At 43.4% G+C, this 111,990-nt stretch overlaps 2 protein-coding genes across 3 annotated transcripts; one reads left to right on the forward strand and one right to left on the reverse strand.

Moving 5' to 3' along the window:
• The first annotated feature begins 27,877 nt into the window (after positions 1–27,877).
• coa6 (cytochrome c oxidase assembly factor 6) lies at positions 27,878–44,197 on the forward strand. Of its 2 annotated transcripts, none has more exons than XM_087991159.1 (3): positions 27,878–27,897; positions 37,566–37,714; positions 42,162–44,197. In XM_087991159.1, exons 2-3 carry the CDS (start codon positions 37,571–37,573, stop codon positions 42,255–42,257), a joined length of 240 nt encoding a protein of 79 aa, XP_087847285.1. In that variant the 5' UTR covers positions 27,878–27,897; positions 37,566–37,570; the 3' UTR covers positions 42,258–44,197. The 2 variants fall into 2 exon arrangements, with proteins under 2 accessions (XP_087847285.1, XP_043551339.2); XM_043695404.2 differs by lacking the exon at positions 27,878–27,897 and adding an exon at positions 31,970–32,099.
• A 4,112-nt stretch (positions 44,198–48,309) lies between these two features.
• LOC122552627 (5-hydroxytryptamine receptor 1D) lies at positions 48,310–86,029 on the reverse strand. Its single transcript, XM_043695405.2, has 3 exons — positions 85,356–86,029; positions 82,909–83,069; positions 48,310–53,733 (listed from the first exon to the last, which is right to left on the reverse strand). The coding sequence occupies exons 1-3, from the start codon at positions 85,525–85,527 to the stop codon at positions 52,417–52,419; spliced, it is 1,650 nt and encodes a 549-aa protein (XP_043551340.2). The 5' UTR covers positions 85,528–86,029; the 3' UTR covers positions 48,310–52,416.
• Positions 86,030–111,990: the final 25,961 nt, after the last annotated feature.

The raw sequence follows: 111,990 nt of genomic DNA on the forward strand, positions 1-111,990 counted from the left end.
CGCTGTGGGTTGGTACACATTGATGTCGCTGTGGGTTGGTACACACTGATGTCGCTGTGGGTTGGTACACACTGATATCACTGTGTGTTGGTACACACTGATATCGCTGTGGGTTGGTACACACTGATATCGCTGTGGGTTGGTACACACTGATATCGCTGTGGGTTGGTACACACTGATATTGCTGTGGGTTGGTACACAGTGATATCGCTGGGGGTTGGTACACACTGATATTGCTGTGGGTTGGTACACATTGATGTCGCTGAGGGTTGGTACACACTGATGTCGCTGTGGGTTGGTACACATTGATGTCGCTGTGGGTTGGTACACACTGATATTGCTGTGGGTTGGTACACATTGATGTCGCTGTGGGTTGGTACACACTGATATCGCTGTGGGTTGGTACACAGTGATTTCGCTGGGGGTTGGTACACACTGATATTGCTGTGGGTTGGTACACATTGATGTCGCTGAGGGTTGGTACACACTGATATTGCTGTGGGTTGGTACACAGTGATATCGCTGGGGGTTGGTACACACTGATATTGCTGTGGGTTGGTACACATTGATGTTGCTGTGGGTTGGTACACAGTGATATCGCTGGGGGTTGGTACACACTGATATTGCTGTGGGTTGGTACACATTGATGTCGCTGTGGGTTGGTACACACTGATGTCGCTGTGGGTTGGTACACATTGATGTCGCTGTGGGTTGGTACACACTGATATTGCTGTGGGTTAGTACACATTGATGTCGCTGTGGGTTGGTACACACTGATATCGCTGTGGGTTGGTACACACCGATGTCACTGTGGGTTGGTACACACTGATATCGCTGAGGGTTGGTACACACTGATGTCACTGTGGGTTGGTACACAGTGATATCGCTGTGGGTTGGTACACACTGATATCGCTGTGGGTTGGTACTCACTGATGTCACTATGGATTGGTACACACTGATGTCGCTGTGGGTTGGTACACACTGATGTCACTGTGGGTTGGTACACAGTGATATCGCTGTGGGTTGGTACACAGTGATATCGCTGTGGGTTGGTACACACTGATATCGCTGTGGGTTGGTATACACTGATGTTGCTGTGGGTTGGTACACACCGATGTCACTGTGGGTTGGTACACCCTGATGTCGCTGTGGGTTAGTACACACTGATGTCGCTGTGGGTTGGTACACACTGATGTCACTGTGGATTGGTACACACTGATATCGCTGTGGGTTGGTACACATCGATGTCACTGAGGGTTGGTACACAGTGATATCGCTGTGAGTTGGTACACACTGATGGCACTGTGGGTTGGTACACACTGATATCGCTGTGGGTTGGTACACACCGATGTCACTGTGGGTTGGTACACCCTGATGTCGCTGTGGGTTGGTACACATTGATGTCGCTGTGGGTTGGTACACACTGATGTCGCTGTGGGTTGGTACACCCTGATGTCGCTGTGGGTTGGTACACACTGATGTCACTGTGGGTTGGTACACCCTGATGTCGCTGTGGGTTGGTACACACTGATGTCGCTGTGGGTTGGTACACACTGATATCGCTGTGGGTTGGTACACACCGATGTCACTGAGGGTTGGTACACCCTGATGTCGCTGTGGGTTGGTACACACTGATGTCACTGTGGGTTGGTACACCCTGATGTCGCTGTGGGTTGGTACACACTGATGTCGCTGTGGGTTGGTACACACTGATATCACTGTGCGTTGGTACACACTGATATCGCTGTGGGTTGGTACACACTGATATCGCTGTGGGTTGGTACACACTGATATTGCTGTGGGTTGGTACACAGTGATATCGCTGTGGGTTGGTACACACTGATATTGCTGGGGGTTGGTACACACTGATATTGCTGTGGGTTGGTACACATTGATGTCGCTGAGGGTTGGTACACACTGATGTCGCTGTGGGTTGGTACACATTGATGTCGCTGTGGGTTGGTACACACTGATATTGCTGTGGGTTGGTACACATTGATGTCGCTGTGGGTTGGTACACACTGATATCGCTGTGGGTTGGTACACAGTGATTTCGCTGGGGGTTGGTACACACTGATATTGCTGTGGGTTGGTACACATTGATGTCGCTGAGGGTTAGTACACCCTGATGTCGCTGTGGGTTGGTACACACTGATGTCACTGTGGGTTGGTACACCCTGTTGTCGCTGTGGGTTGGTACACACTGATGTCGCTGTGGGTTGGTACACACTGATATCGCTGTGGGTTGGTACACACTGATATCACTGTGGGTTGGTACACACCGATGTCACTGAGGGTTGGTACACCCTGATGTCGCTGTGGGTTGGTACACACTGATGTCACTGTGGGTTGGTACACACTGATATCGCTGTGGGTTGGTACACACCGATGTCACTGTGGGTTGGTACACCCTGATGTCGCTGTGGGTTGGTACACATTGATGTCGCTGTGGGTTGGTACACACTGATGTCGCTGTGGGTTGGTACACACTGATATCACTGTGTGTTGGTACACACTGATATCGCTGTGGGTTGGTACACACTGATATCGCTGTGGGTTGGTACACACTGATATCGCTGTGGGTTGGTACACACTGATATTGCTGTGGGTTGGTACACAGTGATATCGCTGGGGGTTGGTACACACTGATATTGCTGTGGGTTGGTACACATTGATGTCGCTGAGGGTTGGTACACACTGATGTCGCTGTGGGTTGGTACACATTGATGTCGCTGTGGGTTGGTACACACTGATATTGCTGTGGGTTGGTACACATTGATGTCGCTGTGGGTTGGTACACACTGATATCGCTGTGGGTTGGTACACAGTGATTTCGCTGGGGGTTGGTACACACTGATATTGCTGTGGGTTGGTACACATTGATGTCGCTGAGGGTTGGTACACACTGATATTGCTGTGGGTTGGTACACAGTGATATCGCTGGGGGTTGGTACACACTGATATTGCTGTGGGTTGGTACACATTGATGTTGCTGTGGGTTGGTACACAGTGATATCGCTGGGGGTTGGTACACACTGATATTGCTGTGGGTTGGTACACATTGATGTCGCTGTGGGTTGGTACACACTGATGTCGCTGTGGGTTGGTACACATTGATGTCGCTGTGGGTTGGTACACACTGATATTGCTGTGGGTTAGTACACATTGATGTCGCTGTGGGTTGGTACACACTGATATCGCTGTGGGTTGGTACACACCGATGTCACTGTGGGTTGGTACACACTGATATCGCTGAGGGTTGGTACACACTGATGTCACTGTGGGTTGGTACACAGTGATATCGCTGTGGGTTGGTACACACTGATATTGCTGTGGGTTGGTACACACTGATATCGCTGTGGGTTGGTACACACCGATGTCACTGTGGGTTGGTACACACTGATATCGCTGAGGGTTGGTACACACTGATGTCACTGTGGGTTGGTACACAGTGATATCGCTGTGGGTTGGTACACACTGATATTGCTGTGGGTTGGTACACACTGATATCGCTGTGGGTTGGTACACACTGATATCGCTGTGGGTTGTTGGTGCAACTGTCAAGAACCAGGTCAATCATCTCTGTCCCCATCAGGATCTTGTGCAAAACTAATTTGTTTCTCCACCCAGAGACCATGTGACGCAATCAGGTTTCATTTACCACTATCCTACTGTCCCTGGGTCTCTGACTTCACAGTCTGGAGATTGCAGAATTCTTCCCAAAAGCCATTTTGTTCTGATTGGGAAGATTGGCAAATCTCCAGCTGAAGCTTGTTGATCTTGATTCTTATTATCTGTAAATCATTTCTCTCTGGAAGATCAGTTATCTCGTAGATGTCCTTTCTGGAGGATAGTGTTCCTGCTGAACTCAGTAGTCGGTCCATTAACTCTTCTAGAGGACTCTAATTTCCTTAATTGCAGGTGAACTCTTCACTGCTAACCTTGAGGAGATTTCCCATACCATCATCTTGGGGGGCAAGTGACCTCTAATGTCCTGAATGTCCGTCATGGAAGATGGCTGCTCCATCAAAACAAAAATAGAGATTGGATAGGGTGGGATTGTTTTCCCTACAGCACAGGTCTTTTCTGGAGTACTGTGTGCAGTTCTGGTCACCTTGTTAAAGCAAAGGTATTATTAAACTGGAGAAGATCTGAAAGGATTTACCAGTATGTTGCCAGGAATGGAGGGCTTGAGATACAAAAATAGACTGGAAAGGCTGGGACTTTTTTCACTGGAGTGTAGGAGATTGAAGGGTGACCTTATTGAGATTTATAAAATCATGAGGGGCATGTATAAGGTGAGTGACAAGGGTCTTTTCCCGAGGACGGGGGAGTTCAAAACTGGGGGCATATTTTTAAGGTGAGAGGAGAAAGATTTAAAAAGGACATGAGGGACAACCTTTTTACACAGAAAGTCGTTGGTGTGTGGAATGAACTGACAGAGGAAGTGATGGCCGTGGAGACAGTTACAACATTTAAAAGACATTTGGATAACTTCATGAATAGGAAATGCTTGAAGGGATATGGGCCAAAGGCAGGTGGGTGGAACTAGTTTAGTTTAGGAACTTGGTCAACATGGACTGGTTGGACTGAAGGGTCTGTTTCCTGCTGTATGACTCTATGACTCCGACTCTATGACAAAGGGAATTGAGAAGGATGTGACGGAAATATGGAATGTAAGTTTGCTCATTGAGCTAGAAGGTTTGTTTTCAGACATTACGTCACCCTACTAGCTAACATCATCAGTGAGCCTCCGAATTAAGCACTGGTGGCATGGCCAACTTTTTAGTTGTGTATTTAGGTTTTCTTGGGTCGGTGATGTCATTTCCTGTGGTGATGTCATTTCTTGTTATTTTTCTCAGGGGTGGTAAATGGGATCCAAGTCAATGTGTTTGTTGATAGAGTTCTGGTTGGAATGCCACGCTTCTAGGAATTCTTGTGCATGGCTCTGTTTGGTTTGTCCTTCCTCATCTATATGTAAAGATAAGAGTGAGAGTGGGTCATGTCTTTTTGTGGCTAGTTTTCTGCCTGTTTGTCCAATGTGGTGTTTGTTCCAGTTCTTGCAAGGTATCTTGTTAATGACATTAGTTTTGCTTGTTGTCTGTATAGGGTCTTTCAAATTCATTAGCTGCTGTTTTAGCGTGTTGTTGGGTTTGTGGACTGCCATGATGCCAAGTGGTCTGAGTAGGCTGGTAGTCATGTCCGAGATGTCTTTGATGTAGAGGAGCGTGGCTAGGGTTTCTGGATGCATTTTGTCTGCTTGTTTGGGTTTGTTGCTGAGAAATCGGTGGACTGTGTTCATTGGGTACCTGTCCTTTTTGAATACACTGTATAGGTGATTTTTCTCTGCTCTGCATAATTCCTCTGTGCTGCAGTGTGTGATGGCTCATTGAAATAATGTTCTAATGCAGCTTTGTTTGTGGGTGTTGGGATGATGCTTCTGTAGTTCAGTATTTAGTCAGTATGTGTTGTTTTCCTGTAGACGCTGGTTTGAAGTTCCCCATTGGCTGTTTGCTCTACTGTGACACCTAGGATTGGCAGTTTGTTGTTGTTTTCCTCCTCTTCAGTGAATTTTATGCCAGTACGGGTATTATTGATGGCTTTGAAGGTTTCCTCTTGGATATGTATAAAATGATGAAAGGCATCGATAGGGCATATAAGAAGGAAATTTTCCCCTTGATGGAGGGTTCAGTGATCGGGGGCACAGACAGAAGGGAAGGGGCAGGAGGTTTTACAGGAGATGTGAGGCAAACCTTTTCACCCAGAGGCTGGTGTCAGGAGTTCACTGTCTGTAAGGATGGTAGAGGTAGAAAACCTCATAACGTTTAAGAAGCGTTTAGATGTGCACTTGCAAAGTAAAGACTATGGGCCAAGCCCTGGAAAATGGGATTAGAATGGTAAGGTGGTTTGGTTGATTTTGACCAGCACCGGTGCGATGGGCCCAAGGGTGGTTTTCTTGTGCTGTAGGTCTGTCTCTGTAAGTATTTTCTTTCATATAGTCTTCTGGTTTTCTGGAGTAGGCAATTCTTTTGAAGATTTTGCAGAATCCTGAATGTTCAGACAAGGCAATGTTACTTTTTTTGACCATGTCCTGAATCTGTGGTCATCAGCCTGGCTTCCATGGTGTCATATGTAGCTCATCTCCACATCAGTGTAATGTCTTATTTGAATAAAGGGTGGCACCTCCGACACTGCTGCACCTTCTCAGTATTGCATGAGAGGTGTCAGCCTAGATTTGGTGCTCAGGTCTTGTAAACACTGAATCAAGACAGGATGTGGTACCTGAGAGAAGGTATTGCTTAGGCTGCTCTGTAATCCCAGCCAAAGGCTTGTTCACAAGATACAAAATATGAACAGGATTCTCCTGCTCGTTGGATGCTGCCTGACCTGCTGTGTTTTTCCGGCACCCCACTCTTGACACAGAAAATGAACAGCAGTGGATTGCATATCAACAGAATCAATGATCTCAGAATCATTTACTTTTACCCATCCAAGAAAAAAAGATTTCTGCACATCATTAGGGACTAAAAGGGCCGTTGAGAATAACAAATACATTTTGTCAACACTCTTGTCTTTTCACATTCTAATCACAAAATGGATCTAGAAGTGAAGGACTGATGTGCACATCACAATCTCTGGCGTTACATAATTTAAAATAGAAAACTGCCATATTTTATTGGAAGTTATTCAGATGAAAATCTCATTAAACCATAGATCTGGCTCATCCCTTTAAGATCCTAATTGCTCTCAATCTTCCTGGCCCTAAACTCATTGGATCAAACTTCCCCAGTCCACCTTGTACCTCCCTAAACACTTCAAGCTCACCCTTACTCATCATCAGATCCATCCTTTGCATTTAAATGAGGGTTGTTGAGGGTTTCCAGTTGCTAGGAAGTGTATTGCCCTTTCAGCAATAAAGGCATTTGGGTAAATGAGAATTAAATAAATTAAGATTGAATGAATCAGAAAGATGGGATTTAAGAAATTGCAAATATATGGATTCAATTCCTCCGATCTGCCTCCTTAGATTAAAGATATTGGAATTTGGAAAGTTGTTTAGACCATTGAGCCTGCTTCATCATGGCTGACCATGGCTGTGGTCTCAATTTCATTTTCCTGCCCGGTCCCCATAAACCTTCACTGTTTTGTCTGTCAACAACCTGTTTCCAACTCATTCTTCATACCATGAGAGAATATTTTCAATGCTGAAAGTCTGAAATAAATGTCAAGAGACAAAGGAATGGGGTGGGAGTAATTTTTTTTTGAGTTTGTGTTACTGCCAGGTGCTGGCTGTGCCTTTAGTTATGAAGAACACAGCTGCCCGGCCCTGATCTTTCATCTTTTAAAATCAGTCGTTATAAACTTTGAGGACACCGTGGCCTTAATTCTGCAACAGGTAAAGCAGGTGGGTGAAGCTCCCCACTGTAAATCAACCCGTAGGTAGCTTAACATTTCAGATGCTGGTCCAATTTCAGACCTTGCAGTCCCTTAACCCAAAGTGTTGGCACACTATTTCCCCTTTTCAAAGGTTGTGCTGTCTCTATCCAGCATTTCTGTTTCTCTTTAGGTGGATAGCATTGGTAAAAATATCCACGAGAACCATTCCCTTTATGACTGGCCAAGTCTTTAATGTGAAAGAAAAATTGAGCACAAACTCATTTAATCTTTCAGATGCTATGAAACTAGAAAGATGCCATCAGTAATTGAACTTAGGCACTGTTGCACTTGAATCCAGCAAAATATTAAGATTACGCTTGATTCTCTTGTCAAATAACTTCAAGAAGAAGCTTTACTTGTAAGCAAGTGTGGGAAGACTCCACTGTAAAAGCTGCTTGAGTTGGCCGTCTCAGTGGCCTGGATTGCTTACCAACAGAATCAGCAATCTCAGAATTCCTTACTTTTACCCATCCAATATAAAAGAAATTCTGCACATCATCAGGGACTACAAGGGGCGTTGAGAATAACAAATACATTTTGTCAATAATCTTGCCATTTCGCATTCTAATCACAAAATGAATCTAGAAATGAAGGACGAGGTTTTTTCAAGCTAGATTCAATAGGCTGTATCACGCTAAATATTCAAATTATAGTCAGTGTAAGTGTCCATACAATGTAGTCTGGAGACAGGCCCAGCTTCCTGTGGTCTGCTCCGAAAGAAACAGATCACAGAATTTAATAGAGATTTACAATCTAAAGTGGTTGATAGAGATGACAATAAAATCTAATTCTAATACTAATGATCATGGAGTGATCCAAGAGAGACAGATTTATTCCTAGTAATCAGATGACCTACGATAAGGGGACATCGATAGAATATTAAGTGTAAGATACTCTGGACTGAAGCCAAAATTGATTTCTTTGCTCAGTGTGTGGGGGTCAGGACTAGACTTTAAAATAACAAAAATAAATGGTTAAGTGAAAGGTGAATTAAAAAGGAAAGGAGTTGCTACAGGTGGGTAGAAACAAAGGCAACACAAGAAAAAGATTTTTCACTCATAAGTGGTTAAGGTCTGAAAGGGACAGCCTTGAGAGTGTGGTAGAGACAGGATCAACCTGAAGCATTCCAAAGAGAATGAGTCTGTGATCTGAAGGGGAAGACTGTGTAGCGAGATAGTGGGACGATGGCACTAGGTGATTTGATCATTCAGAGAGCTGGTGCACACACGATGGCCAAAAGAACTCCTGAACTATAATAGTTCTGTGTCTCTGTGATTCAGAAGAAATACAGGACTGGCCCTGTGGAGGATAAGCATTGCCACAGAACACTAAGGCCAAATGGCTTGCCTTCAGGTTGTAATGTCCATTTTGTTTGGTAAAATTATTTTAAGTTACTCATTTAAGTGTAGTTCCTTCATCTTATCTCCACCACTTCATTTATGTGCAACTAGTTACTCTCTTAGGCAGTGAACAGAAACCAGACAGTGGACAAATCCCAGTATGAAGGTCAGAGAGGGTACTTGGCAGCTGCTGCTCACTGCGTCTTCTCTGGGCATCCACCTTGGACAACAGTGCCCAAAATCTCAGGGCACACTCCATGAACAGTGACCCTCGCACCTTCCATTCAGAGGGGATGGCATTGGCCAAGCACTAGCGTCAGCACACCATCATGGCACATCTCTGATTCTATTACAATACAGCGCACCACTTCAATACTGGCAGAGACATTGCTGGAGAAACTCAGGAAATCTGGCAGCATCTGTGGACAGAGAAAACAGAGTTAACGTTTTGGGTCCAATGACTCTCACTTCAATACTGGCCTTTGAAGCTCATCGATATCTCACATTGCAATGCTGCTGCATGGCACATAGGGTCAGGCACCCACCTCTTACACCAAAGCACCTCAGAGCTCTTAACTTACTTTCAGTGTGTTCACTCACATTGCATCTACTTGGATGTTCACAGCATCTCTGCCTTGCTTTGCCTGTTTGCACATTGGCACCTTGTTCAGAATTCACAGACTCACAGTACTTCTGCCTTGGCTTGCTTTTTTAATGCAGGTACAAAGCCAGACAGTTTGCCTGCAGTGGACAGTCAATGGGGTGGAAATGATGCTCTACAGCAGTGTGCTATGTCAATGTCATATTTGCACCATGTGACAAACATACCATTGTATATAATATATTCAGCTGATGGCCACATTCCAAAGTCTAAGGGGAATAATCCACAGTGAAGTCATCAGTCAGGGGCATTGTCCAATGACAGCCCAGGGATTTGGACCAGGTCAGTCAGCTGCTTGTGACATGAGTATTCAGGGATTCCTCACTGGATCAATGTCATTCTGCATAAACTTCACTGATTTCTGAAAATCCCTCTTGCAATCAGGTGGGACCACCACTAGGTCTCTACATCAGAAGAGAATTCACTCAGAGACATCACAAGGTTTTACTAACCCATAAATTAATAACACAGATATATTGTATTTTCCTTTCCCAAAATAGTGTGTGATCTTTTTAAGCATGTTATTTTCTATATTTTAATACATCTGTCAGTGGTGAAGAATTGAGGGAAATATCTGTAAAATGAGTTAAATTATGCCTAACATTTGTATTGAGGGTGAACCTGCATATTTATACAGCTGGATGTTTTACGTCTGAAGTGCTGATACTTTGCTTTTCTCAATGAGTTCAATCTCAGGATCATAGAAACGCCTGGTGAAAGTGGGTTATGGTCAGTCCTGCAGGTCTAGTATAACTTGTCTGAGAATTAGCAGTGAGTCAGCTAGGGCTTGCTGATGTCTTTTAGAACCTAATGCCTGAATGTTTTGTTAAAAACAATCGGTTTGTAAATTCCAGTCAGAGACTGAAAGGATCTGCAGGAACTAATTTGTTGCACCACCTCCTATCCCCCACAGTTAAAATGGCAGTGCTACCAACTTCCTCGAGAAAGATAATATAAACAGCTTCAGGGTTTTATCTCCCCATGTACCAGACTACCTTCTTACCCCAGTCCACACTGCATTGGTTACAACAAAACAAGTATTGGACCTGACTTTCAGACGGTTGTATTATTGGAGAGAATCTTCATTCATCAACAAAGTGGGTGACCCCATGTTCCTTGTTCACCCATCAGTTCAAATGAGTAAGCCTTTAGTGATGCAAATAAGTGTTTAGTAGTACAGAGTTTGAGTTGGTATTCTTGCAAAGTATCCTGATGGGGTCAAGACTTTGGCAAAATTAATCTTTTTTCAGCAAAATGTATTCAGAGATGCTTGGAGTAATGATGTGCAGGGATAGATAGATAGATAGTTGGATAGATGGATGGATAGTTGGATATGCAGGTGACAGACATAGATATAAATGGACAGTTGATCAATCCATTCCTTCAAAGAAAAGATTTCTTCTTGATCATAACCATGAAGAACAGATTGTGAATAATTGGTAAAAATGTAGCTTTGCAGAAAAATGCAAGTGTAGCCTTGTCCCAGACTCTCCTTTTGTTTTCCAGAACTTTCTCTGGACTCTACTATGCTAATTCCGCTCGGGTGTTAGTTCTTTAAGGCAGGACAACAGGATGATCTGTCTTAGTGATTCACCCACTGCCATCCAGCCCAGCCCCGCTCCATGAAGAGTAGGTGCCCCCTGTAGGGAATCACTGGTTCTGTCGGTTTATTTTCCATTGACTTGGCCATTTCATCAAGAGAGCAACAAAGTGTGGCTATGACCGCACACACACAAAAAAAGCAAAGTAGGAGTGGGTGATCTAGTTTCTTGAGACTGCTTTGCCATTCAATACGAATCTATCCTCCTATTACAGGATTCCTTCAATGTCCAAGAATCTTTTGATCTCTCAAATATGTTCAAAAACTGAGCATCCAGATTTTGAAAGATTCAAAGAGTGAAGAAGTTTCTCCTCATCTTAATCCTAAACACTTGATCCCTTTACTCTAGCTCCATCAGCACTCTCCAGACAGGAAAAAGGCAGCTTCCAGCCTGGAAGCTGTCTAATCCCTCAATGATTAATATGTTTAAAGTATGTCTCAATCATTTGACATTGTAATGGTGAGGAGAGGTGTTAAGAAACATTACTTCACCTAAAGGGTGGTAGTAAAATGGAATTCTCTCCAGTACATATTTGCTTAGTTAATAATTTAAAATCTGTGAATATTGTGGGGAATATTGACATATTGATGGAAATAAAAAAATGCTGGAGGTCACAGCAGGTCAGGCAGTATCCATGGAGGGAGAGCAAGCTAACGCTTTGAGTCTAGATGGCTCTTCATCAGAGCTGAAGTGAAGTGTGGAGGGGACAGTATTAGGCAATACTGGAGGTGGAGTACTAGGGGAGAAAGGATGCTGATATGAAGCCTTTTGTCTTGCACTCATCAGGATAAATGCAAGAATGCCAAATTTCAAGAGATCACAACAACTTATGCTACAGGAAAGAAAGATTGAATAAGCAGCAGTACAAATTCTTGCAATCAATATTCAAGCATTTTTCTATAATCTGTACCCAATAGATTTTTACTAATCAGAAAGTTGGGATGGATATGGAATTAGGGTGAGCAGCTGGAGTCAGTGAATGCAGAAACAGGCTGGAGGGAATTACAGGGACAACCTGTCTGACTGGAAATGGTACTTAGACCAGCACCCTCGCCTCATCACCAAAGAAACAATGATATTTACCTTATAGCTGCTCATCTTAAAATAAATGCTTGTTTTATATTGTTTGGCTTGGAGTATAAACAGGGGTAAGCATCAGTAACTCTGATTGATGGCAATATTTCTAAAAAATTTTAAACATCGATGCTGACCAGTTATATGCAGGATTGCAGACGTATCACTTTGTCTGAGGTGACAGACCAACCAATGGTGCGGAAGGTTGATCCAGGAATTCTTATGGGACTGAGTGAAGCCAATACTTTTTGAAGGATGTAAGGAACAAAGCATTGCAATTGTAACTCTGTTCTCTGGGCAATAAACCATTTGGCAGTGTGCCACATGCAGTTTGAATGGTCTGAAAAGAAACCTGCTTAGAGATGTCCTAATACAAAATCCACACTTGAGAACAGTAATGCAGGGTCAAAGGGGAAGACAAGAGTGCTTTTGTTTCCATTGCTGTGTTAATGCTGTAAATGAGGAAAGTTTGCTTGAACAGGAGAGTTTTAATCATTAACAGAACTGTATTTGTTCCGCACTATTTCAGTACTTGAACAGCACTGAAATAGGAAAACAAGAACATGTGAATGACACAAGACGGTTGAAAATGCTGGTTTCTGTTGGAGAGCCACACTGCAAAGAGAAATGCATTTACGCATAGGTTTGATAAACAGAAAGAGAAAGAGGAATCGATGTTTATCAAAGTGAATTTTAATGAAGAGGTGTGGGAGGAGTCTCATGCTGTGTCCAAGCACTAGTATGAACCAGCTGGAACAAATGACTTGGTTAGTTTGAACAAATATTGCAACCGGTGGAACATTGCCCAAGTCCTGATCCTAGCTTCGCCCATCCCACCATTGCTGATGAATTCCTGTTGCAGTCCATCATCAACCCGTGGCTTATTTTCTTTATCCATTATTTTATTCCCACTCTTGCAATCATCCAAAACTGTGTCTTGACTTGTCCCAAGATCTGTTCACCCATTGTCCCTATGCTCACTAACTACATGGAATCATGGTTAAGAAACACCTCCGTTTTTAAAAAAAATCCTCATCCTTTGTCTAAATATTCCTCCATTGCCTTGCTCCATCTCATATCAACTCCACATCTTTTCCATCCTTTCAAATGCTACATAAAAACTGTTTTCTAAATCCAACATTTAGGTGTCCACAAAGGAGTCTTTTCTTCTTCTTTTCTCCTTCTATCCCACTGTTTCCAGCTGTTCTTCCAGTCACGGATTAACTCTCTTTAACTTCCTGTCGAAGGTCACAAGGCTCTGGTTTCAATTCACACTCCAGGACCTGAGCACAAAACTCCAGGTTGATGCTGCAGGGCAGTACAGTGAAAGGTGAGGCATTAAACCAAAATCCCTCAGGTGGATGGATGTGACCGTCCCCACAGCAATATTTTGAAGAACTGGGGAATTGTGCCTGGCGTCATGGCAAATATTCATCCTTCAATCAACATCACAAAAGCAGATTTTTCTGGTCATTTTCAGGTTGCTGTTTGTGGGAACTTGCTGTATGCAAATTAGTTCCTGTGTTTCCTTCATTACAACAGTGACTACACTTTAAAAGTACGTTTTTGGACATAGAGCACTTTGAAACATTCGATGGTCGTGAAAAACGACACAGGAGTACATCCCTTCCTTTTTTTAGTTCATTTTAAGCATCTCTGCCATGTCCCCCATTCACCCTCTTACTGAAACATTCCTGTCCTACCTTATTTTATTTCCCATTCACCTCAGTCTGTGGTGTCAACCTCCTGCTCTGTGTCCTATCACACAGACTCTCTCAGTACATTAATGTATAATTATAAAAATGTAAGTCGGTGGGTGTTTTTATTGGCATGGTTTCAGTTCTTGCAATGATGTTGGTTTTCCCACTGACTTATTTAAAATAAAATGCACATGATTGCATCCTTGTGGCAAATTCCAGCATAATTGCAGTAAGTGGAATGCATTTTATTCATTTTTTGTCAAAAAGCGAGACATTTCAGAAGCATGTCTGCCCTTCATAGAACTTTTGGAACAAGACCTGTTCCGTCTTTCATCCAGGAAGAGATAAGCTTCCAATTTTATACATAAAATCCCAATAGAAATCAAGATGGAGCGTCAGAGGCTGAGGGGTGACCTTATAGAGGTTTACAAAATTATGAGGGGCATGGATAGGATAAATAGACAAAGTATTTTCCCTGGGGTCGGGGAGTCCAGAACTAGAGGGCATAGGTTTAGGGTGAGAGGGGAAAGATATAAAAGAGACCAAAGAGGCAACTTTTTCATGCAGAGGGTGGTACATGTATGGAATGAGCTGCCAGAGGATGTGGTGGAGGCTGGTACAATTGCAACATTTAAGAGGTATTTGGATGGGTATATGAATAGGAAAGGTTTGGAGGGATATGGGCCGGGTGCTGGCAGGTGGCACTAGTTTGGGTTGGGATATCTGGTCAGCATGGACAGGTTGGACCGAAGGGTCTGTTTCCATGCTGTACATCTCTATGACTCTATGACTCCATGTGAAGGTGCCAATGTTGGACTGGGGTGAGCAAAGTTAAAAATCACATAATACCAGGTTGTACAGCAATAGATTTATTTGCAAGTACAAGCTTTCAGAGCACTGCTCCTTTATCAAGTAGCTAGTGGGGCAAGTTCATAGGACACAGAATTCATAGTAAAAGATCAAGTGTCATACAACTGATGCCCTCTCTCATACACATGCTGTCTCTCGCTCACACACACACACACACACACACACACACACACACACACACACACACACACACACACACACACACACACACACACACACACACACACACACACACACACACACAACACACCCCAGCCCTGGGAGGGTCCAGCAGTTTGCCGTCACCACGGTGATGCACACAGCTACCCCAGAGAGGCAAGACCAGCAGCAAATGGACATTGGTAACCTGGTAAACTGTTAAAATGGGGATAAAGATTGCCAGCATCAATGTGCGTAGCATCAAATCGGCTACGTGATGTGTATCTATGATGGCCTTCCTGGCCAACGTTAAAGCCAATGTCCTGTTTCTGCAGGAGTGTGGGATACCGCACCCCAGTAGCAACAGGCGATGGTCGAGCTTGTGGGCCCATGGGCCGTCAGTTTGGTCGGGGGGACAATGATAGCCGCGCCTCCGGCCTAGGTATCCTGTTGCAAGGAGGCAACTTCACCATCTCTGAGGTTAAGGAGGTGATGGGCGGGTGCCTCCTCGTCACTGACATCATATACAGTAATGCTCCCCTGAGACTGATTAATGTGTACGCCCCAGTGGGTAAGAGTGAACGGTTGGCAGTCCTGCAGCAGCTTCCACTGTTGCTGGCTACGTCCAGGCCGGTCATTCTGGCCGGAGACTTCAACTATATCATTGATGCAGATGGACGATCCGGTGGGGGTGACAGTAAACTGGACGCCACGTCCAGAGCCCTGATGGACACGGTAAAAGATGCCAAGCTGCACGACATCTTCAGCATCCTTGCGGATGGAGCGCAGCGTAGGTACACCTGGTCACGGGCAGACGGGTCTATCCGCTGAAGGATAGATTACCTGTTTGTGTCCCGAACGCTCTCGGTCAGATCCACCAACGTCAAGCCGGTGTTCTTCTCTGACCACTGCCTCCTGCTGGTCGACTGTCACCTACAGGACGAGCAGGCTGGTAAGGGAAAGTGGAAGCTGAACACCAAGCTGTTGACCCCGGGAAACATTGAGGAGCTCAAGAGGGACTACGCAGGTTGGTGAACCGTGAAGCCCCTCTTTGAGTCTCCAGCGGACTGGTGGGAAACAGTAAAAGGGAACATCAAGAGGTTCTTCATCCTCAAAGGTGTTCAGGAGGCGAGAGAGAGGCAGGGAAAACTGTCCCAGCTCCAGGAAAGTATGCAGAACCTGCTCCTGCTGCAAACGATGGGGGTCGATGTCACAGAGGACCTCAAGAGGTGAAAGGCCAGCAAGCCTCGCTCTTTGCCTTGGAGGCCTACAAGATAATCTTCTGGTCCAGGATCCGTTCGGTGGAGCAGGACGAGACGTGCTCACATTTCTTCTTCCAGAAGGTGCACAAAGAGAGCTCCGTGCTCAGCAGCCTGAAGGAAGAAGATGCCTCGATAACATCATCTCAGGCTGACGTGATGAGGATCAGCAAATCCTTCTATGCCAGTCTGTATGACTCGAAGCCAACTGACAGCGCGGCCTCCAAGTCGTTCCTGTCCTCTATCACGGAGGTCTTAGACGACAGAACACGGGAGAGGCTGGACCAGCCGCTATCTCTGGATGAGCTGACCAAGGCCCTCGAGTCCTTCGAAAAGAACAAAACTCCCGGAAGTGACGGCTTACCGGTCGAGCTCTATTCTGCTCTGTGGGACTTGATTGGCCAGGACCTGCTGGAGGTATATGTCAGTTTGCTTCTGGCAGGTAGCATGAGTGAATCCATGAGGAAAGGCATCATCACCCTCATCTACAAGCGGAAGGCGGAGAGGGAGGAACTCAGAAATTGGAGACCAATCTCACTATTGAATGCAGATTACAAAATTCTGTCAAAGGTTATCGCCAACCGGGTCAGGTCTGCTCTGGGGTCGGTGATTCACCCTGACCAAACCTGTGCTGTACCGGGCAGGAAGATTGCTGAGAGTCCCGCACTCCTCAGGGATATGATCGCCTACGTGCAGGAAAGGGGATTGGATACCAGCCTCATCAGCCTGGACCAGGAGAAAGCCTTTGACAGGATATCACACACATATATGAGAGATGTTCTCTCCAAAATGGGCTTTGGGGAGAGAATCTGCAATTGGATAAGACTGCTCTACACCAACATTGTCAGTGCAGTCTCAATCAACGGGTGGGAATCAGATAGCTTCCCAGTCAGATCTGGAGTCAGGCAGGGCTGCCCTCTCTCTCCTGCCTTGTTTGTGTGTTGCATAGAGCCATTTGCCGAGTCCATCAGGAAGGATGCGAGCCTGAGAGGAGTGACTATTCCTGGCAGTGGGGGCCTACAAGTGAAGGCCTCCCTGTACATGGATGACATCACCATTTTCTGCTCAGATCCGCTGTTCGTGCACAGACTCTTGTGCATATGTGACCAGTTCGAACGGGCCTCAGGGGCCAAGGTAAACCGAGGCAAGAGCGAGGCCATGCTCTTCGGAAACTGGGCCGACCAATCCTCGGTCCCCTACGCCGTCAGGACCGACCACCTGAAGGTGCTGGGTATTTGGTTCGGGAGGGCTGGGGTGTATGCCAAGTCTTGGGAGGAGGGTTTCAGCAAAGTGAGGCAGAAACTGGTTAGATGGAAGCTACAGTCACTCTCCCTCGCGGGAAAAAACCTGGTCATCAGGTGTGAGGCACTGTCATTGCTATTATACGTGGCACAGGTCTGGCCTATTCCCAGAACCTGTGCCGCTGCAGTCATCCGGGCCATCTTCCATTTTATATGGAGATCAAAGATGGACCGGGTCCGAAGGGACTCAATGTATAAAGATCTGGGGCAACGTGGAAGAAAACACATCCAATGCCACCCTCACCCTGATGGCCACCTTTGTGTGTGGCTGCATCAAGCTGTGCATGGATCCCTGGTACGCAAACACCAAGTGTCACTACGTACTGAGGTTCTACCTGTCCCCGGTGTTGCGAAGGATGGGCCTGGCCTCGCTGCCGCGGAACGCTCCAAGTAGTTGGACCATTCCGTATCACCTGTCCTTCATGGAGAAGTTTATGAAGAAAAACACCTTTGACCACAAGTCCATCAGGAAGTGGTCAGCATGTAGTGTCCTTGAGACCCTTCGGGAAAAGGAGAGGGCAGATCCTATCGAGCGGTTCCCTGAGCAGACTGTCAAAGTCATTTGGCAGAATGCCTCATCGTCAGAATTTTCCAACAAGCACCAAGACATAGCTTGGCTGGTGGTGAGAAGGGCTCTGCCTGTGAGATCCTTTATACACGCCTGGACTCTGCCGCACCACATGCTGCCCTCGAAGCAGCTGCGGGGGGGACGATTCTGTCACACACCTCCTTCTGGAATTTGCCTTTGCAGAAGAAGTCTGGAGAGGGATGCAGTGGTGTTTGTTGAGGTTCGTCCCGAGCAGCGCCGTGACACGGGACTCTGTGCTCTACGATCTGTTCCCCTGAACGCACACCGAGGCGAACATCAACTGTGCCTGGTGGATCATCAACTCACTGAAGGACATTCTTTGGGTGGTCTGAAACCTGTTGATCTTCCAACTGAAGGAGTTAACCCTGACTGAGTGTTGCAGACTGGCACATTCCAAGGTCCGGGACTAAGTGCTGAGGGATGTGCTGAAGCTTGGGGCAGCTGCCGCCAAGGCGCGTTGGGGAAAGACCACTGTGTAACATCTGCCTGCCTAAGAAGAACAGGGGGCCCACCCAGTCATTTGGGCTCTGCTGATGCCTCAGCAGAACAGCTGGATAGTAAGGGTACAGACTTGTATATAGAAAAATAAATTTCGATGTCTGTATGTAAAGCAATGTAATGTGTGCACAAGAATGGCATGACCCATTGTATATAGATCCAAATAATTTTATGAATAAAGTATATTTTTGAAATAAAAAAAATGGTTTATGGTAAAAAGGGAAGATTTAAACGAGATGTGAGAGGCAGCTTTTTTTATGCACAGGGTGGTAAGTGCCTGGAATGCAATAGACAATAGGTGCAGGAGTAGGCCATTCTGCCCTTCGAGCCTGCACCACCATTCATTATGATCATGGCTGATCATCCTTAATCAGTATCCTGTTCCTGCCTTATCTCCATAACCCTTGATTCCACTATCCTTAAGAGCTTTATCCAACTCTTTCTTAAACGAATCCAGAGACTGGGCCTCCACTGCCCTCTGGGGCAGAGCATTCCACACAGCCACCACTCTCTGGGTGAAGACGTTTCTCCTCATTTCTGTCCTAAATGACCTACTCCTTATTTTTAAGCTGTTCGGGACTCACCCATCAGTGGAAACCTGTTTCCTGCCTCCGGAGTGTCCAATCCTTTAATAATCTTATACGTCTCAATCAGATCCCCTCTCAGTTTTCTAAACTCAAGGGTATACAAGCCCAGTCGCTCCAATCTTTCAACATAAGATAGTCCCGTCATTCCAGGAATTGACCTCGTGTACCTACGCTGCATTCCCTCAGTAGCCAGAATGTCTTTCCTCAAATTTGGAGACCAGAACTGCACTGTCAGAGGAAGTGGTGGAGGTGAATACAATAACAATGTTTAAGAGGTATCTTGACAGATATATGGATAGGTGGGAAATAGAGGGACACAGACCGTGTAGAGGCTAAAGGTTTTTAGTTTAGAAAGATGCAGGCTTTATGGACTGAAGGCCCTGTTCCTTTGATGTACTGTTCTTCGTTCTTCACATTGTGACTTGCCAATGTTTATACTTTACGCCCTGCACAATGAAGGCAAGTATGTCATAAGCCTTGCTTAAAATCACACGAGGAGAAAGTGAGGACTGCAGATGCTGGATATCAGAGTCAAAGAGTGTGGTGCTAGAAAAGCACAGCTGGTCAGGCAGCATCCAAGGAGCAGAAGAGTTGATGTTTCGAACATAAGCTCTTCATCAGGAATAGGGGGGTGGCCTGAGGGGGCTAAGAGGTAAATGGGAGGGGGGGTTGGGGCTGGGAGGAAGGTAGCTGAGGATGCAATAGGTAAATGAAGGTGGGGGTGAAAGTGATATGTTGGAGAGGAGAGTGGACTGGATAGGTGGGTAGGAAGATTGACAGGTAGGATAGTTCAACAGGGTGGTGCCGAGTTGGAAGGTTGGATCTGGGATAAGGTGGGGGGAGGGGAAATTGGGAAACTAGTGAAATTCATATTGATCCCATGTGGTTGAAGGATCCCAAAGCAGAAGATGAGGTGTTCTTCCTCCAGGTGGCGGGTGGCTAGGATTTGGCAGTGGAGGTGGCCCAGGACTTGTGTGTCCTTGGCAGAGTGGGAGGTGGAGTTAAAGTGTTTGGCCACAGTGTGGTGGGGTTGTTTAGTGCATGTGTCCCAGAGATGTTCTCTGAAATGTTCCACAAGTTAGCGTCCTGTCTCCCCAATGTAGAGAAGTGATGCCCTCTATTGGATGCTCTTTCTCCTTTTCAGCATCAGGTCCTCCACAATCCCCTCCTCCGCAAAACTCTAGCCACCCGACACCTGGAAGAAAAACGCCTCATCCTCCACCTTGAGACCCTCTAACCAGACGAGATCAAAGTGGATTTCACCAGTTTCCCCATTTCCCTTTCCCCCACCTTATCTCAGATCCAACCTTTCAAATCAGCATGGTGGCTCAGTGGTTAGCACTGCTGCCTCCCAGCGCCAGTGACCCTGGTTTGATTCCAGCCTCAGGCAACTGTCTGTGTGGAGTTTGCACTTTCTCCCCGTATCTGCGTGGGTTTCCTCCAGGTACTCCTGTTTCCTCCCACAATCAAAGGTGTCAGGTTCAGTGAATTGGCCATGCTAAATTGCCCAAAGTGTTCAAGGATGTGTAGGTTAGGTACATTAGTCGGGGTAAAGGTAGGGGAATGAGTCTGGGTGGGTTACGCTTCGGAGGGTCAGTATAGACATGTTGGGCCGAAGGAGCTGTTTCCACACTGTAGGGATTCTATGATGATTAAGCAGCACTGTCCTCTAAACCTGTCCATCTTTCTTCCCACATATCCATTCCACCCTCTTCTCCGGCCGATCACCATCACCCCACCTTCATCTACCTATCACATTTCCAGCTACATTGCCCCCCAGCACCACCCCTCTCTCATTATCTCTCAGCCACCTTGAGCCACCCCCTCATTCCTAATGAAGCACTTATGCTCGAATCATTGATTCTCCTGCTTCTCAGATGCTGTCCGACCAGCTGTGCTTTTCCAGCACCACACTCTTCAACTTTAAATCACAAAACACCAGGTTATAGTCCAACAAGTTTATTCAGAAATACAAACTTTCATCAGGTAGCTGGTGAAGTAGGATCATAGGATACAGAATTTATACCAAAAGATCATCGTGTCTTACATTGATGCAATATATTGAACAAACATAGATTGCTGTTAAGTCTTTCATCTTTTAGGATAGGCTACAGGTTTTGATTCATTAATATGTAAATCCCAGAACTTCCTTCAAGTCACATTCCTGAGATAACTTAAGGTTTTATGAAAAAAGGTGGCATCTCAGCTCAGACAATGCATTAAAGGTGTGAGGTTAGAGTCTGTATGTATTCCAATCTTGAGTCGGACTGGTTCTATTTCCAAAGTAAGAATTTATAAAATGTCACGTGGATTATTTCCATGTGCCATTTCTTGTATACTTCCCTTCTGCATTAGACTTTCCAAAATGCACCACCTCGCATTTATCTGGATTAAACTCCATCATTCACCTGAAGTATCTCATCTGCTGTACTGTTCAATGGTTCAATTGTCTGGCGTTTGATTATGTGAGTCTGTTTACTTTTTTTCACCTAAGTGCAGTAGTGCTTATTTTTTCCCCAGCACCCATGGTGTGTGTGTGCAAGTGTGAGACACAGTGAAAGACACAAAGTGCACGAATCTTTATTCAATTTCCACCACCAGGAAGATAGGAAAACACCCGGGTGGCCAGTGACAAACACTGCCCTTCACATCAAAGGGCAGTGCTGTGTGATCAAAACAGTGAAGGAGAGGGTAGGGACTGTGAGTCTGTTTATATTTTTTTTAAACAGTGAGATATTCCTGTTTATTTTTTTTTCTTCTTTTTTTGTTTATTTTTTTTTCTTTTTAATTTAACCCCCACACTACCACCTAAGTGCAGTAGTGCTTTTTTTTTCCCCCCCAGCACCCATGGTGTGTGTGTGCAGGTGTGAGACACAGTGAAAGACACAAAGTGCACGAATCTTTATTCAATTTCCACCACCAGGCAGATAGGAAAACACCCGGGTGGCCAGTGACAAGCACTGCCCTTCACATCAAAGAGTCTGCTGTGTGATCAAAACAGTGAAGGGGAGGGTAGGGACTGTGAGTCTGTTTTTTTTTTTTTCTTTTCTTTTCTTTTTTTTTTAACCCCCACACTACCACCTAAGTGTGGTAGTGCTTATTTTATCCCCAGCACCCATGGTGTGTGTGTGCAGGTGTGAGACACAGTGAAAGACACAAAGTGCACCAATCTTTATTCAATTTCCACCACCAGGCAGATAGGAAAACACCCGGGTGGCCAGTGACAAGCACTGCCCTTCACATCAAAGAGTCTGCTGTGTGATCAAAACAGTGAAGGGGAGGGTAGGGACTGTGAGTCTGTTTACTATTGGTGCTCACTGTGCTTGATTGGTTGAGCCTGGATTGGACTCAGTGAAAAGTAAAGAGCTGAGAAGGCTGGCTTCAAATCCCACCTGTTCCAGAGGTGTGTCATGAGATCTCTAAACGGCGGATTAAAATATCTCTTAATGGGGCAGTAGTGGCACAGTGGTAGTGTCCCTAACTCTGGGGGAGAATTCCTGGATTCAGGTTCTGCCTGCTCCAGATGTGTGTCAGTCATACCTGACCAGGTTAAGTTAAAAAATTACAATGGTTTCTCTTTGAAGAATAAATACCAGAAGGAGCTGAAGCATGGCATGGATATTTTAAAGTACTGGATATAAAACCTGTTACACATTTGGGAACTAGTGTTCTTGCCTAGATCTGAAATGTGAAATGTATAACTTCAGTCAAATAAATATCTTACAACTCAGTGCTTGATTTTTCTTGTAATATCCTTACGTACTGAATTACATTAACAATAATCCTCAGTTTGAACTGCTGTTTGTATGAACAAATTTTACCAAGCTGGCTGGTAAATACATAAAACATAAATAAGCCTTAATATTCATCATGTTGTGGTAACCCAGCAACCAAAATTAGCATGACCATTGAATACTTTGCAAGTGGCACTTAAAAGGGTCAGAGGCTGGTGAGCAAAAGACACAGAAAGGGAAAGAAATGAAACATAATCATTTCTGTTAATTGGCATAAAATGTGCATCATTTGGGTATCTGATAACTAAATTTCTTAGACTATACAATTTGCTTACCAAGCAAAGGACCACTTGTCTCATTTCCTGTTCACCTCATTGTTGCAAAAATCATTGCCTCAACCCATCAACGTTCCATTCTCCCTGGCAAGAGAATACCAACATTAGCACCCACCTCTCTAAATTCACTTGTACATTTCTACTGAAGAATTAATTAGTTAGGTAAGTCACTAGAATGGAAAGGATAAGGGCAATCTCAAAAGGAAACAGTACAATTGGTTAAGCCAATGTTGAAAGATCAAAGGGACAACAGATAAGAGAAGTTAAGAATGATGAAAGAGTTGAAATAATAATTCTGATGACTTCCATCCATGTGTTGCTCTTATCACAACAAAACAACTTCAAAGCACTCTGTTGAATTCTTGCCTGAAGCACACTGGCTGTAGTTACATTCACAAACACAGTCACTACCTCCCACAAACTGCAATGACATAGATGAGAGAAGAACTCATTACGTTCCTCAAGGAGCGCAGGGGACACTGAATATCCCTCTGAGGAAGCTAAAACAAGCAGAAGAGATCCCATTAAAAGCAGCAACATAATCAAAAATCCCTCCCACCCCAGTTATAATCTCTTCCAACCTCTCCCCTTAGGCAGAAGATACAAAGGCTTAAACACATGGACCAACAGTTTCAAGAACAGCATCTTCCCTGCTGTTATTAGACTGCTAATTGTTCCTAGGAGAAAGTGAGGACTGCAGATGCTGGAGATCTGTGGTGAAAAGTGTGGCGCTGGAAAAGCATAGCAGGTCAGGCAGCATCTGAGGAGCAGGAGAATCACTATTTCAGGCATAAGCCCTTCATCAGAATTGCTTATGCCTGAAACATCGACTCTCCTGCTCCTCGGTTGCTGCCTGACCTGCTGTGTTTTTCCAGTGCCACATTTTGATTCTGCAAGGACCTCTGATATTGACCTCACTGTTTGTGCACCTTCTCTGCAGCCATAACATTGTATTCCTCGCATTGCTGTATTGCCCTTATGCACTTTGGACAGTATGATCTGCATTTACCGTGCACAAAACAAAACTTTTCACTGTACCTAGATACACATGACAATAAAAAGTCAAATCAAATCAAAAGGTTGGTTGCCTTCAATGCAGCTTTACACTACAAATCCAACCCACTGAGACGCACAATAATCTGACCCAGAAATGAGATTGAACCAACCTGGCATAGATGAGAGGACATAAACAAAAAAACATTTACTTAGCACTGAAGTTTCACATTCCCTACAACACATGAACCTGCATTTACTTGGCAAATGACCTCAATGTACTTTAGCAAAGGTGATAATTCCTGGGTGTTTGGAGTTGAATGGATCATATTGCATCTTGAAAGGATTTGTTTGAATGAAGCCATGGGGCAAGGGTGATCAACAACTAGGCAACGTGCAGAGAAATCTTTGATGTGCTGCAAAGCATTCTCTTTCATGTATCATTTTTTTTTGCAGCCATCAATCAAGATTAGTTTCCATTACTGCAATTATACTATGAACAAACTCCAAAGTTCCACAGCAACAGCACTGTGGGTGACTTTGGAACATTATATTTCAAACTATGGCAGATGCGAGAGCAGAATTTAAACAACTTGTGGCCATACAGCAGTAAAATGTCACAGATACTGCACAAGTGCAAACATTAGCACCAAGCCAAAGAAAAGTATATTCATATGAGAAACTAAAGGAGAATTGGGCTTTAAATACATCTTAAGGTAAGAGATTAAACATTCTGGTCTCCCTGTTATAGGAAAGATGCTGTGAAACTTGAAAGGGTTCAGAAAAGATTTACAAGGATGTTGCCAGGGTTAAAGGGTTTGAGCTATAGGGAGAGGCTGAATAGACTGGGGCTATTTTCCCTGAAGGGTTAGAAGCTGAGGGATGACCTTATAGAGGTTTATAAAATCATGAGGGGCCTGGATAGGATAAATAGTTAAGGTCTTTTCCCTGGCGTGGTGGAGTCCAAAACTAGAGGACATAGGTTTAAGGTGAGAGGAGAAAGATTTAAAAGGGACCTAAAGGGCAACTTTTTCACGCAGAGGGTGGTGTGTGGAGGGAATTAATGAAGATGCATTGCAACTAATTTGCACACAAGCCAACTTCAAGACAATAATAATCAAAGACAATCTGTTTTTATCCGCTTGAGGGATAACTACTAGGAACTCTCACATCCTTCTTCAAAACCATGCCATGGACTGTTTCCATCCATCTGAGAGGGCAAACAAAAGCTCAGCTTAATATCTAATTTAAGGGACCGCTTTTTTGCTTCAGTATTACGCTGAAGTGTTGACCTAGATTTTGTGTTCAAGTCCCATAACATTGAATCCTTAAAGTGAGAAAGCAGGTCATTCAGCCCATTGAATCCACACCGAACCTGTGAAGAGCATCCCACCCAGACGCCCCCCCACCTTAACTCCATAACCCTGCATTTCCTATGGCCAACCCATCTAGCCTGCATAGTGCCTGGATGCTATGGGGCAATTTAGCATGGCCGATCCACCTAACTTGCACATCTTCGGACTGTGGGAGGAAACTGGAGCAACCAGATGAAACCCACGCAGACACAGGGAGAACATGTAAACTCTGCACACTGTGAGGCAGCAGTGCCAACCACTGTGCCACCCTCAAACAGGAAGATCTAGAGGTGAGCATGTGATCAAGTGACCCTTTTGGAACACATTTCTACCCTTGCTGAGATACGTGAGCTTAGCACAGACAAGCCTGGTGTTTTGTGCTCAGAATGAGGAATTGCCACAGTGCTAGATGTGGCAGAACCTGAATGTGTTCGAGAGTAACTTCCTTCGATTCTTTCTGAGTAAAGTCGATTGTCTGTGATTGGACTGTTTTGGTTCCTTTCATCGGTTCAGTAGTTTTGTCACAGTTTAACTAACCTATTGTTAGGTCAAATCAATTGAATGAGGTATACACAAGTATTATTCACATAATAATACCCAAGAACACTTTCATGTAGTTCAGGAAGCCAAACTGGGCCATAGCCTTAAGGTAAGTACGTGAATAAAATTGGTTAGACACAGTGCGAGGGAGTAGGGGATGTGAGGCAGAGTGAGTCACAGTCCCAATCAGGAAAGAAGAATCTACTGTTTAGTCATGCCTCCTCAAGTTTCTATGTTGAATAATGTTTTACTATCTGGAAATGAAAAGTTAAATCATGAGTAGCAGATCATTTGTTCATATCTAAACAATGTACTTCAGAGGACAGGGTCAGTTATAGAGCAAACCTGTTTCGCAGGTTTGTGTTACAGGCAAAGGTGAATGATGAACACAATTTTGGCAAGAAAATTACTCCAATCAGATCATCAGCATAATCGAGTTTAGCTTCTTGGGTAAGCCAATTACATCATCTCTCTTCCTTTCAAAGTCTCCTCACACTGTATCACTCCAAACATGTTTTCAGTCACCCTCCTCATCTTTATTTTTTTCTCTGACCCAAAAATACCTTTGAAGAAACAAAAACAGAAATTGCTGGAAAAGCTCTGTTTTTGTTTCTGATTTACAGCGTCCGCAATTCTTTCAATTTTTATTTAGTATTTTTGATTAAGTACATAATGGTGCTGAGAGAAAGAGGAAACCATTGAAGGTGTACAGGCAAAATATTGTAAATGCTGGACATCTGAAACAAGCAAAGAGAATATTGGGGAAACTCAGCAACTCTGGTAGTATCTCTAGACAGAGAAGCAGAGTTAATGTTTTGAGTCTGGTGTGACTCTTCTTCAGAACTGACTTTCTCCAGACCTTCTGGCTTTCTCAATCTGTTTAAGGTAGTGAGCTGAGCTCATAATGTGTCTCCTTTATGCTCACTAGAGCGACAGGGTGGCTCAGTGGTTTAGCACTGCTGCCTCATAGTGCCGGGGACCCAGGTATGATTCTAGCCTCGGGCAACTGTCTGTGTGGAGTTTGCACAATTCTCCCTGTGGCTGCGTGAGTTTCCTCTGGGAGCTCCGATTTCCTCCCACCATCTGAAGAAATGCGGGTTAGGTGGATTGGCCACAGGAAATTCCTGAAGAAGGGCTTATGCCCGAAACGTCGATTCTCCTGTTCCCTGGATGCTGCCTGACCTGCTGTGCTTTTCCAGCAACACATTTTCAGCTCTGATCTCCAGCATCTGCAGACCTCACTTTCTCCACAGGAAATTTCCTCTAGTGTCCAGGGATGTGTGGGGTGGTTCTGGGTGGGATGTTCTTCGCAGGGATGGTGTGAACTCAATGGGCCGAATGGCCTGCTCCCACACTGTAAGGATTCCAATGTTGTACTGCAGAAGAATGCTATTCAGCCCACTGTTCCTGTATTAACAGTACAAATGAACATTGTGAATTAATGCCTTTCTCTCACCTATTCCCCGTAATCTTGCATATTATTTCTATTTATCTAATGGCCTCTTGCATTCCTCCCTTGAACCTGCCACCACCACATTCCAGGTAATTCTTTCCAGACCCGAGGCAGTGGCTGTGTGAAAATATTTCTTCCAACTGCTCAATTACTTCTTTCGTCAGAAGGCATCACCACACCCTTAGCAAATGCAATTAGGGATTATTTGATTGATTTGATTTATTGTTGTCACATGTACCTAAAGTACAGTGAAAGGTTTTGTTTTGTGTGCAGTGCAGGCAGAGATTACCATACAAAGATCATAGGGTGATTGAACAGAACGAGGAATACGAAGTTACAGCAGAGGAGTTGCACAAAAAACAAGATCAACATTAGATTTGAAATTTGAGAGGTCCATTCAGAAGTCTAATAACACCGGGGAAGAATCTGTTGGTATGTGTGTATAAGTTTTTCTATCTTCTGCCTGATGGAAAAGGTTAGAATAGATGATAACCGGGATGGGAGTGGCCTTTGATGATGTTGGCTGCCTTTCTGAGGCAGCAAAAAGTGTAGATGGAGTCAATGGATGGAAGGTTGGTTTGTGTGTGATGGCCTGGGCTGTGTTCACCACTCTTCGTAGTTTTTTGCAGTCCTGGACAGAGCAGTTGTCATACCAAGCAGTGGTGCATCCAGATAGAATGCTTTCCATGGTGCATCTATAAAAGTTGGTGAGAGTCCTTATGGACATGCCGACTTTCCTTCGACTCCTTAGGAAGAAGAGGCATTGTTGTGCCTTCTTGACCGTCACATCAACATGGGTGGTCCAGAATGGGTAATAAATACGGGTCCAGCCAGATACATCCACATCCCATGCACAAATATTTTAAAAATCTAGTTTGTCTGGGGGTTCTCAAGGAGACTTGTTGAGAAACTGAAAAGAACGATTGTGTGATTTGATACGGTCATCATATTGAGCAGGTATTCTAAACTCAGTAAATGGATTCTGGCTGTTTAAAAGTTAGCTTCACATCTGCTAAATAATTGTCAGTTTGTTGCAGTTTGTACCAATGCTTGACAATTATTGTCTTCTATACTGGTACGAATGGTATCAAGAAGAAAAAATGTGCTTTATTTTCTAAATGCATTTTTTAAAAATCAAAAAGGTTTAGCTCCAAATTGAGATATGGAGCAAAGTTGAAATGTTTCTATACTGAGAGCTCCCTCCAGTGGTTTTAGAGCTCACATCATTGATTTTCCTTTCAAAAACTCAAAATTATGTAGGTACACTGAATGTAAAAAATTGCCCCAGGGTGCTTTGCAGGGATATTGTCCATAACGATTTGACACTGACCTGTATACTCGGATAACAGGGCAGGTAGCCCAAAGCAGGAGGCTTTATAGAGGGTCTTAAATATGGCCCAAGTAGGGGGTCACAGGCTCAGGGTTACAAGTCATGGCTAATAGCGGAACCAGTGACGTTTTGGAGAGTTTGGAGAAAGGGCTTGAATCTCGAGGGACAGCAGCTCATGTTTCCTCTAAGCACAGACATGCAATCCACCGGATGTGTACTATTCCCTTGTTGTATCACTCATTAAAGTTGATAATGGGAGCAAATGAGGGAAAGTGCAAGACTGTGAGGCAGGGAGTATGATGTACCAGTTGATGATGGAATGTATTCCACAGCCATGCCAGTGAACATCGCTTAGTTTTATTAAACATAACTATATGCAGGAGAGAGTAAGAAAGGTCATCCTGTAATGCCCCCCTCCACACACACACAGGTCCCTGTAATCTTGATTGATTGATTGATGTCACATATACTGTGAGACAGTGATATGTTGTTTTGTATGCTATCCAGGCAGATCATATCTTATCAGCATGACAAAGCTCCTGATATGCAAGTAACTATTATTAGCATCAATGTAGAGTTAACCCTTTACTACACGTGGAGAAATGAGCAGAGGACCTGTGCTTGGTCACAACATTGCTACACTTGAAACTGGAGAAAATGAGAAAAAATTCACGGAGGAAATTCCGGAGCTCAGCGGCTCAGCTCATTGACACATTTTTAGTCAGGAAGGGAATCAAGCGTTATGGGGGGCAAGGTTCAGCATGATTGCCAAAAGCAGAGCAACAAAAAGCTGGGATGCGTGAGGCCAGAATTGGAGAACAGGTAATTCCTCAGAGGACTTCAGACGTGACACAGAGGGATTTGTAAGCAATGCTGAGAATTTTAAAAGCAAGGTGCTGCTTAACCAAGAGCAAGGTTGGTCAGTGAGTGCAGAGGTGATGGGTGAATGAAACTCAGTGCAAAGTAAGACATGAGCAGCAATGTTTTGAATGTTCTCAAGTTTGCACAGAGTGCAAAGTGGGAGGTCAAATATACAAAGCACTAGTCAGACCCCAGCTGGAATGTTGTGAACGGTGGGAGGCAGTCCAGAGAAGGTTTATTAAACTGTTACCAGGTATGGAGGGACTGTCTTAAAAGGACAGATTGAGTAGGTTGGGCCTCTACCCTTTGGAATTTAGAAGAATGAGAGGTGACCTTATGGAAAAGTATACGATACTTACAGGACTTGACAGGGTAGATGTAGAAAGGTTATTTCATCTTTTGAGAGAGTCTAGGACCAGAGGGCGTCATCTCAGAATAAGGGGTCTCCCATTTAAGTCAGATGAGGAGGAATTTCTTTTCGCGGAGGGCTGTTGGGGCTGAGTTTTTGGGTATATCCAAGACTGTGAATGACACATTTTTAACCAGGAAGGGAATCAAGGAAATTTGGAGAAAAGGTGGAAAATTAGAGTTGAAGATTATCAGATCAACCATGATCATATTGAATGGTGAAGCAGACTTGATGGGCTGAATGGCCTACAATGTTTCATGATCTTTAGTGAAGTTTATAGCTAGCTTTTAAGCTAAAAGAAACAGTGCTTTCAGGTGACAATTTATATTGATTACCCCATTTTTGCAATCCCATGAAGGGATAAGTGACATTTGATCCAACATAAAGTCACAAAAATTTCAAAAAGGATTTGGGAGAACCATTTGGTAAATTATGCTGTGCTAGAAGACCAATCATTCTCTACTCCCACTGGGAACATCCTGTCACCACCGTCAACCAGTTCAGAACCTGGACCTGGACCTCTTCCTGGCAGCCCTGTGACAGCTATTAATTACCGTCTGCATAAAGTAAAAAAATTACCATTTGTCTCATGAGAATATAAAATTATGTTGTCTATTTTGGCATTTGTATTGCATGATAACTTTACCTCCCAGAATAAAGCCATTTTTTTTCCCTGTATCAAATGCAAAGGAGATGGGAAATGGTTCAACAGTATCCCGGTGAAGCAAGGACTATTAATTCAGACTGAGTCCCTCACTGAGAATCTATTGAAATGAATTTGCACACCTTCTGGAGAACCATCTGACAAGTAGTTTCAGGGTCTGGAATGAATTAAATGAGAATGGGTTGACTTTCTTCTGCAGTTTTCTAAGATAAAAATACACCGAACAATGTTCTTGAATGCTGACTTAACTGTTTCCTATTTCAATATAACAGCCTTGTCATATATGTGTGTTTAAGTCTAGCTACCTTCCCTCATAAAGCAACACTGTTCTATAAGTCAAGAGGTCCTGTGCTACAATTGATAGTGTCACTATCTCTGAACCAGAAGCTCTAGTTTCAAGACCAACTCCAAAGGTTGATGTGGCCATGATTCATAACATCAACTTGTAAATTCTTCAACAGCATGGTAGGTGGTAAGAGTAGAAGACATCATTGCCCTCTACCATCATTATCCATAGCTCCAGTCAATGTGTGTAAGTGCACATTACCACAGCAACTCACAGTCATGGGATGGCTGGTCTGGATTGGACCAGGGACAACAGAATGGCATTTAATCCCATTCTGGCTGGGCTGGACTTGGGACATGCCTTAGTCATGCAACCAGTTGGACCTGCCTTCAGGTAGACAACATGAAGAAGAACATATCAGTAGCAAGGACACTTAAATACATCATTACACTGTCATTTATAAGAGAATGTTGTCGAACACTTCCACGTGTCGAAGGAATAATTGGCAAATGACATATCTTGCCCTGACCTGTCTCAAAATACAGTTCCAGTATGTTCATTTCCAAGAATTACTGGGGAGGTTTCTTGTCCCTCTGGATAAGCATTCATCACAAGAAATTGTCACCCACACGGAGTGGTCAGTGTAATTAAGGCAGAATTAGTAAAAGGTAGTGAGGAAATGTAGATTGTGTATTTTGAATGCACATTAGGATGCAACAAATAATCTTATTGCAACCATTATGTAATCAGTTAGCAATATTGAAAATGGTTTTAAATCGATACAAAAGAGTCAGATCTAAATCTGTGTTTCTGGAATTGTTGACATTTACCTTTGAAAAGAACAATGTGACCTATAATACGACTGGTGTGTCATCAGAACCTCTCCTGGGCACTTCTGCCTTGATGAAAGATGGAAGTGCACCACGTGATGATCTAAAATAACCGGAACTGCTTCTTGTGTTACCTTTATTCTTCCCGGTGACCTGCGTTCCCCAGACAGTCAGTTCCGGTTCCGCTGAGTCCATGACGCCGCCATTTTAGCGCAGAGCGGAGTGAAGGTTGTGGAAGCGGGAGGACCCTGGAGGTAACACATGGGAATAAAAAAAAATAGAAATAATTAACTTGGGGGTCTTTATGTCGACGTAATCCATCGCCGATAGGTCAATGACTGATGATAAAGTGAATCCACGTCTGAGAGCCCAGGACAAGGCTTCATTGATGCCACAATCCACCCCCAAGAATTAAAAAGATCAACAAATTACTGCAGGAAATCAGATCAAACCAACCCCATCGTCTCTGGGAGGCTCCTAGGTTCACATTCCACCCTCCACCCCCCCCCCCCAGGCCACACCACAGGGAATGATTTCCCACACCCTGCCCCTGACTGTACAGTTAGTCCTATTGGAGTGGGCCACACACTGTACTCTGTGTTGGGTGTGAATCAGATTGGAGGTGTGTTGTAGATACACAGTGTTCAAGCCCCCTCTCTGGCTAAATTAGACTCGCATGTCCTTCCCGGTGTTTAAAAAAAACTGTGGCCCTTGGGTTGCTAGAGGGAAGCAGTTCAGTTCCTTTTTCAAATACATTCAGGGACTCACAGATGCAGTATAGGCCATGAACTTGAGGTTAGCAGTTCACTTTATCAGTGTTTTTGTTTTCCTTCCTTTCCTCCCGCATATGGAAAAAGAGAGAGGGGTTTTTTTTCCCCCACTGCTTTGCGTGCACCAGTTCAGGAAGGTATCTAACCTGTTGCCAGAGCCCAACAAAACAACTGCTGAGCTTCCTGTGACCACGCTTAATAGCCAGTAAGGTGCACATGGTTGGTTGGAATTGGCTAGCTGAGTCATTCTTTCTACAGACCCAGTGTTGAAGTCACTGTGTTCACTTCTCATGTGAGAATGGTCAAATTTGGAGCATCACAAAGAAATAAATTGTTGCAGAAAAGTTGAGGGCAACTCCTTGAGTTGAGAAAGAGTTTTGTTTTAAAAGAAAATGTATTGTGAAAATCTGGTTTACATCACTGGCATCGCAGCTGTATCATGTATAATCTGTAAAGACAGTTTGTGCTTCCGCTAAGATCCCATAGCTGATTCACTGTAAAGTTTGGAGGGGAATAACATAGTTATTAATTAACTGGATAGTTAATCCAGAGGCATAGCCTAAGGATTCAAAGATGCTCCAGAGCTAGAGGGCATAGGTTTAGGGTGAGAGGGAAAAGATATAAAAGAGACCTATGGGGCAACGTTTTCATCCAGAGGGTGTGTATAGAACGTGTATGGAATGAGCTGCCAGAGGAAGTGGTGGAGGCTGGTACAATGCAACATTTAAGAGGCATTTGGGTGGGTATATGAATAGGAAGGGTTTGGAGGGACATGGGCCGGGTGCTGGCAGGTGGGACTAGATTGGGTTGGGATATCTAGTCGGCATGGATGGGTTGGACCGAGGGGTCTATTTCCATGCTGTACATCTCTATGACTCTATGCACATCTCATAACATAAGCTCGGGTATTTAAGTTCAGTTGAGGGAATTAGATTGTGTTTCTCATATGGCAGTGTTCAGGGTTACATGGAGCAAGGAGAAGATTGGCATTCGTTCGGAGATCAAGTCAGACATGCTGGGCTGAATGGCTTCCTTTGGGCTGTAACAGAATATAGAACATAGAACTGTACAGCACAGAAATAACATATCTGTGCACCATGATGCCATTCTAAGCTAGTCCCAACTGTCTGCATGTGGTCAGTACAGTTGTATAAGACTCTGGTGCGGCCGCATCTGGAGTATTGTGTGCAGTTTTGGTCGCCATACTATAGGAAGGATGTGGAGGCACTGGAACGGGTGCAGAGGAGGTTTACCAGGATGTTGCCTGGTATGGTAGGAAGATCATATGAGGAAAGACTGAGGCACTTGGGGCTGTTTTCATTGGAGAAAAGAAGGTTTAGGGGTGACTTGATAGAGATGCACAAGATGATTAGGGGTTTAGATAGGGTTGACCATGAGAACCTTTTTCCACGTATGGAGTCAGCTATTACGAGGGGGCATAGCTTTAAATTAAGGGGTGGTAGGTATAGGACAGATGTTAGGGGTAGGTTCTTTACTCAGCGAGTCGTGAGTTCATGGAATGCCCTGCCAGTAGCAGTGGTGGACTCTCCCTCTTTATGGGCATTTAAACGGGCATTGGATAGGCATATGGAGGATAGTGGGCTAGTGTAGGTTAGGTGGGCTTGGATCGACGCAACATCGAGGGCCAAAGGGCCTGTACTGCGCTGTATTGTTCTATGTTCTATCCCTCTATTCCCTGCCTGTTCACATGTCTGTATAAATGCCTGTTAAACAGTGCTAAGCCTACAGTCTTTCATCTTAAACTTATGCCCCCAGTACTTGACATTTTCACCATGAGAAAAAGACTCCCGACTATCCACCCTATTGTGTCTCTCATAATTTTATAAACTTCTATCAGGCCACCCCTCAGCCTCTGACGCTCTAGCAAAATCAATCCGAGTTTGTCCAACCCCTCCTTATAGTTAATACACTCCAATTCAGGCAACATCCTGGTAAATCTCTTTTGCACACTCTCCAAAACCTCTCCATCTTCACTATAGTGTGGCGACCGGAACTGCACACAATACACAAATGTGGCCTCACTAAAGTTCTATACAGCTGCAACATGACTTGTCACCTTTTATACTCAATTTCCCGATTGATGAAGGCAAGCATGTTGTATGTTTTTACCACCTTATCCACTTGTGTTGCCACTTTCAGGGAGTTATGGATTTGCACCCCATGTATATCTTTGTTCCAGAAGCTCATGCCATTTACAGAATACTCTGTTTTTTCATTCGACTTCTCAAAATGGATCACATTTGTCCATTATTAAACTCCATCTGCCATTTCTCCACCCAGTTTCCAACTGATTAATATTGTGCTGCATTCTTTGACCACCTTCCTTACCATCCACAACTCAAAGTTTTGTATCAACTGCAAATCAGACTGTCCCCAGCAAACACAAACATCCTTGGTTTCAATTCTCCCAGTAATGTGCAGCTCGCACTTGCTGGTTACCCCAGAGAATCCAATTAATTACTAGTTTGTGGATTAGGATCATTATCGGTTTTAATTTCAAAGACTGCATCCCACAATTTCACTTTCCGTTGACATGTGACCAGGAGCAATTTAGTTACAAACCTTCTGAATCCTGACTGCCACCCACTGAGGCCACCTTTGATAATTTATCAAAAGCATTTATATATATTACAAACAACACATTCCAGCACTGATCCTTGCAGAACATCACTGGTCACAGTTCTCCAATCAGAAAAACACCCTTCCACAACTACAAAAACAGAATTTGTTGGAGAAACTCAGCAAACCTGTCACCTTCTATGAAGATAAAATAGGGTTAATGTTTTGAGTCCAGTGACCCTTCTTCAGAACTGGTAGCATTTGGGAAAAGGCAGTATTTATGCTGATGATGATAAGGGGTGAGGGTGTGGAATGAGCGATAGTTGGAGAGGGAGGGGACTAGTGGGTGGAAAGGGGGAGAGGGTAGTGAATGGATAGGTGGATGGGGAGAGGGGAGTGTGTGGATAGATAGATGGGGGAGAGGGGAGTGAGTGGATTGGCAGATGTAGAGGGTAGCTAATGGATAGAAGGATGGGGGAAAGGGGAGTGAGTGGACAGGTGGAGGGGGAGTGAGTGGACTGGTGGATGGGGGAGAGGGGAGTGAGTGGGTAGGGGAGGGAAGGGTGGATTGTGAGTAGATAGGGGGAGGGAAGAGTGGATAGTGAGTGGATAGGGGGATGGAAGGGTGGGTAGGGAGTGGATAGATGGAGGGGAAACCCCAGGACAGTGACAAGAGAAGGTGGTCAGCCAAAGGGATTGTTGATAATAGGCAATAGACAATAGGTGCAGGAGTAGGCCATTCTGCCCTTCGAGCCAGCACCATCATTCATTATGATCATGTCTAATCATCCTCAATCAGTATCCTGTTCCTGCCTTATCCCCATAACCCTTGATTCCACTATCCTTAAGAGCTCTATCCAACTCTTCCTTGAAAGTATCCAGAGACTTGGCCTCCACAGCCTTCTGGGGCAGAGCATTCTACACACTCCCCACTCTCTGGGTGAAGAAGTTTCTCCTCAACTCTGTTCTAAGTGGCCTACCCCTTATTTTTAAACTGTGTCGTCTGGTTTGGGACTCACCCATCAGCGGAAACATGCTTCCAGCCTCCAGAGTGTCCAATCCTTTAATAATCTTATACGTCTCAATCAGATCCCCTCTCAGCCTTCTAAACTCAAGCGTATACAAGCCCAGTCGCTCCAATCTTTCAACGTAAGATAGTCCCGCCATTCTGGGAATTGACCTCGTGAACCTACACTGCATTCCCTCAATAGCCAGAATGTCTTTCCTCAAATTTGGAGACCACAACTGCACACCATATTCCAGGTGCAGTCTCACCAGGGCCCTGTACAGCTGCAGAAGAACCTCTTTGCTTCTATACTCAATTCCTCTTGTCGTGAAGGCCACTTTGCTATTAGCTTTCTTCACTGCCTGCTGTACCTGCATGCTTGCTTTCATTGACTGATGTAGAAGAACATCTAGATCTCGTTGTACTGCCCATTTACCTAATTTGACTCCATTTAGGTAGTAATCTGCCTTCCTGTTCCTGCCACCAAAGTGGATAACCACACATTTATCCACATTAAACTACATCTGCCGTGCATCTGTCCCCTCATGTAGCCTGTCCAGGTCACCCTGTAATCTCATAACATCCTTCTCACATTTCACCCTGCCACCCAGCTTTGTATCATCAGCAAATTTGCTAATATTACTTTTAATATCATCATCTATATCATTAATGTATATTGTGAAAAGCCGCGGTCCCAGCACTGATCCCTGCGGTACCCCACTGGTCACCGCCTGCCAAACTGAAAGGGAGCTGTTTATCACTACTCTTTGTTTCCTGTCAGCCAAACAACTTTCAATCCAAGTCAGTACTTTGCCCCCAACACCATGCGCCCTAAGTTTGCTCACTAACCTCCTATGTGGGACTTTATCAAAGGCTTTCTGAAAGTCCAGGTACACTACATCCACTGGATCTCCCTTGTCCATCTTCAGAGCTACATCTTCAAAAAATTTCAGAAGATTAGTCAAGCATGATTTCCCCTTCATAAATCCATAAGTCCATAAATCCTGTTATTGCTATCCAGGTGTGTCGTAATTTCATCCTTTATAATTGACTCCAGTATCTTTCCCACCACTGAGGTCAGACTAACTGGTCTATGATTCCCTGCTTTCTCTCTCCCTCCTTTCTTAAAATGTGGGACAACAATAGCCACCCTCCAATCCGCAGGAACTGACCCTGAATCTATAGAACATTGGAAAATGATCACCAATGCATCCACGATTTCTAGAGCCACCTCCTTCAGTACCCTGGGATGTAGACCATCAGGTGTGAGTGATGAGAAGCAGCTAGTTTGGTGATAATGGAGGGGTGGGGCGGGGGGTGGTTTGGCTGAGAGCAGTTGATTTATGTAAGTTCTTGTTTCCCAGGAAAAATGAGTGCTCCAACAGCAGATGAGAGGAAAGCCTGTTGGGGAGCGAGGGATAGGTACTGGCAGTGTCTGGATGAGAGTGATAAGGATTCTCCAGAATGTCAGAAGTTAAGAACAATATTCGAAGGCAGCTGCCCACAGCAATGGGTGAGTATTAACATCAAGGTGACGCTTTCCTCCTCGGTAATTTCAGTATTAGGATAACCGTTCAGCACATCCAAACCCATTCTCATTTCAGTGCAACATTTCTGTTTTCTCCAGCACAATTTTGGATGGGCAGTTTTTGGTTCTGATGCCTCACTTAAACTTTAAATCGGAATATCCGGACCCCTTACCTCCTTGAGAAATGTACACAATTTATGGGAACATGTGTTTAATCTTTGGACAAGAGCCCAAGACAACATGTTATTCTCCTAAATGATAAGTTTGAACGAAGCTCGGATAATCCTAACCTAACAGACCCACCTTATTTGAAGTAATTAAATCTTTATTTGAAAAAGAAATGCGCACAGTGGACGGCAGAAAAGGAAACAACAGTTTGGATAGATATATCTGCAGCATTTTCTAATTTAACTTAAGAGTTTCCATTTTTTCAGTCAAGTATTTAATATTTTAAAGAATTTGCTGTGGATTACAATACTGTGGTTATCGAAAGTACAATCCTATTTTCTTTAACATGATGACGCTAGTCTATTGGTAAAAATTCTATTCACTATTAAAAATTGTAGGCCAGCAGATGGTGCTATGACACATTGTCAGTCAGTGTATGGCCAAATGTGCGACTGAAAAATGTGTTGCTGGAAAAGCGCAGCAGGTCAGGCAGCATCAAAGGAGCAGGAGAATCGATGTTTCGGGCATAAGCCCTTCTTCAGGAATGAGGAGGGGGTGCCAAGCAGGCTAAGATAAAAGGTAGGGAGGAGGGACTTGGGGGAGGGGCATTGGGAATGAGATAGGTGGGAGGTTAAGGTGAGAGTGATAGGCCGGAGAGGGGGTGGGGGCGGAGAGATCGGGAAGAAGACCTGCAATCTTTCTTCCCGACCTCTCTGCCCCCAAACTCTCTCCGGCCTATCACTCTCACCTTAACCTCCTTCCACCTATCTCATTCCCAATGCCCCTCCCCCAAGTCCCTCCTCCCTACCTTTTATCTTAGCCTGCTTGGCACCCCCTCCTCAATCCTGAAGAAGGGCTTATGCCTGAAACGTCGGTTCTCCTGCTCCTTTGATGCTGCCTGACCTGCTGGGCTTTTCCAGCAACACATTTTTCAGCTCTGATCTCCAGCATGCAGTCCTCACTTTCTCCCAAATGTGAGACTGCTTTGCTTATTCCATCTGGAATTTCAGAGGGAGAAGGAAGTGCAAGAGAATTGGAGATGGAGACCCTACTGCTTTGCAGAAGTGACCAACCACTGCGCGTTTTTATTTTGTTTGTTCCTGGATGTGGGATCACAGGTTAGGGCAGCATTTATTGTCCTTGAGCAGGTAGAGATAAGCTGCTGCCTTGAACCACTGAAGTTCAATGGTGTAAGGGCGTCCAGAGTGCTATTAGGATGGGGGTTCTAGGATTTCATCCGGCGACAGTGAAAGGACAGTGATATGTTCCCAAGTCAGGATGGCCATTGGGTTGGAGGAAATCTTGCAGTGGGTGGTGTTCCCTTGTATCTGCTGCCCTTGTCCTTCTAGATGGTAATAGTCATGTGCTTGGAAGGTGCTGTCAAGGAGGCTTGGTGATGAAGGGAGTGACGCCATTTAGATCAGATACTTTGTCATGGATGATGTCCAGCTTCTTGAGTGTTGTTGGAGCTACAATCATCCAGGCAAATCAGGAATATTCCATCACACTCCTGACTTGTGCCTTGTAGATGATGCCAGGTGTTGGAGAGACAGGGGTGTTATGACTCAGGACAAATCCCTCTGCTAATTTTAACCCAATACACACAGAAGCTCACCTCACGCCATAATCTGTTAAATTTCAAGAGGCAAAGAACTATCCCAATTTTATTATTTAAAGTAAAAGATTAATCATTTTCTTCTTTAAGTCCAACAGAGAATACTAAAACCAACAACTATTTACAACTTCTTTCTCTTAAACCTGTGTTTTACCTCCCACTCTACAATACTAATCCTGTAAACTCCCCCTTAATGTTTTTTTCAGTTAGATTCCCTGCAGTGTGGAAGCAGGCCCTTCGGCCCAACCAGTCCACACCGACCCTCTGAAGAGTAACCCACCCAGACCCATTTCCCTCTTACTAATGCACCTGACACTATGGGCACTTTAGCATGGCCAATTCACCTAACCTGCACATCTTTGGACTGTGGGAGGAAACCGGACCACCCGGAGGAAACCGGGAGAATGTGCAAACTCCACACAGACAGTTGCCTGAGGCTGGAATCGAACCTGGGACCCTGGTGCTGTGAGGCAGCAGTGCTAACCACTGAGCCGCTCCTAATAATTTACAGTAAAATCAATTTCAAACCCCGGTATAGTCTTCGGATGTCAAGTCCTCTCTGTAGATTCCTCTAGGTCGACGTTGGTGTTCTGCGGCACATATTTCTTATAGACAGGCACCTTTCAGAGAGTTATTCTGCTAGCAATCTGTTGCTTCTTGGCAATTCTTTGTGGTTCTTCCCCTTACTGTTCAAAATGTCTGGCTTTATACTCCCAAAACATGAGATCATTTCATTGGTTTGATCTCATCAAAATACTAAATTCAAATTTGATTCGATCTTGGTATCCGGGGCATAATTTAAACTGGCTGAATTTGAATTTGTTTTTGTATCATGGCAACACTTTGTGCCAGCCAGAAATTTCAGCTCCCTCAAAGGTACTGTACACACCTACACCTTTATTACAGGGGAGAATTGCCCACTGCATAATTCCTATTCTCTGACATACTCCTGTAACCATCGTACATATAGGCTGATCCAGTTCGGTTTCTGGTCAATGGTAACTCCCAGGATGTCGACAATAGCGAAGTCAGTGAAGGTGTTGCTGAATAGTAATCTGCTCACAATAGCAGAGAAGCCATCTGAACCATAAGAATATTAGGGATAGAAGCTGAATTAACATGTTTAGTACTCCAACCCCATTCTTCCATTCAAGAAAATAATGACTGATGTTCCTCATGCACACCACTGTCTCTCACTATCTTCATATTCCAAATTCTCCCAATCACTAAAGATCCATTGACTTCTGTCTTGAAGACGCAGAGCAGAACACCAAACATTCAGAGGGAAGAAAGTTTTCCTCATCTCAGTCCCTTTTTCTCCGACTGGTAATCTTCTATATTCACTACGCTGTTAAAACAGTCTGTCAGGGTCGATCCTTGAGAATTTTATATGTTTCAATCACTTCGCCTCTGTCAAAAAAAAGGTATGAAAATTCCATAAAAAGAAAGCCAAAAGAAAAAGAAATCAGCAACCCAGGATTAAAATTCTATTGAAAGTGACCTTTGTGGACAGCAGTGAGAGTCTATTGTGGCAGGATTAAAACACTTGCCCAACTGGACCACATCACATTGCTTGTAATAACTAGATGGTAAACACTGTATTCTTATTTGGGTCAAATCATGGCAATAGGGCTCAGCAGAAATGACGGGAGTCCTGTTCCTGCAGGAAAAGATCTGAGTAATATCTGCATTTTATAATAAAATGTAGAAGAGTTTTTAAAAACCCAGAAATTGCTGGAGAAACTCAACAGGTCTTGCAGTATCTGGAGATAAAACAGAGTTACTGTTTGGAGTCCTGTGATTCTTAGGGGATTCAGATACATAGACCTTTTAAGATGTAACAAACGTGCAGAAAATAATCAAGAAAGCAATGACATGCTGGCCTTTGTATCTAGACCACTGGAGTACAAGGTGGAGAAATTATGCTGCAGTTGTGCAAAACCCTGGTTACACCCCACCTGGAGAACTGTGAGCAAATCTGGGCACACACCTTAGGAAGGAGATACTAGCCTCTGAAGGAATATGAAGTGGGAACAAGTAAAGAGCAATGTCTGGCCTTCATGGGGTTGAATTATAAGAGATGATATGAATTAGGCCTGTTTTCTCTAGAATTTAGATGGTTAAGTTGTGATCTGATCAAAGTCTTCAAGATATGAACAGGAAAAGACAGATTAGATAAAGATAAACTATTCTCACTTTTTCGACATTCTAGAACCAGGGAGCGCAGTTTGAGAATTAGGGCCAGACAGTTCAGGAGAGATATTCCAAAGCACTTCTACACACGGGATGTGAATATTTGGAACTCTTTTCCACAAATGGCAATAGATGCTGGATCAACTGTTAATTTTAAATCTATGATAGTAAATTTTTGTTAAGCAGAGATATTAAGGGATATGGGCCACAGGCAGGTATATGGAGTTAGGCCACAGATCAGCCATGATCTCATTGAGTGGTAGAACAAGCTCAAGGGGCTGAATGACCTATTCCTATGGTCCAGCATTCACAGAGCTTGAAATGTTAACTCTGTTTCCTGTTCACCATTGCTGCCAGACCTGCTGGGTTTCTCCAACAGTTTCTGTTTTTGTCTATTTCAGACCTCCAGCATCCACAGTTTTTTTGTTATATATGATTCTGCTCTTTATTCATCAGATCAAGTACTTTGACAAAAGAAGGGACTATTTAAAATACAAAGAGAAACTGCAAAGTGGAGGATTTCAGCAACAGGAGAATGTCACCAAACCATAACCATCCGCAGAATAGGAGAGCAGGGACAGGTCAGGTTTCGGAGACAAACGTCCCACTGTGAAGGACTCTCGATGGAGGCTGAAATCATCAATCCTGAGATTGCTGGCGGTTCCTGAGGAGATTTATGGTTGAGAGATCAGCTAAAATTAACAGTCACACCTGGTTCCACCTGATTTCGGAGAGGAGCAGTTGCAGCAATGTGCACAACCACTACTCAGGGCTTAAGGTTTCCTCTCTTTTGAGTTTGTAATGGAATCACAAATATACTTTAAATTAACGTATTGACTGTTTCACTACAAATGGTAAGTGGAAGATATCTTGGCTCATTTGCACTGTTTCTTGGTGAAACGACACAGTGACTATTAGAATACTGTCGCATTGTGTCATTATCAGTGATTGCCAGTCTGTTTAGCATTTTGGTCGCAGTGTACTTAGGAAAGATTGCACTGAGGAAATGGTATCTCACCCAGTTAAATGACCACTTCAAATTTTGTCGTCTGCCCACTTCAAATTTTGTCGTCTGCCCGTGATTGAGCTGTGACCAGCCAGTTATTAACTTACTTCAAAACGCATTGTCCAGATATGAGCCAGGTTTGGAAGGGCACAGAACTATGTGGGTTGCTAGCCATGGTATGCTGAGCATATTGAGAAAAATGAGCTTGAGGGGGTGCTGTTGTCCCTGATTACGCTTCAATGGAAAATCAAAGAGATCACTTAATAAATTATTTTTAACAATCACACTCTACACTTTTAAAATTAAATTTGTTTTGCAAAACAGAATTTTCTATCAAAGAAATAGCATGATATGAGAAAATTGACTGGTTCCAGGGTCTTCGCTCCAAACCTGAATGCAGCACAGGGATAATGCTTCCCTCTGCTGGTGTATCAATATAACACAACTGGATTCCCATCAAATGGGAATTAGTCCCTACTCATGATTAAACTGTTAAAATGTATGTTATTGAAATTTAAAAAAAAGGTTTATCCCTTAACACATGCTCATTAATGCAATAGGAAACCAATTTTTAAAACTTTTTGAGTAATGTTAACTTCACAATTTGTGTCTTTAAATAATGTGTCTTCATTTAATGTATATATGTGGTGGAAAATATTGAGCTAGCACACCAGTTTGGAGAAATATTTAAATGATAAAGTTAAACATATGAGGGAAGTCAATTAAGCATGTTTTTGGTCTTTCAGGAGCAAGTGTCAGTCAGCACTTTTAAATGTTGTGAGATATTTTTAAACAGCTCCTCTCACTGCTGTCACCAGTGACAGACTTACAAGTACAAACTCACTGTGGAAGGATAGAATCTGTTGGATTTCTTTTTTCACAGCCCAAGTGGGTGTAGTGCAAAAAATGTTTACGTACACTCTTATGGCTTACCAAAATCCTGCTGGCAATATGAATTGTTCTATAGTGACCCCAAAAAAAGTTACTGCTTTGAAACTGCCTCCCCCTGTAAACATCATGTGGAAGATATGATAACCTTTTGTTCAGTTCCAGTTTCTGATGAAGGTGTTCTTAAAGAACATGTTTACCATTTCACTAAAGATAGCAACTAGAGCAAGTTTTCGCTATACGTCACAGATGCAACACGACCAGAGGGATGCTGCCAATCTCCTCCCCACCTCACTCTGGGAATAGCTGCAATTGAGTGCTTTCTCTGTGATTTTCTGCGTTGCTTTCATTTCTGTTTCTAATTCATGACTTTAATTAACGTATTGGCAATGTCACCCCCATCATGCCCCAATTAATAGTTGTTGAATAATGAAACTTGAAGTAATTAATTCACTGGACCTCTTTAAAAAGATCAAGACCACTAAATATGGTCTGTTCCCATTTGATCCTTGGTGTGTATTCATGGAAAATCATAACTTGTATCTTCCTTCCTATGATCATGGTGGAGGTATTTTGCGAAATAAATTCTATGCCTTGTTCTCTATGTTGATTGGCCATGCTGTGTATATAACAGTGTTTTATCCTCTGGACTGTTTGCTGCTACTGCACTGTAACTGCTGGCATCATCAATGTGCGCACAGAACTGAAATCCAGTGTTAACTCTACCCATATGCACATATGGTGTCACTGACTCCAAAGGAACCCTTGACTTTGTGCCTGTCTCTCCCCCCCCCCCAACCCCCCCACCCCCCCAAAAAAAACAATTTGGCTCCATTTCAACAACCATGCTTGTGCTTCCTTGGTTACGCCACTGCCAGTCCCTTACCACAAATCTTGCTTGTGAACACTGGACAGCGAGACAGCGCAGTGGTGAGCAGGAGGAAGACAGCAAGGGTTCAGGATTAGGGTGGGTGAGTGTTTGGATGGGGGCAGTGAGCAACTTGCAATCCCAGAATTTGCATTAAAGCATTTCATTGCTCCTCTTTGATACAGACATGTCACTGCGCCATTGTTGCCAGTCACAGATACAACTGCATGGGCACATCGTAGCCCTAATAGTTTCGAAGCCAGAATGCAATCTTCTTTCCTTTGCTGATTTAAGTGAACAGTCCCAATAATTCACCCCTCACTCACCAGTTCCAAGATTAAGGTTACGGAATGTCGATGAGTAAACATACCTCTGCCTTTTCTGAACTGTTCAGAAGGGTATCGTGCAGTTCTGTGTGTGTTTCTAAAAGTATTTACAGCAACAATTTTGGTTTAGAGTTTCAGACTTTTAACAAGTTTGGGATCTTAAAAATATCATCTAATTCCAGCATCTCTTGAAAGCCTTGACTGAACAAACCCCACTGCACTCTCAGACAATGCATTTCAACCCCTAACCATTTGCTGAATGCAAAAGACATTCCTTGGACCTCCATTGTTTCTTTTACAATTAGTTTAAATCTGGGCCCCCTTGTTCTTGATCTTTACAGCAGTGGGAACAGTTTCTCCCCATCTGTTCTGTCCACACTCAACATGATTTTAAATAGAGTACCTCTATCAAATCTCCATAGGAGGTGTAGTTAGTAAGTTTGCAGATGACACCAAAATTGGAGGTGTAGTGGACAGCAAAGAAGGTTACCTCAGAGTACGACATGATCTTGATTAGATGGGCCAATGGAGTTGGTAGATGGAGTTTAATTTAAATAAATGTGGCGCTGCATTTTGAAAAGGCAAATCAGGGCAAGACTTATACACTTAATAGTAAGGTCCTGGGAAGTGTTACTGAACAAGGAGATCTTGGAGTGCAGGTTCATAGCTCCTTGAAAGTGGAGTCGCGCGTAGATAGACGTTTGATATGATTTCCTTTATTGGTCAGAGTATTGAGTAGAGGAGTTGGGAGGTCATGTTGCAGCTGTACAGGACATTGGTTAGGCCACTTTTGGAATATTGCGTGCAATTCTGGTCTCCTTCCTAATGGAAAGATGTTGTGAAACTTGAAGGGATTCAGAAAAGATTTACAAGGATGTTGCTAGGCTTGGAGGGTTTGAGCTATAGGGAGATGCTGAACAGGCTGGGGCTGTTTTCCCTGGAGTGTCAGAGGCTGAGGGGTGATCTTATAGAGATTTATAAAATCATGAGGGGTATGGATAGGGAAAATTGTCAAATGTCTTTTCCCTGGGGTGGGGGTGTTCAAAGCTAGAGGACATAGATTCAAGGTGAGGGGGAAAGATTTAAAAGGGACCTACGCAAAGGGTGGTGTGTGTATGGAATGAGCTGCCAGAGGAAGCGGTGGAGGCTGGTACAATTACAATATTTAAAAGGCATTGGATGGGTATATGAATAGTAAGGTTTGGAGGGATATGGGCCAAATGCTGGCAAATGGGACTCGAGTTATTTAGGATATCCAGTTGGCATGGATGAGTTGGACCAAAGCGTCTGTTTCCGTGCTGTACATCTCAATGACTAACCCAATCTATACAAGCAATGGGACGTCCTCATTCCTGGAACCATTTTCATGAATCTTTTTCTGCACTCTCCCCAATATTTTCACATCATTCTGATAATGTGGCATCTACAACCAGGCATGAATCCCAGGTGATGCCAAACCAGACTTGTATTGTGTTTTAACAACTTCCTTACTCTTGGACTCTTTTCCCCAATAATAAAGTTTGTGGATATCACTGTAGTTATGAAATTATTGCTTTAATTCTAATGTACCTGATATTTCAGCAGATCATTGGAATGACATTGTTTTGTCAATAATTTTAGAGCAAGTATCAATCTACTTTTTCAAAATGGTTTAGTGCACAGGTACATTACCAACTTTATTGGAACAAGTTAGATCTTCATATTTTGTTATCAGAAGCAGGGATATGGCAGCAATTATAACTTTAAAATAACACGAGTGTTTGTGGCAACCAGAAAAAAAGCCAGGTTTTACAGCCACCGGAATGATTTCCCACCAATGAATAAGAATGAACAGAAATTACGGGCTACAGACAGACACATCCTTGCAATGTTCTCCTGGCAGGCATTATGTTATCCTGTTTGAATCGAGGTGCTGATCAATTCCCATTAAACAATGTAATTCTTTTGTCAAAAACTCTGAACAGTGCAGGGGATTGATATATTAATTCATGTACACCCTAATACATGATGAAATTGCAGTATCATTTGTGTCTGTATTTCAAATTTTCTGCAACTCCAGGAACTGCAAAGGAACAGCAAACTATTACTCAGTGTTATGAAGACACTTTATTTGAGGATTAGTGTTAAAGGATTGCGGTAAGTGGTGCATTTGGACACTTGAACCTTTTTGTCATGGACAACAGGACATCTTTTCCTGAAACTATTTATTAGAAATCACATGGTTTGATTGAGTAGACAGCTAAGTTTCTTGAGCTACAAAAACAGAAATTGCTGGAAAACCTCAGCAGGTGTGACAGCATCTGTGCAGAGAAATGAGTTAATGTTTCGGATCCAGTGACCGTCAGAATCGGACCGAATGGAATTTCCAGCATCTGCAGCACTTTTGGTTTTTATTATGTTTGTGGAGCTGCTGGATTTATTGGAAATATACAGTCAAAGAGCTGCACAGTATGAAACCAGATCTTTTGGTCCAACTCATGCCTACCAGATATCCTAAATTAATCGTGTCCCATTTGCCAGCACTTAAACCCTTTCTATTCATATACCCACCCAGATGACTTTTAAATGTTGTAATTTTGTATCTCCACCACTTCCTCTGGCAGCTCATTCCATACATGCATGAAAAAGTTGCCTCTTAGGTCCCTTTTAAATATTTCCCCACTCACCTTAAACCTCTGCCTTCTAGTTCTGGACTCCCCCACCCCAGGGAAAAGACTCTGTCTATTTACCCGATCCATGCACATCATGATTTTATAAATCTGTAAAGTCACCCCTCAGCCTCTGACACTCCAGGGAAAATAGCTCCACTCTATTCAGCCTCTCCCTATAGTTCAAACTGACCAACCCCGGAAACATCCTTGTAAATCTTTTCTGAACCCTTTCAAGTTTCGCAACATCCTTCTGTTAGGAGGGAGACCAGAATTGCACACAGTGGCCTAACCACTTGTTTGAGGTTTATTGATTTGCTTCGGATATTGTTTGGAGTTTATTTGGGGCACAGCTTGCTGAGAGAGAGAAAAAAACTACCTTGTTCAACCTCGGCCTTTCAAACACTTTTGCAGAGTCCAGTGTGAGACCTGAAAAACCAATGTAAGTGTTCTGAAAGTCTGCTTAAAAGGTATTATCAATCATGATCTCTCCTGAATGAACTACGTTTGAAGACTCTGGTCATTATCACATTGCTATTGATAGGATGTTGCTGTGCGCTAGTTGGCTGATGTATTTCCTACAAGAGTGGCAACAATTCCAAAGGACTTCATTGGCTGTAAAGCAATGTGAGGCCAGGGTGGTTGTGAAAAGTGCTGTATTAATGATCATCTTACTGAATAGTGGACAACGTTCAAGACACCATAGAACTTACTGCTGGTTCTACTCATTATGTCTTTAATTACAGTGAAAGCTTCTCTTCATCCAAAATCATAACAGAAGCTTGACAGACGGGTAGACCATTTGACACACAATATATCAGCAGCTGGACTGCTATGTTAGTGAATGTGGGGACCATCTGAATGATTTTTGAAGAAATTTTATTGTCCATTGAACTACAGTTAACCAGAAGTCATACAGTCTCTCTTAACAGGAAAGGCACAGTGAGTTACTTCAAGCAGAAACTGTTTGCACTTGTCTGAGGAATTTATCAACTTGAATTTGTCTGTACCATTTCGTTTCATGAGACTGTCACCTGGCAACACGACCGGCATTGACCCACAGACTATTTGTAAAGATAGCATTTGGAGAAATGTTCATTGTCTTTGTACACGCTGCAATTTTCATCTTCGATGTTTCAGGAACTGGTGTCACAGTAGTGAGAGAACACTGGAAGAATTCAACTGAGGTTCACACTTAGGCTGAGACAACAAGTCTTGTTAAATAAAACCATGGCTTGTTTATTTAAAAAAAAAGGCGACAACTTGCATTAATAGTATAACCTTTAATGGGGAAAAGAGGACCCAAGGTTGTAGAATCTACAGAAATTGCTGGTAAAGCTCAGCAGGTCTGGCAGCAAAGTGGAGTGAAGGCAGAGTTAATAAGAAGAAAAAAACCAACAGGAGATTTAGTCTTAAAAAACATCTAACCAGGATAAGGGATATTTTTTTAAAAGTAGAGTTAATGTTTTGGGGTTCTGTGACCCTTCTTCAGAACTGATGGCAGCTCAGAAAAAATTGGTAATTCTACAGAAGATGAGGTGGAGGGAGGGAGTAGGAGTAAACAATAAGTGGAAATAGAGTCCAAACAGAGATTAAAAACAGTCGGATAGGCAAAGGACTTAGTTAAAATCAGCTGGAATAGCTGCTAATGGGCACCATTAGTGGCTGACAATGGGTTGTGTGGATGGGCAGCCCATGTGATACAAGGCCTGGAGTGTGGGGGTTAGGGTAAGGACTATGGGAGAAGATGGTCATAATGTAGGTCATGCTTCAGCCTGATTCTAATGGGCAAGTGTGGCTTGGTGTGAGATGTCTCACCAAAAGCAAAGTGAGGAATGAGCTAAAGATTATGGAGAGTGAAGGCTGGGAGGCCTGTCAGGTAAACATTGGAGTAATTGAGTCTGGAGGTAACAATAAATATAGATGAAAGTTTAAGTGGCAGATGGTGTCAGGGAAGAAATGGTACAGAGGTGGGGATAAGCTGGTTTCTATGATAGTAAGAATATGGTTTGGAAACTTAACTAGAGAACAATGCTATTTTGAACAGTCGGATTCAGTCTGGAACAGGAGTGTGGAGTCAATGGTGAAGATACATAGCTGGTCGTTGGGGTGGAGCAGGGAGAATACTGACTATGATTTTAGTCTTACCAATGTTTAATTGGAGAGAAGTACAGTTAATCCAAGGCTGTGTGTCAAACAGTTCAAGAGCACAGAGACAGAAGTGAGATTGGGAGAGTTGGTGCAGGCGTAGAGCTGAATGTTAATTGGATGATATTACTTTATTCCCTTCTTTAACAGAGGTATTGTCATGTTTTAAGTCATCAATACTGTTATAACAGCAGAGAAATGCCATTTAATTAATCGATTAACTCATTAGTCTTTGACCATTAATGCTTGTGCATTGAAACATGAGCAGGCCATTCAGCTCACAATGAAAATCAATGAACATCAGTTGCTATACTGCAGGTTCTGAACAGTCATCACAAGACTTGAACCACTTACTTATCTTACCTGAAACACACTACCAGCTGACGAAGGAATCGTACAAACAACAAAACAAAGTGATTTTGGGTGCACAGAACTCTTTGGGCCCGATTTTAACTGTGTGACAGTTAATGATTTTTGACTGAGTTCAAGTCTTTCTCTTTGGCACAGTCTAGCACAATCCCATTGAACTGAAATATGGAGCTGGTTGCAACATCCATGTTTTGATCTCAAACCTTTAACAATGTAAGAACGTTTTCATTCTTTTGTAGCCCATTAAACAAACATGAAAACTGACAATAAAATCAGAGAATGCAGAAGAAACCCAGCAGGTCTGGCAGTATCTGTGGAGAGAGAGAAATGGATTTATGTTTTGAATCCAACGTAACTCATCTTCTGAAAAATAATTACCACATTTGCCTTTTCAGCTCTGAGGTTTGACAGAATTCAATAGAGGGTGATGAAGATAAATGCAGGTGCCCAAATTATCTACTCCTTTACAGTGCTTCTGTTTGTTTACCTCTCGCATGTTACATGACTGTGGTTGGAGGGAGCACTAAGCATGGGACATTGACGATCTCAAGTTTCCCTCTCCCCAAACGCTGCCAGACCTGCTGAGTTCCCACAGCACTTTCTGATTTTATTTCAGATCTCTAGCATCTGCACTATTTTGCTTCCATCATGATGATTGGCTAGATGGAAAGTAGGGTTTCTTTTCATAACCATGTATGATGTAGGGGAAGAGTTGCATCATCTGAAACCATCTGCAAATGCTAATGTGCAGAAGATGTTAAACATAAAATGGCATCAGGTTAATGTTTTCTTGCTCTGTGCACCTATAGAGAATGGAGGAAAAAACAATGACTGCAGATGCTGGAAACCAGATTCTGGATTAGTGGTGCTGGAAGAGCACAGCAGTTCAGGCAGCATCCAAGAGCAGCGAAATCGATGTTTCGGGCAAAAGCCCTTCATCAGGAATAAAGGCAGTGAGCCTGAAGCGTGGAGAGATAAGCTAGAGGAGGGTGGAGGTGGGGAGAAAGTAGCATAGAGTACAATGGGTGAGTGGGGGAGGGGATGAAGGTGATAGGTCAGGGAGGAGAGGGTGGAGTGGATAGGTGGAAAAGGAGATAGGCAGATCGGACAAGTCATGGGGACAGTGCTGAGCTGGAAGTTTGGAACTAGGGTGAGGTGGGGGGAAGGGGAAATGAGGAAACTGTTGAAGTCCACATTGATGCCCTGGGGTTGAAGTGTTCCGAGGCGGAAGATGAGGCGTTCTTCCTCCAGGCGTCTGGTGGTGAGGGAGCAGCGGTGAAGGAGGCCCAGGACCTCCATGTCCTCGGCAGAGTGGGAGGGGGAGTTGAAATGTTGGGCCACGGGGTGGTGTGGTTGATTGGTGCGGATGTCCCGGAGATGTTCCCTAAAGCGCTCTGCTAGGAGGTGTACAGTCTCCCCAATGTAGAGGAGACTGCATCGGGAGCAACGGATACAATAAATGATATTAGTGGATGTGCAAGTAAAACTTTGATGGATGTGGAAGGCTCCTTTAGGGCCTTGGATAGAGGTGAGGGAGGAGGTGTGGGTGCAGGTTTTACAGTTCCTGCGGTGGCAGGGGAAAGTGCCAGGATGGGAGGTTGGGTTGTAGGGGGGCGTGGACCTGACCAGGTAGTCACGGAGGAAATGGTCTTTGCGGAAGGTGAAAAGGGGTGGGGAGGGAAATATATTCCTGGTGGTGGGGTCTGTTTGGAGGTGGTGGAAATGTCGGCGGATGATTTGGTTTATGCGAAGGTTGGTAGGGTGGAAGGTGAGCACCAGGGGCGTTCTGTCAGTATCTGACAGTAGGGGGTTGAGGTGTTGCACAGTCATTTAAATCTGCAGCAATCACTGACCAATGACAAATTGGTTTACTAAAGATAGTTTGCACACCTGCTCTGAGACCTTGGTTGAATTCAGTAAGAATTGGTGGCAAATGTAACTTTCTGAAATCCTCATCGTGGTTTTATTTTCTGTGTGTTTGCCTCTCCCAGGCAAGGTTACATGTCAGTGGGGAGTGGGATGGGAGTATAGGATGTAGCAGGAGGGGATGGAGCATTTAGTCTTTCCCTAAATATCAACCTTATGCAGGTAATACCCTTTCTTCTTGATTCTGTCTCTTTGATCTCGTTTCTCTCTCTTAGGCCATAGGGCCCTGTGTAAGACAGGCCCCTTGTGCTTATGGCTATGGGCTGTCAGCTGCACCTGGAAGCAAGTGCATGTGTCTGCCTGTACCACCGGTGAGGGGTACATGTCTGCCTGTACCATCAGTGAGGGGCATGTGTCTACCTGTACTAACAAACAGGAGCGCATGTCTACCTGTACAATCAGTGAGTGATACAATACCCAACCCTCTGAAAGTTCACTCATTTGCTTTGACACGTCCATGGAGTGCAGGAGGGAAGCCAAACCCAAGTGGCAGATACAAAGGTTCAAGTACAGGCGGGCAATGTTCCAGCACCTATAACTCGACAACGGTGTTGCTTTCCACCTTCACTGTGATCTTTCCGAATACAAATGTGGATGTGGATTTCTCACTGAGAACTGGAGATGACAGCAACATGGTGTCCGTCTCTGGCGGCACATGCTGGGGCACATTTAAGTAGCGGGCACCAGGAATCTCGCTCTGTCGACCTCCGGGCTCTTCTGACGTCCGTTCGGGCAGGAGACAGAGCGGAGAGTCAGCTGAGGCATCGAAGGGCGAACGATCCTGAGGGAAGGAGCTGACGGAGAAGACAGAGCAGGAGCGGGCATGGAGCCGGTGCTGAGGGCTGAGCTGGCTGATGGCAGTAGCATTGGAGCTGCTCCGCTTCTGCTCGGTGCCTGGGTTGGGCAGAAAGAGGGAGATGGCAGCACCTCCTCCTCCCGTGGCCTTGGCCCCCTCCTCTCGCCGGAGCCTCGGGCCTGTCAGCCATACCTTGGCCTCCAGCCTGCGCTGCCAATGCCGCAGGGCCTTACGGAATCGCCGGCTCAGCAGGGCGTACAGCAGCGGGTTAATGTCCGAGTTCAGGAGGGCCAGCCAGTGTACAGCGGTCACTAGAGCAGGGGGGACCCGGGAGGGCGAGGCAGAAGGGGAGGCCCGGGTATCGCTTGCTCTCAGTGCCGCTGCCTCCACAGCCCGCACCAGGCCCACAATCTCATATGGCACCCAGCAGCAGAAGAAGGCGAAGATCACCAGGAAGAGGCGGAAAGCGCCATGGTGCTCCCGGCCCGGGGAGCCACACCGGGAGAAAATGTCGGGTCTCTTGCTCAGGCCCCCTGCCCGAGCCCTGCCCTGGGCCTGAGTCTGGGTCTCTTCACAGCCTCGTGAGTCAACACTGCAGATCAGCTGCGTAAACGTAGGCCTGTCGCTGGGCCTGTCGCCGGGGTTTCCATGGCGATGCAGTTGGCTCTCGATGTCATGGATTCGCTTTGCATGACCCCGGGCCACCTTGACGATGCGGGCATAGCAGAAGACCATGACGGAGGCGGGCAGCAGGAAGGAGAAGATGGCCACAAAGCCCGTGTAGCTCAGGCTGTCGGCCCACTCCACCGAGCAGCTGTAACCAGCGGGAGAGTAGCCGAAGCGGCCCCAGCCCAGCAACGGCGGGCAGCTGCTGAGGGCTGACTGCAGCCAGATCCAGACCACTGTGGCAACTGTCCGGCGCACGGTGCTCTGAGAGTTATATTGCAAGCAGTCGATGATGGCATGGTACCGGTCCAGTGCAATGGCTGCCAGAGTCAGCACTGAGGCTGTGCAGTAAACTGAGGAGGTGTAACCCACGTAGAGGCACAGATCCTGTAGCCAGAGAGGGAGAGGGAGGAAACACACAACAATATCAGTGCAGGTATCAATAGTGGGATACACAGCCTCGCTGCACACCAACCAGGAACAAGGGCAGGCCATTCAACCCCCCTCTCCACCGCTCCCCCCCCCCCCCCAAACACACCCCCAACCAGTTTCCCCATTCAATTATATATACATTTTTCAAAGGGAAACCATTGCCCTAATTGTGTATCAGAATAAGAGATCAACCATTTAAGACAAAGGAGGAATCTCTTTTCTCAGAGAGGATTGAGTCTGTGGAATTCTTCACTACAGAGGTCTGGCAAGGCTGGGTTGTTAAGTATATTCAAGGCTGAGGTAGACAGATTTCTAATGAGTGAGGTTATGGGAGAAAGGCAGGAAGGTCATGTCAAGGATTATCAGATCAGCCAAGACCTCATTGAAGGCCACACCTATTGGACGCTCCAGTGGGTATGGGAATATGTGTGGGGCTGGGTAGTCCCAAGGTGCTAAGTGGAAGTGAGGGAAAGTGGCATTTACAGTTTGGGGACGGAGTGTGGTGGTTGCTGTCTACTGTGGAAAGGGACCCTCAAGGGAAGCCCCTGTCCACCTGCCTTTCTCGTCCAGGACCCACAGGCTTCACCAGCCCATGTCCAAGATCCAAACCCGTCAACCATCAGTAATAATTGGCCAGTGAGGGCCTTGACAGCAATAGGACAGGGCCACATTAAATTGCAGACAGGTCAGGCAGCTGGGAAGGAAGAGAGAGGGCCACTTGGAGAATTTATGGGCCCCTCCACCCAACAGCTGGCGAGAATCAAATTCTGGACCACCAATGTGCAGTGCACAAACAGGCCACTTGGCCCAACTGGTTCATGCAGGAATTCGTCCTCCATTTCAATTTCCTCCCATCTTACATCATCTCATCTTGTCAACAGATCCTGTATTCCATTCTCCTCCATGTAATTATGGAAGGTCATGACCTAGTATTATCATTAGACCATTAATCCAAAAACTCAGCTGATGTTCTGGAGACTTGGGTTCGAACCTTGCGACGGCAGAAGGTGGAATTTAAATACAACAAAAAAACCTGGAATTAGGAGTCTAATGATGACCATGAATCCATTGTCAATTGTTGGAAAAACCCCTGGTTCACTAATGTCTTTTCGGGAAGGAAACTGCCATCCTTACCTGGTCTGGCCTACCTGTGACTCCAGACTCTTAACTCTTGGTTGACTCTTACCAGCCCCCTGGGCAATTAGAGAAGGACAATAAATGCTGGCTTGGCTCGTGACATCCACATCCTTCAGTGAATACATTTAAAAAATCATCTATTGTTCCCTAAAATGTATCCTCACTATTCACCTCAACTAGTTCCACTTGCTAACCAGACTCTGGGTAAAGAATTTCACCGCCATGTGCACTTTAGCTTTGACACAAATGGAAGCATTTTTCCACATCTACCCTATCAACATTGTGATTTTAAAGATTTCTAGTAGGTCACTGTTCAACCATTTCTTTTTTTCTGTAGTATATTTCTGATGGATACAAATGTTTAGTTCTTGCACTATCATAGAATCTCTACAGTGTGGAAGCAGGCTATTCAGCCCATCAAGAACCTTCTGAAGAGCATCCCATCCAGACCTACCTGTAACTCTACATTTCCCATGGCTGACTCATCTAATCTACACATTCGTGGACACTACGGGCAATTTAGTGTGGCCAATCCAACCTAATCAGCGCTGTGGGGGAAAACCAGAGCACCTGGAGGAAATCCACAAAGGTACAAGGAGAATGTGCAAGCCCCACCCAGGCGGGCGCCTGAGGGTAGACTCGAACCCAGGTCCCTGGTGCTGTGAGGCAGCAGTGCTAACCACTGAGTCATTGTGCCCTGTAAATCTTTCTTCTCAAACATAAAAAAATGCCAGAAAACTCAGCAGGTCTGGCAGTATCTGAGGAGAGAAAAACAGAATTGATGTTTCAAGTCCAATAAGACTTGTTCTTCAGCACTGAAAGTTTTGAAAAATAGTTTTTTAAAATACTTTTGACAGAGGTAGAGGAGTAATAGGGTAGACGGTGTAAAGGCCCAGAATTGATGACAAAGAGATTCTTAATGGTGAAGAAAGAAAAAGAAGAGATGTAAAATGGGCATAAATCTTTCTCGTACCTTGTCCAGTGTTTCTATTCTTGAATTCCAAATGAGGTCTCATCATGTTCTATATAAGTTCAATACAACTTCTCTGCCTTTCAATTCTATTCATCTGGAAGGAAAATTCCATCCTGACTAATTTCTGCCCACAACTCCCTTTGCTTGCTTTTGTTCAGTATTCTTCAATACCTGACAATTTACTGACATTACCTTTGACTTTTTCACTTGATCCCCATTGTTAAAAGCATTTTGGCAGAGAGTTTCAAATTTTCCACTGCAGTTCTGTGTGAAGCAGTGCTCCTTGCTGTCACTCCTGAATGGACCGCCTCTAATCTTACTGTAATTTCTTATTCTGGACTTCCCCCCCATCCTCCCACCCCAATCAGAGGAGTTACTGTGTTTCTTATCAACTTGAATAAATCCTTTAATCATCTTAAAACAACTCTTTACCTTCAAATGAGCCCATCTTCTCGATTTAAACCATTTAACTGCTCCATCATGTTCTGCTGCAATCCTTCCAAACTCCTTCCTGAGGGCTTGTACTCAGATCTCCATTAAGGACTAACCTGGACTTTATACGATGACTTTAAGTTCGGACCTGAAGGTTAGAGGCTCCATTTTAAACAATAAGTTCTGAAGCTTTGATATCCTTAACCTGTGTAGAATGATAACCCTGACAGACACCAATAACAACTTGAAGTCATGTAGCACCTTTAGCGCAGTGAAACGTTCCAAGGTCACAGCAGTCATAATCAGACGACATTTTACACAGAGCCATTAGAATAGGTGACCAAATGACTCGGTAACAGAGGCAGGTTTTAAATAGCATCTTAAAGGGGAACTGGAGCCTCCTGAGAGTCAGTGTCACCTTTAAAGATCAACATAGTCACCTATGTGGGGAACACAGGAGATGGGTAAAATGTAAAACACATATTTCGTGTCAGTACTTACTGTGGAGTGGATATGGAAGCTAGAGTACTTGGGGAAATAAATAGTGATATCTTGAAAATTGTCCATATTACAGAGGAGAGGTGTTAGACATCTTAAAATGCATAAAGGTGGATAATCTCCACAACCTGATCAGGTATATCCCAGATCTTTGTAGGAAGCTAGGAAAGTGATTGCTGGGCCCTTGCTGAGATATTCATTATCATCGATAGCTACAGGTGAGGTGCCAGAAGATTGGAGGTTGGCGAATCTGGTGCCATCATTTAAGAAAGGTGGTAAGAAAATGGCAGGTAACTGCAGACCATTGAGCTTTATGTCAGTAGTGGATAAGTTGTTGGAGAGGCTTCTGAAGGACAGCATTTGGAAAATCAAGGTCTGATTGGGGAGAGTCGACATGGCTTTGTGTATGGGAAATCATGTCTAACTTGATTGAGTTTTTTTTAAAGAAGTGACAAAGAAGATTGAAGAAGGCAGAATGGTAGACGGTATTTATATGGAACTCACTGAGATGTTAGACAAGGTTCCACATGGTAGACTCGTTAGCAAGGCTTGATCACATGGAATCGGGGAGCTAGCCATTTGGATACAGAACTAGCTTGAAAGTAGGAGACAGAGGGTGGTGAGGGTGGAGGGTTGTTTATTGGACTGCAGGTCTGTGATCAGTGATGTGTCACAAGGATAGGTGCTGGGTCCACTGCTTTTCTTCATTTATAGAAATGATTTGGGTGTGAATATAGGAGGTATGGTTAGTAAGTTTGCAGATGTCACTGTAATTGGTGGTGTAGTGGATAGTGAAGAAGATTATTTAAAAATACAAAAGGATCCTGATCAGATGGGCCGAGAGTGACAGATGGAGTTTAATTTAAATAAATGTGAGGTGATGCATTTTGGAAAGGCAAATCAGGGCAGCACTTATACAGTTAATGGTCAGGCCCTGGGGAGAGTTGCTGAACAGAGGGGACTAGGGGTGTAGGTGCATTGTTCCTTGAAAGGGGAGTCACAGGTAGACAGGGTAGTGAAAAGGTTGTTTTGCATACTTGCCTTCACTAATCAGTACACTGAGTACAGTAAAGGAGTTGGGAGGTCATGTTGCGGTTGTACAGGACATTGGTGAGGCCACTTTTAGAATATTGTGTTCAGTTCTGGTCTCCCTGCTGTAGGAAAGATGTTAAACTTGAAAGGGTTCAGAAACGATTTACAAGGATGTTGCTGGAATTGGAGTGATCATACAAAGATAGAGGAGGAGACAGGTGGTGAGGAAGACACAAAGAGTCTGCAGAGGGTTATAGACAGATTAAATGAGTGGGCAAAAACTTGGTAGAATATAAGGTGGGAAAATGTGAGGTATGCACTTTAGAAGGAAGAATATAGGAATTGAATATTATTTCATTAACAGTAGAAAGGCATAGAACCGGTGGATTTGGGAGTTCACTTCCATGTATTAGAAAAAGCCAGCATACAAGTTCAGCAGGGAGAAAGGGGGAGCAAATAGAGTATCACCTTTTATTTCAAAGGGAATGGAGCATTAAAAAAACAGGAAAAGTCACACCACAGCTGGAATACTGTGAACAGTTTGGTCCCTCTATCTAAGGAGAGATAAGCAGTTATTAGAGATAGCTCAAGGAATGTTCATTTGGCTGTTACCAGGAATGGAGGAACAGTCTTATTAGACCATGTCGCGTAGATTGAGCCCGTATTTATTGGAATTTAAAGGAATGAGAGATAACCTTATTGAAACGTAACGATTCATCAGGGATTTGACAGGGTAAATGTAGAAAAGTTGTTTCCCTTTGTGGGAGAATTTAGGACCAGATGACATCATCTCAAAATAAGGGGTCACCCATTCAAGACAGAGATGAGGAGGAATTTCTTCTCAGAGAGAATTGACTCTGTGGAATTCTTTACCACACAGGGCTGTTGAGGCTGGGTCATTAAGTATATTTAAGGCTGAAAGAGACAGATTTTTAATCAGTAAGAGATTCGAGGGTTATAGGGAAAAAGCAGGAAAGCAGAGTTGAGGATCATCATTGAATAATAAACCAGACTCAACAGGCTGAATGACCTACTTCTCCTCCTACAGCATACAATTTTATAAGTTATTGTTAATAGTACAATATAGAAAAAACATTGGGCGGAATCTTGGCATAATTTGGTAAAGTGTCATATTGGTTAGGCTTCATGGATAGATTCTCTTCATAATGCCAATTGAGTTTTCTCACACTATCTTACCAAGTTGCCTCATTAAGCAGTTCCTATGCCCGGACGGTGCGGTGCAGAGGAGTGAAGTCCTCTACCCCCAAGACCTGTAGTACAGGCCATGACACCAGAGTAGACCAGCCCAATCTCTGTTCCTGCAGCATAACTGCCACCATCTCTTTGCCATCTCTCTCTTTCTCTCTGCTACTATACCCAACCCCCATCAAGACTCACAGTCTACTACTCTCACTAATTCATATTGCGTTTTTACACACACAGACACACATTCACACAGAACACCTCACCACCTTTCCCCCATTCTACATAAAGAGCTGGGCCAACCACTTCCATCTCCTTCAGTACTTCCCTTTCAGTTAGTATAGGAGGAAACAGCCCACATCAGGAAAAGAAGCACCAGGCTGGGTCATAGGCTTTTGTCTTATGAGGGGAGAGACTGATAGACTGAGTACAAGCTGATTTTGGACACCCCCCCACCAAACGTGTTATGCTCCCCCTGAAAGCTCTCTCCCTCCCTTGATGTGATTGAGCTTTGCTGAGAACAATGATGAGCTGCCCGGTGCAGTATCCGTGCTAAAACACAAAACAATAAAGAAGTCCCTGTGAGATCGCTAGCTCTGGCTGAGGGGGCAAAGTGAAAAAGTGGTGAGGCCGGGAGGCTCAAAGTGAGTGACTGCTGAGAGAGCAAGCGAGCAGCCCTGAGCTACAGCCTAGCCCAGTCTGTGAGCTGGGTACCTGTCCCTGTGTGACATTCCAATTAGAGGTGCTGAGATACAGCATTGAAGTATAGAAGCATATTGGAAATGGATCATTGATGTGCCATGATGATATGGGCAGGCTGTTACAGGTTGAATATCAGTGTCTATGGTATGTGCCCTGAGATGATGGTGCTAGGTGACCATGATGGCAGCCCAGAGGAGCAAGTGGCCAAGTAGTGGCTCAGCCTTTCCTACTGGGTATTGTCGACAGAGAGTTTCCTCACAGCAGGTGGTAGCTTAGGAAGCTGCATATTAATAAGGATGACAGCAAGCAATTATGCCCCTCAATAGGCACCTCGTTGCTTACTAGCGAGAATATCATCTCGACATTTGCCAGTGAGAGGCTTGTCTCTGTGCTGGCTAGTGAGTCTTAACTAAACACCAGCTAGTGAGAATCACATCTATACGCCAATTAGTGAATATCTCATCTCTACGTTTGCTGGCAAGAATCTCGTCCCTAGTGAGAAACTTATCTTTATGCCTGGTATCTTGTTAGGAAATGCAACTGGTTGCTCTCGAGAGCGAGAAAGACCTTGCCCAACGTTTTGCACAATTCTCCCAGATTTCTCATCATCGCCCATCTCATTCATCCCAAAAGATTGCTTCACTAACTCCTGTTGGTTAAATGACAGGTGACACTGCACTGCACAGCCACCCGAATGGGGAAATATACTTAAGCCATGAAAGATAATCAGAGAGAGCAGGCACACAAGTCCTCAGCATATACTGTTCTTGTTCATAGCAAAACGATTCCAATTTTGTTGAATAATCTGCTACATGAGATTATTCAGACACAGCAACAGGGCAGCAAACATTTAATGTTTTAGGATTATACTACACCAATACACTGTAATGTTACATGACACCAGTATTGATAAAGATAGACAGTGTGAAGGAATTAGTGGAAAGCTCTTCCATTGTCACTGACAACTTGCATTTGTGCAGTGTCTCTAACATAGTAAGCTGGTCAGGCAGCATCCAAGGAGCAAGAAAATCGATGTTTTGGACAGGAGCCCTTAATCAGGAATGAGGCTGGGAGCCTCTGGGGTGGACAGATAAATGGGAGGGGGGTGGGTTTTGGAGAAGGTAGCTAAGAGTGCAGTAGGTGGATGGAGGTGGGGATAAAGGTGATAGGTCAGAGAGGAGGGTGGAGCGGGTAGGTGGGAAGGAAGATTGGCAGATGGGACAAGTCATGAGGATGGTGCTGAGCTGGAAGGTTGGAACTGGTTAGCTACCTTCTCCCCAGCCCTATCCCCCTCCCATTTATCTGTCCACCCCAGAGGCTCCCAGCCTCATTCCTGATTTAGGGCTCCTGTCCAAAACATCGATTTTCTTGCTCCTTGGATGCTGCCTGACCAGCTGTGCTTTTCCAGCACCACTCTAATGTTTTGTACACCTTATATCCTCTATATGACCATTGTTAGATGGGTCTTCAACTGTCTGAGCTATAACCTCTAGGATTCCCGCTCTAAACCTCCCTGCATAAGTGCATCTCTCATTCCTTAAACCCATTTCTTTGACCAAGTTTTCACAATCTATCTCTTTATGTGGCTGGTGGCCAATTTCAGTTTCTCAATGCTCCCTTGAGGCATCTTGAGGTCACGTTTATTATGTTAGAGACACTGCACAAATGCAAGTTGTCAGTGACAGTGGAAGAGCTTTCCACTAATTCCTTCACACTGTCTATCTTTGTCAATACTGGTGTCATGTAACATTACAGTGTATTGGTGTAGTATAATCCTAAAACATTAAATGTTTGCTGCCCTGTTGCTGTGTCTGAATAATCTCATGTAGCAGATTATTCAACAAAATTGGAATCGTTTTGCTATGAACAAGAACAAGGTAAAAACAATGACTGCAGATGCTGGAAACCAGATTCTGGATTAGTGGTGCTGGAAGAGCACCTCATTCCTGATGAATGGCTCCTGCCTGAAACATCGATTTTCCTGCTCCTCAGATACTGCCTAACCTGCTGTGCTTTTCTAGCACAACTTTCATCTTGACTCTGGTCTCTAGCATCTGCAGTCCTCACTTTCACCTACGTGCAAAACATTGAAAGTCCTTCGTGCTAATATGACTTCAAATGCTTCCTAAGTAGATGTTCCATAATTATTTAAAATTGCTTCAGTTCAGTTCTCAAGACCAGCTTTAAGAGCAGAAAATAACTTGCTAAGACATTAATGCATTGACCAACTAGTTACTCAATGGCTTTACCACTTTGTCCAATGGAGGAAGCTAAGGTTGGGATTCAGTAACAAAGCAGATATACAGAGAATAGATCTGAAAATTCTGAAGCTGTTCTTGTTATTACAAAACCATTTTTGTTTCCCCTCTCTCTTCATTATTCCAGGGGAATACACAAAAGTGTTTGTCACTGCAGTCAGTTGTAGAAGGTATTGCATTACCATCCATTCCCCCAACCACCTCTTTTTGCCTTAAGCATAGAATCCCTACAATGTGGGAGCAGGCCATTCGGCCCATCAAGTCCACACCGATCCTCCCACCCAGTCCCACCCTCTTATCCTATTCCTGTAACATGCATTTCCCAAGGCTAATCCACCTAACCCACACATCCCTGGACATACGGGCAATTTAACATGGCCAATCTATCTAATTTACCATGGCGAATCCACCTAACATCTTTGGACAGTTGGAGGAAACTGGAGCACCCAGAGGAAACCCACAGAGCGGGACACGGGGAAAATGTGCAAACTCCACACAGACACCAGAGCCTGGAATCAAATGTGTGTCCCAGGCACTGTGAGGCAGCAGTGCTAACCACTGAGCCACCATGCCACCCCAATCCTCTAAGCCAATTCACCCAGTTCTAAATATCTATTACAGATTTCATTACATTAAAAAAAATCATTCGTGAAAACCCATTCAATCCATTTTAAATCTATCCATGTAATTAATCCCTTAATGTGTACTCATAGTAGCCCCCACTATCAAAAGCAACTAATCCTTCAATAACTTCTTTGGACTATCAAACAAACTTTGAACTTAAAACCCTAAAGTGTGGGAATGAAGGTTCTCAAGCAGTAATCACAAAGGGCATGTAAACAAAAGCTATTAAAACTAAGAGCACAGTTTTTGAACAGCGAGTAAAACTGATAGCACAGATTTTACTGAACTCATAGATACAAACAGGCATTTTTTATTTTATATTCTAAACAGAAAGCTCTTTAAATAACTTGACAGCCTGACAACTCTACAGACCTTACCTGTCCTTCAAAAGCATTTAAATCTATTCTGAGAATTTGCAATTAATGCTGGATAATATCCATTCGACAGTGAAAATGAGCTGTGTTTGAAGTCAGCACTCAATTCACAAAGCCCTGCAGAGTTCAGGCTTCCATTATATGTCATGAGCAGCTAGCTGCCCCTTTAACACCACCTACCCACCCACCCCCTGGCAAAAGCAGGGTATGTTGCAAATAGGACATCTGAACCCCAAGTCTCACCTGTCATTGTTAAAGGCCTCAAGAGACACCATGATTCTGTGGAAATCTAGCCTTAGCATTTAGTTGGTGTTTAGTGAGGGACGTTCACAGTTTGACACAGAGGGGTGTTCCCCTTAAAGCAGGCCATGTACACTTGCACACAGAAGCAAATCCATATTGAAACCAAATACACACAGGGCCCATGCTGAAACTGTATTTATAAACAGACCTATAGTGAGTCTGTATACAGACTCACATTGAAATGCTGTACACAAACAGATCTGTGTGACTCAATCTGAATCACACACGAACTGAGCCATAAAGGAATTGTGTAAATAAACTGAGCCATTCAGTGAGTGTGTACGCACATTATGTACTTAACTAAATATACACTGGGAGGCCCATTTAACCTGAAGGCATAACAGGAGCATTCTGCAAATGTGCAATGGTTTGTTTTGTGTCGTCAGAAAGCTTTTATATTTAAAATTAAATTGTCATATCTGGTTTTTGGAATGGACACAGGGAACTCAAACTAATGGAAAGTCCTCAGTGCCATATTTGCATATTCTGTTTGTCCAGGAACACATATCTGCCAGCAGCTCTTTACACAGTGTCAGGGCTGCAGTGCTGCACAAGTGTAAATACTGCAGCTGTGATAAATAGATTGGAGTAACACCAATTAATACCAGGACTAAGGTTACCATGTAGATCAGACATCTACTGTCCACACATCCCTCTGTGCCAAACCTAGCTCCCCAACCAGATGGACTTACTCCAAACCCATGCCCTTGCTTTCTTGACATTTTCCAATTAATGGTAAGGTCCTAGGGAGTGTAGCTGAACAAAGAGACCTTGGAGTGCAGGTTCATAGCTCCTTGAAAGTGGAGTCGCAGTTAGATAGGATAGTGAAGAAGGCATTTGGTATGCTTTCCTTTATTAGTCAGAGTATTGAGTACAGGAGTTGGGAGGTCATGTTGCGGCTGTACAGGACATTGGTTAGGCCATTGTTGGAATATTGCATGCAATTCTGGTCTCCTTCCTATCGGAAAAATGTTGTGAAAGTTGAAAGGGTTCAGAAAAGATTTACAAGTATGTTGCTAGGGTTGGAGGATTTGAGCTATAGGGAGAGGTTGAATGTGCTAGGGCTGTTTTCCCTGGACCGTCAGAGGCTGAGGGGTGACCTTACAGAAGTTTATAAAATTATGAGGGGCATGGATAGGTTAAGTAGGCAAAGTCTTTTCCCTGGGGTCAGGGAGTCCAAAACTAGAGGGCATAGGTTTAGGGTGAGAGGGGAAAGATATAAAAGAGACCTAAGGGGCAACCTTTTCACACAGAGGGTGGTGCGTGTATGGAATGAGCTGCCAGAGGATGTGGTGGAGGCTGGTTCAATTGCAACATTTAAGAGACATTTGGATGGGTATCTGAATAGGAAGGGTTTGGAGGGATATGGGCCGGGTGTTGGCAGATGGGACTAGATTGGGTTGGGATATCTGGTCGGCATGGACGGGTTGGACCGAGGGGTCTGTTTCCATGCTGGATATCTCTATGACTCTATGACTGTAATTGTTCACACGTGAAAAAACATACTGTTTTCTTATTTCAAGAACATCTCGACCTCCTTGGCGAAGCTATTCTCTCTAGCCCACCTCTCATAGATTGATGAGATGTGCAGGCTAGGTGGATTGGCCAACCTAAATTGCCCACAGAGTTCAGGAATGTGTAGGTTAGTCGGGGGAAATGTAGAGTAATTAAGTATGGAATGGATCTGGGTGGAATACTGTTTGGAGAGTTGGTATGGGCTTGTTGGGCCAAATGGCCTGTTTCCAAACTGTGGAGATTCTATGAAAAGCAACAGTAGGCCATTCTGCCCCTCAATCCTATTTCCCTCTTTTCAATAAAATCATAGCTGATCTGATTGTGGCCTCAGCTCGACTTTCCAGCCTGCTTTCCCATAAATCTGGAATTCTTCATCAATTTAACTCAGTAGTTGGACATCCTGAGGATGCTGCTGAGGCACAGGCAACTGTTTCCTTACCACAGATTAGAAGTTCTCCCTTCAATCTGACTGTACATTTGTTCTATTCTATCCACAACAGAACTCAGACACTGCTGCTGTGCCTCTTGCTACTCTGCAAGGCAAAGAAACTCTTGAATTTATTTATAACCTTTCACAACTTCAAAGTGTCCCAAAGTTGTTAGAGCAATTGAAGTACTTTTCAGAATGTGTTCTGTTTTGGAAATATCACAGCCTTCTGTAGGTATTTAATTAGAGGAAGAAGGAGTGCAGCCGATCTGGGATTGTGAAGGGTATTTTTGAATGGTAATGTGTATGGCTGAGGTACAAAATGAGTACATAGCATCTGTCCTTACCACGGAAGAAGACACTGTCAATGTTGTAGTGAAAGTGGTGGTAATTGAGACATTTAGTGGAACAAAATTTGATAAAGAAGTGTTATGAGAAAGGCAAGCTGTACTTAATTTAGAAATCACTGTGACCAGATCAGATGCATCGTAGGATACTGAGGGAAGTGAGGGAGAAAATTACAAAGACACAGGCTATAATCTTCCAATCCTCCTTCGATATCTGTTAATGCCAGAGGACTGGAGAATAATAAATGTTATACCTGTGGATCAACCCTGAAACTACGGGCTGGTTAGTTTCACCTCAGTGGTGAGTATCACTCCAGATGGAATTCAATCACTTGCACAAATGTGAATTAATTAAGAGGTCAGCCCAGATTTGATACAAGACAAATCATGTTTAACTAATTTCAGTTTTTTTTTGATGAGGTAAGATTCACAAGGATGTTACCAGAGCTAGATGTTTTGAGTTATAGGGTGAGACTGGATAGGCTGGGACTTCTTTACCTGGAGTGTAGCAGGTTGACTTTATAGAGGTTTATAAAATCATGAGACGTGTAGATAAGGTGAATAGCAAAGGTCTTTTCACCAGGGCAAGAGAATCCAAAGCTAGAGGGCATAGGTTTAAGGTAAGAGGAGAAATATTTAAAAGGGATCCAAGGGGCAATCTTTTCACCCAGACAGGGGGATATATTTTAAGGTGAGAGGAGAAAGATTTAAAAGGGACCTGAGGGGCAACTTTTTCACACAGAGGGTGATTCGTATGTGGAATGAACTGCCAGAGGAAGTGGTAGATGCAGGTACAGTTACATCATTTAAAATACATTTGGACAGGTAAATTAATAGGAAAGGTTCAAGTGATATGGGCCAAATGCAGGCAAATGGGACTAGTTTAGTTTGGGAAACATGCTCAGCATGGATGAGTTGGACTGTTTTCAAGCTGTATGAGTCTATAAGGTAACAGAGAGGATTCATGAAGGAAATACTGTTGATCTACCTCTAAAGGTGTTTGCTAATATGCCAAATAACATGCTTTCCCAGAAGGATTAGAACTGACAAGTCTCCAGATCCTGATGGCCTACATTCTGGGTTCTACAGAAAGTTGCATTGGGTTTAAAGTAGTGAATGTAATTACTTTTATTCAAAAAGTAGAGAGACAGAAAGCAGGAATCTACAGTCAAGTTAGCTTAACATCATTGACAAAATATTTAAAACTATTACTGACCATGTTATAGAAAACACTTAGAAACCTTCAAGAATTGGGCAGTGTCAACACGGTTTTATGAAAGAGAAACCATTGTTAACCAATTTATTGGAGATATTTGAAGATGTAACATGTTATGGATAAAGGAGAATCAGTGGATGTACTGTAATTAGATTTCTAGTTGGAATTCGGTAAAGTTTCATCAAAGGGCTTTGAGGAAAATAAACACCCCTAGTAAAAGAGGTAGAAATTTGGCATGGATAGAAGATTGGCTAACTGACAGGAAACTAAAGCATAAATGGGTCACTTTCTGGTTGGCAAAATGTAATGACTGGTATGCCACAGTAGTCACTTTTGAGGCCTCAGCTTTTCACAATTTATAGAAATGATTCACTGAAGGGACTGAAGGTATGATTGCTTACATTGCTGATGACATAGAGATCAGTCAGAAGGCAAGTTGTGAAGAGTACATAATGAGGCTCCAAAGAAATACAAATAGGTCAAGTGAGTGGGCAAACAACTGGTAAATAGAGTATAATGTGGGGATATGTGAAGCAATTCAATTTGAAATTAAGAGATCGTCCATTTAAGACATCGTCCATTTAAGAGATAGATTTTGCAAACATTTTCCTCAGAGTTATGAGACTTCACAATTCAAAATGCAGTGAAACCAGAGTCTTTGAATATTTTTAAGACAGAAGTAGAGAGATTCATGGTCAGCAAGGTTAATGGGGGTGGGTGGGAGTGTTAGACAGGCTGTAAGATGTATTGTATATCAGATTCATTATCAGCCTCTAAACCCTTTCAACATGCCTGATGGCAGAGAAGAGTGGGATTGTTGTGACAATGCTACCCGTTTAGCAAGGTTTGTTGACCTTGGTTTTTTTTACAAGAGGGGTTGTAAAGTCAGTGGTACTGAAATGGCTAACAGACGCTACCTAAGTCAACAATCAGAGGAGGCCTTTAGGTTTTTTTTAAAAACAGTTGTACAATGAAAGAGGAGTGGCCATTTCTCCCTTTTCAGGTTATTTCTAGATTGGTTTTGTTTTTAGCAGGGCGTCAGAGCGACTGGTAGCAGAGAAGCAACTACAGTGAAAAGAGGTTCCAAGCTTCAACAGAGTCTTGCCTGAACTTTCTCTCTGAATTCTCTCCTGCCTGTAAGAACCCATTTTTGAATTTACCATTTGACCAGGGGTGTGCTTATGGATGTTGCAGGAATTGGAACAGCTTCATTAAGTTGCGACTTTGAGACGGTTGAGTTTTCAAATAGGTAAGTTATTCTAAATTCTGTTTACTTTTGTTTGTGTTTCAACCATAGTGTGTAAATAAAGTGAGTATTGCTGCAACACTCCTGGAATATCTACCTTTTGAAAAATAAAAGTTAGGGTCTGGGCTACCTTCTTAAATTATTTTGAGGGGATCTGGTCCATAACAGTATCTCGTCGACCATCCTGGAAGAGACAAACCATTGTAATAATTTGTCCATAAGCACAGACCAATCCAATGGAAGTCTATAGCCAAGACCTTGGAATTGAGGATCGGAGAAAAGAGAGATGGTGAGTCCACTTCACAGAAACAGACCATTTGACCCACCTGTATATGCTGACATTTATACTGTGTATGAGCCTCCCACACCTTATTTTACCTCACTTGGTCAACATATATCGATGCCAAATACTAAATGACAGATCCTGTCATTCACAGAAACATCTCCCTCCAAAATCTAAACAATGTCATGTTGACATGCCATTTATAGTTTTTGATAGTGATGGGCTGTGGGGTTGAAAGGGAGAGATGTGGCGAGGAGGTCAGCATAACAGTGAAGCCTGCACAATCTTCACTGATCTTTGTACATCTACATTTTCCAGCAGGTGTCACTGGGTAACAGTCAGTTAAAGTGTCTACCTAAGGACACACTGAATCCTAACAGCACCACTTTAATGTGAGAATCTATTCTTGCACCTTCCTGCTAGATATCTGATTACCAGTCATAATGTTCCACATTGTAAACTGAGAAGGAGTCAATCTGCTGGTCTTTTCTAATATTATACCTAACCTACATAAATCCTATACCTCCCTTTCGAAGGACAATCTCATCAATGGTAATATCCTCCTTCAGCCTGAGATAAAAAAGAATCCTGTGGAAAATACAAACCCACCAAGAAAAAAAATCCTAATATGTATATCACAGTAAACATTGTCAATATGCTATATATATGCTAATCACTATCTTGAATGTACATTGATTAATAAACATTGATCATATGTATATTAATCATTAGGCATATATATATAGTATAGATTAATTGCATACGCATATATCATTTATTAGATATGTATAAAATTATTTATGTTCATGGTATATTGAACATATAGATTAATTACAGAAATATTGGGACACAAGAGGGAAAAAATCTAGTGAGTAGTTTCATGAGAATGCACTTCCTGAAAGTGCGGTTAGAACTGGTTGAATCGGTGCACTCAATAGGAAATTGAATAATTTTCTGAAGAGAAAGAATTTGCAGGCGAAATTTGTAACGAAAGGGCAGGGACAGTGAGACTGCCTAGTTCACTTTTGCAGAGGTAAAAACAAGGACTGCAGATACTGGAAACCAGGGTGCCTGCAGAGTGGAGCTCACTCTGCAGGCACCCTGCCTCTATTCCTGATGAAGGGCTTTTGCCCGAAACGTCGATTTTCCTGCTCCTCGGATGATGCCTGACCGGCTGTGCTTTTCCAGTACCACTCTAATCTAGACACTTTTGCAGAGGGCCAGCATGGATTTGATGGGCTGCATGGCCTTCTTCTGTGCTGTAACCATTCTATAATTATAAGATTCTATGGAATATGAATGAATATTTGACCGTTCAAAATAGAATATTTCTTAAAAACAGCCAAAACAGTCAGGTTCAGGTTCTAGGTTCAGTTACACTCAGAAATTCAGCAAGATTTAAACTGCTGTTTTTATGTCTTTCAGGAGGGATAAACAAGGACAAAATAAAAAATTGAATTGTCTTTAAAACAAACCTGACTCTCTCAGGAGAATTTATTGATCACCTTGTAAGAAGTATTAAGCTCTCGAAATCCACGCTGACAATTTAATATTTTCTATGTCAAGCAATTAGAAACCTCAATAAATTGAGAAAGTTCCTGTTCCTTCCCCTGTATTTGTGTAACCCTGTGTTGACTGGGACTCCCTTAGTGTCAGGGGCTTGGATGGGGTGGAATTTGTTAGATGCATCCAGAAGGGTTTCTTGAAGCAATATGGAAAAAGTGCAATTCGGGAAGGGGCCATACCAGACTTGGTATTGGGAAATGAACCCAGCCAAGTGTTTGAACTTTCAGTGGGGAAGCATTTCAGAAACAGTGACCATAATTCTCTAAGTTTTAAATTACTTACAGATAGGGATAAGAGTAGGCCCTAGGTGAAAGTACTAAAATGGGGGAATGCTAACTATGACAATATCAGGCAGGAACTGGAGAATGTAGATTAGGGGGAGCAGTTTGAGTAAGTCCACATCTGTCATGTGAGAATCTTTTACAGGTCAATTGGCTAGACTTCAAGACTAGCATGTTCCTGGGAAAATGAAGGATAAGGATGGTAAGATTTGGGAGCTTTGGATGACAAGTGAAATTGAGAACTTAGTCAAAAAGAAAATGGAGGCATATGTCAGGTTTAGGAAACAGAAGACTGACAGAGTCCTCAAAGAACATAAATCAGGGAAGAACTCAAACGGGGAGCTAGGAGAGTTAAAAGGGGTCACGAAACAACCTTGGCTAACAGGATTAAGGAAAATTCCAAGGTGTTTTATGCTTACATAAGGAGCAAGCGGGTAGCAAGAAAAAGGGTAGGTCCATTCAAAGACAAAGAAGGGAATTTATGCATGGAGCCGGAGGAAGTGCGTGAGGTCCTTAACAAATACTTTGCATCAATATTCCTAAAGGAGAAGGACATGATGGATGGTGAGTCTAGAGAGAGATAATGTTGATATTCTGGGACAGGCCAATATAAAAAGGAGGAAGTGGTGGCAGTTTTGAAAAGCATTAAGGTAGAACTGTCCCCATGGTCTGCTGGGATTTATATCCCAGAATACTGAGGGAGGGGAGGGACAAAATTGCTGGTGCTCTGTTCGAAGCCTTTCAACCTGTTCAGTCACAGGAGAGGTCCCAGAGGACTCGAAAATAGCCAATGTTGTTCCTTTGTTTAAGAACCGCAACTGGAATATTTGGGAAGTTACATGTCAATAATCCTTACGGATCAGTAGTAGGGAAATTATTGGAGGATTCTTAGGAATAGAATTTACTCGTATTTGGAACAATGTAGACTTACTAGTGATAGCCAGCATGACTTTGTGTGGGGAAGATCACATCTCACAAATTTGAGTTTTTTGAGGAAGTGACAAAGGTGATTGATGAAGGCACAGCGGTAGATGTCTACATGCACTTTAGCAAGGCCTTTGACAAAGTTCCCTATGGCAGGCTGACACAGAAGGTGGAGTCACACGGGATCAGCAGTGAGCTGGTAAGATTGATACAGAACTGGTTTAGTCACAGACGACAGACAGTAGTGGTGGAAGGGTGTTTCTCTGATTAGAAATATGTGACCAGTGGTATTCTGCGGGTATCAGTGCTGTTGTTTGTAATATATATAAGTGATTTGGAAGTGAAAGTAGGTGGCCTGATTGGTATGTTTGCAGATGACATAAAGATCAGAGCTGCAGTTTGTGAGGAGGATTGCCAGAGAATACAGCAGGATAGATACATTGGAGACTTGGATGGAGAATGGCAGATGGAGTTTAATCTGGACAATGCAAGATGATGTTTTTGGAAGGTCTAATGCAGGAGGGACGTACACGGTACAGTACATAGTAGAAACCTTAGTGACATTAACATACCGAGGGACATAGGCATACAGGCCCACAGTTCCCTTAAAGTGGCAGAAGAGTGGATAAGGTGGTCAAGAAGGCATGTGGCATGTTTGCCTTCAATTGCGAGAGACATAAAAAACTGCAGATGGTAGAATCCAAGGTAAACAAGTAGAAGGCTGGAAGAACACAGAGAGCCAGGCAGCATCAGGAGGTGAAGAAGTCAATGTTTTGGGCATAACTCTTCTTCAGGACTCAGGGTGGGGGTTAAGGGGAGTTGCAGATAAAAGGGAAGCGGGGTGGGAGAGATTTTGGGTGGGGAGAGGGGCAGGTTGGTGAGCTAGTGATAGGTGAACACAGGTAGAGGATACGGCCTGGTTGGTCGATGGGAAGAATGATTCCGATTGGTTGCTGGAAGGAGGGGTCAATCAGAGGAATGGAAGGGAGGAGGAGGGACTGGAATGGGAGTCAGGGGAAGGGAAGGGAGGTTATTCGAAATTGGAGAACGCATTGTTCCACACTGAAAATGAAGAGTTGTTCCTCCAATTCGCTGTGGCAATGGAGGAGGCCAAGGATGGTCATGTCAGAAAGAGAGTGGGAGGGGGAATTGAAATGGGTGGTGACTGGGAGGTCAGGTCCATCCCTGTAGGCCCAGCTGAGATGCTTGGCAAAATGTGCCCATTTTATGTTTATGTTTGGTCTCCCCAATGTAGAGCAGACCACATCAGGAGCACTGAATACAGAAAACAAAGTACAAAACTTGGAAAGTCATATTGCAGCTGGATTGAACTTTAGTTAGGCCATATTTGGAATATTGTATACAGTTCTGGTTGCCACACTACCAGAAGCATGTGGAGGCTTCAGAAAGGGTACAGAATTGGTTTACCAGGATGTTACCTGGTTTGTTTGCTAGAATAGAATAGTCATTTATTGTCACTTGTTTGTGAAAAGTGAAATAGTGAAAAGTTTGTGTCACCATACCACAGTATCTATATTAATAACAGACAGCATAGATGAGCAAAAATTAAGACATGAGGAGTGATTGGACAAACTTGGTTTGTTTTCACTTGAACTTCAGAGGCTGACGGGGTGACCTGACAGTCTTTACAAAATTATGAGAGGCATGGATAGAATGGATAGTTGGAGTCCTTTTCACAGAGTATAAATGTCAATTACTAGACAACACAGGTCTTAGGTAAAACAGGGAAAGTTTAAAGGAGATGTGAGAGGCAAGATATTTTTTACACAGAGGGTGGTAAGTGCCAGGAATGTGCCGTGAGGGGAGATGATGGAGTCAGATACTATAGCAGCATGTAGCATCTTGTCAGATATATGAATAGGCAGAGAATAGAGGGATAAGGACCTCTCAGGCAAAAGGATTTTAGTGTAGAAATACATCATGTGCCATTGCAGTCTTGGTGAGCAAAAGGGCCTGTTCCTGTGCTGTCATTACATTACATTACATTACAGTGTGGAAACAGGCCCTTCGGCCCAACAAGTCCACACCGCCCCGCCGAAGCGCAACCCACCCATACCCCTACATTTACCCCTTACCTAACACTACGGGCAATTTAGCATGGCCAATTCACCTGACCTGCACATCTTTGGTGGGAGGAAACCGGAGCACCCGGAGGAAACCCACGCCGACACGGGGAGAACGTGCAAACTCCACACAGTCAGTCGCCTGAGGCGGGAATTGAACCCAGGTCTCTGGCACTGTGAGGCAGCAGTGCTAACCACTGTGCCACCCGTGCTGTCCTGTTCTTCCTTCTCTGTTCCTCGGTAACAAATAGGAGCCGCGAGTATTATCCACTGGGGACTTGACTCTATGGTAGGGACAAGATTAGAGTGGTGCTGGAAATGCACTGGAAGTCAGGCAGCATCCGAGGAGCAGGAAAATCGACATTTTGGGCAGGAGCCCCTCATCGGGAATGGTAGGGAGGTCATCCAAGGTTGAGGACAGTACTGCCTACGGAGCTCTGAAGCTGCCAAGCCTCTCTTCCCACATTTTCACGGGAAAGGGCCAGTTTCCTGAGGTGCAGATCTCGTTCAGTTAGTAGCTTCCTTTGAATCGGAATATTATTAACTCTACAAACATTCCCTGAAGTGCAAAACCGTATTCACTGCCATTTACCGCAATCTCATTTAGAATTCAGCAACTGGTTCCCAGGAACTCTATTAGCCATGTTAAACCTGTAACACTGCAATATAACAGATGGTTTCGGGTCATAGTGTCTGCTACTATATCTGTCAGTTCACCAGAGGATTTTGTCTCCGGGGTTGGTGAGTAGGTCAAACTCTTTCTGATGCTGAAAATCAGGGCCCCACAAACAGTGGGGAGAGTGACGTTTTGTTAGTGAAGCCATTAAATCCCATTTGCCTGAAAATATTCTCTCAATCTTTCGGTGCACTGGGGCCTACCCACTGCATCACAAGATTCCAGTTTCCCAGCAATTTCAATAACTTCCCTATCACAGTCTTATTGATTCCATTGGAAGGCAGGACTGGTGGAAAGTTTTCTTGACTCTCATCGCTCATGTTATAACCCAGGTAATCTGACTGGAAAGGAACGTTGTTTATTGTTGAACACCAAAACAGAGCCACAACTAGTGATGTGCATGGGTTAGTCCCAGCCCGGACAGATAGTTCTACAGACCCATCCCTAGGTCTGCATTATAGTAAGTTCAGGTAACGAGCAGGCCATGACCTGTCACCAGTTTCACTCATACTCAACAAGCTCCACTGGGAGATTAATTAGCGAATCCTCATGTACCATGAAGAGTTAACACAGTCCCGTTATATTTCAGCCCCTTTGGGAGAAAGCCATTGTTGCTTGCTTATTATGCCCGTATCAGCTATTAATGATTTTCTCATATGTGAGAATGAGCTGTGTGAGTAGGTATTCAGAGTTGTTGGCGATGAAATTGTTCATCTTGTGACTCGGCCACCCACTGATTGTAGAGATCTACACAAACTTAAAGCTTTGAGTTTCCACCCACTCGCATACAACCAGACATTATTTCCCTGACAGTTCATCCCAGAGAACAGGGATTGTCAGCCCCTTTACTGAGGCAGGGAACCAAACCCTAAATTCCCGAAATGTGTCTCTTTCCTGCATAGATCTATAAGAAATGTTATAAAGTATTACCTCTGTGGGAGTCTCTTGCCATTACACTTCAGCTATTGATAAGGATGGAGATCCTACTTATTCAAGGGCAGGAGTGTCACCCTAACGTTTCTGACTACCCACTGAAGATAAGAAAAATAAAGACTAGCATTTGTACAGTGCCTTTCACAGTTTTGGGATGTCCCAAAGTGCTTTTCAGCTAAGGAAATAAAGTTTGAAATGTGGGTGAAAATGCAGTAGCCAAATTGCGCACAGCAAGCTCCCACTGGCTGCAATGAGACAATGTCCAAATCTATTTTCGTGATGTTAGTTTCACTGAGCGCCCAAGTGACTGGGTAGTTGAACGTAACTAATCGGATAGCCCTTTTAAAGAGCCAACACAATCACAATGGGGTGAGTAGCCTCCTGCTGTGCTTCTTCATTCTAGATTCCATTGTGTAGATATTAGCAAGAGATTTAGTGTGTGACATTGGTTTAGACAGGATAATAGAGTCATAGAGTCAGAGAGGTGTACAGCATGGAAACAGACCCTTTGGTCCAACTCATCCATGCTGACCAGACATTCAAAATTAATCTAATCCCAGTTGCCAGCATTTGGCCCATATCCCTCTGAACCCTTCCTATTCATGTACCCATCCAGATGTCTTTCAAATGTTGCAATTGTACCAGCCTCCACCATTTCATGTGGCAGCTCATTCCATACACGCACCACCCTCTGCTTGAAAAAGTTGCCCCTTCGGTCCCTTTTAAATCTTGCTTCTCTCATCCTAAGCCTATGCCCTCTAGTGCTAGACTCCCCCACCCCAGGGAAAAGACCCGTCTATTTACCTTATCCATTTTTAATTTTTAATTTTAATTTTATGAACCTCTATAAGGTCACCCCCCAGCCTCCGACTCTCCAGGGAAAACAGCCCCAGCATATTCAGCCTCTCCCTATAGCTCAAAATACATTTGTCCCTGAGAATAGCAACAGTCTGGTTTAGGAGTTAAAACTAAGCTGGTTCCACTCACACCACGTACAACATATAACTTCTTTGACATCTGCTGGGTGCACTGCACAGATAAGGTACCATTAGCATTGCTTTAAACAACAACACTGACAACCTCCATTCCTATAAATGCAGAAAAACATCCTGAGACACTTCACAAAATACCAAGTTTCAGAAACAAATATTAAGATTGAAGACTGAAAGCCCTGGCCTGTGGAACTCATTATCACAGAGGGCTATGGAGGCCAAGTCATTGAGTGTCTTTAAGACAGAGATAGATAGGTTCTTGATTAGTAAGGGTTAAGGGGAGAAGGAAGGACGATGGGGTTGAGACACATGTCAACAAGATTGAATGATGGAGCAGACTGGATGGGCCGAATGGCCTAATTCTGCTCCTATCTTACGATTTTATAGTCTATGATATAGGTGTTAACAGGTGTTAAAGAAAGACAGTGGGTTAGTGAGGTAGAGAGGTTTAAAGAATGAATTACAGAGCTTGGGGACTAGGGAGCCAAAGACACTGCTGCTAATGGCAGAGCAATTAAAATCGGGGAGGTGCAAGAGACCAGAAGTGGAGTTTCATAGCTATCTCAGTGGGTTGTGGGGCTGGAGGGTATTACAGACTTATAGGGAAGAGTGAGACCTCAGAGAGATTTGAAACAGTAAGAGAATTTTAAAACTGAGACATTAGTAGAACTGAGAGCCAATGTAAGTCAGTGAGCATAGGAGAGAATGGATGTTGGTGTCAAGCAAGCAATGGATATTGGTGGACACAAGCAGCAAAGTTAACAATGCATTCAGGTTTATGGAAGATAGGTTGGTCAACCAGGAGAACATTGAACAATCTGATTTGACTGCTGCTGTAAGTTTTAATTCTGAAGATGCCCATCCCACCAACCCTGATATAGAAAATCAGAGATCTGCACGCAGGCCATACAACAGGTTAACATGTTGCAGAGAACCATAATCTGCATCTCACTATTAAGTAACTCCAATACTAATCCAAAAACACACAACTATATCTTGTAAGTGAACATGGTTTAAAAATGACTCCTGGAAGTCACTGCTGAGAAATAGTGCTTCATCCTCCACTTTTAACAAGATACAAAGGTCAGATGGATACCAGCTTTCCTTAGAGGGTCAGAAATCTCCGAGAGTTAATCACTGCATTGAGAAAAATTGGCATACTATGTAGTAAGTTAATCCATAAAAATGATATGGTGGTTGGTTTGGAGACAAAGATAGTAAAACAAGCCCATGGATATAAACGAATGTCTCACAATGCAACGCAAGGTGCTCCTGGTAAAGAGCTGCACAATGAAATCAGGAGTGCTAAGGTTATTGTGCTAAAATTCCAATTTCTTTATCATCTTCATCCTTCTCTCTTTTGTTTTTTTTTCCTGACATTAATTCTAGCTTAGTTATAACTTCTGAACAAGGTTACTTAGCTGTGTGTGATTCACCAATAGTTATACCTTCGGGAGCCAGGTTCGATTCCAGCCTCAGGTGACTGTCTGTGTGGACTTTGCACATTCTCCTCGTGTCTGTGTAGGTTTCCTCCGGGTGCTCCGGTTTCCTCCCAGAGTCCAAAGATGTGCAGGTCAGGTGAATTGGCTATGCTAAATTGCCCATAGTGTTAGGTGCATTAGTCAGAGGGATATGGGTTACTCTTCAGAGGGTTACTCTTTGGAGGGTCGGTGTGGTCTTGTTGGGTTAAAGGGCCTGTTTCCACACTGTAAGAAATCTAATCTAAAATCTCATAAAGTCATACAGCATGGAAACAGTCCCTTCGGTCAAACTATGCCAACTATCTTCCCAAACTAAACTAGTCCCACTCGCCTGTGTTTGGCCCATTTCCCTTTCAACCTTTCCTATTCATGAACTTATCAGAAATATCTTTTGAATATTGTAATTGTACCTGCATCTATCATTTCCTCTGGCGATTCATTCCACATAAAATCACTGTCTGTGTAAAAACATTGCCCTCATGTCCTTTATTAATATTTCTCCTCTCACCTTAAAAATATGCCCCCTAGTTTTTGAACTCCCCCACCCTAGGGGAAAAGACTTTTGTTATTCACCTTATCAATGCCCCTCATGATTTTATAAACGTCTATAAGGTCACCCCTCAACCTCCTAAGCTCCAGTGACAAAAGGTCCCAGCTATCTAGTCTATTTTCTACTGGCTCCCTTGATTGGCCCAACAGCTTAGATCCTGAAAAATTAATAATCTTATCAAATATAATATAACGTGCATAAAATCATGTTGACTTTGTCTGATCATACTATAATTTTCCAACTTTGATATTAAGACTTTCTTAACAATAGTTTCTAGAGTTTTCCTAACAGATTTCATACTTCAGACATGTATCTCCAGTCTTCTACCATGAAGTCAGATAAAATATTTCACTAGCAAGTTTTGAGAAGATTTGTAGCTCAGGTTGAGGTTCTGGATGTAGGTTTGCTCACTGAGCTGGAAGGTTCATTTCCAGATGTTTTGTCACCATACTAGGTAACATCTTCAGTGAGTCTCTGAATGAAACACTGATGGTGTAGCCCGCTTTCTATTGAGATGTATTAGTGAGAGAGGGTCATGTTGTTTTGTGGCTAATTGATGTTCATATATCCTGGTGGCTAAAACTAGGCTAAAAGAAAAAGACATGACCCACTCCCACTTGTATCCTTACATACAGATGAGGAAGGACACCACTTCAACTGGGACAACACATCCATCCTAGGACAAGCCAAACAGAGACACACACGAGAATTCCTAGAAGCATGGCATTCTAACCGAAACTCGATCAACAAACACATTGACTTGGATCCCATTTACCACCCCCTGAGAAAAAGAACAGGAAATGACATCATCATAGAAAATGACATCACTACAGGAAATGACATCACCAAGCCAAGGAAACACAAGCATCTGAATAGAAAGCCAGCTACACCATCAGTGCTTCATTCGGCAGCTCACTGAAGATGTTACCTCGTACGGTGACGAAACATCTGGAAATGAACCTTCCAGCTCAGCGAGCAAACCTACATCCAAATTATTTCACTGTTTCTGCCTTTTTCTCATTACTCCATAACTTGCCCTGTCTCTCCCTCTATGGACCAATGATTACTTTAGCTACTCTCTTCCTTTACAGTTAATGTAGGAATTGGCAATAAATGTTTGCTGAACTAGTAACACCCACACCCATGAAGAAATAAATGTTAACAAAAAAGTTTGCTTGAACCTAATTGTTTGTTATGCTTTTGTTGTTGATTCCCGAGTGGACCATGGTAACTGGATTTCCTCTGTTGTCAGTTTCCACATACAGGATCGTTAGCTAAAATTAAAAATCATGAAACTGAAGGCTAATCATTGACCTCATTAAGAGACTGGTTAGGAGATAGAAAGAGTTGAATAATGGATATGTTTTTGAATAGAAGGTAAGTGATTAGTGATGTCCCACAGGGATCTGTGCTAGGTCCTCAACTATTCATTATATTTATTAATAATTTAGATAACATAGTGGAGAGCCACGTATCCACGTTTTCTAATGACACAAAGATTGATGATTTAGTAAGAAGTGTAGACAGGAGCAAAAAATTACAGAAAGTCAGTGATAGATGAAGTGAGTGGGTGAAACAGTATTAGGTGGATTTCAACATAGGTAAAGATAAGGTTATACACTTTGCATAAAAAAACGATGGGTTCACTATTATCTAAATGATAAAGAATTTTGGACCAGTGAAGGTCCAAGTAGGACTCCGTGAATGCAGATCACAGAAATGTAGTAGTCAAGTACAAATCACAATCAAAAAGACTAAATAGACTTATATGATAGGTACCGAAACCCTGGTCAGTCATCATCTGAAGTATTGCATACTGTTTGCAGTAGGATATGCTGGCCTTGGAAAAAGTGCATTGCAGATGCACCAGAACGTTACCAGGCTCCTAAGATCATGAGAAGAAATATCTAAAATAGACTTGCTTTATCTGGAATGTAGAAGGTGAAACGGTGATTTAACTGAGAAGTTTCAGATTTTTTAAACAAATTAATAGGGTGGGTAGTGTGAAACATTTTCCACTGGTGAAGAGTCTAGGACAAAGGATACATGATACAAAAATAAATGTCAGGCATTCATTTATGAAAGACCTCTTCACGCAAAGAATGGTCAAAGTGTAGAATATTCTTCCACAAAAAGAATAGATGATAGGTCAATTAATCATTTTAAATCTGAGATCACTAGCTTTTTGTTAGACAAAAGGATTTTTGGTTATGAAGCTAAGTTAGCTGGATGGAGTTAAAGGAAAAAATCATAATTTCATTCAGTGGGAGACAGGTTTGAAGCGCTGAAAGACCACCTCCTGTTCCCATCACGGAAGGACTGTAGGGTCTTCTGCATGGACTTTGACCAACTGCACAACTTTCTTCATCCATAAATATCCTGTAGATTGTGTAAATAACAGACACATCACATGGACAATTATGCCACTGACTGACTTTTCAACAATTCCATACATACAGGAAGAAGGAATCCAATCAGCTCCTTCAGCCTGTTTCAGTGTTTGTAGAAAAACATTCACACTACCATTCTACTAATCTCTTTCAAAATTCTGAAACTCTGCAGCTAAATCACCTTTTCACCTTCTACATTCCAGGTAATGCAAGTCTAGTTTAGATATCTCTTCTAATAACCTTTGGAGCCCTGGTGATGTTTTTATGAATCTAAAATGTATTTTCCCAAGACCAACATATCCTGCCCTGAATGGTACATAATACTTCAGATGATGTCCAACCAGAAACATAGAAAATAAGCCGAGTAGGCCATTCAGCCCGTTGAACCTGTTCCACTATTCAATTGGAACATTTGCAACCCATGAATGAATTAAAAAACACAGATACCTTGAGTGCTGTCTTTTAACATCCAATTGCTGTATTGCAATTTCCATTACGTAAAAGCTAGATCTAAAAGATGAATTTGATTCTGTAACATTCTTTATACAGTGAAAACAATGGAGAGTTTAAAATAAATGCTTTTCAATTCACGGATCAGACAGCCATTTCTTAGAAATCCATTCTCATATCCTCAAAAGCAAAGGTATGAAAACTGATATTAAAACTCCAATGGTATAATATGTCAAATCTCAGCTCTTTCATGGAAAATAAGTCTCCTCAAAGATAATCATTCAAAGAATCATGACTGGTTTATGGTGCTCCAAATGAGTTCATTTTCATTTTTATTGCCTGGGTCTCCAGAATTTTGAGAAGCATTTTGGAGGTTGTTTTCCATGATTCTGTCCATTTCTAAGTTAGAATATCAGTTTATGGTGACTAAATGAGTCATATTATGTTTTTATTGCTTGGATTCCTGGTTGGCTCATCAGTATTTTTGCAGCTTAAATTCTGCAATTCTCTCTGGCTTTCTGTGAAATCACGAAGCAGTGGCCTTGATCAAACTTACAGAATTACAATGCCTAACTCTGGAATTACATTTTGGGGAACTAATGGAATATCCTAAATAAAAAGCTGATAATATTAACATAGTTTTTTTTTAATATTAAGGAAGAGCTTTCTTGAAAATTAAATTGCAGTTTTGGGATATATGTGAAAAGAAATATCTGATGATGAAAGGTCAACTTGAAATGTTACCCTCTGATTCTCTCTACAGATGTTGCCAGACCTGCTAAACGTTTTCCAGTTTTATTTGTTTCTATTTTTGCTTATAATATTGCTTGTGTTCTCTTAAAGAACTCTCTGATGAGCCAATATATTGAGTACACATTTCTAATGTGCATAAATCTGGAATTTTACCATCTGTTCTGAAACATTCTCAAGATAACTGAAATAATTCACAGTTAAGAATTGTTTTCAAAAGGATTCAGAGAGTCAGGTGCATTGAGGTGTTGCTGGGTCAGTCAGTCAGTACTTTAACAGTTAGAACATGGAGTATTGTCACATCAGATATATATATTCCTCAAAATTGTATTTTATTGTTATAGAAGTCTTTTTTCTTAGTTAAATTCTCTGCTAACATTCTTTTCTTTTTAGCATCCTGATTTGGAAAGCTCGCGTAAAAGAGTTCTGCATGTGCCTTGTGTTGAGAATTCAGCAATGAGTCTCGGTACAGCAACTTAACCCTTTCCTATCCCAATAATATACAAGCCTCCAAAATATTTTGGAGCCTCAATTACCAGCCTCATGCACTTCTAAACATTGTAATGACCCCACCACTGAGAGTTGTGTCTCCTCATGTCTTAAGTGCTGGAATTCCCTCTCTCAACTTCTCCCCTGCTCTTCCCTCCTGCAGGGTGGTCCTTAAAACCATTGTCCACATTTCTGATTATCTGCCCTAAGGTCTCCTTGATATCAAACTGTGTCTGCTATCACCCTAATGAAGTGCTTGCACTCTTTTATTATGTTAAAGTCACGAAGTAAATATGCATGTTGCTGATTTGAAAAGGTTACCCAAGTGTTACAGCTAGTGTTTATACAAGTGTTCACTGGTATAACAGTTCACAATAGAGTAAACAATGTCTGATGCTTAATAGGAGTTTGTACAACAATTATTGCAGCAGAGTGTACCATCTACAAGATGCACTGCGGAAATTCACCAAGGATTCTCAGACAACACCTTCCAAACCCACAACCACTACTATCTAGAAGGACAAGGGCAACAAACACATGGGAACACCACCACCTGCACGTTATCCTCCAAGCTCCTCACCATCCTGACTTATATCCTAAAATATTTCACCATTCCTTCCCTGTCACTGGGTCAAAATCCTGGAATTCCCTAACGGCATTGTGGGTCTACCTACAGCACATCGACTGCAGTGATTTAAGATGGCAGCTCACCACCACCTTCTCAAGGGCAAGTAGGAATTGGAGATAATTACTCGTCCAGCCAATGATGCCCACATCCCCTGAGTGGATTTTTAAAAATCTCATTCATCATCCTTTTTCAAGCATTGATTAATGACACCTCTTTTACTTTGTATGGTGTAAAAATTAAATCTTTCAAGCATAGCAATTATTTCAGTTCTCGATTGTGCCAACTCCATACAAATCTACTTTTCAAAGTAAGTTTTGGAAGCAAAGTGCGAGCATCAGACAGCCAACGTTTGGATATAACACTCACATTGTATTTGTTCCAATCCTGGTAAAACACCGACAGGACAACGAAGGGCATGACTCCCAGTCCCACCAAACAATCACTGACAGCCAGGTTGACCAGAAATACCGAGGTCACTGAGTGGAAATGTTTAGTCACAACAATAATGGTGATCACCAGAACGTTACCTGAAATGACATTTTTGAAAAATGCTAAAACCTAAAATTAAAATAATTCCATATTGTCAAGGCAGAAAGAGGGGTGGATAAGGAACCACTCTGGGAGGGAATTATTGCATTCAAACCTAAACTGAACTGAAAAGGTCTAAGGAAGGTTGGTGTGAAAACTAGAAACCTGGGGATGGACTAAAGGGTTCTGAGGTGTCTGGGTGTGTCTGGGATTTTGACCTGTGTGGGTCTGGGACTTTAACCAGTGTGGGTCTGGGACTTTGACCAGTGTGGGTCTGAGACTTTGACATGTGTGGGTCTGGGAATTTTGATGTGTTTAGGTTTGAGGGGAGTTTGCTCTGGAGTCCAGCCCTCATAAAAGAAATGGTGACTGCAGTCAAGACATTAGAGAGGGAAGGTTATAGAGTTGTGAATGTGGCAGAGGGTCAGGGATGTAGACCTACACAATGAGGAGATGGATTGCAGGAACCACACCTACCTAATCAGGGAGACAGTCTGGAAGTCCAGATCTATGCAATGGAGCACCTGGAGTTCTTGATCTCTGTAACAGGGAGAGAGGTCTGGGTGGTCTACACCTGTATAATGGGACAGTGGGGTCTGGGTGGTTTAGACTTGTATAAAGGGGCAGGGGTCTGCGTGGTCTAGATCTGTATAATTAGGAGAAAGTGAAGACTGCAGATGCTGGAGATCAGAGTTAAGAGTGTGGCACTGGAAAAGCACAGCAGGTCAGGCAGCATTTGAGGAGCTGGAGAATCAACATTTTGGTCATAAGCCCTTCATCAGGAATTAGGCTTGTGAGCCAAGGGGTTAGTTCTGAAGCAGACTCGCCTCATCTTCCGCCTTGGGACCCTCCCACCACACTGGATCAATGTGGACTTCACCAGTTTCCTCATTTCCCCTCCCCCACCTTATCCCAGATCCAATCTTCTAACTCGGCACCACCCTCATCACCTGTCCTACCTGTCCATCTTCCTTCCCACCTATTTGCTCCACCCTCCTCTCCAACCTATCACCATTACCCCCACCTTGATCCACCTATCACACTCTCAGCTACCTTCCCTCCGGCCCCACCCCCCTCCCATTTTTCTCTCTACCCTCCCCCCCCCCCCCCCGGCTCACAAACCTCATTCCTGATGAAGGGCTTATGCCCAAAATGTCAATTCTCCTGCTCCTCGGATGCTGCCTGACTTGCTGTGCTTTCCCAGCAATACACTCTAGGTGTGTATAATTGGTGAGAGGGATCTTTGTGGTCTAGACCTAGGTGGTGGCTGGGGTCATAGTGGATGATGGGGTATGGGGGTTAGGAGCTGGGTGGTGGGGAGTGGGTGAGTGGTGTAGATTGGTGGGTGGTGGGTGATGGTGTTTGGGGTGATGGCTGGTAAAGTGGGGGTTGGTGGAGTGGAAGGGGTGGGGTGAGGTTGGTGGCTGGGGTCACAGCTAGAACAGCCTTGATCCTCCCAGTTCCCCTGGGACTGAGCAGAGCTGGAGGATTGTCCAAATCCAGATCGTGAGCCGAGAATTGCCGCTACACTATCTGGACTGCAACCCTGTGAAAAGGAAAGGTTTACAGAATGTACTCAATCATCAAACCCAATCTTTTCTCCCTCATTAAATGCTGCAATTATTATTTCCGTTCTGTTTTGCTGATTAAATCCCAATGCTTGGTATATTTTGATCTACATGGTTTATATATAATTCCACACACATTAACATAGAGAAATAATTAGGGTAAATGTTTCTGTTTAAATATTTATGGATCTCACTTTTCAAGTATTTGGTAGTTTTGAACGTTTCAGTTGACGATAAAGTGAAGACTTTAAGCAGGGAGGAGATGGTTGCTTGTCCTATTGATAGATACATGTACAGAGAGAACACACAGAGAGCGAGAGAGAGTTAGAGAGAGACACGCACAGAGACAGGCACACAGAGTCAGAGACAGAGAGACACACAGAGTCAGAGAGAGAAGCACACACAGACAAAGAGTCAGAGAGACATACAGTCAGAGACACAGAGACGGAGAGACACACAGAGACATACAAAAACAGAGAGGCGCACACACAGACACAGAGAGAGACAGTCAGAGACATACACAAAAACAGACAAAAAGCGAGAGACACACACAGACTCAGAGACATGGAGAAAGAGACAGACACACAGACAATTGACACAGAGACTCAGAGACAGAGACAGATGCCTAGAGAGACATAGACATACACATAGACACCTGCACACACAGAATTAGACATATACACAGACACAGAAGGGAGCAGTGACCCTGATACAAACCTGCAATCGCCGCCAGGCACATCAGGACCATGATGGTTTCCAGGAGGATCTTGACCGGGACGGACGGCGATCCGGAGCCGGGAGGGGAGGCGCTGGGGGCCGGCCAGCGATTCTGGCCGGTGCCGGCAGCTCCGAGCGACAGGTTGCCGAGGAGAAGCGGCGGGGTCTCCATGCTCAGGCGGCAGTGTCGCCCCTGGGGAGGTGGGCAGCGGCTGATGGTGAGCCCATAGCCCCGGGGAGCCGGCTGCCCCAGCGCCGCCGATCAGCTGAGGACCCCCTCCTCTTCCCTCCCCGGGGGGAAGGGGGCCCCAACCCGGGCTAATGTCAGTCCCTGCACCCCACACCCCCGTCCCCCAACAGCAGTAGCCGGGGCTCGGTATGGCACTCCAATCCACCAGCCAGGAGAAATATAAAAGAAAATCCCCTGTCCGCGATGACCCCTTAAATTCTTCCCATCTCTTCTTTTTCCTCTCTCCCTCCAGAATTCTTCATTAAATAAAAACACGCTACAAAAATCCTTCAGGGAATCTCAAGCTCAGCTGCATGGGACAGTTCAGCTACTTGGTGTATCCGCTGCCTCCGTTCTCGATGGGGTCCTGGATGGATATAAAGTCACTGTGTATTTTCTTTCCTCTCTCTCTCTCTCTCTCTCTCAAAATCTTCTGCCTCCCCTCCTCATACACTCCACATTGCCCACAGCAGCAAGCAGTCAGCTCTGCACCTGACTCCGCCCCGCCCGATTACCCTCCTCCCACACCCCACACTGGCATCAAGGAGGTGTTGGTGGTGGGAGGGGGGATAGACATACACCAAGAGTGAGCTGAGGTGGGGGCGGGACTAGCACAGACCACCACTTACCCATAAATACTGCAACATCCTAGACACAGACTTGGCACATGTGTGTGTGAGAGAGAGAGTTAACATCTTAGGTGCTGCCTTTGATTTTAATCAGAGCTGCTGGATGTTATAGATGAGGTGGTGGCGTCCCTATCTGTGAGCCAGGAGACCCTGGTTCAAGTCCCACCTGCTTTAGCGGTTTGCAATAATATCTCTGAATGAGCTGATTAGAAAATAGCTAGATGGATAGTATATGAATTGGGGCAGCACAGTGGCTCGCACTGCTGCCTCACAGTGTCAGGGTCCCAGGTTCGATTCCAGCCTCGGGCGACTGTCTGTGTGGAGTTTGCACATTCTCCCCGTGTCTGTGTGGGTTTCCTCTGGGTGCTCTGGTTTCCTCCCACAGTCCAAAGATGTGCAGGTCAGGTGAATTGGCCATGCTAAATTGTCCATAGTTGTTAGGAGCATTAGTCAGAGCAGGGGTGGGTTACTCTTCAGAGGGTCATTTTGGATTTGTTGGGCTGAAGGGCCTGTTTCCACACTGTAGGGAATCTAATCAGGAAGGGTTCAGGTGGATATGGGCCATGGATTACACCTGAAACGTTGACTTCTCCATCTCCTGATGCTACCTGGCTTACTGTGTTCTTCCAGTCTCCTGTTTGTCCACCATAGGCCAAATGCTGGCAAATGGGACTAGATCTCCCACAGTCCAAAGATGTGCAGGTCAGGTGAATTGGCCATGCTAAATTGCCCGTAATGTTAGGTAAGGGGTAAATGTAGGGGTATGGGTGGGTTGCGCTTTGGCGGGGCGGTGTGGACTTGTTGGGCCGAAGGGCCTGTTTCCACATTGTAAGTAATCTAATCTAGTCTAATTAATTTAGGAAATCTGGTTTGCTTGGATGAGTTGGACCAAAGAATCTGTGGGACTTTTTTCACTGGAGCGTGGGAGGTTGACAGGTGTCCTTACAGTTTATAAAATCATAAGGGGTATAGATAGGGTTAATGGTATGTGTCTTTTCTCTAGGTTAAGGGATTTCAAGACTGGGGAAGGGACATATTTTGAGGTGAGAGAGAGAGATTTTAAAAAGACATGGGGCAATTTTTTACACAGAGGGTGGCGCACATGTGGAATGAACTTTCAGAGGAAGGAGTGGATGTGGGCTCAATTACGTATAAAAGGCATTTGGATAAATACATGAATAGGAAATATTTGGAGGGATGTGGGCCAGGAACTGGCAGGTGGGACTAGTTTAGTTTGGGATTATGTTCAGCATGGACCGGTTAGACCGAAGGGTCCATTTCCATGCTGTACATCTCTATGACTCTACATAGGAGGCAAATATTTTCTCTGCAGCGAGCTCAGAACGGGAGGAGCAGAGAGCAGCACTCAGCACTCACAATGTGCTCAGTACCTTTAATATATTTTTAAAAAGGCCCGAGTCACAGTGTCTGATGTCATGTTTTATTGTGTTTCTCATTTTAGTAAATAATACATCCCTTTTTCACTCAGGAAATCTTGTAATTGGCTTCTTCATTTTGAATAAGCAAATTACATCTTAACGGTGCGAGGTATAGCTGTGCAATAAAAAAAATTGAAAATCTTTGTTGTGGTCAACTAAGCAAAGGTGAAAAGAGGGAAGCTGATTCACTCCTCTTCAGCTGGGGGTAATAAATACTTTTTGAAGTGTAGTTTCTGTTGTAATGTGGAGATGCAGTGACCAATTTGTTTAGAACGACTTTCACATAGCAGCATGATAATGACCAGACAATTTGTTTTTAATAATGCTGGTTGAGGGTTAAATATTGGCCCAGATACTAAGAAGAATTCCCTAACCCTTTTTCAAATAGTACCTGTTATGGCTACCTAGTAGGGTAACTGAGGTTTCAAGGTTAATGCTTCATCAAAAGACATGCTTCCAACAGTGTGGCAGTCCCTCAGTATTACACTGAAATGACAGTCTTGATTTTTGTGGTTATGACTTTGAACTACCTCAAACCCACAATTTTCTGACTGAGAGGTGAGAATGCTATCAACTGAGTCAGGGCTAATACCATAAAAGGGCATTATTTTCATTACAGAAGAGCGCTTGCCAGCTCTAATTTTTTCAGTCTATAAACATTCAAAGGATTGTTGCATATCACACCGGAGATACAGTTTTCTCTTATTTTTAGATCATACTGAAATAACTTAACATTGAGGGAATGGAAGTGATAGGTGGCCATCTAAATGGCCCCTTATCAAGGCATTAGCCACACCAGGCATGGAGACTTATTTGAGAGGAGCTCTTGTTTGAAACTCATAGCATAATATAGAATCCTTACAGTGTAGAAGCAGGCCATTCAGCTCATTGAGTCCACACTGAACCCCTGAAGAACATCCCACCCAGATCCACCACCCCCCTACTCTAACCCTGTAACCCTACATTTCCCATGGCCAATCCATCTAGCCTGCACACTATAGGCAACTTAGCATGGCCAATCCATCTAACCTGCACATTCTTGGACTGTAGGAGGAAACCAGAGCACCCACAGGAAACCCACACTGATACGGAGAGAATATGCAAACTCCATGCAGTCGACCGAGGGTGGAATAGAGCCTGTGTCCCTGGCGCTGTGTGCTCTGATAACATCAAAATTAATAATTGGGAAGTTGTCCTACTGCATTACAAAGCTCCTCACTGAAAACACAATCCTGTAATATTCACCCTACATCACCTTCAATACTCAGGAAGAGCTTGTTGAGAAAATTCCTGAAGGGTATGAAGTCTTTTAGAAATTGGACTAACCTAGTGTAGAGTGTTGTTTATCTTTAGATTTAGCCACTGATCCCCTGATGAGAAAGTCTCTTCTACTTTGGTGATTATCTTCATTCAGAACCTTATCCATCTTGCCAGATGTCCAATCGGTAGGAGCAACTCATTTATATTGCCTGTTATTTCCTTCTCCTGTACTGTACGTAACAAACTCTGAGCAATCTTTTGTGTCATGCTCATTGAATCATTTTCAGATTGTAATGCCCACCATTTGTGTTAATTTCTTGTTGGCCTGGCCCCTTGTTATTTTGCATTTTTCAAATAGCTGAACTTTATTTATTCAAAAAAAAATTTCCAGGACAGTTGTAGTTTCTATTATATTTTGAGAATCTTTAAATAAGCCTCAGTAACAATTTCTCCAAGTCTTTGTGCACTCAGTTATCACAAAGAAATGTTTAACCTCACTGCAGTTGCTGAAGGTTGTAGTACTCTTTCAAATTTTTCTTATAATATGGAAAAGAATAAAAACACTTTGGATGGAGAGACATTGCAGGCTGCTTCAGGCATTATTTATCAACTCTGGAGAATGAAACAATGAAGTTACATGGTGCTATATTTAGTACTTACACATATTACAATTCCACAGCAACATTCACCTGATGAGTTTATTTTTAAAATTCTTTCATGGGATGTGGAGTTTCCCGGCAAGGCTGGCATTGGTTGCACAGCCCTGATTGTCCTGAACTGAGTGGCTTGCTAAGCCACTTCAGGGAGTAGTTATGAGTCAATCGCATTGTTGTGGGTCTGGAGTCTCATGTAGGCCAGACCAAGTAAGGATAGCAGATTTCCTTCCCTGAAAGACATTAGTGAACCAGACAATATATTTTTTAAAAATCAAGATTGATTATTGTCATTCCAGAAATATTAATTGAATTGAAGTTTTGCCACTTGCCATGCTGAGACTTTGAACCCTTGTCCTTGGACGCTTAGCTTGGGCCAAAGTTTTACTAGTCCAGTGGCAATTATCACTCCATCACCCTAACCCCAAACACATCAGAGAAACAGAATGAATATCCGTAATGCCAAAATGGCCCCTGTGTTTGTGCAGATGCAGCCCATGATGTTGCTGGCTTTGACATAGGCTACAGGAACCCCTGCTGACATCACTAGACTGGGGTCAAGGGAGGTAGGGAAGCTCAGGGTGAGGGGGGGAGTGGAAGTGGAGTGTGAGGCTGATGTAGTGGAGTTTCCCCTTCCCAGCAGAGTCTGCGCGTATGTCTCCTAAGCTGCCACTCCTTCGCCAACACCCCTCCCTCCACCACCACTGCAACCACTTCACCATGAGCCTTGCCCAGCCACCAAACTGCCTAGGAATCAGAAGAATGACCAAGAATGAATTAGAACAGTTAAGAACATTTGTATGTAAGTATTCTGGAATCTGATTTTTTTATGCAGTTTTGAGGGGAAGGGAGAAATGTGTAGTTTTTTTTTAATTAGCAGATTAACTACATTGAGTCTGCTTCATCAATGGTCTTCCCTCATAAGTTCAGAAGTGGAAATGTTCATTGAAGATTACACAATGTCTTTCAGATATTGAGTTAGACTGTGTCTAGATGCAACAAGACCTGCGCAACACTCAGTTTTAGGCTGATTAATGACAAGTAACATTCACATCAAACATGTCCCAGCAACAACTAGCCATCACTCCTTGACATTCTACACCATTAGTAACCAAATCTCCCAGCTAGCAACTTACTGAAGGTTGGCTTTGATCAGATACTGCAGTGGACAAGTCATATAATTACAACTGCTACAAGAGCAGATCAACAATAATTCACGCCCTGACTCCCCAAAACCTGTCAACCATCTATAAGGCAAATGTATGAGTGTGCTGGCAATTGGAAAAATGTCATCATTTCTTCATTCTCACTTGGTCAAAATCCTGGAATTCATGTACCACAGTGGTTCATGAAGACAGCTCACCACCATCTTCTGAAAGCCAATAAATGCTGGCTCAGCCAGAAAATCTCATTTACCTGAATGAATAACAATTTATAAAGTAGGAATAGGCAAGCAATGCTCATTTACTATGAAGAAATTTTGAAAAGCTCAGTAGAGTCTCTTGTTGAGATTAACTAGTTGGATTAAAATGGCATTTTTTTCCTTGTGGTCCTGTGAAAAGATATCTTGATGTTTAGTTTTTGCAATAAAATTAATTCTGTCAATGCCCTAGGCTTGGTTCGCAAACTGCACTGAATTTACTGCTCGCAGCTTGGGTGACAGAAAGATGTTACAACAAAAGTAGCAGGTCTGGTAGAATCTGTAGAGAGAAACTGAGTTAATGTTTCAGGTTTGTGACCTGGTGTCAGATCTGGAAAAAGTTAGAAATGTGCATTTGAATCACTAGATGGCAGGGAATCCTTCATTTTGGATGCAAAACACAGGAAGCACTCCTGTACAAAAGTAACCCAAAAAAAACCCAAAGAACTGCAGATGCTGGTAATCAGAAACAAATGCGGAAACTCAGCAGGCCTGGCAGTGTCTGTGGACAGAAAGCAGGGTCAACATTTGCTTTCTCTCCATAGATAATGTTCAGCCTACTGAGTTTCTTCAGTATTTTCTGCTTTTGGACATTAGCCCAATGCAGCAGCATTGCAATTTTTGTAAAATAAAAGCCTTTCTAAGCAAAGCAATTACATAATCATGCTGTGAAGACATGGCATCAGAAGTAATATTGCCAGAACGATTTATTGGGGAGGTAGATTAAGTAGAATACAGATATGGACATCTTTGAGAAAACAATCCTTAAGATAATAAGTAGCTTCTAAATTAGTTACTGAATCAGAAACTGAACAAGTAAGTATACTTTTAAATATAATTGGAAATATAGCTGATGACATTATGGCTCACCAAGAAGCAACAAATACTTTCAAGGAAATGCTGAGAATTACTTTAATCTCAGAACAATTACAGTTCTTGGAAGGACAAGATTAAGTAGAAGAATTCAGTGCTCATGAGAACCTGCAGATCATTTCATTAATGATCTTTACTGGATAGTGATCAAATGTGATTATAGTGATTTAAAGTCGTCATTCATATTTAACAAAATTGTTTAAATTACTGATGAATCTTTGTCAGATTGATTACAATCCAAAGAAAATTTCACTCTAGACAAAACCATACAGATGGTGAGTGGAATAGAAATCAATAATCACAAAGATCAATCCTCAGAGGAGAAGATCAATCTTGGAGCGGGAGATCAGCAGAGTCCACTCAATTCTTAATGTATAAAACCACAAAAAGGCACATGTGAGAGGTCAAAACAATGAATAGGACAGACACAAGACAGTGTCAAGCTACTAAAATGGAACACTTTATTTGTCACACAATAAGTCACAAATAGCTACCCAAACAAAGCAGTTGAACAATCTATAAGTGAAGAAACCTTAGTGAATTCCTAATAGTAGAAAATCATGTTTTTTTAACAATCAAGAATGCTCACTCTTGAGTAGAAATGCATATCTTGACTTTAATCTTCAAATGGTAGAAGGAGTTAAATGAGTGAAAGTGCAGGTGAGGAACAGCCAGTCAAGGAACAGCTGGTCAAGAATTACCCAAAGGTCAACCAGTGGAAGATTTCATTTGACTTCCTGGGCCTGGACTCATGGCAGAGAATATGCAGATAACAGAAGCCATTTAGATTGGCCATGCTGGTAAATGAAATTAATTTCATACTGTCAATGAGATGGGAACTTGTAACTTGTATTTGCCACAGCTTTCATCACGAAGGGAATTTTATTAATAATGCAATCATTCACTGTGAATGTGAATATCCAAACCAATCAACAAATGGAGGTAAAGGGCTGAATTTTATCAGTAATTGGCTAAGTATCAATTGTGGCAAGTTTCATGGAGGGGTTCTCTCCATGAGCCCTATTGAGGTTTCTCACACAATTCTCTAAAATGCTCTTTATTACCTGTGCACGAAGGTCTCTAAGATGGAAATACTCCTGACTGCTGGGTTCTGGCATGTGCACCATTTCTAATGCCCATCCATGCAGTTAGTCAAGTAGTGCCCAGCTGGGAGCTGCCCTTCACAGTGCACACAGAGGGAGGGAAACCACAGGGCACAGAGATGCATGGATGATGCATCATTGCAAATATAAGTGCACATTCATAATTCACCATGAATCTATAGGGAAATTCAGAATAAAAATCTCCAAAGATTGGAGATGTTATGAATACAACTCCATGGAAGCCACCACTGAGGAGTGATGACCAGAATCTCATGATCCAAGATAACTGCAAAGAAGGAAATTGCATATTTCATCAAAACCTTTTTCCTCCAAAAAAGGGAATCCAGGAGTCTGAAACTCCTCCAGTTTTAAGGGAGCTGTAGATCTCAGACTGTCAGGAGGAGGGTCAAAGACAACAGTGGACCATCTGGTTAGCCAACAGTTATGCAAGTTCGAAGAGAGTTCATTCCTGGAGCATAGTGAAACCACCAGGTTCACTGAACTTGTAAAGTCAGAGACTTGGGGAGATGGGTAATGGTAAATGTAATTATGTACACAGCCGTATGATACTACCAATGGAAATAAAGCATGAGAATGGTCAATATTAGATATGGGTCAACAGGGTCTGAGGAATTGTAGATTGTGATGCTCAAAGAGATGCTGGCAGGAAATCCAAGATATGGTGAGATGGAGACTTGGTTTCATTGCATATACACTAGCACTGTCATTCATGTTTCCTCTACACAAATCTTTTGTTTGTTATTTTTACCACTACCCATTACCACTTCAATTGGCCTCATACGCATTTTTCTTTAACCTCTCCTGCTCTCCAACCTTATCATAGATCTTCCCTTTTGTTCTTCCTTGTCTTCTCACTTTCAAAGCATCTATTTTCTCATTTCTACTGAAAAATAGAAAAGTTGCAGCATTAATGTTGTTTCTTTCTCCACAGACACAGCATTTCCAGTTTCCAGCATTTCTGATTCCCAGCATATACATCATCTTGCTTTTGAGTTACTCAAATACTACAGTTGACGACAGCAACACTGGCTCAAGCAGGGGAAATAATGTTAAAGGTACATCCTGTACCTACCACGCCTTCTGGAAAATATACACAATTGAGCATTAGGTGGGAACAAGGCTGCATCCAGATGTGAAGCACCCAGTGTGGAACAGCGGGTTGAAATTCAATATCTTGGTTACCGTATGAAAAATGACCTCTGTTAGGAAATATTAAAGGCTGCAGGTTCTAAGGGAAGGCTACCTCAGCACTTTTGAAGAGGAGACGCCAATCCTGAAGGAAGAAACTTGAGATTAATGTTAACTTATAGTTCAATGCTTTATGAGAAGGCAGTTTTGGCACTTATTTTTATAGAAATGTCAAGCATTTGGCTGCATCACATGTCAAAGTAAACTTGTCTTTTGCTGAGAGTCTAATTATACACACGGGAGCATTTACAATTCTCTCATGGACATCTGAACTTTTGGGTGTTTTTGTCCTCGGTTTGACTGCACATAGACACAATGCACACTCAGTGTTCAACTTGGCAGCACCTTAACTGCACAGACAATGAAAACTTTAGAAATGTGATATGTAATTAGATGAGGTTCAATCTCTGTCCTTGATTTGCACTTTCTGCCCTGGTCGCTCATGAGCATACTCTGCAGTTTACGGTGTCGACTTTGTTTAGAGTATCCCCTTTGGAGATGGAGCTGAACATCTTTAGACAACAACACCATTGCTGGACAAAGGGATTTGAATCTATCTGAGAACAGAAGCCTAACCACTGACCCAGATGGAAGTGCCTGTGTTTAGATTTTAAAATCATTTACCTGCTGGTATGTGTTCTATCTACAGCATTCATCACACAGTACTCATGTAACTGTAGCTATTTAGAGATAACATATATTTGCATAGAATTAAATAAAAATTACTACGTTGAAGAAGATAATTTGGTTCAAATAGTCCTAATCCTATGGCTCCACTTTGTTCCTTCCAATTGTTTTTTTCTATAACTTGGAGAAAGTGAGGACTGCAGATGCTGGAGATCAGAGCTTAAAAATGTGATGCTGGAAAAGCGCAGCAGGTCAGGCAGCATCAAAGGAACAGGAGAATCGACGTTTCGGGCATGAGCCCTTTTTCAGGAATGAGGAAAGTGTGTCCAGCAGGCTAAGATAAAAGATAGGGTGGAGGGACTTGGGGGAGGGGCGTTGGAAATGTGATAGGTGGAAGGAGGTCAAGGTGAGGGTGATAGGTTGGAGAGGGGGTGGGGGCGGAGAGGTCGGGAAGAAGATTGCAGGTCAAGAAGGCGGTGCTGAGTCTGAGGGCTGGGACTGAGAAAAGGTGGGGGGAGGGGAAATGAGAAAGCTGGAGAAATCTGCATTCATCCATTGTGGTTGTAGGGTTCCTAGGCAGAAGATGAGGCGCTCTTCTTCCAGGCGTCGTGTTGCCTTGGTCTGGCGATGGAGGAGGCCAAGGACCTGCATGTCCTTGGTGGAGTGGGAGAGGGAGTTGAAGTGTTGAGCCACGGGGTGGTTGGGTTGGTTGGTCCGGGTGTCCCAGAGGTGTTCTCTGAAACGTTCCGCAAGTAGGCGGCCTGTCTCCCCAATGTATAGGAGGCCACATCGGGTGCAGCGGATGTAGTAAATGATGTGTGTGGAGGTGCAAGTGAATTTCTGATGGATATGGAAGGATCCCTTGGGGCCTTAGAGGGAAGTAAGGGGGGAGGTGTGGGCGCAAGTTTTGCATTTCTTGCGGTTGCAGGGGAAGGTGCTGGGAGTGGAGGTTGGGTTAGTGGGGGTGTGTGGATCTGACGAGGGAGTCGCGGAGGGAGTGGTCTTTCCGGAACGCTGATAGGGGTGGGGAGGGAAATATATCCTTGGTGGTGGGGTCTGTTTGGAGGTGGCGGAAATTAAGAAGGTTGATACGATCTATCTGGAAGTTGGTGGGGTGGTAGGTGAGGACCAGTGGGGTTCTGTCCTGGTGGCGATTGGAGGGGCAGGATTCAACGGCGGAGGAGCGGGAAGTGGAGGAGGTGCGGTGGAGAGCATTGTCAACCACGTCGGAGGGGAAATTGCGGTCTTTGAAGAAGGAGGCCATCTGGGTTGTTCGGTATTGGAATTGGTCCTCCTGGGAGCAGATGCGGCGAAGGTGAAGGAATTGGGAATATGGGATGGCGTTTTTACAGGGGATAGGGTGGGAGGAGGTGTAATCTAGGTAGCTGTGGGAGTCAGTCGGTTTATAGTAAACGTCCGTGTTGAGTCGGTCGTCCGAGATAGAAATGGAGAGGTCTAGGAAGGGGAGGGAGGAGTCTGAGACGGTCCAGGTAAATTTGAGGTCGGGGTGGAAGGTGTTAGTAAAAGGTGGGGGGAGGGGAAATGAGAAAGCTGGAGAAATCTGCATTCATCCCTTGTGGTTGGAGGGTTCCAGGCAGAAGATGAGGCGCTCTTCCTCCAGGTGTCATGTTGCCATGGTCTGGCGATGGAGGAGGCCAAGGACCTCCACCCCGACGTCAAATTTACCTGGACCGTCTCAGACTCCTCCCTCCCCTTCCTAGACCTCTCCATTTCTATCTTGGACGACCGACTCAACATGGACATTTTCTACAAACCAACTGACTCCCACAGCTACCTAGATTACACCTCCTCCCACCCTGCCCCCTGTAAAAACGCCATCCCATATTCCCACTTCCTTCGTCTCCACCGCATCGGCTCCCAGGAGGATCAATTCCAATACCGAACAACCCAGATGGCCTCCTTCTTCAAAGACTGCAATTTCCCCTCAGACATGGTTGACGATGCTCTCCACTGCATCTCCTCCACTTCCCGCTCCTCTGCCCTTGAGCCCTGCCCTCCAATCGCCACCAGGACAGAACCCCACTGGTCCTCACCTACCACCCCACCAACCTCCAGATACATCGTATCATCCTTCGTCATTTCCGCCACCTCCAAACAGACGCCACCACGAAGGATATATTTCCCTCCCCACCCATATTAGAGTACCGGAAAGACCATTCTCTCCACAACTTCCTCGTCAGACCCACGCCCCCCCCCACCAACCCAACCTCCACTCCCGACACTTTCCCCTGCAACTGCAAGAAATGCAAAACTTGCGCTCACACCTCACCCTCACTTCCCTCCAAGGCCCCAAGGGATCCTTCCATATCCGTCAGAAATTCACTTGCACCTCCACACACATCATTTACTACATCCGCTGCACCCGATGTGGCCTCCTATACATTGGGGAGACAGGCCGCCTACTTGCGGAACGTATCAGAGAACACCTCTGGGACACCCGGACCAACCAACCCAACCACCCCGTGGCTCAACACTTTAACTCCCCCTCGCACTCCGCCAAGGACATACAGGTCCTTGGCCTCCTCCATCGCCAGACCATGGCAACACGAAGCCTGGAGGAAGAGCACCTCATCTTCTGCCTAGGAACCCTACAACCACAAGGGATGATTGCAGATTCCTCCAGCTTTCTCATTTCCCCTCCCCCCACCTTTTCTCAGTCCCAGCCCTCAGACTCAGCACCACCTTCTTGACCTGCAGTCTTCTTCCCGACCTCTCCGCCCCACCCCCTCTCCAGCCTATCACCCTCACCTTCTTCCACCTATCACATTCCCAACGCCCCTCCCCCAAGTCCCTCCACCCTACCTTTTATCTTCGTCTGCTTGGCACACCCTCCTCATTCCTGAAGAAGGGCTTATGCCCGAAATGTCGATTCTCCTGTTCCTTTGATGCTGCCTGACCTGCTGTGCTTATCCAGCAACACATTTTTAAGCTTTTTCTATAACTTGTCTCACCTATTATTAAATATTGACATGGGTTTGCTTCATTCACTGTCTGATACAATACATTCCACAACCTCAGCTCTCTGCATTAAAAATCCTGCTCTCTGTCCTAAATCTCTTACTTTTATCTTTGAAATATATATCCCTTTGCTCTTGATCCCTTGCTGGAAATAATCTATTTCTATCCCCTCTGTCTCATTGCTTCATAACTTTAAACATCTCTATCAATCCATGATCAGTTTTAATAAAAACAGCCAGAATTTATCTTTTTTTTCATATTTGTGCCCTCTCATACCAGGCAACATCTTAATGAATCTGGGTTGTAATACTCTCCTATCTTAATCAGCTTCACCACTACGTGTAAATTTTTATATCTTATTCCTCATCAAATAAAGCAAAAAATTATTACTTTTGTTTATGGCGGTGTTTACTTGAATTGCTAATGTTTAATGAACCTGAACCAATCTGCTCTTCCTCATCTCCAGGCCATTCCACATTCAAAATATAATTCTGAGTATTTCTTTACCACTTAACAATTACTGCCCATTCCACCATCTCATCATTATCTCCATTCATCTTAATTTGGTTGTTATAACTACTTACTCTATCACTGTGTCAGTATTGCCTGCATCTTTTGAAATCATGCTTCCTAGTGTTATGGACCAGACCAGACCCTCCCAAAATATTTTAAGAAGGTAGCCTAGATCCTAACTTTCCCTTATTTTAAAAGCAAGTGTAAAGTGTTGTGTTCCAGATGCAATTCAGCTGGTCAAACTGCTCGACATTGAGCAAAACACAATTTATTCAAACACTACAGTTAAACTACAACAAAAGAAAGAAAAACTTAGAATAACTTAACTCTATTGGAAAACTTAGAATAATAAATACATTAACTATTACTAATTAACATAAAGACACCCCTTGGGAAAAAGGCAAATTCAGAAAACAGATTTTCTCACATGTAACACCTGCAATAGGAAAAGAAACCAAGCTTCTAACTGTAACCAAGAGAGGGGGGGAAATAACTTCTACTTCTTCAAACCTCCAGCAGCTTCTGCTGAATCAGAAGCTTAAAAAAACTAGAAATCCTGGTCTGTGAGACCTAACCACACTTATCCAGGCTGCTTCTATTGGTCCCACTTTAAAAAAAACCCGAGACCTCACAAGCTTTTCACATTACCACATACTGTTCGTGACCACTTGTTCAATCTCTCTCTTTAAAACAATTAGGACAAAAAAAACACCTCTTAAAGCTACAGCATCACTACACAAGCCCCTACATAACAACAACTTGTATTTTATACCTCCTTTAGTGTAATTAAATGTTTCCACAGGCACATTATAAAACAAAATATGGCACTAAGAGATGTTAGAAGACATTAGGTCAGAAAACCATAGATATGGTCAAAGATTTGAAATGTTTAAAAGGGGGAAAGCAAGGTGGAGAGGCAGAAGGGTGAGGAGAGGGGATGGAATTCAGAGCCACCAATGGTGAAACAATTAAACTTGAGAATGCACAAGAGGTCAGACTTAGAGCTGTGCAGATACTCAGAAGACACTGAGTCGGAGAAGATTAGACAGAGAGGAGAAAAGCCTATATCTGTGACCAAGCTTTGGTCATCATTGCCAAACATCCTAACTTTACATTCCCGTAAAGTATCCTGGCATGTTTTATTGCATTAAATGTGCTAAATAAATAAAGCTATCTTTAAAAGAGCATGTTACAATTCAGAGTGCCCTAAAACCATGGATTTTGATGCAGGCCTTGGTATTTCCAAACAAATATGTTTATTCTTTTCCTTCTTTATTTGAACGTAGAAGGAAGTACCAACACTAGTAAAATATTTCAAATTATAAACCTTTAATGTCATTGGCTTGAATTTCAGCTTCAGGTTATCTGTAGCTTGTGAAGGAATATGAGGGAGGTTACAGAGTGGTAAATCTATTTAATTGAATGTTATATGGCTTTTGAGCAGGATTTATATGTCTGACTATGCAATATTAATACAATAATATCATTATAATTTGTTGGCTGCAAAGCATTGATATTAATTCTAAAAAAATGTTGACTAATTTTGTGTATCAAGTTCAAACAATGTAGGGTAACATGATTTCCTTAATAACTGACCTATGTGCAATGTGCAAACTAATGGAAATTTTAATTAAGTTTAGATTTGTTTGAGATGAAAATCTCAATTTATTCTCAATATCTGAACTGCATTGGCATAGAAGTGTTGGAAGCATATAATGTTACAACACAAAATGAGATTGCTCAGTTCAGCCTAAAATTACAGGATCTTTGGAAAAATTATCCAGATAATATGTTCATTTCAATTTAGTTAGACATCCTTGGTGATCGCTATTAAGAAGATGGTGGTGAGCTACCTTCTTGAAACGCTGTAATCCATGTTGTGTAGGGACACCCACAATGCTGTTAGGGTGGGGGTGACAGGATTTTGACCCAGTGAGACTGAAGGAATAGCAATACAATTCCAATTCAGGCTAATGTGTGGTTGGAGAGAAATTTGTAGAAGGTGGTGAGGGGCCAGTCAAGAGGACTGCTGTGTCCTGGATAGTGCACAACCTCTCGAATATTGTTGGCTCTGCACTTATGCAGGCGATTGGAGAGTATTCCATTACACACCTGATTTGTGTCTGGAGGTTAACCCTTCGTTCTCTATATTCTAGTCAGAAAGCCCAGCACCCCTTTTAATCTTTGAAGAACCTTAACAACTTGTTCTGCTAACATCAAAGATTTACCCATGTCAGCCATTCATCAACATACCCTCAACACCTTGTCTTTTAAAATTGTACCTTCAGAAATTGCCAGAAATAAATTTATCCATAGGTTTGGCAGATAAACAATCAGATACAAGGTGTTCGAATTAGAACGATCTCCCTAGTTACAAAACTGAACTCCAATATTTATTGGCTTTATCTTTCGACAATCCCATCAGAAATGAGATGCACAGTTAGGGTTAGGACTGTGACAATAACCTCCTGAGAGATGATTCCTCAACAATGAGTTGTCAGAACCAATATTCAGACATTGTAAAGAGTGGGATATTGTATTGTGTTCTGTGAATTGTCCCAGTGCAGCCACAGTGAGAGCTTGCTACATGATTAGTATTTATTAGAAGAGATATATGTAATGGTGAGTGAGCACAAGGTAGCAATCATTGTGTCATCTCCTGGACCTTTTGAATAATTGCTGTCTTGTTGTACACTCCCTACCATGTACTATTCTATATAAATTAGCAACTTGAAATTGTAATGATAGCAAGTGCAATTGTGAAAGATCCCAATTGTTTCCATTCAATTCAATGGAACAAATTTACCTCTAAAATAATTGAAAGAAAGTATGGAACAAACATTGTTTGAAGCTCCAAAAGATTTAAGAGTGAGAAAACCTGCAAAATTTAACATTCTTTGAGCCTATTTTGGAACATTACAAAGAAAAATCAATTTTAATTTTCTTCTACTGCACAGGACATCCCTACAAGTATTGACACCATCCTGGGGATGCTGTGAAAATATCGACACATTCCTCTGCAGTTGGGCTAGGAAGTGGGCAGTGGAAAGTACCTAGAAGTCCATAAGACCATAAGACATAGGAGCGGAAGTAAGGCAATTCGGCCCATCGAGCCCACTCCGCCATTCAATCATGGCTGATGGGCATTTCAACTCCACTTACCCACATTCTCCCCGTAGCCCTTAATTCCTTGTGACATCAAGAATTTATCATTTTCTGCCTTGAAGACATTTAGTGTCCCAGCCTCCACTGCACTCTGTGGCAATGAATTCCACAGGCCCACCACTCTCTGACTGAAGAAATGTCTCTGCATTTCTGTTCGGAATTTACCCCCTCTAATTCTGAGGCTGTGTCCACGGGTTCTAGTCTCCTCGCCTAACAATTTTCTAGCGTCCACCCTCTCCAAGCCATGTATTATCTTGTAAGTTTCTATTAGATCTCCCCTTAATCTCCTAAACTCCAATGAATACAATCCCAGGATCCTCAGCCGTTCCTCATATGTTAGACCTACCATTCCAGGAATCATCCGTGTGAATCTCTGCTGGTCACGCTCGAGTGCCAGTATGTCCTTCCTGAGGTGTGGGGACCAAAACTGGATACAGTACTCCAAATGGGGCCTAACCAGAGCTTTATAAAGTCTCAGTAGCACAACAGTGCTTTTATATTCCAACCCTCTTGAGATAATTGACAACATTGCATTCGCTTTCTTAATCACGGACTCAAACTGCATCTTTACCTTTAGAGAATCCTCAACTAGCACTCTCAGATCCCTCTGTAATTTGGCTTTACGAATTTTCTCACCGTTTAGAAAGTAGTCCATGCTTGTATTCTTTTTTCCAAAGTGCAAGACCTCGAATTTGCTCACGTTGAATTCCATCAGCCATTTCCTGGACCACTCTTCCAAATTGTCTAGATCCTTCTGCAGCCTCCCCACTTCCTCAGTACTACCAGCCTGTCCACCTAACTTTGTATCATCGGCAAACTTCGCTAGAATGCCTCCAGTCCCTTCATCCAGATCATTAATATATAATGCGAACAGCTGCGACCCCAGCACTGAACCCTGCGGGACACTGCTTGTCACCGGCTGCCATTCTGAAAAAGAACCTTTTATCCCAACTCTCTGCCTTCTGTCAGACAGCTAATCCTCAATCCATACCAGTAGCTCACCTCGATCACCATGGGCCCTCACCTTGCTCAGCAGCCTCCCGTGTGGCATCTTATCGAAGGCCTTTTGGAAGTCTAGATAGACCACATCCACTGGGTCTCCCTGGTCTAACCTACTTGTCACCTCTTCAAAGAACTCCAACAGGTTTGTCAGGCATGACCTCCCCTTACTAAATCCATGTTGACTTGTTCTAATCCGACCCTGCTCTTCCAAGAATTTAGAAACCTCATCCTGAATGATGGATTCTAGAATTTTACCAACAACCGAGGTTAGGCTAATTGGCCTATAATTTTCCATCTTTTGCCTTGATCCTTTCTTGAACAAGGGGGTTACAACAGTGATCTTCCAATCATCCGGGACTTTCCCTGACTCCAGTGACTTTTGAAAGATCTCAACCAATGCCTCTGCTATTTCCTCAGCCACCTCCCTCAGAACTCTAGGATGTAGCCCATCGGGGCCAGGAGATTTATTAATTTTAAGACCTTTTAGCTTTTCTAGCACTTTCTCTTTTGTAATGGCAACCATACTCAACTCAGCCCCCTGACTCCCTTTAATTGTTGGGATATTACTCATGTCTTCCACTGTGAAGACTGATGCAAAGTACTTATTAAGTTCTCTAGCTATTTCCTTATCTCCCATCACTAGGCGTCCAGCATCAGTTTGAAGTGGCCCAATGTCTACTCTTGTCTGTCGTTTGTTTCTTATGTATTGAAAGAAACTTTTACTATCATTTTTAATATTACTGGCTAGCCTACCTTCATATTTGATCCTCTCCTTCCTTATTTCTCGCTTTGTTATCCTCTGTTTGTTTTTGTAGCCTTCCCAATCTTCTGATTTCCCAGTGCTCTTGGCCACTTCATAGGATCTCTCTTTTTCCTTGATAGATTTCCTGACTTCCTTTGTCAGCCATGGCTGTCTAATCCCTCCCCGGAGAATCTTTCTCTTTTTGGGGATGAACCTCTGTACAGTGTCCTCAATTTTACCCACAAACTCCTGCCATTTTTGCTCTCCTGTCTTCCCTGCTAGGCTCTGCTTCCAATCTATTTTTGTCAGTTCCTCTCTCATGCCCTCATAATTACCTTTATTTAACTGTAACACAATTACATCTGATTTTGCCTTCTCTCTTTCAAACTGCAGACTGAACTCTACCATATTATGATCGCTGCTTCCTAAGTGTTCCCTTACTTTAAGATTTTTTTAAAAGTCTGGTTCATTACATAGCACTAGGTCCAGAATAGCCTGCTCCCTTGTGGGGTCCATGACAAGCTGTTCCAAAAAGCCATCCTGTAAGCATTCCATGAATTCCCTTTCTTTGGATCCACTGGCAACATTATTTACCCAGTCCACCTGCATATTGAAGTCTCCCATGAACACCGTGACCTTGCCTTTCTGACATGCCTTCTCTATTTCCCGGTACATGTTGCGCCCCAGGTCCTGACCACTGTTAGGAGGTCTGTACATAACTCCCACTATGGTTTTTTTGCTTTTGTGGTTCCTCAATTCCACCCACATAGACTCCACATCATCTATGGAAGTCTATGGTCTTCCCACTACCAATGTGTACTTCCAGAAGGAGATGGCCAGATACCTAATCGCCTTAACTGACAATCAGCAGTGTCTACCTGCTCCTGTCGGCATTTTACCCAGACACAGGGAGATCACTGGATGGATCAAGGTGAGCTGGTGTGTTTCTGTGTAGCTGACCCTTTAAGGTTGTCTTGTGGCTCAGTAGGGGTGTTTACCAAACTCCATCAATGGCTGACCATCCTCCTCCCCACCCAAACTGCCAGTGTGTTAAATAAAAGAAAATCCACCTGTCCATCTAGAGTAAAAACTGAAGGAACTGCAGATGCTATAAATCAGAAACAAAAACAGAAATTGCTGGAAAAGCTCAGCAGGTCTGGCTGCATCTGTGGGATGAAATCAGAGCTAACATTTTGGGTCCAGTAACTCTTCCTCAGAACCTGACTTCCTGCTGAGCTTTTCCAGCCACTTCTGATTTTGTTCCCCATCTAGAGTGCCTGAACATGGAGACACCCCGGTCTCCCTGATGCTGCAGAGTGGCCACCTCTATCAGTGCTACAGCTGGCCTTATCATTAGGTCACTGAGGTCACTACCAACAACACCGTGAAAGGCACTACATAAATGCAATTTCATCCTGATTAAATGCCAGCAACAAAATCTTGTCAAAAACAAAGGACCAGGATTACTTGAAATGCTGTGTCTTCGACATGAAGGTCATGCCCAAGACAGGTGGAATCTGACTTGGTGATCTCAGAAAGCCCCTTGAAAAACCTTTGGACCAGGCCTTTCCAAAACATCAGCTGTTTTTCTAAGTTGATTTGTGTGCTAAGGTTTTGGAGGTGTGAGGTCAGAGGTCGCAAGGGCTTCAACTGATTTCTGACAGTCAGGAGGCCATTTCACATTTTTGTTTCTTTGTTGTGAGCGGATGTGGCCTAATTTGGCCAGATTCCTGAGGCCTGATTGCAGTTGCAAATCCAAAAGCCCGTGGAAAGGAATCTTTTTCATTCTTTTATTATAAAAATCTTGCCTTTCCGTGTGCAGCAGGACCTGGAAAATATCCAAGGATTGGCTGAAAATTGGCAATTAATGATCACACCACACAACAGTTTGGAAACAGTTAGCACAGATGCTGTCCGACCTGTTGAGTTCCTCCAGCACTTTCTGTGTTTGTTTCTGATTTCCAGCATCCGTTGCATTTTCCTTTAATCTCCAGGCCATTAGTCCTAGGCCTGTCAATTACTAATCCATTGATATTACCACCATGTTATCTTCCCCAGATAAAAAGGCTTTATATAACCCTTAGGATTAAGTGAACAACATATTCAATTCCTTTGTCACGAGATTAGATTAGATTAGATTACTTTACAGTGTGGAAACAGGCCCTTCGGCCCAACAAGTCCACACCGACCCGCCGAAGCGTAACCCACCCATACCCCTACATTTACCCCTTACCCAACACTACGGGCAATTTAGCATGGCCAATTCACCTGATCTGCACATCTTTGGACTGTGGGAGGAAACCGGAGCACCCGGAGGAAACCCACGCAGACACGGGGAGAACGTGCAAACTCCACACAGTCAGTCGCCTGAGGCGGGAATTGAACCCGGATCTCTGGCGCTGCGAGGCAGCAGTGCTAACCACTGTGCCACCGTGCCGCCAATATCAGTACTGCTGTGACATCATCCAATCTTCATCCTTTAGTAAAGTGACTGATAGGATAACTAGATCACAAAGGTGAGAAGAGAGTGCCTGGCATTGACATCCAAGTATGGCATCAAGGAGCCTGAGCAAAATGGCAATGGTCTTGTGGTATTATCACTGGACTACTAATCTAGAGACCCACGTACTGTTCTGGGGACTCGGGTTCAAATCCTGCAAAGGCAGATGGTGGAATTTGCATCTGATAAAAATCTGGAATTAAGAGTCTGAATGATGGCCATGGATTACTTGTGATTGTCAGGGAAAACCCACCTGATTCACTAATGGGGTTGACTCAGCAATAAATACTGAGTTAGTGACATCCATGAATCAAAAGAAAAATCAGTGGGAATCAAGAGTTAAACACTCTTACTGATTGGAGTCATATCTGGCTCAAAAGCTTCATGTCAGCCATCTCAGCTCCAAAATATCTCTGTACGAGTTCCTCAGGGTAGTGTCTAGGCCCAACCATCTTCAGCTGCTTCATGACCCTTCCCTCCATCATAAGGTCAGAAGTGGGGATGCTCAATGATGATTGAACAATGTTCAGCACCATTCACTAATGTCCATTATGTGGGTGACCGAAGCAGTCCATGTTCAAATGCAAGAAAACCTGGACAATATCCAATCTGGGCGAACAAGTGTCATGTAAGATTCTCAATGACCATCTCCAATAAAAGACAATCCAACCACCATCCCTTGACATTCAATGGTGTTACCACCACTGAATCCCTGACTATTAACATCCTGGGGGTTGCCATTGCCAAGAAACTCAACTTGATTTGCCACATAAATACAGTGGCTACAAAAGCAGGTCAGAAGCTAGGAATTATGGGTCTAATGACAACAATGAATCCATTGTCAATTGTCAGAAAGCCCCATCTGGTTCGCTAATGCCCTTTAGGGAAGGAAACTGACATCCCTACCTGGTTTAGCTTACACGTGACTCCAGACCCACAGCAATGTGGTTGACTCTTAACTGCCCTCTGGTCAAATTAGGAATGGGCAATAAATGTTGCCTAACCAGCAATGCCCACAGACCATGAACGAATAAAAAAGAAAAATACACAATTCTAATAATGTACAATAAAAAAATAAAGTCACAATAGTCCTACCAGACCACAGGGCTGTTCTCTCATTAGAGAGAGATGACTGGTGGTGAATTAACCCAAGGGTCACCATGCCTCAGGTGAGGGGACAGGTTGACAAGGAGAGTCCTGCATAATAACCTCAGCCAGTGTAGGAATTGAACCTACTCTGGCATCACTCTGTGGTACAAACAGGCCATCCAGCCAACTGAGCTCACTGACCCTAATCTAAGCTAGTTGAATCTAATAATGAAGCAATATGTAAATGGGAAGACATAGCTGAACAATATGGATACGGATAAATCAATACGCAACCATATTTATATTGGGTCATTCTTTATCTGATATTCATTTACCACAAATATCTGGGAATGAAACAAAAATCATTGCTAGCAGCATACACTAATGCCTTTTAATTGACGTAAACCAGAAATAAACTGTATGATGACATTCAGTTCACATGAATGGAAAAGCCTCAGGGATATTCATTGCATAATTCTTCCTGTGAAGCAAATTTAGGAAGGCAGATAAACCCTGTAAAGGAGCAATGTAACCATGGCAACTAAAAGTACAAGAGAGAAGAGTTCAGCTTGTGACTAAAGAGAATAAATCAGAGCCAAATGTACCTCAAGAGACTCAATGAAAACTCCCTCTTCCCTGACAAGGAACGTTCCTGTGATTCCAGAAGGTGTCCCTAAACACATGTTGTAGAATGTCAAGGTTACAACACAGCAGAAGCCATGTCAATGTCAGGTTATTGCCCGCTCTTAAGTAGCATTGGTCAGGTAATCCCTGCCTTTTTCCCAGTAGCCCTGCAAGTTTTCCCTTTTTTGAGAACGATCCAATTCCCTTTTGGAAGCCACGGTTGAATCTGCCTCCATCACACTCTCTGACAGATCCACTGTCTCAGATTGTGTCCGTGGCAAATTCAGTGCTGGCTTATTCTCCTGAAGAAGCTGAAACAACCAGAGGTTTCAGGATAGTCTAACTTTTATTTAGGGGCAGCAGATATGGAAATCTTGAGATCTTGATGCATCGGTTTGGAAAATGGACTAATTTAATTCCACAGCATACTAATTGAGACCGTTGAACATTTGCAGTCAAGCTTGTATCAGAACTCAAAAGCTAGAGGTAGAAACCTATCAATTTATCTCCCATTTATGAGCGATGTCAGAACCAGGGTAACAGATTAGGCAAGTGGCTCATAAATCCAAGGGGAAATTCAGGAGAAATCTGTTTGCTCAGAGCAGGGCGAGCATTGCTCCCACAGGAATGGATGAATGAAGCTGGAAAGCTCGATGAGCACTTTATTTATTCACTCACAGAGTGTGGGCATTGGTGCTAAGCAATTTTTCCCCAAGTCTTGAAAAGATAGTGCATTCCTGGATACAATGGAGTGTCTTGCTGGGTCATTTCAGGCAGCAGTGACCCCCATTGATATGGAATCTGGAGTCCCATGCAGACCAGACCAGGGAAGGACAGCAGACTTCCTGGCTTAAATGACATTTGTGAGTCGGATTTCTCTTACAATCCGGTGGTTTCAAGATCACCACAACTGACAGCTGTTTTAATTCCAGCCATTCTTTTTAACAACATGCACGTGTTTCACCTCAAGGGAGGATCTAATGCTGTTCACAAAGCTGTACTGTGCATCCATCTCAATCACTTTTAAATTGCACACAGGACACCAATGCCAAATGCTTCAAACAGCACAACACTAGTAAGGGTCAGTTTGGCCATTTTGTTGTGGCTGTTTTTTTTTTCATACAAGTCCCGTCACTCTTACTTCTTAACTCTATTTGTTGTAAGTTAAAAATCAGTCTCTCATTTACTTGCCACATCTGGCATTAATCACTTCAATCTGCCATTCGCTGAATAAATCCCAGTGCTGAATCTGCCTCTCCAGTTCCCAACCTGTAGTCTACATCAGCCCATACTCTATACCTGGCCTGCAACCAGCTCCAGAGCAAGGCCGAGAAAGAAAATGTAATGTTTAGCCTGATAATTTACAACCATTCCCCCTCCCCCAACCCTGAAACCTTTCCATAAATCATTGGGACACTCTTCTTTCAAGTGCCTTCCAGCATTCCAACAATCCAGAAATATGAAAAGATACCACATGGTCAAAACTTGCCGAAAGTAATTGCACACCTCCGCTTCAGTGAAGTCATAGAAATTCCTCAACAGCTTTGTCCTGCTCAGAGAAATGCTAAATGCACCTTGAGAATGACGCTTGCTGAATCAATGCCAAGGGTTCTGACAGTGCACCTTGTTGCTCTGTGCAGATTATCAGCCAAAAGCTGGCTTTAGCAATGTCCTTCTCAGCAAATTCCAGTTTTTGGTAAACACCTTTGTGCTTTCTGTACTGTACAGGCGCATTGTCAGCTAAACACACAGAAAAACTCTGCAGCCTTAGCTCAAAGTTGCTGAGCCCGGATAATATTTCAGCTGATTGCCTCCAAGTTTTCCTAATACTATGGAGAACCAGCAGTAAGTGCTGAAGAATCATCTTCTCAACATTAAATGGCCTCAAAATTAAGAGGAACTGCTTTATCACACCTTTTTCAGACATTAATTCCCGAAGGAAAGAAAAGAACAATTGCTTCGACATAAATAAAGTGTTTCAGTCCTGAACATGATACTCGAACATTGTTGCTCAGTGCTTTCACCTTTGTTTGCCCACATGTCAGGTTTCTGGCAACACAGCATTGACTGAAAGTTTCTGGAACACCTGTTACATTGTGATCAATGATGCCCTAAGACCCTCGTTTTGAAGACACGGACTTAGAGGAAACTCCTGCACAAAGGGATGCAATTCTTTGCAAACACCCGGCAGCAAGGGAAGTACAGTAAACGAGACAGCAATGCTAGTGAGATCAATGCCAAGAACCAATTCCACCTCCTGGAATCTCCTGCCAAACGTATGGCCTGCCATTCGTCCCAACAGCCAGAGAACCCTTGATCAGTGACACCAAATTTTCCCAATGGACAATCATTCTCATTAGCGAGTGATTTCATATTGTAGAGTACAGCAGTCTCTGCCTATATTACACGGTAAACCTCACCCGAGTAAGCAACAGTCCCTCTTTTCATATGCAATGCAGGCCATTTTAAATAGAATCGCATCAGCGATGTACCTGTCTTTGAGTGTTCAATTTGTGTTCTTTTGACAAGGGATACAAATTCACATTCCCCTTTTCTGGGTTGAAAATCCATTGGCGTAACCTGCAGAATTAGGACTGAGTGTGAAGGTGGGAATCACCTCTCTCATTCCCCACTCCTCATTTCATTGGAATTGGGTTTCGAATGTTTTGAAGGATGTTTTTGCCAGTTCTGTCTGCGGGCTTAACCATGACTATAGAGGATTAGCCAGGCAGGCTTCCTTAAGTTTATTAAGTAAGGGATTCGTTTTATGATAGTGAAATATACCTAGGTAAAACTATTATAAACATATAAATATAAAAATGACAAAAATACATTCTGACTTCCACAAAAGCTACACTTCAATCACTAGCAGAAATTCGAATAACTAAATATCGGAGGATGGAATTATCAAGTTACAGTCCATAAGTAAAAGGGATATCTGGTCAGTGGTGATATGAGTTTACCAACAACAGGATGTTTTACCTGATGCAGCAATGCTTTTGTTAGCTCTCATCACATACCAGACTGAATGCTAATATTGTTGTATTGAAAAATCTAACAGGTAGTTATTGCAACTAACTATTGTGAATAAGCATTATGTTCTCCAGGCACATAAACATCCAGGCTAATATCGAGACATTGGGTAAAAACAGAGGAGCATCCTTCCAGTAGAGAGTCATGAAATCATAGAGTCAGACAGCACGGAAAGAGATCCTTTGGTCCAACTTGTCCATGCTGACCAAGTTTCTCAGACTAAACTAGTCCCACTTGCCTGCATTTGGTCCATATCCTTCTAAATCTCTTCTATTCATGTACTTATCCAAATATAGCTTTAACCACATCTACCGCTTCCTCTGGCAGCTCATTCCACATACAAATCATCATGTTGCCTGTCAGGTCCCTTTTAAATCTTTCTCCTCTCACCTTTTAAAAAAAACAGGGAGACAGTGAGTTCTGCAGACGCTGGAGATCAGAGTTGAGTGTGTGTTGCTGGAAAAGCACAGCAGATCAGGCAGCATCCCAGGAGCAGGAAAATCGATGATTCAGGCCGGAGCCCTTCATTAGGAATTTCCTGTTGAAGGGCTCCGACCCAAGTTGTCGAATTTCCTGCTCCTCGGATGCTGCCTGACCTGCTGTGCTTTTCCAGCAACACACTCGCAACTTTAGAAAAACACCCCAGTTTGAACGCTCTGTCCCTATGGAAAAAGCTTTTGCTGTTCACCTTATCTATGCCCCTCATGATTTTATAAACTTCTATAAGGTCATCTCTCAACCTCTTACACTCCAGTGAAAAAAGTCCCAGTCTATCCAGCCTCTCCTTATAACTCAAATCCTCCAGTCCTGCAACAACTTGGTCAATCTTTTCTGAATTATCTCCAATTTAGTAATATGCTTCCTATAGCAGGGCAACCAGAACTGTACACAGTACTCCAAAGGTGGCATCACCAATGTCTCTTACAACCTCAACATGATTTGCCAACTCCTATACTCAAAGATCTGAGCAATGAAGGCAATCATGCAAGATGCCGTCATAGTTACCCTATCTACCTGTGATGCAACTTGCAAAGAACTATGAAACTGAACCCCTAGGTTTCACTGTTGTACAACACTCCTCAGGGATCTACTATTAATTGTATAAATCCTGTCCTTGTTTGTTTTATCAAAATGCAAGATGTCAAATTTATCCAAATTAAGCTCCATCTGCCACTCCTCAGCCCATTGGCCCAATTGCTTAAGATCTCTTTGTAATCTTCTTCACTGTCGACTAGACCACCAATTTTGGTATCATCTGCAAACTTACTAACCATACTTCCTAAATTCTCATCCAAGCTGTTTAGATAAATGACAAACAACAGTGGACCCAGCACTGATCCTTGGAGAACAGCACTGGTCACAGGCCTCCGGTCTGAAAAACAACCCTCCATCACCACTCCCTGTCTCCTCCTGTCAAGCCAATTTTGTATTCAATTGCCAAGCTCTCCCTGAATCCTTTGTAATCTATCTTTACCAACTAGTCTACCATGTGGAACCTTGTCAAAGGTGTTACTAACATCCATATAAACAAACATCTACCACTGCC

The sequence above is a fragment of the Chiloscyllium plagiosum genome, unplaced genomic scaffold (assembly GCF_037043375.1).
Source record: "Chiloscyllium plagiosum isolate Xiang-an unplaced genomic scaffold, Cpla_swu_hap1 HiC_scaffold_10, whole genome shotgun sequence".
In the NCBI taxonomy this organism is placed as follows: domain Eukaryota; kingdom Metazoa; phylum Chordata; class Chondrichthyes; order Orectolobiformes; family Hemiscylliidae; genus Chiloscyllium; species Chiloscyllium plagiosum.

Coding starts and splice junctions, on each gene's coding strand:
- coa6 (XM_087991159.1), top strand. CDS start 37,571: ATGAGTGCTCCAACAGCAGATGAGAGGAAAGCCTGTTGGGGAGCGAGG. Junction 37,715..42,161: donor GCAGCTGCCCACAGCAATGG/GTGAGTATTAAC, acceptor TTTATTCATCAG/ATCAAGTACTTTGACAAAAG.
- LOC122552627 (XM_043695405.2), bottom strand. CDS start 85,527: ATGGAGACCCCGCCGCTTCTCCTCGGCAACCTGTCGCTCGGAGCTGCC. Junction 83,070..85,355: donor GTGCCTGGCGGCGATTGCAG/GTTTGTATCAGG, acceptor ATGTCATTTCAG/GTAACGTTCTGGTGATCACC. Junction 53,734..82,908: donor AGGATTGGAACAAATACAAT/GTGAGTGTTATA, acceptor CTCTGGCTACAG/GATCTGTGCCTCTACGTGGG.